At 42.5% G+C, this 142,251-nt stretch overlaps 11 protein-coding genes across 16 annotated transcripts; 4 read left to right on the top strand and 7 right to left on the bottom strand.

Annotated features, from left to right (window-relative positions):
* Positions 1-6,038: 6,038 nt before the first annotated feature.
* Positions 6,039-16,549, bottom strand: LOC129841119 (pre-mRNA-processing factor 19-like). The gene is made up of 16 exons (XM_055909227.1): positions 16,318-16,549; positions 15,844-15,993; positions 15,551-15,627; positions 15,299-15,440; positions 14,855-14,925; positions 14,557-14,625; positions 14,314-14,355; positions 13,995-14,069; positions 13,717-13,792; positions 13,383-13,492; positions 13,070-13,225; positions 12,843-12,912; positions 11,224-11,397; positions 9,203-9,285; positions 8,735-8,840; positions 6,039-8,429 (listed from the first exon to the last, which is right to left on the bottom strand). The coding sequence occupies exons 1-16, from the start codon at positions 16,334-16,336 to the stop codon at positions 8,332-8,334; spliced, it is 1,518 nt and encodes a 505-aa protein (XP_055765202.1). The 5' UTR covers positions 16,337-16,549; the 3' UTR covers positions 6,039-8,331.
* A 1,629-nt stretch (positions 16,550-18,178) lies between these two features.
* LOC129841501 (histone H3-like) lies at positions 18,179-19,308 on the bottom strand. Its single transcript, XM_055909790.1, has one exon. The coding sequence runs from the start codon at positions 19,265-19,267 to the stop codon at positions 18,857-18,859; it is 411 nt and encodes a 136-aa protein (XP_055765765.1). The 5' UTR covers positions 19,268-19,308; the 3' UTR covers positions 18,179-18,856.
* A 423-nt stretch (positions 19,309-19,731) lies between these two features.
* On the bottom strand, positions 19,732-20,976 carry LOC129841373 (histone H2A-like). The gene is made up of 2 exons (XM_055909619.1): positions 20,965-20,976; positions 19,732-20,030 (listed from the first exon to the last, which is right to left on the bottom strand). Exons 1-2 carry the CDS (start codon positions 20,974-20,976, stop codon positions 19,740-19,742), a joined length of 303 nt encoding a protein of 100 aa, XP_055765594.1. The 3' UTR covers positions 19,732-19,739.
* A 14,860-nt stretch (positions 20,977-35,836) lies between these two features.
* tmem109 (transmembrane protein 109) lies at positions 35,837-38,316 on the bottom strand. Its single transcript, XM_055909863.1, has 3 exons — positions 37,701-38,316; positions 37,372-37,474; positions 35,837-36,607 (listed from the first exon to the last, which is right to left on the bottom strand). The coding sequence occupies exons 1-3, from the start codon at positions 37,905-37,907 to the stop codon at positions 36,246-36,248; spliced, it is 672 nt and encodes a 223-aa protein (XP_055765838.1). The 5' UTR covers positions 37,908-38,316; the 3' UTR covers positions 35,837-36,245.
* Positions 38,317-39,660: 1,344 nt separating this feature from the next.
* Positions 39,661-43,556, bottom strand: si:dkey-9i23.14 (L-asparaginase). Its single transcript, XM_055909862.1, has 7 exons — positions 42,000-43,556; positions 41,654-41,790; positions 41,429-41,524; positions 41,167-41,327; positions 40,941-41,024; positions 40,613-40,775; positions 39,661-39,933 (listed from the first exon to the last, which is right to left on the bottom strand). Exons 2-7 carry the CDS (start codon positions 41,786-41,788, stop codon positions 39,781-39,783), a joined length of 792 nt encoding a protein of 263 aa, XP_055765837.1. The 5' UTR covers positions 41,789-41,790; positions 42,000-43,556; the 3' UTR covers positions 39,661-39,780.
* An 88-nt stretch (positions 43,557-43,644) lies between these two features.
* LOC129841546 (membrane-spanning 4-domains subfamily A member 12-like) lies at positions 43,645-54,196 on the bottom strand. 3 transcript variants are annotated; one of them, XM_055909866.1, is made up of 8 exons: positions 54,072-54,196; positions 53,931-53,957; positions 53,207-53,357; positions 52,536-52,646; positions 52,258-52,314; positions 47,742-47,912; positions 44,954-45,070; positions 43,645-44,004 (listed from the first exon to the last, which is right to left on the bottom strand). In XM_055909866.1, the coding sequence occupies exons 3-8, from the start codon at positions 53,330-53,332 to the stop codon at positions 43,945-43,947; spliced, it is 642 nt and encodes a 213-aa protein (XP_055765841.1). In that variant the 5' UTR covers positions 53,333-53,357; positions 53,931-53,957; positions 54,072-54,196; the 3' UTR covers positions 43,645-43,944. The 3 variants fall into 3 exon arrangements, with proteins under 3 accessions (XP_055765841.1, XP_055765840.1, XP_055765839.1); XM_055909865.1 differs by having other exon boundaries at positions 53,931-54,196; XM_055909864.1 differs by lacking the exons at positions 53,931-53,957; positions 54,072-54,196 and adding an exon at positions 53,534-53,672.
* Positions 54,197-66,657: 12,461 nt separating this feature from the next.
* Positions 66,658-75,275, top strand: LOC129841031 (vacuolar protein sorting-associated protein 37C-like). Of its 2 annotated transcripts, none has more exons than XM_055909144.1 (5): positions 66,658-66,859; positions 68,461-68,569; positions 69,912-70,134; positions 71,817-71,899; positions 72,179-75,275. In XM_055909144.1, exons 2-5 carry the CDS (start codon positions 68,477-68,479, stop codon positions 72,875-72,877), a joined length of 1,098 nt encoding a protein of 365 aa, XP_055765119.1. In that variant the 5' UTR covers positions 66,658-66,859; positions 68,461-68,476; the 3' UTR covers positions 72,878-75,275. The 2 variants fall into 2 exon arrangements, with proteins under 2 accessions (XP_055765119.1, XP_055765120.1); XM_055909145.1 differs by having other exon boundaries at positions 69,912-70,083.
* Positions 75,276-78,822: 3,547 nt separating this feature from the next.
* LOC129841126 (T-cell surface glycoprotein CD5-like) lies at positions 78,823-83,541 on the top strand. 3 transcript variants are annotated; one of them, XM_055909237.1, is made up of 6 exons: positions 78,834-79,053; positions 81,481-81,900; positions 82,194-82,310; positions 82,815-82,865; positions 83,095-83,163; positions 83,456-83,541. In XM_055909237.1, the coding sequence occupies exons 1-6, from the start codon at positions 78,942-78,944 to the stop codon at positions 83,533-83,535; spliced, it is 849 nt and encodes a 282-aa protein (XP_055765212.1). In that variant the 5' UTR covers positions 78,834-78,941; the 3' UTR covers positions 83,536-83,541. The 3 variants fall into 3 exon arrangements, with proteins under 3 accessions (XP_055765214.1, XP_055765212.1, XP_055765213.1); XM_055909238.1 differs by having other exon boundaries at positions 78,838-79,053; positions 83,342-83,541; XM_055909239.1 differs by lacking the exon at positions 82,194-82,310 and having other exon boundaries at positions 78,823-79,053.
* A 4,504-nt stretch (positions 83,542-88,045) lies between these two features.
* LOC129841108 (transmembrane protein 132A-like) lies at positions 88,046-108,322 on the top strand. The gene is made up of 11 exons (XM_055909216.1): positions 88,046-88,134; positions 88,384-88,607; positions 88,810-89,019; positions 89,260-89,804; positions 90,384-90,536; positions 90,817-91,012; positions 91,350-91,493; positions 97,198-97,400; positions 98,995-99,214; positions 102,217-102,408; positions 102,727-108,322. Exons 1-11 carry the CDS (start codon positions 88,053-88,055, stop codon positions 103,615-103,617), a joined length of 3,060 nt encoding a protein of 1,019 aa, XP_055765191.1. The 5' UTR covers positions 88,046-88,052; the 3' UTR covers positions 103,618-108,322.
* Positions 105,596-113,735, bottom strand: LOC129841109 (DNA repair protein complementing XP-A cells homolog). The gene is made up of 5 exons (XM_055909217.1): positions 113,228-113,735; positions 112,579-112,684; positions 110,415-110,580; positions 109,156-109,273; positions 105,596-108,085 (listed from the first exon to the last, which is right to left on the bottom strand). The coding sequence occupies exons 1-5, from the start codon at positions 113,517-113,519 to the stop codon at positions 107,931-107,933; spliced, it is 837 nt and encodes a 278-aa protein (XP_055765192.1). The 5' UTR covers positions 113,520-113,735; the 3' UTR covers positions 105,596-107,930.
* A 7,921-nt stretch (positions 113,736-121,656) lies between these two features.
* Positions 121,657-136,803, top strand: LOC129841333 (sodium/potassium/calcium exchanger 2-like). The gene is made up of 10 exons (XM_055909556.1): positions 121,657-122,598; positions 123,852-123,914; positions 132,703-132,735; positions 133,843-133,966; positions 134,198-134,290; positions 134,705-134,775; positions 134,938-135,075; positions 135,250-135,339; positions 135,845-136,011; positions 136,282-136,803. Exons 1-10 carry the CDS (start codon positions 121,657-121,659, stop codon positions 136,529-136,531), a joined length of 1,971 nt encoding a protein of 656 aa, XP_055765531.1. The 3' UTR covers positions 136,532-136,803.
* The last annotated feature ends 5,448 nt before the right edge of the window (positions 136,804-142,251 follow it).

A 142,251-nucleotide genomic window follows, 5' to 3' on the forward strand; every position in this document is an offset into this window, starting at 1 on the left:
GGTGTGTGTGTATACCTGGGTTGACCTCTCTGTATCTGGCAACACCGTAGGCGTCTACCACTACCGTTCTTCCTCTGAGAGAGAGAGAGAGATATTCCTGTTATTCCTGTTATTGCCTAAAGCAGTAGTTCCCAAACTTTTTATAGTCCCTTACCCCTTCAAACATTCAACCTCCAGCTGGGTAACCCCACTAGCACCAGGGTCAGTGGGGTCAACATTTTCAGCTTCCTACAAAAAGGGCCTACAAAAGAAAGAAAAAGAGAAAGAGATAGAGTAGGGAGGGGCCTTCCCATACCATATGGGAATAGGCTGCTTCTCTATCTCCTCCCCTCCCTCCTCCTCTCTCACCGTTCCCTCCATCAGGGCGCTCTGCAGCAGTGGCAGTTTCCTGACGGGACACCAGACCTCAGCGATCAGACACTTGTCAGTGACGGAGGGGCTGCAGAGGTTGAGCACGGCCTTACACTTCTGGACCCGCACCTTCCACTGGGGCAGCAGGGCCACCGAGCAACACAACAGCTGCTGCAGGTAATGTTCCGTCTGGGAGAGGACCTGAGGGAAACCATGGAGGGAAGGAAGGGGTTTAATAAACACAGAATAGATAGAATTCATAGAAATAGAACGAGAGCAATTCTAGTGATATGGACAGAACACCTTCCACTGGGGCAGAACCTCCTGTCTGGGAGACCTGAAATAAATCATGCCATAGAAGTAGAACAGATAGAACAGGTGTATTCTGATATCCACCTAACATTGTTGACGACTGACGGAGACACGGAAAACTGAGAGATAATGACTGTTCCAGCTCAAAATGCTCTGTTGCTCTGTGCATCTCTCTCTTCTTACCGTTTTGATGTCTACTATCCTTCCCTGCAGCCCGTGCAGAATCTTCTCTCCGTCGTGCCCTCTGGGTAGTGAAAGATGTGGGTGTGGAAACAGAGAGGGACAGAAGAGGAAAGAGAGAGGAAAGAAACAGAAAAAAAAAGAAAGAGATAGAGAAGGGGTAAGAAAAAAAAGGAGACCAAGAATCATTAGATTAGACAATAAAGTCAACATTCCAACAACATGGAACTGAAAATTGTTATAAGCTTTGGACCTGCTCTCACTAACCAATCACATATCTTCTTGACTTTCTGTCCAATCTGCTCGCCCAAGAAAGAGATGAGGAAGACTGTCCACTGGACCATCTCGCCCTGTGATTGATCGGGGGGGAAGGGGGAAAAAACATATTTTTACTTATTTGTCAGGCAAGGGATATACATCCAATCTTCATAATGGAACACTCATAATAATATGATCCTCCAACATTATTTCCTTTACTCGTCCATCTTTATTCCTTATTTCCTTCCCCCCTTTCATTTCTTACCATTTCAGGACGCTCCAGCCTCTCGTCCATCTCCCTGAAGTCGACGATGATGTAACCGCGGCACGCTCGCCATAGCAGCCGCTCAAACGACGGAACCTTCCACGGGTGGACCACGCCAGACACAAAATTGGGAAGGAGGCGGAAGACAAGTGAGGGAAAATATCAGGTAACACTTTATTTGGATAGTCAGTAGACAGATGGACTATCAGTAACATTTCAACCAGCTATCTTCTAACCCTTATTCTAAACCCTTACCTTAGCAAGCAGTTGCTCATCAACTGATAGTATGACCATCTACAGATTGAAAATCCAGACTATCCAAATAAAGTGTGACCAAATATCTTTCATTTTTTCTCCTCTTGACTGGTAGTATCCCAAATGGCACCCTATTCACTATATGTAACATTTTATTTAACTAGGCAAGTCAGTTAAGAACTAATTCTTATTTAGTTAACCCACTATTCCCCGGCATACTACCATTCATTCCAATTAGACTGGCTTGGATTTCTCCCTGACCACAATGGCTTCCATTTTCATTCCATTCTGGAACTTTGAGGATTGATGGCATAGGCCCTCTAGTAATTTAATAGAATATCTATGGTATGGTCTTTAATTATACATTTATAAGCCAAGTAAGCTTATTTTCTAATTAGTCTATTATCAGCATTACAATAGATGTTCAATACTAAAATGTCAAAGTGAAGAACTCACGTCTCTGAATTCGACCAGTCCCTGCTCTCCAAGCTCGCTGACGCAGTTGTAGGCTGACCCTGATTGGAGAAAGAGCTGCACAAGACACACCTCCTCGCTCCGAAAGAACGCGCTTATGGCGACCTGTAGAAATGAGTGTCAAATTGTAAGGCCTGGGTGTCAGAGTGTGGAGTCAACACGCAGGAAACAGCAGGTGCCAAATCCAAAATGTTCTTTAATGAACACGGACCATCTAGTCCACCCTATTAACACACTGGGTGTACACTATAACCAACACCAGACACTGGGTAAAAGAACTCAGTCCAGAAACATGTAGCACACCACTACTTACACGCAAACAATCCCGCACAAAGAAACGTGAATGCCGGCTGATTAAACAAGCCCAACTAATTACCCCTCATACAAAACAGGTGCGCCCAATAAACACATAGGGAGGGGGAGAAAAGGATCAGTGGCAGCTAATAGGCCGGTGACGACGACCGCCGAACGCCACCCGAACGGGAAGGAGAGCCTGCCTCGGTCGAAGTCGTGACACAAATAAACAATCAACTTTATAAGGTATTAAAAATGACCTGTTAAAAATGTCATATAGATTCATTAATGTAAAAAGAGAATAACATGAGTGTCATGTTTTGCTTGACACTGACAGCAATGGAGCTCGCAAGAGCACAAACAGATCTGGGACCAGGCTAAAAATAAAAGGTGTTTCTTCTCAATTATACCTAGCTGGTTGGTTAAATAACGGTAGCAAAAATGTAAAGAGAGAGTCCGGAGAGTATTGTAAGCATCAAGAGAAAGATGGAAAGATGGAGAGAAAGGAGGGATAGGTGTAGCGAGCTACTGAACACAGAAAAGTTCATTTCTCGATATGTGACTCCGGGAGAAGGCCTGACAGCAAATGAGTTTAGGACGAGGGGAAGAGAACAAGATACTACCCCATGTGATTGAGAGATGGTAATGAGAGAGAGACTGATTAAATACTACAGTCGCTCAAACCTAAATCAAAGTCAGTATGTACTGCAAATAATAAAAGGAAATCAGAGAGCTGCAGTACACTTTAGTATATATGGAAGTACTATCACTTGTCGTGGCAGAATCAGATTTATGCTTGTGACACAGATAGATAAGATGTTATTTTCATCATATGCTTGTGAGATACTTGTCATTAGAATGGTGCCCTTTGGACTATAGGGTTGGCAGTGCATTTTCCCTTCTGAGCTAGGGATTAGTAACTTGGGGCCCTCTGCTGGAGGTCATTTTGCAGGGCTCTGGCAGTGCACCTCCTTGCACAAAGGCGGAGGTAGCGGTCCTGCTGCTGGGTTGTTGCCCTCCTACGGCCTCCTCCACGTCTCCTGATGTACTGGCCTGTCTCCTGGTAGCGCCTCCATGCTCTGGACACTACGCTGACAGACACAGCAAACCTTTTTGCCACAGCTCGCATTGATGTGCCATCCTGGATGAACTGCACTACCTGAGCCACTTGTGTGGGTTGTAGACTCCGTCTCATGCTACCACTAGAGTGAGAGCACCGCCAGCATTCAAAAGTGACCAAAACATCAGCCAGGAAGCATAGGAACTGAGAAGTGGTCTGTGGTCACCACCTGCAGAATCACTCCTTTTTTGGGGGTGTCTGGCTAATTGCCTATAATTTCCACCTTTTGTCTATTCCATTTGCACAACAGCATGTGAAATTTATTGTCAATCAGTGTTGCTTCCTAAGTGGACAGTTTGATTTTACAGAAGTGTGATTGACTTGGAGTTACATTGTGTTGTTTAAGTGTTCCCTTTATTTTTTTGAGCAGTGTATATACAGTGGGGCAAAAAAGTATTTAGTCAGCCACCAATTGTGCAAGTTCTCCCACGTAAAAAGATGAGAGAGGCCTGTAATTTTCATCCTAGGTACACTTCAACTATGACAGACAAAATGAGAAAAAAAAATCCAGAAAATCACATTGTAGGATTTTTAAAGAATTTATTTGCAAATTATGGTGGAATATAAGTATTTGGTCACCTACAAACAAGCAAGATTTCTGGCTCTCACAGACCTGTTACTTCTTCTTTAAGAGGCTCCTCTGTCCTCCACTCGTTACCTGTATTAATGGCACCTGTTTGAACTTGTTATCAGTATAAAAGACACCTGTCCACAACCTCAAACAGTCACACTCCAAACTCCATTATGGCCAAGAACAAAGAGCTGTCAAAGGACACATCTTTTTAAGTGGGAGAACTTGCACAATTGGTGGCTGACTAAATACTTTTTTGCCCCACTGTATATATATATTTTTTACACCTTTATTTTACTAGGCAAGTCAGTTAAGAACCCCTCCCTGTGCAATTGGGTCCTGGACTTCCTGACTGTCGGAAACTACACCTCCGTCATGCTGATCCTCAACACGGGGGCCCCACAGGGGTGCGTGCTCAGCTCTCTCCTGTACTCCGTTCACCCATGACTGCATGGCGCATATCTCCAACTCAATCATCAAGTTTGCTGACGACACAACAGTGGTAGGTCTGATTATCAACAGTGACGAGGCAGCCTTCAGGGAGGAGGTGAGAGGCCTGGTCGGAGTGGTGCCAGGCAAATACCCTCTCCCTCAACAAAACAAAGGAGTTGATCGTGGACTACAGGAGACAGCAGAAATAGCACGCCTCCATCCACATTGACGGGCCGCAGTGGAGAGAGTCAAAAGTTTCAAGTTCCTCGGTGTTCACGTCACTGACAACCTGAAATGGCATGGGCCCTCGGATCCTCAACAAGCTCTACAGCTTTACCACTGAGAGCATCTTGACTGGCTGCATCACGGCTTGGTATGGCAACTGCTTGGCATCAGACCGCAAGGCGCTACAGAGGCGCTAGTGCGGATGGCCCAGTACATCACAGGGGCTAAGCTCCCTGCCATACAGAGGAATGCTTATGAAATTGTCAAACACATCATCCACCCAAGCTATAGACTGTTCTCTCTGCTACTGCACAGCAAGTCTGGGACCAAAAGGCTTCTGAAAAGCTTCTACCCCCTTCTAGCAATAAGACTACTGAACAGTTAATCAAATGACTACCTGGAAATTTATTTACCCTTTTATTCCACTATCATTGACTCTATGCACACTCACTGGACTCTACCCACACACTCAAATATATGTATATTGACACTCCAACACACACACACAAAACACATGCACACACTTTCATTCTTCACATACGCTGCTACTACACTTTATTATCTATCCTGCCTAGTCACGTTTACCCCTACCTACATGTACGTATTACCTTAAATACCTCATACCCCTGCACATTGACTTGTACCGGTACTCCTTGTATATAGCCAGGTTTATTGTTATTTATTGTTTTACTACTTTTTTTGTGATTATTTTCTTTCTTTTTAACTCTACATTGTTGGGAAAGTGTTCGTAATTAAGCATTCGGCGTATGTGACAAATACAATTTGATTTGATATAGTCCCTTCACACAGACAGCGTGGTGAAGAAGGGGCACAGTGCCTCTTCAACCTCAGGAGGCTGAAGGAATTAGGCTTGGCCCCTAAGACTCTCACAAACTTCTACAGATGCACCAGTGAGTGCATCCTGTAGTGCTATATCACCGCCTGGTACAGCAATCGCACCGCTCATAACAGCAGGGCTCTCCGGAAGCTGGGGCGCACTGCCTGCCCTCCAGGACATCTACAGCAGCCGGTGTCACAGGAAGGCCAAGAAGATCATCAAGGACCTCCAGTACAGATGCCCGTTAGATTACGAAGTTAGATGGCTGAAACTATTTGAGGTCGTTTTTTCCCTTTGTCTTTCTTCTGTGTCACACTGTTCCACTCTCAAACTCACGTGACGTCTCCAACTGTTCTAGTACTGTCCTATTTGGGACAGTGGTGTTCTCACACACGGGTAATTGTGTTGTATAACAAGAGGGCATGTGTAATAAGCATGTAACAGACAACACAATGAGAGCGGATTGGATTATTTTGATGTTTATTGATTGATGATCCAAAAAACATACAAAGTCTTCACCTGGCAAAAGAAAAATGCATAAAACAGGCATTTCATGAAGAAAGAGAGAAAGGAGGGACAATAGGATAATAAAATAAAGATAAGGGGAAAAAACAGTGAAATGGAAGAGGTTTTAAAAAAAAAAATACAAATATTACAATTTCATCAAATTAATGTCATCACTTACCAACTAATCAAAATCATTCACATTGTACAAGAAACATAATGGATCGTTTTTTTAAAAACACGGAAATGGAGAATAAAAGGCATGAAATCCACAAGCTGTAAAGACTATGACCACATTCTGATACTGTTACGATATTAATCCAAATAGGATGGTACTGAGCTTCAAATATATTTATATATATATCTACTACAACAATGTACACTCTGAAGTCACCTCTGTGTTTGTGCTCCCTTGTGTGTGTGGTATTGATGGTCTTACAAGGTACTATATACACATTGATGAAAGGACATGGTCTACAATATGCTTGTGTGGCTCTTGGTGTGATTCAGTCAATGCCCAAGTCCCAAATGGCACCCTATTCCCTTTATCGTGTACAACCTTTGACCAGGGCCCCTTTCAAAAGTAGTGCAGCACTATATAGGGAATAGGGTGTCATTTGGGACACATACCATGGCTCTCGGCCTAGTGGTTAGAGTGTTTGGCCAATAACCGAAATGTTGCTAGATCGAATCCCCAGAGCTGACAAGGTAAAAATCTGTCGTTCTGCCCCTGAACAAGGAAGTTAACCCACTGTTCCTAGGCCGTCATTGTAAATAAGAATTTGTTCTTAACTGACTTGCCTAGTCACGTTCATGTACATACTACCTCAATTGGCCCGACCAACCAGTGCTCCCGCACATTGGCTAAACGGGCTATCTGCATTGTGTCCCGCCAACCCCTCTTTTTACATTACTGCTACTCTCTGTTCATCATATATGCAGTCACTTTAACCATACCTACATGAACGTACTACCTCAATAAGCCTGATTAACCGGTGTATGTATATAGCCTTGCTACTCTTATTTTCAAATGTCGTTTTACCGTTGTTTTATTTCTTTACTTACCTACACACACACACCTTTTTTCCACACTATTGATTAGTAAGCATTTCACTGTAAGGTTGTATTCGGCGCACGTGACAAATAAACTTTGATTTGATTTAGTTAAATAAAGGTAAAATACAACAATAACATAGTATGAGCCATATACAATAGCATTGCTGTATGACATATTTTGGGTGCATTCTAGTAGCCTGGAATCCAAACTGATATGCTCCGTTTCCCCATTGTTAAAACCTCTATGGGATTGGTGTTCCCCGCCACGGGACGAGCGCGCTAATGCGATTAGCATGAGTTTGTAAGTAACAAGAACATTTCCCAGGACAAAGACATATCTGATATGGGCAGAAAGCTTGAATTCTTGTTTGAGTTTATTTCTTTTTACAGGGCGAGTGCACATTAATCAACGTTTCAGTTAAAGTGCCGGTTTTAACCAGCCGGCTAATTTTCAACTGCAGTCCCTGGGCAGGTTGTTAATCTAACTGCACTGTCCAATTTACAGTAGCTAAGAATACCATGCTATTGTTTTAGGAGAGTGCACAGTTATGTACTGAAAATGTATCAATAAACCAATTAGGCACATTTGGACAGACTTTATACAACATTTTGAACAGTAATGCAATGGTTCATTGGATCAGTCTAAAACTTTGCACATACACGCCAAAATCTAAATTGCACCTAAACTGCAATAATACATTGTGGCCTTTCTCTTGCATTTCAAAGCTGATGTTTTTTTTGTTCCATGTTTTTTTCTTTGTATTATCTTTTACAGAGCTAATGTGTTATATTCTCCTACATTAATTTCACATTTCCAGAAACTTCAAAAGTGTTTCCTTTCAAATGGTGTCAAGAATATGCATATCCTTGCATCAGTTCCTGAACTACAGGCAGTTAGATTTTGGGATGTAATTTTAGGCGAAAATGGAAAAAAAAGGTTCCGATCCTTATTATTAAGAGCATATCAGTTAAAAATCCATTCTAACATTCTAGCCTCAGTTTATTATCCAATCAAGCTGCATTTCCCTTCTGATCAACTGCTGCAGGGTCTGTGTCCCCCCCAGATGGAATCCTTTTCCCTAGGGTGCCATTTGGGACATAGCCAAAGTCTCATCCCATGCATACATCATCAGCGTGGCCTCAGAGAGGCCAGCCAATCAGAGACATCCATCACTCTGCTCATATGATCCATGTTGTTACAGGCTGTAGAACTTGAGGCTCCTGTCCATTCCAGTGGAGGTGAGGAACTGGGCGTGCTCCCCAAAGGCCACACCTGTCACCACCCCAGTGTGTTCTGGGTAAAGAAAAACAAAACTATAACAGGCACAAAAAAAATTGACTTGAAATCAACTCAAAAGCATGAGTTGACGCACACCCAATAAAGTTGGGGAGGTGCTGATAAACGAAATAGTAAACCTGAAAGATATTTTTTGTTGTTGAATATTTCATAAGGTACTGTATATACACACTTGCTATTATCGTCATCCAGCCAGGCACTTTGAAGACCCACCTCTAGACCACTGTTTCTGTCCCAAGCTAACTCATCACCACTCGCCATTGCATCTCTAGCAGTATGACACACACAGTGCATTCTCTTACCTGTGAAGTTGAGGACCTCGGACCACTGCTTACAGATGTAGACCCTGATGTCAGTGCCACCCACAGCCAGGTATGTCCCACTCTGGTCAAACACCAGGGACTTCACCTGAGGGAAAGAGACTCAAATATAATTTCTCTAAATGTACAGGGTAGTTCAGTACAAGGAGATTACAGTATTCATACAGAGCAGACCGTTGCTAGCCTGGGTGCCATTCGGTTTCTGTTCTCTTGCAAACTCCTTATGGAATTTTCATGCCAGTGACGGAAATGGAGATGGCAAGAGCACAAACAGATGTGGGACCAGGCTAGATTGTAGCACGACTAGCTTCTGAATGTCCAGTGTACAGTCTACAACGACTGTCTCTCAAATAGCAGCGGATTTCTTAGATAGTGCACTAGGCTCTGGTCAAAAGTAGTGTAGGGAATAGAGGTCATTACAGACGTGCACTAATTTTCTGCTCTTCTTACCTCATAGTTGTTGTCCAGGGTGATGGTTTTGAAATTTTTCAGCTTCCTCAGATCCCAGAGCTTCACTGAGCTGTCCTGTGCACCTGGAGACATGAGAGGTGGTGGTGAGGTGAGCAGGGCCAAACATTTACTTTTTGATCCACCAGCCACTGTGTCAAGTAGATAAAAAATAAAATAATCTACCAGCCACTCTTTCTTTTTAACCAGACAAAATATTTTGGTTCGAAATAATTACACCAACAAAACATGCAAAAACAGATGAGCATGCTTTGTAATGTTTCTAAAACAAATGTAGAACTAGTAAGAAGTAGTGGCATATTGTTTCATTTCATTTTTTTTGTGACCCGTCTTTTAACCAAAATATCACAGATGATACATAAATGTTCCCCTGCCCCTTTAAGGTGGAGGTTACCATGGTAACGCGACTCAAGTCATGTTTGTGCCATTGAGAGTCTGACTAGTAGATGCATTGCCCTCTTACCTAGCAGTTGAAACTCGAACATGAAAAAACAACCTAGCTTGTGAATTTTAACAATGTAAATAACCAAGAAACAAGGACAAAGTCTCACTTCAGTAGACTTTAATTTCAAGTAAATTAGACCAACGTTTATGCCCATGTGCAGCGCTTCTAAAAATGTATCTTTCAACTCCGCTCTTCACGTGCAGTTTTGCAACACAAGGTGGGATAGGCTATAGGATTTGTAGTTCTTTGACTTTGTGAATTTAAATTTACCAGCTCTGAAACAAAACGGCAGAAATACCTAGAAAACGGCTACTGAATCATTTATTTTTGCTATAAAATGTGATCATACATATTTTTATTCACAATTGGCTCAGTGTTCTGTCACTCATGGGGACACTACGTCACCACAAAATCTACAGGGAGAGCTTGAAAATACAAGCCCCTTGGGTACTGCCATATATTGACATTATAAGTGCCCATCCAAACAGGCTGTATGTTGTGTAGTAAGCTATTCGTAGCCCATGTGCCTCACCCTAATAATCTGATCCTTAACTTAGCCTACTGTTCTGACTTGTTGGTGCACATGTAGCCTATAGCCTGTTTTAGAGAAATGTAATTGAATATTGTAAGAAATGGCATTGTCTGCTTATATGCCCCCTTTATTTATCCTACGTTCTGACTTGGTGTACAGGGAGAACCCTAAGAACGGCCCATGTTCTGAATTCTGTCATGTGTACATTTCAGAAGTGCTGAACAAATAGTTATATTGGCTACGTCTGTCCTAGCTCGCTCATTAATGTCTTTCAGCAAGGGCATTGAAGATGAAACGTGGCTGGGTCTTTCAGCATGACAATGATCCCAAACACACCGCCCGGGCAACGGAGTGGCTTCGTAAGAAGCATTTCAAGGTCCTGGAGTGGCCTAGCCAGTCTCCAGATCTCAACCCCATAGAAAATCTTTGGAGGGAGTTGAAAGTCTGTGTTGCCCAGCAACAGCCCCAAAACATCACTGCTCTAGAGGAGATCTGCATGGAGGAATGGGCTAAAATACCAGCAACAGTGTGTGAAAACCTTGTGAAGACTTACAGAAAACGTTTGACCTCTGTCATTGCCAACAAAGGGTATATAATAAAGTATTAAGATAAACTTTTGTTATTGACCAAATACTTATTTTCCACCATAATTTGCAAATAAATTCATTAAAAATCCTACAATGTGATTTTCTGGATTTTTTTTCTCATTTTGTCTGTCATAGTTGAAGTGTACCTATGATGAAAATTACAGGTCTCTCTCATCTTTTTAAGTGGGAGAACTTGCACAATTGGTGGCTGACTAAATACTTTTTTGCCCCACTGTACATGCTAAAATCACCACTGGAGTTGAGCAATAATGTCTAACAGTGTTTACACAAAGGAATAAAAGACAACTTCACACACAGTCACTCACTCACAGAGAGTGTAACAGAGACTGACACACAAACAAAGCTAATCTTCTCTCTCACGCGTGCGCTCACACATACACAGAGAGAGTCCTTTCTCACAAACACACAGCAATCTCACCTGTAGCCAGGTAATATCCGTTCTCAGAGAAGGCGATTGAAGTGACAGGGCCGATGTGGCCGGGGAAGTTGGCCACGTTGGTGCGCTCCTTCAGGTCCCAGATCTTGATCTGAGAGTCGGCCGTCCCCGTCCCGAAGATCAGACCGTCAGGGTGGAACTGGGCACAGGTCAGAGCTGGAGGGGTGCAGGACAGGATGTGGAAAGAACATGTATTTGCAATGTATCAGTGTGCTTTCAGAGAGTACAGGGGACGGGGTGGTTGGAAATATTGTATTTGATTTCAGTTACTCCAGTTAGGTACTAGGTCAGTCAAGTCACAGGGGGGAGGATTGATTAAATGTTATTGTTTTTTGTCTATCTATTTACATAGGAAAGACAACCTGGCATTTAAGGGGCTTGATATGTGGGACATTATTTGGTGGGCTGACCCCACAGTTGGGAAGTTATACTTTTGCATACTGACAGACAATTAGAGGAAGCTGGTCCCTAGCAACATGTAATCAATAAAACGTCTTGTCCCTAGCAACATGTGGTCAATAAAATGTCTGGGAAGACAAAGAGAGAGGTCCAACGGTGTGGTCCAGCGATTAGAGCTGCCACAATCGCCATGGTTCGAATCCAGCCCACTGCCCTTTCACTCATCCTCCCCCTACCACCCTGTGGTAGACTCAGTGGTGGGCCGTCAGGGCCAGCAAGGCCTTCTCTGCTGGCCTAAACATCATCAGAATATATATATATTTTTTTTAAATATATTTTTCCACAAATATGTATTAAATTATTCCCCAGAGTAAGAGTTATACTCTTCATTTCATAGCTTTCCTCTTGGTTGCACTGCTTCCAGCCCCAGGTTGAGATTTGGAGGGTTGGTCTTTATGTTAAATCTTTTATCCAATCATTTTCAGCCATCATGTGTTGCCAGGGGTCTAAAATCTGCCCTCAGGCCTTCAGAATCAACAGTGCGGGCGCTTGTAGCTTAAAGTGAATGGAAATGAAAATTTAGTGTCAACCAATCAGCTTTATAGCTGGCTATTGTACGCCTGCTGGCTGGCTCCAGTGTTACACAGGAGCCAGCTAGCAGGCGTAGTGTGTGCACGTCTTTTGATTGGATTACCAATATTGAGAGGCAGGTCCTATGGGCAGGTCTATGTAGAACTAGGAAACTGAATTTGATAAACAAATTAATTTGCGTACTACTAAGCTGTTTTTTCAATCCACAATGGCGGAAGGAGGAGAAGATATCGATTTGGTCGAGGATATAATTATAACGCCATTCTCAAGACGAACTTTTCAAGAAAAGTTAGACATTGTAAGGAGAGGTCGCCCGACGCCGACGTCTAAATGTATAGTGTCTAGAGCCATGGCATCATAATGATGGTAATAAGAGGTGGATTAATTCGGGTGGGACTGTGTAGGACCTCACTGAAGGCCCAGGCCCCAGGCACGCCACTGGGTAGACTAGTGTCCTGTCTAGGGGGTGTACCTATACATCAAGCTGCCTCACACTACAGAAACAGGATATATGCTCCTGCTCTATGGGCCGTTCTGGCTTGGACATGGCTGCTTACTTACTCCGATCTCCTCAATAAAAATAATAAAGAGCGGGAGAGAGAAGCACTCACCACATCCTGCAGCCTCATCAGTGACCTTGGTGAGAACACGACCTGTTTGGATGTCAGAGAAGGCCCAGTACTGATGGAGAGAGAAAAGGGAAGAGATAAAAAGTAGAGAAAGAGGGGGAGACAGTAGATAAAAATAAAGTCTTTACATAACGTTCTTGACTTCCAAATCTACGTGTTTGTTTTTTGTTTTTATGTGTGTACATATGTTTTGTGTGTGTGTGTGTTACCTGATCCTCAGAGGAGCTGAGCAGGTAGTCTCCGGTGGCGTGGAGGGAGAGCCCGGTGACGCTCGCCTCGTGAGCCCGCACCACCTGGACACAGTTGCCCCCGGTAACGGACCACACGCGGATAGTGCTGTCTGGAGAGGCTGAGAACACTACCGACTGGAGAGAGGGAGAGGAGGAGAGTGCGCAGAGAGGGAAAGGGGGGAGCGAGAGAGAGAGAAATTGTTGAGGTAAGGGATATTAGAGTTACAGAGTAATTCCAGTGCAAGACATTGCTGGGGACTATGTCAATGGAGAGAAAGAAAGTGTGTCTCACCTGAGAGGGGTGATAGATGACAGAGGTGACCTTCTTGGTATGTCCTTTCAGGGTTGCGATGATCTGCTCCTCCTTCTTATCAAACACCACCACGTTCTTATCAGCCCCGCCTGTAGAGGGAGACAGAGAGGTTAGGGGTTGTATCTGGGTCTGGCCAGGGTCTGAGTCCCAAACGTCACCCTTCTGGTCAAGAGCAGTGCACTATATAGGAAATGTAGGGTGTGCCATAGTATTTTTTGTTTCCTCAAGGGAGCGAGGAAGCATTTTGATGGAATTCACACAGAAACAATGTGTGTGTATATCTACAATGGGCAGTGGACTGTGTGTGTCTCACCAGTGAGCACTTTGTTGGTGTCGGAGGGACACAGGTCCAGAGACAGGATCCCAGGCACACTGGCACTGTGGAGACCCTGACAGACAGACACACAGAGAGACCGAGAGAAAGAGACAGAGAAACATAATTTAGAGCTGTGTTCAGTAAGAACGAAATGGAAGAAAAATGATCTGAAACGGGGAGGAACCTTTCTGAACTTGCCCAAGGTTTGAAGAATAAAGTGTTCCAACACCAGCCATAGCTAGAGGTCACACACACACACACACGTACGTACTCACAGCATGGGTAGCCACTTGTCTGTACTTGCTGAGGTCCTCCGTTCGGACCAGCTCTTCTGGAACTGTCTTTCCTCTCTGTGGGAAGAGAGACTGTAGAGGTGAGGTTTGGACAAAAATGTATCCTAGCATGGCTACGTCCCAAATGTCACCCTATGGCCCCGGTTCAAAAGTAGTGCCCTATGTAGGGAGTAGGGTGCCATTGGAGAGACAGCCATAGCCTATACTAAGCTGACAACTGGTTGGACATTAGGTTGGTTATTCTATGAATAACAACAGGGAAGTTACTTGAAAATGACTTTTTGGCATTTGGAATAGTTACCTTCTTTCTCTCCGTGGTCAGGACCGTGGCCTTGTCTTGCAGCTGTGGAGAAAGGCGGACATCTTAGTATAGAACACTGTGCCTGGTAGTGTGACAGCATGGTTGATTGGTTATTTCAAGGTTTGATACACCACAGCCTTATATGGTAATATTTGCAATGAATGCACATGATAGTCTAGTATAACAGTGTGGTATCATTCCTCTTGTACTGTGGATGTGAATGTATGTGAGGACATCTCTTACCTTCTGTATGATCTCTGGTATCATTCCCACCTGCTCACTGACCTCCATGGGCTCTCCTGCACCTCCAGCCTGCGAGATGAAACACAGAATCAATAACAAACGAGAATGGTACATTCCTTATTAGAAAATGTGTATTTGTGTCAGCTGTTAAAAATCATATTTATATGAACATATAGATACTACAACTTTACAGGTCTCACTTAGACCGAAGACTTCAATCAAGAGACAAACTTTGAGCTCATGCGAACCAGTTAACTATCAATTTAAATTGACTGAGGGCTTTGAGCCAATCACTGACCGTGACATGGGGCTGGGAAGTGACTGCCTGAGCCACCACCAATCCCGCCTGTGGCTTCAGAGTGGCCAGAGCTACGGGGAGAGAGAAAGGTAAAATATAGCAGAGGAGAAATGAGAAGTGACGCCCCATGGCCACTAACATCCAAAGCTGTTTCCAGATGAACATAAGAGTGTGTGCAAGTATGCTTGCCTGTGTGTCTGTCTATAATACTGTCTGTCTATAATACTGTGTGTGTGTGTGTGTGTGTGTGTGTGTGTGTGTGTGTGTGTGTGTGTGTGTGTGTGTGTTAGAATGTATATTCACGTTAATTGTACAAGCATGTGTGTGTATATAAGTGCATCATGTGTGTGTGTATACACAAGCGCGTGTGTGTACGTATGTATATATATATATATATACACATATACACATATATACATATATATATATATATATATATCTCACCCTCTCTGGCGGCAGTGACCTCCTTGGTGAGACGGGCGATGACCCTGCAGGCGGCGTCATGCTGGTAGAGGGCGTGGCTTAGTTCTTGACGTGTCGTCTGCAGCTGCTGCCTCAAGGTGAAACTGTGGAGCATCACCGCATCCTAAGAGAGAGATCGTTTTAGAAGAGTGTGTGTGTGTGTGTGTGTGTGTGTGTGTGTGACTCAGTTCAGGCACAGCGGAGGGGAGTGTAGCCGAGTATACATGGACTCACCCACTCGTCCTGCAGAGCTTTGAGGATGGCTGGAATGCTAGTGGACGAGGGAGCTTTGGGTCTGATGGGGTGAGAGACTGAGGCAGGGGGAGACAAAGATAGCTTAATGTAGTGAGATATCCCCTGACTAGTGGGGTTACCATTGTTGTTGAAGTGGCAGAATGCGCTCTAGCCTAGAGATTACCGGGCACCATGCAGGAATAGTTGGAAGTCAAATAATATGGATTACCCTTATTGTGTTGACTTCAGCTCAGCATCAGATCTGAACACACTCTCCTCCATGTCTCCCTCACCTTTAATGTCTATCAGCTGTTCCTCTGACAGAGGCTGGCCATTCATAGGGTCTGCTCCATTCTCAGCTATGTACTTCTCAATCAGCCGCCGCTCGAACACCTGGTTGGACACCGGCGACACGCACGGGTGTTCCGGGACCTCATTTGATACTGGATGGACGGTAGAGCGAGAGGGGTAAATTTGCATGCCCGCAATTACAATATAAATACGGCAAACGCAACTCTAGTCAGAAGATGGAAGGACACATTACCGTTTAACTGTACTTTGCAGATATAACACCTATGTCAAGCTGATCCACAATGTTTGAAAAGGGTTGCTTGCTAATTAAATTGTATAACATGCATATGGTGACAATAATAAGGGAAGGTTCTAGAGACATTATTATACACCAACAAACGTGATATTTGCGGTCTCTGTACCGCTAATTTTCCGGAAGGGCAACTCGACTCATTCATTCATTCATTTGAACTTACTTGCACAAACCAGGGACATTTTCAGTAGCTAGCTAAACCCTCGGGCGCTCGTTCCCTCCAAGATCACCGTATCAATACAGATAAATGAATGTTCTTCAGATCCAACTGTAGCTTATTTTTGTGTTGATTGTAATACAATAATAATCCGGCTAAATTAATATTGATTTATAAATGTTTCTTTCCGTATTCACGCACGTTAGACCGCGGCTGCGCGTTTCGGGTGCAGCTCCGACTATTGCATGCTGGGATAGCATGAGTCTTCCAACCCCTCCCCTAGCCTGAGGTCTTCAACAAACTATAGTGCTATTCAAAATCCTTGGGACACTCGTACCCTAAACCTTAACCATTTTAAATGTCAACTTCAATGGGGGTAAGGGCACCCCAAAGATCCCGGATAGCAAGGACCAACAAGAGATAGCCTAAATACTATATGGTCATCAAAATGTGTCAAAGGCAGTGCTGAAATGTGTGTGAATCTGCTTTCACCATTCATGGCAACTCAGAAGAAGTAGACTTATAGTCTAGACAAGAAGGCTAGGACTATAAATAAAACCAGGCTGGGCACACCCCCTTCCTCATCAACAGGTCTGCCATGGAGACGGTCAAAAACATAAAGTTCCTCAGCAGTCCGAGGAGCTGAAATGGTCAAACAGCATGGACACCGTGGTGAAGAAGTCACGACAGCGACTCTTCAACCTCAGGAGACTGAAGAAATTTGGCCTGTCCTCGAGGGCCCTCACAGTGTTCTACAGGAGCACCATCGAGAGCATATTGTCGAGCTGCATCACAACCTGGTACATGTGTCTTCTTGTCAATAACAGCTGGTGTGCAATGCCTAATATTATAGAAGTCTTGAGGTATTGCTCGCCTGAGGTAGAGTACCTTATGATAAGCTGTAGACCACACTATCTACCGAGATAGTTCTCATCTATATTATTTGTAGCCGTCTATTTATCACCACAGACCGATGCTGACACTCAACCAACTCCATAAGGCCATAAGCAAACAAGAAAATGCTCACTCAGAAGCGGCGCTCCTAGTTGCCGGGGACTTTAATGCAGGCAAACTTAAATCAGTTTTACCAGCATGTCACATGTGCAACCAGAGGGGAAAAAAACTCTATAGACCACCTTTACTCCACACACAGAGATGCATACAAAGCTCTCCCCCGCCCTCCATTTGGCAAATCCGACCATAATTCTATCCTCCTTATTCCTGTTTACAAGCAAAAACTAAAGCAGGAAATACCAGTGACTCGCTCAATACGGAAGTGGTCAGATGGCACGGATGCTACGCTACAGGACTGTTTTGCTAGCACAGACTGGAATATGTTCCGGGATTCATCCAATGACATTGAGGAGTATATCACCTCAGTCATCGGCTTCATCAATAAGTGCATCGACGACGTCGACCCCACAGTCACCGTACCTACATATCCCAACCAGAAGCCATGGATTACAGGCAACATCGAGCTTAAGGCTAGAGCTGCCGCTTTCAAGGAGCGGGACACTAATCCGGACGCCCATAAGAAATCCCGCTATGCCCTCATACGAACCATCAAACAAGCAAAGCGTCAATACAGGATTAAGATTGAGTCCTACTACACCGGCTCTGATGCTCGTCGGATGTGGCAGGGCTTGAAAACTATTACGGACTACAAAGGGAAACCCAGACTCAAGCTGCCCAGTGACGTGAGCCTACCAGATGAGCTAAATGCCTTTTATGCTCGCTTCGAGGCAAGCAACATTGAAGCATGCACGAGAGCACCAGCTGTTCCGGATGACTGTGTGAAAACGCTCTCGGTAGCCGATGTGAGCAAGACCTTTAAACAGGTCAACATACACAAATCCGCGGGGCCAGATGGATTACCAGAACGTGTACTCAAAGAATGCGCGGACCAACTGGCAAGTGTCTTCACTGACATTTTCAACCTCTCCCTGACTGATTCTGTAATACCTACATGTTTCAAGCAGACCACCATAGTCCCTGTGCCCAAGGAAGCGAAGGTAACCTGCCTAAATGATTACCGCCCCGTAGCACTCACGTCGGTAGCCATGAAGAGCTTTGAAAGGCTGGTCATGGCTCACATCAACAGCATCCTCCCAGATACCCTAGACCCACTCCAATTCACATACCGCACCAACAGATCCACAGATGACGCAATCTCAATCCACACTCCTTTGTAAAATCTTTGACTGTTCTACTCTAGGCATACATGTGTTCACATCACTCTCTCTTTAGCAGATCATATCGAAGCTACAATTCCGCCAAGTAAAACGTGCAATACGTCGCTTTTCTTTCGATGTCACCTTTATTTAACTAGTCACGTCAGTTAAGAACCAACTCTTATTTGCAATCACGGCCGGTTGTGACACAGCCTGGAATCGAACCACGGTCTGTAGTGACTCAAGAGCAGGGAACGTGATGTGTTCGTCGACAACATACATGGTGGGAAATGGAACAATTGTGCCTTTTTGACGGAAATATGGAGGTGGCTCTTAAAGGAGCCTTTGGGGGATTTTGGAGATCAGGTCATCGTTTAAGCGCGCTCTCTGCGAATACGACGGGCCAGCTGGATGTCCTCGGGCATGATGGTCACCCTCTTGGCGTGGATGGCGCACAGGTTTGTGTCCTCGAACAGGCCGACCAGGTAAGCCTCGCTAGCCTCCTGCAGGGCCATCACGGCAGAACTCTGGAAGCGCAGGTCGGTCTTGAAGTCCTGGGCAATTTCTCTCACCAGGCGCTGGAAGGGCAGTTTGCGGATCAGCAGCTCAGTGGACTTCTGGTAACGATGGATCTCTCGCAGAGCCATGGTGCCGGGCTTGTAATGGTGAGGCTTCTTCACGCCACCGGTGGCCGGGGCGCTCTTGCGTGCAGCCTTGGTGGCGAGCTGCTTCCTGGGTGCTTTGCCACCGGTGGATTTGCGAGCGGTTTGCTTGGTTCTGGCCATGGCGCTAGCTAGCTTCCTTCTTTCACAGTTGGAGTATAGCCTCCAAATGCCTATGTGAAGTTTATAAAGCCGGCAGCGGCGTCTGCTGATTGGACACCATCTCCGCACCACCTTGATTGGCCCGTTGCGGAGGGCTCCTCCGCCACCCATTGGACGGGAGGCTCGGCCTCTCCGTGCCGCCCCAAATGCAAACCCCACCCTCGCTCGCCGAGGCGCGCTTGGCTCTTTTGTTAGGGCCGACACTTTACGCGCATTAATAGTCACCGGCCGAACTCCAGAATGCAATCTTATAGCCTCCTGCTATAGCTAACGAGGCCTAGTAGGTGTTATTGTTCATCCAACGCCTCATGTGGGCACTTGATACGGTGCAGTGTATGTGGCATACAAAGGACACTTTGCTCTTTTGCTGAGCTAGGTGGTTGGCTCTTTAAAGAGCCTTTGGGGGTTGAGTAGTTAAGTTGCAGTAGCGATTTTACTTGGCTTTGACGGCCTTCTCAGTATTCTTGGGGAGCAGCACTGCCTGGATGTCGGGCAGCACACCACCCTGAGCGATGGTCACGCCACCAAGCAGTTTGTTCAGCTCCTCGTCGTTACGGACGGCCAGTTGCAGGTGACGGGGGATGATACGAGTCTTCTTGTTGTCACGAGCAGCGTTTCCGGCCAATTCCAGGATCTCAGCAGTCAGGTACTCGAGCACTGCGGCCAGGTATGCACATTTGTGGCATGCTGGAGGGCATTTTGCAGGGCTCTGGCAGTGCTCCTCCTTGCACAAAGGCGCAGGTAGCGGTACTGCTGCTGGGTTGTTGCCCTCCTACGGCCTCCTCCACGTCTCCTGATGTACTGGCCTGTCTCCTGGTAACGCCTCCATGCTCTGGACACTACGCTGACAGACACAGCAAACCTTCTTGCCACAGTTCGCATTGATGTGCCATCCTGGATGAGCTGCACTACCTGAGCCACTTGTGTGGGTTGTAGACTCCGTCTCATGCTACCACTAGAGTGAAAGCACCGCCAGCATTCAAAAGTTACCAAAACATCAGCCAGGAAGCATAGGAACTGAGAAGTGGTCTGTGGTCACCACCTGCAGAATCACTCCTTTATTGGGGGTGTCTTGCTAATTGCCTATAATTTCCACCTTTTGTCTATTCCATTTGCACAACAGCATGTGAAATTTATTGTCAATCAGTGTTCCTTCCTACGTGGACAGTTTGATTTCACAGAAGTGTGATTGACTTGGAGTTACATTGTGTTGTTTAAGTGTTCCCTTAATTTTTTTGAGCAGTGTATATATATGCTATGTTGAACACAAGGCCAAACAGTGACAACTGGGGAATCGACTAGTACTCTGTGTTCAACAGTAGTTGAATCAGCTGTGCCTCTCCAGGGCTACAACAAAAATGCCTACTGTTGGTGGTAGGCTACTCTACCGCTGGAGTTGGGAAACACTGATTTAGTAGGATTCAACCCACTGCACTCCCCACCCCCCAATAGAGACAGGCCTAAACAAGTGGAATAGAGGTCCCAGTTAGAAAGGACAAACGAAGGTGACTCTTCCACACACATAATAACAAATACTAACACACCAAACCTTCGTGCCATAATTGAGACACCGTCAAATCCAAACGGGGAAGATATAGGCCGGGGGGGAAACAAATACACATGGAATGCCATAAAGCCAAAAGTGTCCATAATGTCACCTCGTCAGTCATGTTGCTATTGAAGCCCATGTAATATAACATCAATCTTCTTTTTTCTTCCCTACGCAGCATCCGGCCTGACGGTCAGGGAGCCAAGAGGACCCGAGGTGCCGATGTGAAGGGTGGTGATACCTCTGTAAGGTGAAACAGCAGTAAAACATTCCTCAGACACACACACACACACCCAATGAAGGGATACTTTTCCTATTCATACAGAGGTGATAGGGATGTGCAAATATTGTATTGTACTTGTGTTCACAAACCAATAACAAAGCGTCTTATTATGGAATGAGTGGATCATTTATAGGCCAGATAGCACTATGGGCGCCACATGGCCTCGGATGTTGCGTCAAATGACCGCCACAGAAGGAGGGCTCATCTCAACAGGTCATTTCAAAAGGGACACATACTGGCAATTGATCAATCGGTGCAGTTTATTCACATCTCAAATGTGACTAGCTTTCATCTTACTACTTATTGTTGCCATAATTGTCCCAGGCCTCGGTTTAGTACATCAAGGAACAGAGGTTGCCTTTTAGGAGAAGGACTGACAAGCTTTCAACTAGGTGGGATACAGCTAGTGTCACAACGTCACTTTGTCATAGCAGGTTAGGAGAAATAGGTTAAGGTTAGAAAAAGGGTTAGGCTTACCCTAAATGTCACTTCCCCTCGTAGTTGTACTCCATGTACGCACAACCGACTTACAAGTCATCACACAGAGAGCACACTTGAACCACAACTGCACTGTCTGGAAGACAGCGCCTGACTGAATTGGAATCCCTCAAACGGCACACTAACTACCTTCTCCTTTATGATGTCACAGTCAGGCCCTCGGAACACTGGTCCTCAACATTCTCAAACACCTTGGATACCGAAGGCAAACATTCTCCATTCACTCACATTCACAAATCAACCAGGGAGAAAGAAGGCTGCCAGGAATTGGATGCTGAAAAGCTAACCTCTTTCACAGAGCAACATCATAGGACTGGGAGCGAACGATACTCTGTCCGCGGACGTGCTCGGGCCCTTGTGTTCAACAGCAGGTTAGACTGTGTCACTTGTTCCCTTCAACTGCTTGCATTCCCCTATTATCAACAGCTGTGTTCCTCTCTAAGCTACAGTGCAGATACTTCACATGTAGAGTACAACAACAAATAACACAGGGCCTGTTACCACACCCTATAGGCTAGGAGTTTAACTTGGACCACAGTGACATTGGTAGTAAATAGCCTGCAGCATAACTGACAGCTCCTCAACGGGGACATAAAGGGGAAATGGAAGGGGGGACACACCGAGGAAAACTCCTACCAACATACAATCTACTGTAATTACCCATCCAATCCAAATCTATTTGCCGCATACACCTGTTTAGCAGATGTTATTGCGGGTGTAGGGAAATGCTTGTGTGACTAGCTCCAACAGCACAGTCATGTCTAACAAGTAAGATCTAACCATGTCCCAAAACTCCACACAATACACCCAAATCTAACAAAAGGGATGGAATGAGAATACATCAATATATGGACAAGCAATGTCACACCGGCATAGACTAACATACCTAAGAATAGAATACTGTATATCCATATGACATGAGTCATGCAAACGAGCTCCGCATGATGAAAGTGACTGGTGTTCCATTAATCAAGTGCCCAGTGATTTCTAACACAGTGGAACCCACGTAACACAGTGGAACCCTCAGTGGAACCCACTTTGCAAGACCGGAATCATCTCCAATTAAGGGACGAAAACAGGGTTCAGGCGAGATGCAATGTTGACACCCTATGCTTCATTTAGGAGCTCAAAGGAATAAGTCAACTCATATAGATAGGGAGGCATTTCACCGCCACCCGCTGGACCAGAAGTCATGTTGCCAACACTGCCCTTCAATTCATTCATGCCTAGAAGGAATACATACATCTGCTCGTCATTCAAGCCACATAGGGAGGGATCTTGGCACCACCTGCTGGATCAGAAGTGCTACTCACAATGGCACACAGAGCATTTATCCCTCAACCTGATGCAATTTGCACAAGTATGTGGTCCAAAAAAACACTAACTACAACAGATCATCAAATAGGCAGAGATTCCAAAACTCCAAACACATGTTCATGTAGAGTACCTCCAAATGTAGATTGGAAGAAATGAAATATAACATGTTCTCCTAGGTCACGTGAGCATTGCATTGTGGAAAACAATGTGAAGCGTGTATTTGTAGATGAATCACAGAATAGGTTTGATGAAAAAGTAACTGTACATCACTATTACTTCATTTGACTTTCTCTTAAATCATATTCACTTGCACATTTTCTGCTGGTTTGTCTCCTGCAGATTTAGAACACAACGTTCATGTGAATGTATGTTTCTCAAGAGTCAAATGAGGGTAAGTTACATAGTACTGCTTTATTAAAAACGGATTGCTACTTTTCTCTCTAGCCTAGTGCACTCTTTATCTGTAGGCAGCTGCAAAAAAAGGTCCACATGCCATTATATCATATAGCCTATAGGACAACTTTTTCTCCAGGACTACATCTTACACCCAATGCACCCCGAGAAAGGTTTTGTTGCAGTGGCCAGGGAAAAAACGTGGCCGGAATCAACTGGATGATTCTGTCACCAATTACAGGAGGGGGTCTGTTGGATGAGGGGTGTACTGAACTGTGCCTATAGCATGTCACAAATCCCTCCAACGGGAAATAGGCCTTTTCAGCACCACGGAGCTCCGCTATTACCTGTCTCGTACGTGAAGATGCAGCAGAGGCGCGCTGTCCATTCAAACGTGCTGAATACAGCAACGCATGCGCCGAGATTTCCTGTCTGCTTCCTGATTTGGCCAAATGTTTGCCTCCACTTTTTGCCTGTGCCATGCGTCTGACTATAGTAGATTATCCCTTTGGATTGATGCCATTGCAATCAACGGGTTATGTCGTTTTCCCACCTCTTTTGACCTGCGTTCTTTGTATTTGCCGGGTGCTTTATAGGCCCATCACTTTAGCTGTGTGATTTCTGCATTTAACTGGCAGCCTGTATTTAGGGCCTTTACTATGTCTTATCCTTTGGTGAAGCTGTCAAGGGGTTTCTATTCCTGAGCAAATCTTCTTAAGCGTAGGTGATTTAGCTACACTGTAAAAAAAAAAAAAAATTGGCAGCCCAACAACCACAAAAACAACCTAACAAATAGACTCGTTAAAGTATGGTCTACATCGGTGCACTCGAGTGACATACATTCGAAACAAAGAACACATGAAGACTAAATCTCACTTCAGAAGTCGAATTCTAATCTATGCATATGATCCAAATCACGCCAAAGCGAGACGACTGTACTCAATGCGAGTCAGTAGGATCGCATATTCTGCACTGTGAAGTTGTCATGTGCTGAGGCATTTAGTTCCTTATGAAGTCTATGCAGCAATCAGGACTTACCTGCACTGGTGATTGCAATTCTGTAATTGGTCAACTAATAATAGGACTAATCATTGCAGCTGCTTGTGTCCTGTTTCATAACAGCTGTTTTGCAAGCCCTTGATGATTACATCTATTGACCTCCTAAAAGACCTCCTAAAAGACTTTTACTCAAGTAGTATTTTACTTTGTGACTTTTACTTTTACTTTGTGACTTTTACTTTTTGTTACAGTGGCCAGGGAAAAAACGTGGCCGGAATCAACCGGATGATTCTGTCACCAATTACAGGAGTCATTTTCTATTAAAAATGCATTCGGGATAAGTGTCCCTTCCACGGGACGGTTGAGCTAACGTAGGCTAATGCGATTAGCATGAGGTTGTAAGTAACAAGAACATTTCCCAGGACATAGACATATCTGATATTGTCAGAAAGCTTAAATTCTTGTTAATCTAACTGCACTGTCCAATTTACAGTAGCTTTACAGTGAAATAATACCATGCTATTGTTTGAGGAGAGTGCACAGTTTTGGACATGAAAAGTTATTAATAAACGAATTAGGCACATTTGGGCAGTCTTGATACAAAAGTTTGAACAGAAATGCAATGGTTCATTGAATCCTTCTAAAACTTTGCACATACACTGCTGCCATCTAGTGGCCAAGATCTAAATTGCAGCTGGGCTGGAATAATACATTATGGCCTTTCTATTGCATTTCAAAGATGATGGTACAAAAAAAATACAAAAGAACGGTTGTTGTTTTCTTTGTATTATCTTTTACCATATCTATTGTGTTATATTCTCATACATTCCTTTCACATTTCCACAAACTTCAAAGTGTTTCCTTTCAAATGGTACCAAGAATCTGCATATCCTTGCTTCAGGGCCTGAGTTACAGGTAATTAGATTTAGGTATGTCATTTTAGGCGAAAATCGATCCTTAGGCATCCTTTTTGTGTTCCATGAAGTTTACTGATTACTATATTTTTTTTTGCGGGGGAGGGGGATTGTTTCGAGGGGGGCCGCGGGCCTCCAGTTGCCCATCCCTGTTGCTTTTCACTGCCTTTCACATCTTCTCCTGACCTACTAGAGACCACATTTAGTCTGGACAGGCTGCGGCCAAAATGGCACCCTATTCTCTATCAAATGGACTACTTTTGAACAGAGCCAAGGTCAAAAGTAGTGCACTATATAGGGAATAGGTGCCATTTGGGATGCAACCTCAGTCTCAAGTCTCCTCGATCCAGTACCAAAAGGGTTAAGCCAAGACCATACAGTGGAAAACACTGTCCTAACATGCGCTACCCCTGCTTGATTGACTGTAACACCAGTTTTGTTGTGATTTATTTAGATTGCATAGAAGACATTTTTGGTGTAGTTGTACTGTAAATTGGGATGTTCTTTTATTTATTCATCATTTAGTTTATTTGTCTTATACCCCCCACAAGCTGTTCATAATATAATTGATCATATTTCTTGTATGGGCCTATGTTTATGTCAATATTGTCTATGCCAATACAGATGATTTTTTTTTTTTTTTTTTTTTTTCGTTATTTTACCAGGTAAGTTGACTGAGAACTCTTTCTCATTTGCAGCAACGACCTGGGGAATAGTTACAGGGGAGAGGAGGGGGATGAATGAGCCAATTGTAAACTGGGGATTATTAGGTGACCATGATGGTTTGAGGGCCAGATTGGGAATTTAGCCAGGACACCGGGGTTAACACCCCTACTCTTACGATAAGTGCCATGGGATCTTTAATGACCTCAGAGAGTCAGGACACCCGTTTAACGTCCCATCCGAAAGACGGCACCCTACACAGGGCAGTGTCCCCAATCACTGCCCTGGGGCATTGGGATATTTTTTTTTAGACCAGAGGAAAGAGTGCCTCCTACTGGCCCTCCAACACCACTTCCAGCAGCATCTGGTCTCCCATCCAGGGACTGACCAGGACCAACCCTGCTTAGCTTCAGAAGCAAGCCAGCAGTGGTATGCAGGGTGGTATGATGTGGAGTCTTTGGATCCTGCTGGGCTCTCAGTGTGGGTGAGTTGGTGCTTACTTTGTATTCCCTATTTTCTAAAAGAAAGAAAAGACAGTTTAGAAATTACAAAGGGGGTGGAGAGGGGAGAAAGCTGTAAAGAATGACAACGATTTGAACCCGGTCTCCAGCCAGGAGTTGAATGTGTGTTGCGAGACAGGAGTGTCACCACTACTTTTTTATGTATTTTTTATTTTACCGTTATTTTACCAGGTAAGTTGACTGAGAACACTTTCTCATTTGCAGCAACGACCTGGGGAATAGTTACAGGGGAGAGGAGGGGGATGAATGCATCAATTGTAAACTGTAAACTACACCACTACACCACATTGAAAGGTCACGAAGAAACAAAAACGTGTGAAAACGCATTGATGAACAAATTGAATCCTGGAGGAGGATTTGGTTGACATTTTCAAGATGAATGGACGGCAATGTTTATGATGGAACTATCTTGTAAGTAGGGCCTGCTGCTGCTAGTACTACGCCAGCATTATTGTACCTGTTATAGCTCCAGCACCACACCTTCCTACACCACCAACTGCATTAGTCAACAGCAGAAACCTAGGGTCCATCACTAATGGCACCATATTCCCTATCTAGGGCACTACTTTTGACCAGGACCCATAGTGCACTTTATAGTGAAGATAAGATGCAATTTGGGACAAAGACCCAAGTCAGCAGATGTCAAGGATTTGTAGATAAAAGTTGTTTAAAAGGGTTTCAATCTACATTATCTGTATTTACCTCTTCAGATAATGTTAATCTCCACTCCCTCTTTCTCTTTCTCTCTCTCTCTCTCTCTCTCTCTCTCTCTCTCTCTCTCTCCCTCTCTCTCTCTCATCCCCCTCCCCTCTTTCACTCTCATCCCTATTCTTCCTCTTTCTCTCTCCCTCCCTCCCTTCCCTCTCTCTCCAACCGCATCTCTTTCTCTCTCTATTCTCTCTCCATCCCCCTCCCCTCTTTCGCTCTCATCCCTATTCTTCCTCTTTTTCTCTTTCTCTCTCTTGCTCTCTCTTTCTCTCTCTCTTTCTCTCTCTCTCTGATGGCTACGTGGTGCCCGACCTGCACAAGCGTCTGTCCCACGGGCGTCAGCTGAAGATCTACCCCCCGAAGAGTGCTGAGAAGCTGGAGTTCACACCTGCTGCACAGCCCCTGAAGAAAATCCTGTACTGGAACCATGGCGCCGGGACCGCCAGGGGAAAGGTGTCTGGGACAGGAACCGACAGGAGCTGGTATCTGGACCAAGTGAGTGACTGTCTCTTTAATTGTCCAAGTCAAATTTCCCCTCGGGGACAATAAAGTATATCAAATCAGATCATACCACCAGAGGTCATCAAGGGGGGGTTTGAGGGGATGGTATCCTCCTTATAACAAAAAACGCCACTTGGTTTTGACCGGTACTATTAATATTACTTAACACCCGTCCCGTCCCACAAATGAACCTACTATCCTCTACCTCTTTCATTTAATATTATTTTTTTTTGTAATTTTGAAGAGATTTTAAATACACTTTAAATAAAGCTTGATTTGATCGTCCCTGTAAAGTGTTTGATCTTTGCCCCCTGAAGGTGACTTACAATGACCAGGGGACCTATGTCCAGAGTGACTACTGGAACAAGGAGATCTCCTCGCTCAAAGTGTCCGTAACCAGTGAGTGCTTTGCAAGTTATTTAAAGGGATATTTTGGGATTTTGGCAATGAGGCCCTTTATCTACTTCCAGTCAGATGAACTCGTGGATACCCATTTTAATGTATCTGCTTACGTTTGAAGGAAGTTTCTAACTAGTGCTAGAGAAATTGCTAACTAGCGTGTGCCAATGACTGGAAGTCTATGTGTAACGGTTTTCCTCTTCCTCTTCATCAGAAGAGGAGGAGCAGGGATTGAACCAAAATGCAGCGGAGTTTGAAGACATGATTTATTAACGAAAACACGAAAACGAAATACACTTGACTAAACAAAATAACGAACGGTGTAGACAGACCTGGACGACGAACTCACATAAACACTAAGAACGCACGAACAGGGAAAATAGCCTACACATAAAAATGACGAATAACAAAACAAACCGAACAATCCCGTATGGTGCGACAAACACAGACACAGGAGACAACCACCCACAACGAACACTGTGAAACAACCTACCTAAATATGACTCTTAATTAGAGGAACGCCAAACACCTGCCTCTAATTAAGAGCCATACCAGGCAACCCATAAACCAACATAGAAACAGAAAACATAGAATGCCCACCCAAACTCACGTCCTGACCAACTAACACATACAACAAACTAACAGAAATAGGTCAGGAACGTGACACTATGGGAACAGCTAGCATGCTCTAAAGCTAGTTAGCATTGGCTCGTGAAACTACCTCTAGACTTCCTTCATACTGGACACAGAGACATAAAAATGGTATCCACGAGTTCATCGGACTCTGGGACTACGGCTATCTCTTTAATTATTACCCTTTGTTGTTGTCGGTTAGTGTACAGAACCTTTTTTGCCTTGGCCTTTTTATCTCTCTTTTTCTCTCACTCTTGCTCGCTCCTCCCTTCTCTCTCTTTCCACCTCCACTCTCACACCCGCTCCTTCATGTGCCCCCCTCCTCCCTTCTCTCTCTTTCCACCTCCTCTCACCCACCTCTACATCTACCCCCCTCCTCCCTTCTCTCTCTTTCCACCTCCTCTCACCCACCCCTTCATGTACCCCCGTCCCTCCTTTCTCTCCCTCCTTTTTTCTAATTCAACATTAATTCTTGTTTTCTATCTACTAACTATATACTATTATAAAACGGGTGGGTCTAATCCTGAATGCTGATTGGTTAAAATCGCATTCCAACCAGTGTCTATTTCACAAGTTACCACCGGCTAAATCTATGACGTTTAAATGCCTATTGACTCTGTTCCATCTGACTGCACAATCCACTGTCTCAGCAGCCCAGGCAGGGAAGTTATAAACTTGATCTCCACTACAAAAATAATCTAGACATGATCTCATTTCTTTTAGACTAACATTTTGTTTTCAACAGCGGAGATTTGTATAAACCTTGCTGTCTGTCTGCAACATTGTTTCAATATTCAAATTCGATCTCCTGCTGTCCCATAGTAATGAACGTGTCGGGACCAGACAGAAAGGCAGGCAGTGTTTCTCAGCCGGTCGAAATCATGAATCAGCTGGCATCATTTTTATGGATATGTATAAAGAAATGTTAATTAAAAAAAGGTCAAATGAAATGAAGCGCAGCTAGTTCAGTCTTTCCAGCTTCAGTTTGAAGTTATTGTGTTAGCTGTGTTGTTGGCTAGCTATATACTAATATCTCACCATTTCCTTTAGCGCCATCTTTTACTCTTTCTATCTCGCTCCTTCTCTCTCCTCTCTCCTCCCCTCTCCTCCTTCTCTCTCCTTTTATAAGTAAAATAAAATGTAAAACAACCGAAGGAATAAATACACAATGAGTTACGATAACTTGGCTATTTACACAGGGTACCAGTACCCAGTCGATGTGCCCTGCACATAGTTATCGTATGAGGTATTTGAGGTAGATATGTACAGTGCATTCGGAAAGTATTCAGACCCCTTGACTTTTTGATCTGCTCCGCCTCCAGCACACGTGTCTCCAATCACACAATCGCATGCACACAGAGAGAGAGAGGGGGCGAGAGAACTGGAGGAGTGGTAGCAGGTTAGGGGGAGACAGGATGAGAAGTAGAGGGCGAGGCAGGGGCAGATGTAACAGTTACAGCCTTAGTCTAAAATTGATTAAATAAATACAAATTCTAATTAATTTACACACAAAACCCCATAATGTCAATGCGAAAACAGGTTTTTGTTCATTTTTGTAAATGTATTAAAAATTAAAAACAGAAATACCTTATTTACATAGGTATTCAGACCCTTTGCTATGAGACTTGAAATTGAGCTCAGGTGCATCCTGTTTCCATTGACCATCCTTGAGATGTTTCTACAACTTGATTGGAGTACACCTGTAGTAAATTCAATTGATTGTACATGATTTGGAAAGGCACACACCTGTCTATTTAAGGTCTCACAGTTGAAAGTGCATGTCAGAGCAAAAACCAAGCCATGAGGTCGAATTAATTGTCCGTAGAGCTCCGAGACAATATTATGTCGAGGCACAGATCTGGGCAAGGGTACCAAAAAATGTCTTCAACATTGAAGGTACCCAAGAACACAGTGGCCGCTGTTCTTAAATGGATGAAGTTTGGAACCACCAAGACTCTTCCTAGAGCTAAATGGCCAAACTGAGCAATCGGGGGAGAAGGTCCTTGGTCACGAAGGTGACCAAGAACTCGATGGTCACTCTGACAAAGGTCCAGAGTTTCTCTGTGGAGATGGGAGAACCTTCCCGAAGGACAACCATCTCAGCAGCACTCCACCAATCAGGCCTTTATGGTAGAGTGGCAAGACAGAAGCCACTTTTCAGTAAAAGGCACATGACATTGGGCTTGGAGTTTGCCAAAAGGCACCTAAAGGACTCTCAGACTATGAGAAACATGATTCTCTGGTCTGATGAAACCAAGATTGAACTCTTTGGCCTGAATGCCAAGTCACATCTGGAGGAAACCTGGCACCATCCCTACAGTGAAGCATGGTGGTGGCAGCATCATGCTGTGGGGATGTTTTTCAGCGGCAGCGACTGGGAGGCTAGTCAGGATCGAAGGAAAGATAAACGGAGCAAAGTACGAAGAATTCCTTAATGAAAACCTGCAACAGAGTGCTCAGGACCTCACTGGGGCGAAGGTTCACCTCCAACAATGACAATGACCCTAAGCACACAGCAAAGACAACGCAGTAGCTCGAGACAAGTCTCTGAATGTCCTTGAGTGGCCCAACCAGAGCCCGGACTTGAACCCGATCGAACATCTCTGGAGAGACCTGAAAATAGCTGTCCAGCGATGCTCCCCATCCAACCTGACAGAGCTTGAGAGGATCTGCAGAGAAGAATGGGAGAAACTCCCCAAATACAGGTGTGCCAAGCATGTAGCATCATACCCAAGAAGACTCAAGGCTGTAGTTGCTGCCAAAGGTGTTTCAACAAAGTACTGAGTAAAGGGTCTGAATACCTATGTAAATCTGATATTTAAGTTATTTGTAAAAAAAATAAATGGCACAAATTTCAAGAAACCTGTTTTGCTTTGTCATTTATAGGGAATTGTGTGTAGATTGATGGGGGGGGGGGGGGCAATTGAATCATTTTTAGACTAAGACTGTAACGTAACAAAATGTGGAAAAAGTTAAATGGTCTGAATATTTTCTGAACGCACTGTACGTAGGGGTAAAGTGACTAGGCAACAGGATAGATAATTAACAGTAGCCACAACGTATCTAATAAACACCCTATTTAGTACACTGGGCTCTGGTCAAAACAGACCATAAATATCCAAGTATGCTTAGTACATAGTAGTAACACATTGTAAGTAGTCAGAGATACAAACTGGTGCTGCATAGAGAAGTGGTGTTGGCTGTATAGAATTCAATTACATCTGTTAGGTCATGTTGCAGTGTGAGTACGTCATGGAAATAGACACAGCATCAGGATCCCTTCCCAGTGGTTTTGTTTACACTTCCTTTGTTCCAAATGGCACCCTATTCCCTATATGTTGCACTACTTTTGACCCGGGCCCATAGGGGAATAGGGTGCCATTTGGGACACACCGTGTTTGGCTCGCGGCTCATATGTCTCTGTCTGTCACTAATTAGTTGGATATTTGTAGGACTACAGGGCTGCTCAGTAAGCTGTGGGAAGGAGGGGGGTGGGTTGAGAGGGATGTGAGGGGGGATAGAACACAACATGCTAAGAGTGAAACACGTGTCATCTATCAATCACCCCCTCCTGTTCCCCTTATTGCTCTGCAATGTCTCCCAAATGAACTCCCTCGCCTCCCTCTTTCTCCTCTCCACCTCCCTCCGTCGCCTCCCCGTCCCCCTATCCCCCTCCAGACAAACATGAGAATGAAGCAGGCAAACCCCTCCTGGCCCTCCTCCTCCTGCTCGGTATCCCCACCAGTATCTGCTTCTGTTGCCGGAAGGAGCTCTTCAAGAACAAATCCCCAACATCAACGCCATCTAACTGGACAACCCCGAGACTCTGCACCCCCCTCCTGGCTACAACATGCCCGGAGGAGGGGTGTCCCCTGGACCTGGTGTCCCGGTGAGGGATAGTTAGATGGTGGCTTGGCTACCAAATGGCACCTGATTCTCGCTTTTCTGTAGGTCTCTGGTCAAAACGAGTTCACTTGGGAATATGGTGCCATTTGGGACAAATCCCTTGTAGAAGTTGCCTTTAGGTTCCCCCCTCTAATCTGTTTCCCCTCGTCTCCCATGCTGTACTACTATAGTAATGACATTGTTGCGGTGATGCATGTTTTGTAGTTGAACAGTAATAACGTGACGTGTGTTTTTCTGTGGTTATTGCGGACGTTCTATCATGGTATGTGAACAATTTATTATTACTCATTTAGCTACATACTGTGGTGTGTTGGTTTTTGCATGCCTTGTGTTTTGTATGTAATTGGAGTCGAGATATATATATAATAGTATTCAAAATACTTTGTTTATCCTACAAGGGGTAAGTATGTTGGCCGGAGTGCAGATACGTAAAAACAACATTCAAGAACATAATCACAACTACACAGTACCAATAGTTGTATATAAAAGTATATTTGAGTCCCTCTGTCTGAGGGAACTGTGGTGCCCTCAGGTTGTGGAATCCTAAGGTTCACCCTCCCCCCAACCCTGGGATGCAGACCAGCTTCAATGGACCTGACTCCCACCTCAACTAGTGAGTCCATCCATCCATCTATTCTTTAATACTTCTCTCTCTCCCCCCCAAACCAGTGAGTTCATCTTTCTCTCTCTAATTTACTCTTTCTCTCTCCATCTGTTCATTATATCAGTGTCTGGTATGGTTCTTGTTAGGAAACCCTCGTAGTCCCCCTGTCAGGTGTGAAAATCCTCAGGAGAAGAAACAAGGAAGAGAAAGAGTGTGACAGTGTTTTGTTTCAGTGCTTCAGACCCCACAGTGGAATGGCCCCCCGCCCAACCAGCCACAGTACAATCCTGGTGCTCCTCCAATGGTAGGGCTTTATACTCTTCTCTACTCTACACTCTTAGAAAAATGGTTTCCAAAAGGCTTCTTCGGCGGTCCCTATACGAGAGCCCTTTTTGGTTTCAGGTAGAACCCTTTTGCGTTCCATGTACAACCCTCTGCAGAAAGGGTGTGTGTGTGTGTGTGTGAAGGGTATGCTCCGGTGATGTACAGCGCCCCCTCAGGGAAGGAGGAGATACAGATGGAGAACATGTCTCCAGCTGATCTCCACCTTGCCAGTCCACCACCCTAGGTCAGTCCTCACTCACCCTCTCATACACACACACACACCCTCTCACACACATATACGCACACCCTCTGACATTGTTCCTCCCTCCTCCCCTCGTCGCCCATCGCGCCCGTCTCCCCGCCCGCCTCTGACGCTCTGCACTCCACAGAGGGGAGCCTTCCTGTTCAACATGGACACAGGAAGAAACGCCCCCGCCAACTTCCTGTAGAATCGGTCCAATCGGGTAATGTAGCCACGGCTCCGTGCCAATACGGCTCAGTGACTGTTATACGGATTGGAGAGGAAGCAGTATGTAGATGTAACTGTGAACTAGACAACATTGCCCCTCAGATCACCTATCCAGTGTTATTTTTCTGACATAAGACATTGTATTATACCTTCTACAAGGCCATATTTAGATGACCCTCGTTAAACCATGCAGCCTGTTTGCAGTGACTTGTTATTGACTTGTTTATTGTTTACTCCATGTGTAACTCTGTGTTGTTGTCTGTTCACACTGCTATGCTTTATCTTGGCCAGGTCGCAGTTGCAAATGAGAACTTGTTCTCAACTAGCCTACCTGGTTAAATAAAGGTGAAATAAAAAAATTAAATAAAAAAATTAAAAATTCAGCCAATCGTGAAGAATAGAACTGACTACTTCAAAATGGAATTGCCTCAATGGCGCAGCCCATGCTGTCACAAAGGCTAGAATGTCACATACAAAGATGAGTCCTCTATCTATCTCTATGGTGTGGCCTTACATTTTTGTAAAGTGTCTTTTTTCAAACTCAATGGTAAAGATGGTATCTATCAAACCCTCTGGTCGTGTTCCCTGTTGTGTATATTTAAACAGTGTATACAGTATATATGCAAATACGATCAGAAATGCCTTTCCATGCCAAAGTATAGCTGTTTGTCATTATATGGATGGTGCACCATTTTAGTACTACATATGAAACTGTCATTTCAACAGGGTTTGTAGAGTTAAATAACTGTTTAGGCAGCGTGTTAATACATTGGGAGGGTTCTATTTTATTAAGATGTTATATATCGTCTGCATAAAATCCTATTTATCATATTTAATGTCTTTTATATAATGATGCACTCCTGAAGGTTTTACAGACAGTGGACGCGTTCGAGCGGATCACTTTTGTCAAGTCGGTGACCGTCGTTGGTCACCTGTCAAAGTGTGTTGAATTATGGGGATACAAATGATCCCACTTGTGCCTACATGTCGACTGCATGAACTTTACAAAAATCAAAGGTCACCTACTTCATCCTGCAGCCATCCCCTGCATTGCGGGAGGCTCTAATGTCCACCAATCATTAGGCTGTTTTTGTTAAACCCACACGAACATGACCAAAGACATGACTGAAACAGGAACCAACTTTGCCTCGATTTATGTATACATTGGATATATACAAAATGAATGTGATATGAGAGTCTCTCATTGTTTGTACAAAGTACACACATGATTACAAATTATGATTGTGTGATATGGGAGTTGGAGACATGATTATTTTAACACTATAAAGAAATACTTTTATAACAATGGCACACTGCTATGTTCATCTGAGATTTGTTGTAGAACCACGTGTCCAACTTTTGGCTGTCGCAGTTGCTCCTCCCCCAATTTCACTCCTCGAATTTCATCTAGTCGTTTGCTTAAGCCTCACCACGCAAACGCACCCAGTGCCTTCATCTCTTCTACCAAAGGGAGATTGTCCTGGGGTGTATTCATAAGTGCACAATGGAAACATTTATTTTGGGGACAAATTCAGTTAGTCCCTACCTGTTTCAACCTGGTTGCTTCCTTTAGGTTCCTAATGAATGTACCCCAGGTCAGGGGGTGAGGAAAATGAATTCTACATTATTATATTCAGGAACATGGCATTTCCAGACCATGTAACCAGAACAACTCCTGGCCCTAGTTGGTCAAGGGGAGAAGGTCAGATGTCGCTTGATCAAGCTCAAGCTTTTGGAGTCACTTTTAAAATGTTCTTCCAGAACTGCTTTTCTCACTGTCTCATCCCCCTGCACACACACTTTAAAGGAATGGACAGATCTCATATGTACCAGTAGGTAATAGGAAGTATGTATCCATTTTGTTTTATTTGAGAACTTGTTTGTGTGGTATGCCACCATAACTGGAGAGGAGTGAGAATGAAAGATGATCGCTGTAGACATGAAAATATGATTTCCAACGCCATATCATTAGACCTTATGGAATGTTTACTTTGTTTTTATTCTACAAATATTTATAGCAGAATAATTAGTAGGAAATGCACATATCCACCTTAATAAACAGAAAATACCATACTCTGTCTCCTTGAAAACAAGCTAATCAGCTGTCAATTCTGTTTCACACACAATAACTAGGATCTTTATGAAAAATGCAAATGCTTTATTATGCAAAACAATACCAAAACGTTATGTACAATGTCGTGATTACGATCCTAGATTATGTTCAAAACAAGGCCTTTCAATTCCCATCCATCCATCCCTCACTTACTCCTCCTCCTCCTCTCCATTTCTCTCACTTGTCTCTCTAGCACCCTCACTTGATCCTCCAGGTCGGTTTTGTCGCCTCCGGTGCCAGAATGCCCTATACCCAATAGGACGCAGACGCTCACCAGGCCGGCCAATCGCAGCGCCGTAGTCTCTGTTCCAGCGCTGTGATCGCTTAGGATCAAGCCAAACAGTCCTACAACCACACCCAGCTTCAGTAGCCACAGAACCCGCCTCAGAGTGGATGCCACCAAGCGGAAGGCCAGGGACAGCAGCCAGTAGCCAATGAGAGCCAGCAGAAGCCACTGACCGATATAGACCACAGCATCTGGGGTGATACTGTTAACAGGCATTTCAACTGGAGGAGAGAGAGAGATACATGATATTAGTGCATTTTCTGGTCTAGTATTCTTAAAAATGCTTCCTTGTCTCCATTACAAGATGTGGCAAAAATGTAGTCTTGGCAGTGTGTTGCTATGTAATTATTGTACCAGTAGGTTATAGTCACAAAGCCTAGTAGGTTACTTTTGGCAATGTGGAAAAAACACGCCTAATCCAGGGCATGTCTGTCAGTGGGTAAAGGGCTCCCTTGGCAGGTCAGACTTTCATCCAGTTGTGTTGTGTGTGTGTGTGTGTGTGTGTGTGTCTACAGAGAACAATTACAGTAAATTACAATGTGAGAGTGTATCTAGTACTGTACATGGGTTGTGTGTTGAGATGTTGCACAATATGGGATCATTCAATATATGACACAAAAATGATTTACTTAATTATTATTGTTGTATTGACAACTGTCTGTTCCATTATTGAATAGTGCACTGGTTATCAGCCCTGGTCCTGGGGAGCTACAGGTTGTGCAGTTGTTTTGCTCCAACCCAGCTCTAACACAACAGATCCAACTAGTCAACTGCTCATCAAGACATTGATTAGGTGTGTTAGTGCTGGGCTGAAACAAAAGTCTGCACATGACATGCTTTAGCTCTCTGGGAACAGTATTGGTGACTGACTGGAGTATTGCATTAGCTTTCTGGGCCTGTATTCATAAGGTGGGAATAGGAGTGCTGATTTAGCATCAGTGTTGCCTTTAATATTATAATGAATGATCCTAGAGCAGCTGTTTACCATCAACTCCTGCTGCCCTCAGGAACTGGGTGAGGTACTTCATAACCACATTTGCGCCACTGGCCGCTACCGCAGCCAGATACTTGACCAACTGAAAGAAACACTGATAGGAGGGGAGAGAGAGAGTTGATATAGGGTTCTGTTTGAGGCAAACACATGGGTCACTAAATACGGAAATAAAACAAGCATGCACAAGGGTTCCCGTATAGGCCGACTTGTTGCTACTTGCACCTACCTAATTCGACAAAAACTGACATCATTAGACTAAGAATTTATGATACATACTACTCTTAAATTGAATTTAGAGCAGGCTATTCTTTGTTCCTCACCTTCTGTGCAGTTTCAACAGACCGCGCCCCGATAAGGTGGACAAGGTAACCGTGCGCCTCCTGGGACCAATCCGTGAGCGTCTCCCGGAGGACTTGTATCATTCCCGGGGAATAGTTAAATGACTTGTCGAAGCGACTATATTCTCCCGAGCAAGTAACGTTAACTACCACCGTGCTCAGCACACACAAGACGAAACACACTTTCATTTTTTCAGACGCCTTATGTAAAATCAAACAATTAAAAAAACATCCAACGTCTTTAGATTTAGTTGAATATGGTTTCACTGCATAAACATATGCTGCAACAATCTAAACTGGCTACTCTACGGACAGAAACATATTGGCTACAATGTAGCCTATGTCAAACATACGGAAAAAAAAAAAAACATAGTCTAAGTACAGTTTCCAGGATATAGAAAGTGGGCAGGTCAACACAAAATGTACTACAGTAGTTGCGTTGCCCTTCTTCACCTTTAAGTTTTATTGGCAAATCACAATCAACTGACAATTGCATACACCGCCACCTACTGTACTGGAGTGTGACAACCTAGCTATACCACTACAGTATATTCTCTTGACTAACCCTGGATTTCTAATAAAATAAATAACTCCGTGCAAACCTCACCACTCCCATCACCCCCACCCAAAATACCATCCACTCCCGTCCAACCTCTGACCCTGTCGAACACACATTTCACAAAATAGTAATACATGTTCAACCGTTTCCTCTACCATACAGCCATTACACATTCCAGTACCATATTTCCTATCAATTAAAAAAATGAATTCAATCCCGTATGCCCTAATCTCATCCTACACAACATAACCTCCTCCCTTTTGTTCTCATCACATGACACTATCTCCCGTAAAGATTTCCTTGTACTATACAAATGTCTGCCCTTACTACTTTCATCCCATTGTCTCTGCCAGCAATCTAACCCATTTTTTTCCGAATGAATGTTTTAATCTCTCCTCTACCCAACTGCACCTGTATATCCATAATAGTACTTTTCACTGCTCTTTTTGCTGTTATATCTACTATATTATTTCCATAAACTCCTACATGAGCTGGAATCCAACCGAACTAAATGTCAATACCATTTCTTTGTAGCACCAACGACGGCATCATTACTTCTAACCATAAATCATCACGTTCTGACTTTCCAGATCTTAAACTACACAAAACCGATGCAGAGTTCGAACATATTACTACTCTTCTTGGTTGCACCTCCTCTATTCATTGCAATCCAACAATTATCGCAAACATTTCCGTTGAATATAGACAAATCATTTGTTTGCATAGACTAACATCGAACTCAAGAATAAATACACTTGCTCCCGTCTTCCCATTCATCGTATCCTTTGAACCATCTGTATACACTGCAATACAATAATACAACTGATTACTAATATATTGATCGACTATTATTCCCTCATTATCTTCTTCACACCACTGTTTATTTTTTCGATCAGGCTAAAATCAAGTTAACTTGCCCTAGTCTTCTATTTGCAATTTAAATGAGGGGTTGCGTAGACTGGATGGAATTCCTGAAACGTTGACGCCGTAAAACCTGCGCACCGGGTAGAAAAAAGGGAAATAGGGCACGCTCGCCACCTACTGTCAAGAAGCCGACATTAAATAGCTTATCCTGCAGGTCGCAACGTTTTACAACGTTCCGATTGAAATAGGCCATGTAGAACAAACATTCTCTGACATGCAGAATAAGGATTCACATTAGCTCTGTTCATGTCATTTCTATCTGCAACGTTCGACAACGTTTGGCAGTTGACGGCCACAAATGTGTTTTATACCAACCTTTATTTTCATACCCTCATCTCCTGTTGTTGTCTATTTGTTCGACCACTTAAAAATTGTAGTAGTAGTAGTAGTAGTAGGTGTTTATATCACACACAAAATAGCTAAAATAAATGTCTGAACAAAATAAATGAAATTAAAGTTGATTTATTCAACTGTTATCATGTGCCCGGTGTTTACTTTATTACCTATGGCCCTGGTCAAAAGTAGTGCACTATATAGGGAATAGGGTGCCATTTGGGACACATACAGGGTCTTCTTCCATTACTTGTTCCTCTGGGCTTGGGCCTTGCAGGTCAGGTAGGCCAGCTTGGTGGTGAGCTGCTCAGTGAAGAGGGGGTGGAACACCAGCATGATCCTCAACATGTTGCCTTTACGGGCCTCGTCCACCGGAGTCTGGCCCCAGATATCTATCTCCTGGGTGGGAGGGAAGGAGGAGAAAGTGAGGAGAAGAGGAAGGGCAGGAGAGAGAAGGACATGAGGAGAGAGGTGAGGTAAGGATGAGGAGTGGATCGGACTCTAAGGTGAATTTGGAAAAAGGACATTCATTTCAATTGTCAAATGTAGTGGTGGTATGTTGAGGATGCTATGTTGAGGATGCTAACTGTAGAGTAAAAACACTTAGGAGGCATAACGGTCCAGTTGCTACAATACTTTGGTGAAGATTAAATTACTACCTCTTTTACCTCTCCTACCCCACCCTGAGATGAGCAGGGTCGCACTGTAGCAAAACCTTTCAAAACGTTGTGCAACTGAAAATGTGTTTCTTATTGGACAAGTTCAGATAGTACCTCCCTGTTTCAGCCTGTTTGCTTCCGTTTAGTGCCTAGTGAGTGAACATGACCCTGGTTCTTACCAGAGGGTGGCCCCATACTGACCCACGGCTTCTTATACCTCACACCTCCCTTTCCGTCTAATCCATCTGGTAGATCAGGGGCTGTATTCACTAGGCACGAAATGGAAGAAAACGGGTCGAAACTTTGAGGAACTGGGAGGGACTACCTGCACTTGTCCAATAAGAAATACTTGTTTTTGTTTTTCAGTTGCTCAGAGTTTTGCAACATTTTTCACTAATGAATATGACCCTGGTTCTTACCAGCGGGGTTGCCCCATACTCCAGCAGCCTGCGGACCATGACTGTGTCCCTCATCTTGACAGCCAGGTGCATGGCCGTGCGTCCATTGTAGTCCTTAGAGTCCATGTCTACTCCAGACAGTGCCCAGGCATGAAGCAGCTGGTAGTCTTTCTTGGCCACCGCCCTGAGAGGGAGGGAGCGGTGGGAGAGGGAGGGAGATCGCGGGAAATGGGAGGAGGGGGAGAGAGAGACGTGGGTCAATATTTCTATAACAAGAGTGGCATCTTATTTTTGAATAATGAAAGCACGGCTCAAAATGATTCATGTTAATGAATAAGGAGTTACTCACTGCAGCAGCTCCACGCCGATCCTCACTGCGGGCATAGCCAGTGACGCCTCTCTCATCCTCAGGAACTTGATGACGTCATAATGCCTGACATGCAAATGTGAGCCACCATTATCTGGCTTTAGTGTGTGTGCTTTCAACGTTGCTTTATTAGTCCCCTTCTAGACTTATTCCAGGTAGGCTACTTACAATGCCGCTTTGACAAAGCAGAGCAGGGTTAGTGGGCTACCTGTTGATAATGGCCAGGCGTAGGGGTGTGTTTCCGAAGCGGTCTTTCAAATGCTGGGAGGCTCCTTTGGCCAGCAGGTACTTGACCATGTCCAGGTTACCGATCTCACAGGCCTTCAGCAGGGGTTTGGTGCCGTCATAGTCCCCACAGTTCACATCCATCTGAGGGGGGGGGGGGGGGGGGTATGCAAGACAAGTGTGTGTGAGAGAGAAGAAAATGTACCCAAATAAAGAAAACACAGACACACACAACTACTGCACACATTTTCTAGGATCTCCTGGAGGGAGAGGAAGTCGTTGTTCTCTACAGCTCCGTTAGCGAAGGAGGGAAGCAACTCTCCCAACAGTCCCTTGCGCTCCTGAAGGAAACACAAAGAGTTGAACCAGGTATTTATCATCATGGAGTAGGTGTGAAAGTCATGTGTAACATCACCGATACATGGGCAAATGGGTCTATCCAAATGATAGATGAACTCATATGGCCTTGCCTCCATGTCCTTGTTCCGAAGCCAGCTGAGCTCTAGGACCTTGCCCAGCCATTGCAGAAACTTCTTGTCCCTGATCACAGGGCCTGCGATCACGATCGGTTTTAGGCTGAGATCCCTCGCTGGGGTTTTCTCCATAGCTGTGACAAAGAGCAGGTGGTATGTATTACGATAGATAAACACGCAGAATGAGTAAAATATCAAAGCTACCGAGCTATCTAGCTACTCTGCTAACGTTACTAGTAGCTAGCTAGCGCAACCAAATTTAGGTAGCTAGCTAATTGCAGCACTTAGCTATCTTCTCTCTGCTGCATATTGAAGAGGTGAACTAACTAGAGTAGCTTACTACCTTTCTATAGTATCACGTTACTTTACAAACATTGAACAGTTAGTTCATGTAAGCAAACTAGTTTGCTCATCAAGGTATTAGAGCTTGTCAACAAACCAACACAACCGTTGGAGGGCGCGCGAGATGAATGGCCAGATTATTTTGTTGCTTTTGTTTTACAACTGGTCATGTCCACTAGGTGGTAGCAAAGCCATATATTGATCCAAATACAAGTCTCTTTTGGTGGCGCAAAATGACAATTGTGCATACACTTGTTCATCGACCAGATACAGTAGATTTAATTCACTATTTGTAAAGACCTTGGGTTGTTTAGGCAAAAAAGTTCACCCTGTTGCTGTCAATTGTCAGTGAAAGCAATGACATGTTGACGAACATGATGATGGTATATTTGTGGCCGTTGGACCGAAGTCTTCCGTGTACTGAAAATTCCTTGTCAGAAAGAACAGAGATATGTAGCTAGGCTACTCAAATTACAAATAAAGACGTCATCCCTTCTGACACCAGGGAGATGTTCAGAGAGAGGGAAAAAGAGGGAGGGAGAGAAAATAATCATGTATATTTATTTATAAAGAGCTTTTAATATTTGTCCGTCATAAATAAAAACAAATGTAATGTAGTGAATAAGTAAATGTAAAGAGCGAGAAATAAGGATATGGGAAAAAAGGAGGTTAGGAAGGTTGGATGGAAAAAGAGAGGGGTGGATTGTGTGTGGGTGGGAGGGAGAGTGTGAGAGAATGGAAGAGGGGGCCAGAGAGGAACAAAACAATGAGTTTTTTGAATAATCTGGAGTCAGACTCCATCAAAGCAGTGAACAGCTCAGGCACTCAACTACCCTATAACCCTGCCTCCCTCCCAAATGGCACCCTATACCCTATATAGTGCACTACTTTTGACCAGTAGTGCACTATATAGGGAATATGGTGCCATTTGGGCCACATTCCATGTCTCTGAAAGGAGAGACTGTGAGGGAACAGAACAGGAAGAGATGAGGGAGGTCAGGAGGTCGGCAGCTGGATGGCCCAGTCACTGTGTGTGTGTGTGTGTGTGTGTGTGTGTGTGTGTGTGTGTGTGTGTGTGTGTGTGTGTGTGTGTGTGTGTGTGTGTGTGTGTGTGTGTGTGTGTGTGTGTGTGTGTGTGTGTGTGTGTGTGTGTGTGTGTGTGTTTCGAATGGATAGAGACGAGAGTGGAATCTCTCTGGCCTTGTGCCTAGAATGGGAGAAAAGGCTTTGATTCGAACGATACCAGGAAGTGTACTGTACATGGGAGCCAACCAAAATGCAGTCAACTGTTCCAAATGGTTCCATTCAGTTCCATCCATTCACTGGAGGTTTCATCTGGCTCCCAGAGCACATACACAACCTGGTTACAGTAACACTTCCTGGAGAATCTTAAGATGACATTTGATGTCTAAACCTCCTTCATGTTGTTTTATCATTCTAGCGTCCTGTTCATGAGGTGTACTTGTACATCAAGCTGCCTCACGCTGCAGAAACAGGCGATATACGGGCCGTTCTGGCTCGGACAAGGCAAACTTGTGTTCTAGAGAGAGAGAACACTTTGTCCTGACTATCCGGAGAGAAGATGAGCGGGACCTACTATCAGAACAGATGGAGATAATTTTACAAATGCATTTTGAAGAACAGTATTTTTGATATAAATGATTTTATTTAGGTGATAATATACAAAACAAATGAGGAATTTAGGGGAAATTAAACCATTATTTAACACTGCATTGTAGTAAAATACTCCATACTATGGAATAACATCCAAATCAATTCCACAGCTTCATGTTACACATTCAAAGACATAACATAAAGCCACAATGGTAGAAACTTAAACAAACCATCAGTGGTGGACAAATCATCAGTATCATAAGAGGGGAATTGGTGGAAATCTGTCTGTAGATGTGATTGGTCAGTTAAAGTCCTTCTGCGGCTGTTATTGGTCAGTTGAAGTCGGGGGCAGTGACCAGTATGGGAGTCGAGGGAACATCTTGATTGAGAGACTGGAAGTGAGAGAGAAAGAAAGTAAAAGGGAGAGTAGAAAAATAGATTAACTAATGTGAAGGAACATTTTACATTGACTTCAGGTGTCCCTGACAGTAATTTCCACGGCACTACTCTATTGCCTGCCCTGTGGCATCCTCTGTGTATTTACACAATCTTGTAAAAAAAAAAAATTGTACGGAAACAATCTCTCTGAAAAAATGGCCGTTGTTTTTACCGCCCTTTCATTTTGTTTGGATTCTGTCTTGAAATATTATTCCTCATTGCCAGCACTCTTGTTTTAAATATGGCAAGCATATGTTGTGATTATAAACAATAAACATATAATAATAACATTTAGACTGAACATATCTGCAAAAAAATTCAAGTAAAGAAATTAAAATATCTATTCCCACCACATCCTATGATGAATATGATAATGGTAATTAAGCAATAATACCCCAGATAATAATGAATTTTACAGTGATAAACAAAATATTAAAGGGAAAGTATTTTACAATTTTTTTATTTAATTTTATTCAACCTTTATTTAACTAGACAAGTCAGTTACTAACAAATTCTTATTTACAATGACGGCCTAGATGGTTCGATGGTTCCTAACCCGGAAAGTAGTCTATGGGCCAGGAGACACTGTAATCTGTAATCTGCATGTACTCTACACACAAACATACACATTGTAATGTTGTGGTATTGTGGACTTTATATTGTACATTTGTAATAATAGAGTAATAATGTATTTTATGATGTATTGTTTTATTTATGATGTAGGCTGTTGTGTTTTACTGTGATGCAATTGTTTTAACACTGTTTGGACCCCAGGAAGAGTAGCTGCAGAATGGGGATCTTAATAAATACTAAATATAATGTAAATGGAGTCTTGTAATCTACAACTGTAAATTGAATAAAATACTAAAGTTCCCCTTTAATGTATTTTCCTGTCTGTCTTACTGAGTATGGTCCGAAACTCCTCCTCTTTTTGTACAGGATGTAAGAGAGCGTTGAGGAGATGGTGATCTGGATGATGGTGAAGAGAAGGAGGTACGACTTTACTCCATAACTGAACACCTGAGGTAAAGAGAGAGAGAGAGAGAGAGAGAGAGAGAGAAAGAGAGAGAGAGAGAGCGGGGAGCGAGGGAGAGTCAGAGAGAGCTAAAGTTAAACTGAGAGCAAGTAATTTGTAAGAACATTTGTCACACATCGTTTGTAATATTGCATTGTGATGAAACAGATCATTTGAATATGAGAGATTTACCATTTCAGATTAAATATAATTTCTCAATGAGTCATAAACATGATGCATCACAAACACGTTGGGGAACAACATACAGTACCAGATAAAAGTTTGGACACACCTACTCATTCAAGGGTTTTTCTTTATTTTTACTATTTTCTACATTGTAGAATAATGGGGAAGACATCAAAACTATGCAATAACACACATGGAATCATCTAGTAACCAAAAAAGGGTTAAACAAATCAAAATATATTTTATATTCTAGATTCTTCAAAGTAGCCACCCTTTGCCTTGACAGCTTTAACAGCTTTGCACACTCTTGGCATTCTCTCAACCAGCTTCATGAGGAATGCTTTTCCAACAGTCTAGAAGGAGTTCCCACATATGCTGAGCACTTGTTGGCTGCTTTTCCTTCACTCTGCAGTCCAACTCATCCCAAACCATCTCAATTGGGTTGAGGTCAGGTGATTGTGGAGGCCATCATCTGATGCAGCATTCCATCACTCTCCTTCTTGGTCAAATAGCCGTTACACAGCCTGGAAGTGTGTTTTGGGTCATTGTCCTGTTGAAAAACAAATGATTGTCCCACAAAGCGCAAACCAGATGGGATGGCATATTGCTGCAGAATTCTGTGGTAGCCATGCTGGGTAAGTGTGCCTTGAATTCTAAATAAATCACAGACCCTCAAAACACCCCCGCACCATCACACCTCCTCCTCCATGCTTCACGGTGGGAACCACACATGCTGAGATCATCCGTTCACCTACTCTGCGTCTCACAAAGACAAGGCGGTTGGAACCAAAAATCTCAAATTTGGACTCATCAGACCAAAGGACAGATTTCAACCGGTCTAATGTCCATTGCTCGTGTTTCTTGGCCCAAGCAAGTCTCTTCTTCTTATTGATGTCCTTTAGTAGTGGTTTCTTTGCAGAAATCAACCATCACATCAAAGCAAATATTATTGGTCACATACATGTGTTTAGCAGATGTTATTGCGGGTGTAGCGAAATGCTTGTGTTTCTAGCTCCAACGGTGCAGTAATATCTAACAAGTAATATCTAACAATTTCACAACATATATCCAATACACACAAGTAAAGTAATGGAATTACGAATATATATAAATATATGGATGAGCAATGTCAGAGCGGCATAGACTAAGATACAGTAGAATAGAATAGAATACAGTATATACAGTTGAAGTCGGAAGTTTACATACACCTTAGACAAATACATTTAAATTCAGTTTTTCACAATTCCTGACATTTAATCATAGTAAAAATTCCCTGTCTTAGGTCAGTTAGGATCACCACTTTATGAAATGTCAGAATAATAGTAGAGAGAATTATTTATTTCAGCTTTTATTTATTTCATCAGATTCCCAGTGGGTCAGAAGTTTACATACACTCAACTAGTATTTGGTAGCATTGCCTTTAAATTGTTTAACTTGGGTCAAACGTTTTGGGTAACCTTCTACAAGCTTTCCACAATAAATTGGGTGAATTTTAGCCCATTCTTCCTCACAGAGCTGGTGTAACCGAGTCAGGTTTGTAGGCCTCCTTGCTCGCACACGCTTTTTCAGTTCTGCCCACAAATGTTCTATAGGATTGAGGTCAGGGCTTTGTGATGGCCACTCCAATACCTTGACTTTGTTGTCCAGAAGCCATTTTGCCACAACTTTGGAAGTATGCTTGGGGTCATTGTCCATTTGCAAGACCCATTTGCGACCAAGCTTTAACTTCCTGACTGAAACAAGTCTCTTCTTTTTATTAACTCTGCAGCAGAGGTAACTCTGGGTCTTCCTTTCCTGTGGCGGTCCTCATGAGAGCCAATTTCTTCATAGCGTTTGATGGTTTTTGCAACTACACTTGAAGAAATTTTCCATATTGACTGACCTTCATGTCTTAAAGTAATGATGGAATGTTGTTTCTCTTTGCTTATTTGAGCTGTTCTTGCCATAATATGGAATTGGTCTTTTACCAAATAGGGCCATCTTCTGTATACCAATCCTACCTTGTCACAACACAACAGATTGTCTCAAACGCATTAAGAAGGAAAGAAATTCTGCAAATTACCTTTTAACAAGGCTCACCTGTTAATTGAAATGCATTCCAGGTGACTACCTCATGAAGTTGGTTGAGAGAATGCCAAGAGTGTGCAAAGCTGTCATCAAGGCAAAGGGTGGCTACTTTGAAGAATCTCAAATATATGTTGATTTGTTTAACACTTTTTTGGTTACTACATGAATCCATATGTGTGATTTCATAGTTTTGATGTCTTCACTATTATTCTACAATGTAGAAAATAGTAAAAATATAAAAAACCTTTGAACGAGTAGGTGTGTCCAAACTTTTGACTGATACTAGATACTGGCGACACACACAAACACACACACACACACACACACACACACACACACACACACACACACACACACACACACACACACACACACACACACACACACACACACACACAGACCAATGATGAAAGAGGTACTAACAGTGGCATAGTGCTGGTGGTCACATTCATACTCCTGCCTGTAGTGTGTTGCGGGGGCCAGGGGGTGGTTACACGGTGTCTCTGGGTTGTTGTGGAGATCAATGAAGTAGAAGATGAGGGCCAGGAGAGAAACCAAAATGGCAACCAGTGTCACCACCATACACACACCCACCTAGAGGGACAGGGGGAGAGAGAAAGAGAGAGAGAGAGAGAGAGAGAGAGAGAGAGAGAGAGAGAGAGAGAGAGAGAGAGACAGAGAGAGAGAGAGAGAGAGAGAGAGAGAGAGAGAGAGAGAGAGAGAGAGAGAGAGAGGGAGATGTTTATGGGTTTTGTATGTTTATGGGGTTGTTACTGGTCTAGGTGTTTTGTATGTCTATGGTTGCCTAGATTGGTTCTCAATTAGAGGCAGCTGTTTATCGTTGTCTCTAATTGGGAACCATATTTAGGCAGCCATATTCCTTGAGTATTTCGTGAGTGATTGTCTATGGTTAGTTGCCTGTGTCAGCACTATTATTATATAGCGTCACGTCCATTTTGTTGTTTTTGTATAGTTCGTTCAGTGTTCTTTCTTCATTAAAGAAGATGTACTCAAATCACGCTGCGCTTTGGTCTCATCACTATAACAAACGTGACAATAGGAGTCAGGGGCCAGACCTCATTGATTATAGTGTACATTTTTATAATGTAGGGTGTGTGTGTGTGACTATCTGTGATAAAGTGAAAATCTGAGGCTCGCACTTGACCCACAAATAAATAAATAAATGCGCTGTAGGCTAGAGTCAGAGATGGCAGAATATGTTTTGACAGGCGGTGCAGGATTTTTTTGTGTGCCTATTTTAGATATGTTTCTGCTTATAATTTTGCTAGGCTCTTTGTGAGTCAACTTGTGTATTATTGGATACATGCAGCTTCTCTTCTGTCATTATATGTTTCCCTGGAAAATGAAATAAACCCTTGCTCACCAGAATCAGTTTGACCAGTTGTAAGGACATTGAAAGCTGTGAAAATGATCCAACATGTTTCTGATAAGATTTGAGTTTGGCTTGGATGCATATTTATGTGGTTGAAATACTATCAGCTTTTATGACGCTGATAGATCGCAGCTCTACAGCCGGTCCCTGTGCATTCACATTCTCTCAAGATTCTGAAATGAATAAATCATATTTCTCTACTCCTGTTCCCGAGTCTAAATGTACATTTGGTGTATAATTTTACCCTAGAAATGCTTAATTCTGCAGGAGTTAATATTAAGACTGTGTGAGAGATTAGTGTCCAGATGTCAGTTTCAATTAAACCCATCTGAACAGTAGGCTACAGTTCCCTTGACATGTCACAGGCCTATTTGAAGTCCCCATCTTGTGACTGTCGTATAGCGCCTCACAATCTTCACACATAATATATGCACTGTTATTATCCTCTTTTACCACTTTACCAAATCTTTCCCAAACATTACTTTTATGGCCCGCCCGTCTCTGTATTTTCAACTCTCTATTTCGCAGCTTTTCTCTTATTGAATTAAACTCTGGTATTGTCCTTTTGCCTCAGTGGTTCGATGTGTGTTCCCAAAAGCGTTTGGCGTGTAGGCTATTTGGCGCGCGCAAAGTTAGGCCCCAAAGTTTAGGCTTTCACACTAATGCCAAAAACACGAAAGAAAACCCTAGATGTAGTTTATAGGCCTAGATATAAATTGCACAACAATAATACATGTATAGATTTTTTTATGTATTATTTTCTCTTTCTTCAACCCAACTGCCATCTACCCGCCCTTCATTTGCATAATATTTCATAACCCTAAACCAATGATGTATATGTAACAGTATAACTTTAGAACGTCCCCTCGCCCCGACCCGGGCGCGAACCAGGGACCCTCTGCACACATCAACAACAGTCACCCACGAAGCGTAGTTACCCATCGCTCCACAAAAGCCGCGGCCCTTGCAGAGCAAGGGGCAATACTACTTCTAGGTTTCAGAGCAAGTGACGTAACTGATTGAAACGCTACTAGCGCGTACCCGCTAACTAGCTAGCCATTTCACATCAGTTACACTCACCCCCCTTTCAACCTCCTCCTTTTCCGCAGCAACCAGTGATCCGGGTCAACAGCATCAATGTAACAGTATAACTTCAGTACGTCCCCTCGCCCCGACACGGGCGCGAACCAGGGACCCTCTGCACACATCAACAACAGTCACCCACGAAGCATCGTTACCCATCGCTACACAAAAGCCGCGGCCCTTGCAGAGCAAGGGGTAACACTACTTCTAGGTTTCAGAGCAAGTGACGTAACTGATTGAAACGCTACTAGCGCGTACCCGCTAACTAGCTAGCCATTTCACATCCGTTACATATACATAAACACTAGATGATAGGGGACACTGTTTTGAACCCACTGTGCCTCCATCTTGGCACTCCAACAACGTTGTAAAAAAAAAAAAATTGGTAGCTATTGCCACGTTTATTCTATTACAGACACCTTAATGCATACTTTTAAATGATACGATATGAGCTAAACATACAAATAAAGCAATATCTAAAAACATTTTCCTTAAAGTATAATTTTTTGAAAGTATTAATGTTACTGTCCCCACTAAAACAACAAAAATACTTAAATACATGCAATTTTGTCCTTGAAACTTTAATTGAAATAATGTTGAATTCCATTCAATCCTATAGAACTCGCCAACTCCTATAGAACTCGCCAACTTAAAACCCGGGAATTAGTTACCTCTGGTTCATTCATCCATCCCTATGCGAAAAATGAACACTGACAATAAGGTCCGAGGTTAACACAGGCTTAGGAGATCTTATACGTTTTGTTCTATGAGATGATAGGAGTCAGTTAACATGACCTTTATGAATTATGAAGCCTTTATTATGAAGTGCTTAATGTGCTTTTTTTTAATTACATAAATTCTTCAAAATTCACAAAAGGTGATGTTAGCTGATGAAGATTATCTCATAGAACTAAACGTATAAGATCTCCTAAGCCTGTGTTTACTACAAACCTTATTTTGGGCGTTTAACGGATCGGTGTCCCTAAACCGGGACAGTTGTTGCTCAATATGCGATAATGTGACTAGAATGACGTTGTAAACAACAGCCAACTTTCCAGGACATAGACATGTCTTATTGTTAATCTGACTGCAGTGTCCAATTTACAGTAGCTATTACAGTGAAAAAATACCATGCTATTGTTTGAGGATATTGCACAACAACAAAACACTTTTATCATGGCAACTGGTTTGATACATTCACCTCTGAAGGTAAATAATGTACTTACTTTCAGTAATCTTTATCTGATTTGTCATCTAAGGGTCCCATAAAATGTAGAGTAATTTTGTTTTATAAAATCAATTTTTATATTCAAATGTAGGAACTGGGTTCTACAGTTTGCCACATCCCACACCTGCTGTCTTTTCTGTGGGGAAGCTAATGATCCATCATGTATGACATTCCTGGCAGTGTGTAAACTTAAATGTTTTATTGCCATAGGATTTCTGTATGTTCTCTATAGTTATGTAAGGTAATGTTAGGCTCCCGAGTGGTGCAGTGGTCTAAGGCACTGCATCTCAGTGCTAGAGGTGTCATTACAGACCCTGGTTCAATTCCAGGCTGTATCACACCCGGCCGTGATCGGGAGTCCCATTGGGCGGCGCACAATTGGCCCAGCGTCATCCGGGTTAGGGGAGAGTTTGGCCGGGGTACGCCGTCATTGTAAAATAAGAATTTGTTCTTAACTGACTTGCCTAGTTAAATAAAGGTTGAATGTACTTGAACATTTATAAATTGACCAATTCGGCACATTTGGGCAAACTCCTGGCAGAATTGATACAAAATATTGTGTAGTGATGTAATTATTCACTGGATCAGTCTGAAACTTTGCACACAAACTGTGGACAACGTCTAAATGTCACCTAGAATCCTACTTCACTGTCTTGGCCTTTCTCTTGCATTTAAAAGATGATGCAACAATTATTTTTGGGAAACCGCATGTTTTTTATTTCTATTATCTTTTACCAGATTTAATGTGTTATATGCTCTTACATTCATTTCACATTTACACAAACGTCAAAGTGTTTCCTTTCAAAAAGTATCAAGAATATGCATATCCTTGCTTCAGGTCCTGAGCTACAGGCAATTAGATTTCATTTTAGGCAGAAATTGAAAAAAAGGCTGCAAACCTTTAAGAGGTTTTAAACAAAAAAAAATACAAAAACGCCATTGATTTTCCCCATAGGCTTTGTCCAATGAACCATGGCGGAGTTAGTGCCTACAAAACGACGCCATTACTATTTCTCTCTATGGAGGACTGCTTTACTGGGGAGTGCTAATATGGCCGACCAGTGGCTTCAAAGCCTCTCATTGGCCAATACATAGAATCAGCAATCCAGAGTTTATATACATCAATGCCCTAAACCTGGTTGCCCCACGGATATAACCGTGGGGATTGCGGGTTATGAGATCACTAGTGTGAGTGTGTGTACGCGAGCATACCGTGTGGTGGTATTCATACTCACCGATTTCATACTGCTGTGTTTCTCCATCACTATGGCAATGACTCCTGCTGCTATGAACTAGACACAGCAGATATAAACAACTCCCAATTGTCAATAAAATGTCATAACCAATGATTAAAAGAATGAGTGCATTAGCTGATAAAATAATAATGAAATTGAATGGCAACACTTTTTTTTTAAACTGGTAATCACAATAACAAATTTGATAGAATAACTTATGTAACCATTCAGTACAGAGAGTGAGTATGAGTGAAGGTTGGGTTAGGTTACTAGGTTACCGATAGGCCACTCCACCATGGTACCCCAAAGGTCACAACCTCTGTGAACTCAGTGGAGAGGAGGGGGATGGAGTAGGTCATCACCATCAACCCAATCATTACCTGGGACACCTGATAGATAGATAGATAGATAGATAGATAGATAGATAGATAGATAGATAGATAGATAGATAGATAGATAGATAGATAGATAGATAGATAGATAGACAGACAGACAGACAGACAGACAGACAGACAGACAGACAGACAGACAGACAGACAGATAGATAGAACACACACAATCACACACACAGACAGATGCAAGCACACACACACACACAGACAGATGCAAGCACACACACACAGGCCGGTTTACTGTAAATGCACTTTGTGGGAACTGCTGATGTAAAAAATGTTTTATAATATGATTGACTTATTGACACAAACACATTAGGTTCCAGGCGTTCACCACAAATCAATGTCTGACATCTTTATAGAGACAGTAAATATAATGAGTCATGTACAAATACATATTTGATTCTTAAATGCATCAGTCAAACGTAATGGGGGAAGAAACTAAAACAGAACACTAAATGCACAGGGCTGAACACAACATGCAATAATAACCACCCCCTATTGTAGCATCTCCATCCATTAAAAAGTAAAAATAGTCTTTGACATCTGACGCTCACCCCCAAAGCCTTTGGCTCGCCTTTCTGGATGCTCTCGCGCAGAGCCTGCTGTGTGTGGGTCAGTTTATCCGAGTTGATGTCCGTCGTCACGCTCACTGACAGGTCCCTTGAGACCGACACAGCCATCCTTTGGCTCTGGAGTCCTTTGGCACTGGGGGTCAAGGAAAAGGACAATATGCAATGTGTGTTCAATTATTAGGCTATTAAAGAGATTGACCTTACCAACACTTTTATTTAAAATATGATTAATTATACAACAATAGTGAAACCTCCAGGGTGGACCGTTATACAATCAAATAGCCTATTAGGATAATCGACGCATCTTACCTTTTCCTTTCAGATACAAAATCACTTTAGTATGCCTAATCCACAAACTCAACTTCTTGTTGCCTAATCCACGAATTAGAAAAATAGATTTTGCAACATAGCCAGTCCGAGTCCGTTCCCTTAACTTTTTGTGTCTCCGCCCGTTCTTGGCACGAACGAAACATGAGTAGGATTAGCTTACTTTCACTGGTGCGAAGCCTCCACCCCCTAGCCCACTGTCACCCCCCTCGTCTTGGGAGACAGTGATACAAGAGTCAATATAAACATTCGTAGCGACCGTTTTTGTTACAGCCTGGACCTACACGGTCATTTTGCAACAACAAAAAAGGACCGTGTGCATACAACAGGGGCTGTTTTCATCAAGGTAAGTCCGTTTTTAAATAGCTGAGGAACTTACGTAAATGGTGGACGAAGTTGCGCTGATCTTCAGGGGGAATCGAGAGAGTATGGCAGTTTAGCCCTGATGTGTAGGCAACAGAACAAGATTATTGAGAAATAAGAATGGTAAATAGGCGTTATACATTTGTTTTTAACTGACCTGTATCTTTAAATAAAGGTTTAATAACATGTAGGCTAATTAAATAAATAAAAGAAGACTATCTTTCTATTATGGCGGATATTTGTGCAGGGTGCCCTGCCCAAGCCCCCCTCACATTCACTTGTCCTTGAACTTCATGTTGCGTCAATACAGTTCAGACCAGTCGGCTGGACCTTGTTAATGTACCGTCGTTCATTGCTCTTTCCCCTGTTTTGTTTTCTTCCCCCTCTCCCCTCCTTTTATTTCGTTTGCTTGGCCTAAACAAGCAAACCATTCCTCACTTCGAATACAGTAGAGTGCATAGTGCATGCAGTGAGGTCTGTGTTTGAACGCTATAGAATAATGTTTGGTGAAGCTGGTCTGGAAATGAAATGTTCCCATGCCCTTATATCTTGATTCAATTGTAATATATCCCCCCCCCCCCCCCCCCCGCCCGCCCCCGTCTCTCCCCAAGCCCACTGTGCACATCTGTTTTTCATCCAGCAGCAACATTCCACTATATCCAATGGGGACTAGGCCAACTCAGACATGTGGTTTTCATTCTCTCTCTCAGACCCCCCCCCCCTTTCCCTGCCTCTCTCCCCTCTCCTTTTTTCTCTTATTCTCTCTCTCTGACTCTCTCTCCCCCTCCCACCGTGCTTCTTTCCCTCTCCACCTTCTCTCCACCCCTCCCTCCGTCTTCTTTTCTCGCACCTTCTCTCTCTCCTCCTGTCTCCATCTCTCTCTCGCTCTCTGGCTCTCTCTATCTCTCTCCCTCTCTCTCTCTCATCCAGTCATTCACACCACTCATCACCACAATCCAAGTCCTTGCTAGGTCAAATGCACCTCGCCCCTCAACACAAACATGCACATGCTTAAAGGGATACTTCGGGATTTTGACAATGACTCTGGGGAAGTAGATAATCTTAGCTTGGACATTGGAGGAAGGTTACATCAGATAAGACCATGGTTGCAGACAGTCTGAATAGCTATTTTACAACTATAGCTAATACATTAGTTAGCAAGTTACCTTGTCAGTCAGGTTGCTATGGGGAGAGTCAGGTCCAGCTGTTTTACTCACAGCAGGGGATTCATGTAGATGATTTTTCATTTGAAAAGGTGTCTGAGTCAACTGTGCTAGAGAGGCTGAAAGAACTTGACCAGTCCAAAGCAACGGGCCTTGACAACATTCCTAACAGATCTCTAAAGGACACTGCGGTAATTATCACCCCCTGTGTAACTCACATTGTGAATCTGTCTATTGAACTAGGCTGTTTTCCCAGTGAACTAAAATTTGCAAGGGTCATTCCTGTATATAAAAAAGGGAATAAGTTAGATCATGGAAACTATCGGCCTGTCTCAATCCTGTGGGCTTTATTTGGAGGTCATGGAAAAGATTAGGTTCAAGCAGATTGACAGTTATATTTCTTTACATAACCTATTCTATGAGCTCCAATCTGGCTTTATGAAATCCCATTCCACTGACACCTGCCTACTATATCTGACGGACCACATAAGGAAGGAAGTAGATGGAGGGACATTTTGTGCTATGGTTATGTTAGATCTCCAAAAGGCGTTCGATACAGTGAATCATGAGATTCTGTTAATCAAGCTAAGAGCCATGGGCTTTAACAACTTAGCAGTAAAATGGGTCAGCTCTTACCTGTAAGAAAGAAAACAGATGGTGGATGTGGATGGGACCCTGTCTAAACCCAAAATCTTGAACTGCGGGGTACCCCAAGGGAGTATGCTGGGTCCACTTTTATTTCTATTGCATATAAATTATCTGAAATCTACCTGTACATGTGACCTTTTCCTATATGCAGATGATTCTGCACTGTTGGTTTCCCACAAAGACAAGAATGTGGTTGAGAAAGCCCTCAGTAAATGGCTATATGACAATAAGCTGTCACTTCACCTTGGAAAAACAGAGTCCATGTTGTTCGGGTACAAAGTGAAACTGAGGAAATCCCCAGATTTTAAGGTGGTAGTAGGTGACATAGTAGTCGCAGCAAAAGACTATGTTAAGTATCTTGGATGTGTGCAAGATAACCATCTGAAAGGGGAGAGCATGGCACAAAATGTTATCGCTGAAGTGAACCATAAAATTAGGTTCCTGGCTAGAACCTCCAAATATCTGGATAAGAATGCAATGGGGACATTGGCAGGGGCTCTTGTTCAGTGTCACTTTGACTACGCATGCTCTTCCTGTGACAATAGTGCCCCCAAGATATTACAAAATACATTGCAGACATCTCAGAACAAATTAGTCAGGGTTATTCTTAAACTTCCAGCATCTCGACTATTCCCACTTTGAAAGCCTTAGATGGCTTAAAGTGGAGGAGAGAGTTGCTCAGATAAAATTGTGTCTTGTACATCAGATTGTCCACAGTATGGTCCCCAGATACTTATGCAACTACTTTAACTTAGTTCGGGATAACCATAACTATTCAACTAGAAGGAGTAAACTGACTCTGTTCCTTTTAGATGTAAAAGTAGTATGGGGAAAGAAACATTTTTATAATTGGCTGCCATTCTTTGGAATAATCTTCCAAAGAATTTGAAACTTATAACCTCCATAGGTAGTTTCAAGTTCTCACTGAAAAAACGGCTAAATTAGTAGCATGTCTCAAAAGTGTTGTTTATTATATTGTGATTGTACACACAACACAATCACAATATAATAAACAACATTTATATATATATATAGGGATTGATTGTTTATATATTAAGGGTATGTGAGACAAGGAAGATGTACCTGTCCATAGTTGTTTATTAGGAACGGAAATGTTATTAATTATCGGATGTTGTGAAAAAAATGTTTTGTGTCTGTCATTGTCTGTTGTCATTACAATCGCTGCCTAACCTTGTTGTATTCCCACTTCCCCTTTACCTCTTCAAAAGGACCACAATGGAAATAAGCTGTTAAACTTTATTGTGTTATCCTTGATGATTTTCTTAAATTGTATGTGGAGGCGTCACCAGCTGGAGCGCCCTTATGTATTGATTTGACAAATTGTCAAATAAATTAAATCAATCAATAAAGGTACTCATTGCCAAAATCCTAAAGTATCCCTTTATTAAGCAGAGTTCAAATATCATGCTGGAGAGCATAGAACTCTGTATGAATCATCAATCAAACCTTTGAACCCAAAATTGCAAACATGCATTCTACTGTTTATCTGCGTTCCAGTGCCTGTGATTACATTTTGTGTTTGTCAAATCAAATCAAATGTTATTAGTCACATGAGCCAAATACAACAGGTGTAGACCTTGCAGTGAAATGCTTACTTTACGAGCCCCTAACCAACAATGCAGTTAAAGAAAATACAGATAGGAAAAATAAATAAAAGTAACAAGTAATTAAAGAGCAACAGTAAAATAACAATAGCGAGACTATATACAGGGGGGTACCGGTACATTGATTGAATTTTTAGGGCCTTGCATTGGTTACATTTTGTGATTGATTCTGATAAGCATGTCTCCTCTCCTCTCCTCTCTCTTCTCTCCTCTTCCTTTTTTTCCCCTCTCTCTTTTCTCTTTCCTCTCCTCTGTCCTGGACCAAACCCTTTCATTCAGGATGATGTCATCCACTGAGTCAGGAACAGGTGGTCCTAAACTACATCGCCTCTTCATCAAGTTTGACCCAGAGGTTGTAGCGGTAAGAGAATTGAATGATTACAGACTGCTCTGTCCCTCCTTATTGTGCCATTCAATTGTCTGTTAAGAGTGGAATTCATATATCTATCTTGTCACCATGCATCAGGCACTTGCTCCACGGAGTACGCACTAGCTCACTTCCCCTCACTTAAAAGCCTTGGACTGGTGAAAGCAAGGGCTAGAAGGACCGATTGTCCTCATCCTACTTTTTGCACTAGTCATTTCTCATGGGCAAGAATGAATGGAACTGGGAGAAGGCTAGAATCGGACCACAGAGCTTAGTTTTGTAATCATCGAAACAGTTCCTTTAGATGCAGTTCTCTCTTTTTGCCACCAGGTGGTGTCGATACTGTTGGGTCTATTCCAGGTGCTGTTGGCTGTGCCTCTGTACTACATGGACGTTGGCTTACCCAAACTACAACTTATGCTCCCTTTATTTATTGGCTTCCTGGTAAGATCCTAATTTAATAAAGCCATAAATAACTTTGTGTCTGTCACAGGAGGCTGCTGAGGGAAAGACGGCTCATAATAATGGCTGGAACAGAGTGAATGGAATGGCATTAAAGACATGGAAACCATGTTGTTTTATTTTTCTCTATACTTTTTCCCCCTTGCCATACCATCCCTACTCTAATTGGAGTAAACTAATGGACAACAATAGTTCTACTGCTACTTAAAGCTATTTCACTCACATCTACGGTACCTGTAGTTGAAAAATTAGACACATCTTCCACATTTCTTCAAGTGTTGGATTTTCACCCACATTGGCCAATCCACCATTCATTCTGATCTTAACTCCAACCCTCCGATATCCACAGATGAACCCATCTTTCCCAGTATAACGCCATTTTGCTATTTCCTTTTGCAATTACATCCCTCCATTTGACTGATGTCTTACGACGGTCCTGAACCTATCTATGTGTAACATTTCTAACGATATTGCCCTAAAAATAAATACTTTACTCAAGAGTATAATGATATTTCCCATTGACTGATCGTGTTTTTTCCGATCACCTAACAATACATCCATCTGTCCATCTGAACCCTGATATTATGACATAACAACCATTCCTGGACCTGATTTAAAAAGTGAGCCACGATGGACAGTACCAGAAAATATATTCTATTGATTCTGTTTCCTCGTGGCAGAGTCTGCACAAGGCTGACTGTTCAATGCCCCATATACAGTATTGGGCATTCTTTTTGTAGCAAGTATTTATATAATAGCTTAAATTGAAGCGAAGGGATTGATGTGTCAATTGTGGTTTTAGTTTTTAAATTTTTTTATTTAACCTTTATTTAACTAGGCAATACAGTGAGCACCAAAAGTATTGGGACGGTGACACATTTTTGTTGTTGTTTGGACTCTGTACTCCAGCACTTTGGATTAGAAGTGACACAATGACGATGAGGTTAAATTGCCGAACGTCAGCTTTAATTTGAGGGTGTTTTCATATATATCGGGTGAACCGTTTAGAGATTACAGCACTTTTTGTACATAGGGGACCAAAAGTATTGGGACAAATTCACTTACAGTACCAGTTAAAAATTTGGACACACCTACTCATTCCAGGGTTTTTCTTTACTTTTTATAATTTTCTACATTGTATAATAATAAATCAAACTATAAAATAACACATATGGAATCATGTAGTAACCAAAAAAGTGTCAAACAAATCAAAATATATTTTATATTTGAGATTCTTCAAAGTAGCCACCCTTTGCCTTGATGACAGCTTTGAATGGCGCCGGAGGGGGTGGCTGCCGTTTTACAGGCTCCTAACCAACTGTGCTATTTTGTTTGTTTTTTCGCATTGTTTGTAACTTATATTTTAACTTATTTTGTACATAATGTTGCTGCTACCGTCTGTTATGACCGAAAATAACTTCTGGACATCAGAACAGCAATTACTCACCTCAAACTGGGCAAAGATTTTTTCTTTAACGTGTCCAAAGCAAAGGATATACTGCTTCCTCGGGAATGGGCCCAAATCCCCGTCATTTGCTAGAAGAAAAGACAGAGAAAAAGGTGGCGGAGGTCGGGCTGCCTTCTGAGAATTCATAGGCGAGTGAGTAAACCCCCACTACCATCTGTTCTATTTGCCACCGTGCAATCATTGAAAAACAAAATGGATGATATACGATCAAGACTATCCTACTAACGGGACATTAAAAACTGTAGTATTTTATGTTTCACCCGAGTCGTGGTTGAACGACAACACGGATAATATAGAGCTGGTGGTATTTTCCATGCATCGGCATTTACAGAGAAGCTAGGGGGTGGGTGTTTATTTGTCAATAACAGCTGGTGCGCGATGTCTAATATTAAAGAAGTCTCAAGGTATTGCTCGCCTGAGGTAGAGTAATGAATGATACGCTGTAGACCACACTATCTACCAAGAGAGTTATAATCTATATTATTCGTAGCCGTCTATTTACCACCACAAACCGATACTGGCACTAAGACCGCACTCAACCAGCTGAATAAGGCCATACGCAAACAAGAACATGCTCATCAAGAAGCGGTGCTCCTAGTGGCCAGGGACTTTAATTCAGGCAAACTTTCTGTTTTACCTCATTTATACCAGCATGTCACATGTGCAACCAGAGGACCACAGAGACGCACACACAGAGATGCATACACAGCTCTCGCATACATAGCTCTCCCTCACCCTTAATTTGGCAAATCTGATCATAATTATATCTTCCTGATTCCTGCTTATAAGCAAAAACTAAAGCAGGAAGTACCAGTGACTCGCTCAACACGGAAGTGGTCAGATGACGCAGATGGTACACTACAGGACTGTTTTTCTAGCACAGACTGGAGTATGTTCCAGGATTCATCCAATGGCATTGAGGAGTATACCACCTCAGTCATCGGCTTCATCAATAAGTGCATCGACGATGTCCCCACAGTGACCGTACGTACATATCCCAACAAGAAGCCATGGATTACAGGCAACTGGATCCTGGACTTCCTGACGGGCCACCCCCAGGTGGTAAGGGTAGGCAACAACACATCTGCCACGCTGGTCCTCAACACTGGGGCCCCTCAGGGGTGTGTGCTTAGTCCCCTTCTGTGCCTCCCTGTTCACCCACGACTGCGTGGCCAAACACGACTCCAACACCATCATTACGTTTGCTGATGACACAACAGCCTGATTACCAACAGCGATGAGACAGCCTATAGGGAGGAGGTCAGAGACCTGGCAGTATAGTGCCAGGACGACAACCTCTCCCTCAATGTGAGCAAGATAAAGGAGCTGATCGTGGCCTACAGGAAAAGGTGGGCCAAACAGGCCACCATTAACATTGACATTGACGAGGCTGTAGTGGAGCGGGTTGAAAGTTGAAAGTTTCCACATCAACAACAAACTATCATGGTCTAAACCCATCAAGACAGTCATGAAGAGGGCACGACAACACCTATTCATCCTCAGGAGATTGAAAATAATTGGCATGGGTCCCCAGATCCTCAAAAAGTTCTACCGTCTCAGTGCTTCTCCTTCCAATAGGTCGCTTCCCCTTTAATTCCCAATTAAATAGTGCTTCTCCTTCCAATAGGGCGCTTTCCCTTTAATTCCCAATTAAATAGCCAGCATCAGCTACGGAAAAGTGGGGTTGTGATGGAGACGTGAATGAGGATATGTTCAACTCTAAGTTCTGAAGCGTGTCTTCAGTTTGTTTTGTTCTATTTAAAAGTGTGCTTTGTAGCCTAATAGCAAGTTTACCCAGGATCGGATCCACTCTTTGCATCTGTGGACTACACCTCTCCGCTGTTCTTCGTGGCCTTTCTCCGCTGGAGATCTGTTGGCGGATTGGATTGTCTGACTGACCGACTACAACCTTTTTGTATACGGTATTTCAGTTGTTTTGGTGTGATGTTTACCATGATTTATGTAGTTAGTTGTAGTTGAGGACTTATTAAGCGTTGATACGCTTAATGGTTGTGGTAAAATAATTGTTATTTTGATTGTATGATTGATACTGGGTTTACGCTAGCTACACTTGTATGAACGGACAAACATTGCGTGACTAGGGTCACTTGAGTTTCCTGAACTCCTTTACCGGGCTGGACTCTTTTAGGGCCGAACTACAGGACTTTTCTGGAAGAACCAGAACTCATTGTGTTATGTTATTTATATATTTGTGTGTGTAATCATTTATGTTGGTAATACAACCCATGCAAAAGAATACTGTTTTGAACTTATTTCCAATGTTTTAAGGGTTTGTGAAAAATGTATGTCCATCCTGACTTTTACATAGTCCTTTGTATTGGTGTAGACTTGACGGACCAGATGGGACTCATTCCCTCCCAAAACAAAAGGAGAAACCAATATTTTCTCTGGTAGGCACAACTTATCTGGCACCTCTATAAACAATAACCTCAAGTCAAAACCATTACAAGCTGCACCATCAAGAGTATCCTGACTGGTTGCATCACCGCCTGGTATGGTAACTGCTCCGCATCTAACCATAAGGCGCTACAGAGGGTAGTGCGTACGGCCTAGTACATCATTGGGGCCAAGCTTCCTGCCATCCAGGACCTTTATATTAGGTGGTGTCAGATGAAAGACCAAAAAATTGTCAAAGGCTCCAGTCACCCAAGTCATAGACTGTTCTCTCTGCTACCGCACGGCAAGCAGTAAATCTAGGTCGAAAAGGCTCCTTAACAGCTTCTACCCCCCCCAAGCCATAAGACTCCTGTGCAATTAATCAAATGGCCACCCGGCCTATGTACGTTGACACCTCGCCCCATTTGTTTTTACGCTGCTGCTACTCGTTGTAAATTATCTATGCATAGTCACCTTACCCTGACCTACATATACAAATTACCTCGACTAACATGTAACCTTGCACATTGACTCTGTAATGTTACCTCTTGTATATAGCCTTGTTGTTTTATTGTGTTACTTTTTATTACTTTAGTTTATTTGGTAAATATTTTCTTAACTCTTTCTTGAACTGCACTGTTGGTTAAGAGCTTGTAAATATGCATTTCATGGTAAAGGTCTACACCTGTTGTATTCCGTGCATGTGACAAATAAAGTTAGATTTGATTGGAGTTACACTCGCCATTCTCTCCACCATCTTCATGAGAAATTATTTTCCAACAGTCTTGAAGGAGTTCCCACATGCTGTGAACTTGTTGGCTGCTTTTCCTTCACTCTGGGGTCCAACTCATCCCAAACCATCTCATTTGGGTTGAGGTCGGGTGATTGTGGAGGTCAGGTAATCTGATGCAGCACTCATCACTCTCCTTGGTCAAATAGCCCTTACAAGGCCTGGAGGTGTGTTTTGGGTCATTGTCCTGTTGAAAAACAAATAGTCCCACAAAGCGCAAACCAGACGGGACGGCATATTGCTACAGAATGCTGTGGTAGCCATGCTGGGTAAGTGTGCCTTGAATTCTAAATCACTGACAGTGTCACCAGCAAAGCACCCCCATACCATCACATCTCCTCCTCCATGCTTCAGTGGGAACCACACATGCGGAGATCAACCGTTCACCTACTCTGCGTCTCTCAAAGACAAGGCGGTTGGAACCAAAAATCTCATATTTGGACTCATCAGACCAAAGGACAGATTGCCACCGGTCTAATGTCCATTGCTCGTGTTTCTTGGCCCAAGCTAGTCTCTTATTATTATTGGTGTCCTTTAGTAGTGGTTTCTTCGCAGCAATTCAACCATTGAAGGCATGATTTACGCAGTCTCCTCTGAACAGTTGATGCTAAGATGTGTCTGTTACTTGAACTCTTTGAAGCATTTATTTGGGCTACAATTTCTGAGGCTGGTAACTCTAATGAACTTGTCCTCTGCAGCAGATGTAACTCTGGGTCTTCCTTTCCTGTGGCGGTCCGTATGAAAGCCAGTTTCATCATAGTGCTTGATGGTTTTTGCGACTACACTTGAAGAAACTTTCAAAGTTCTTGATATTGACTGACCTACATGACTTAAAGTAATGATGGACTGTTTCTCTTTGCTTATTTGATCTGTTCTTGCCATAATATGGACTTGGTCTTTTACCAAATAGGGTTATCTTCTGTATACCACCCCTACCTTGTCACAACACAACTGATTGGCTCATACGCATTACAAAGGAAATAAACTCCACAAATATACTTTTAACAAGGCACACCTGTTCATTGAATTGCATTCCAGGTGACTACATCATGAAACTGGTTAAGAGAATGTCAAGACTGTGCAAAGCTGTCATCAAGGCAAAGGGTGGCTACTTTGAAGAATCTCAAATATAAAATATTTTGATTTGTTTAACACTTTTTGGTTACTACATCTGTTATTTCATAGTTTTGATGTCTTCACTATTATTCTGCAATGTAGAAAATAGTAAAAATAAAGAAACCCTTGAATGAGTTGGTGTGTCAACTTTTGACTGGTACTGTATATGTAGTAAAAAGTGTTTGGTCCAATTATTCATAGCACGTAATGACTACATCAAGCTTGTGACTACAAATTTGTTGGATATATTTGTTGGTGGTTTTTGGTTCTGTTTCAGATTTGTTTGTGCCCAATGGAAATGAATGGCAAGTAATGTATATTGTAAATAAGAATAGAACATGTTTCTAAACACTTCTACATTAATGTTACAGAAGCACAAATATAATAACCCCAAGACATGCTACTCTTTCACCATTACAATAACATGGGAGGTTAGCACTTTTGGGGGGGAATGACATTTGTGCTTTTAACTTTCTCACTCATCATTATTCACGATTCATTCAGGATTATCCATAATCATGGTAGCATCCACATTAATGCAGAAGTGTTTAGAAACATATTCTATTATTTACCATAAGTGACTCCAAAATTACACAAAATATTATTTGACATAATAAATAGGTGACAGAGGGCAACCTTGTTTTACGCCTCTTGACAATTCAATGTTCTCAGAAGTAACTTATTTATTATGTCACAAAGGATTGTTATGTATGACTTTTACCCATCTTATGAGAGGGTTCAAAAATCCAGGGACTGTATCAGATGCTTTCTCAAATTCTGCTAAAATTATTATAGCTGGTTTCTCTCATTCTCATAGTTTTCTATTATTTCTAGTAGTTGCCTAATGTTGTCTCCAATTATCTTCCTTTTAACAATCCCGTCTGATTGTGATGAATAATGTCCAGGAGGACCTTGTTTATTCTATCAGCAATACATTTAGCCAATATTTTTGCGACACAACATTGAAGGGTGACCATGTGTTTGATATATTTGATACCATTCTGCTCCAGCCATTACCACGAGCCCGTCCTCCCCAATTAAGGTGCCAAGCTTCCTCTGGCTTCTGTTTATATGCATAGGCTATATGTTATATAATGTGCATCATTGAAGGGTTTGGTTTTCTTTTTTCACATCTGTAGCAATTGAAGCAACAGATTGTTTCTACTTTCTTTTAAAGTTTGTGACGGCAGGGTCGTTCGCCTTCGCCTGTGAGAAGTCTCCCAGCAGACAGCTAGTAAGACATTACAACAGTCACTTGTTGCATTGGAATATACACTGCTCTAAAAGGGTGTAATCGATTCCATTATTCAAATGTCTACCTGTACAGTAGTCCACATATTGGGCTGAACATGTTGCCCATGGGCTACTGTGCAATGTATATACCCTATTAATTGCATGAGAAGATACATCCATTATGTAGCAACATTTAGGTCCATGACCTTTTTTCTCTTAGGAACAATTTCATCTTTGGGGCCAGGAGATTTTCCTGTCTCTACTTACTCTGTCTTTCTCCCCAGCTGACGGGCTGTGCCTACACTAACATGGCCAGCCTGTTGGCGGGCCTACTGGCTCTGTGTATGTACAGCGTCTCCCTACACTCCGTCCAGGGCACTGCTCAACCCTGCACTCTGCCAAGCATTGACCTGTATGCAGGGGCTGCACAAAAGTGCCCAGGAGAGTACCTGGAGGTAAGGAATGATTTGTGGTTGATAAGTGTGGGTGTGTCTGTGGACAGTTTGTTTTGTTTGCCACTATGCTATTTTAGTGCCCTGGTGTGTGTGTGTGGCACAGTTATTATTATTTATTTTTTGTGTGTTTATCCTTGTCTTTTTCTTGGTCCCAGGGGTTCTTCAAGAGTGTCACAGTACTACTCATCGTTTATGACCTGGGGGCTCTTATCCTCCACTCTCTCCTCTCTTTGTCCGCACTCAAGGGACTCAGAGTGGGACTGTGCCGAATGATCAATTAGTCAAACTGATAAACCAATGGATGCTAGTTGAAAAACCTATTTTAGAAAAATATGAATATGTTTTATCATTTTTATCAGTGACCACATTTCCTTTAACTTGTTCATGTTTTTTTTTTTTTCATGGGTTTGTTTATTCCTTTCCAGCTTTACAGGCTTACCATTTTTTGAGAAACCTAATAAAATCATTTGTATAAACTCTGGACTTGTCATACTTATTTAGATTGAGGGTTGTGTGTTCAGTGTAAGGTCACTGCTGGCTTTTCATAATAACCTATAAATATCAGGAACAACATTCTTTCCATACTGTTTCACTTGTAGTAAGTCATTACTTTTGGATACATATAGTGCTGCCAATGTTTTATTAGTAAGCGCTTATAGTGAGAGTCATGATGACATATTGGCCATTGACATAATGTTCCACTTTTTCCAACCAGACTTCGTTTACTTTACTGGGTACCTCCCTGCCAGCCTGTCCCTGCTGGCATTCATGGAATAATCGTGTCACGTAGGGGTGGGTTTCCCTTCAAATCAGATGCGCGCTGGATGAAACCATTGCCCAAAGAAGTGGATAAACTGTTCATGCTATCCAAAGATTTGCTTTCAGGTTCAAGAAATTAACAATGCTGTGGTTAAAGCACCAACATGATCACAATATATTTTCATTTTCTTTAGTTAGAAAGGTCATTGAATTATTGACACTGCATTTAATAACCCCCCCCCCCCGGAAGCAGAAATAGGTCATTCCAAAAATGGCGGCGGTTTGTGGTAGTGTGAAGTGAAACTTTCCAAATATTGCTGATAAAACATAGCTATTCTTTAATCCATTTTGAGGATTATCGTCGAACAGATTTTGAAGAAATTATTGTTGGACTGCTGTACCCGACGCCAAGCAACACGATCGAATGACGTCGTTTTTTTGAGGATTTGGAGATCGCGAACGGTGAGCTTTCCGCAAAGTTGACGGTAGCAAGAGTGCCTTTCATTGAATGTGATCATAACGATTGTTGTTGTCATCTCTACACGGAACTCGAACAACCAGTTAAGGCTAACCAGCCCGTAAAATTACGTTGGATTCTTCTTTTACCGGCTATTTTCACTCAACCAGATTGCCTTGTATATTGGGGTCAGGGCTCCCGTGCCCGTTTTACGTCATCCGTCACCCACACACAGGTTGATGCCCGTTAATGTTGTGTGCCCTGTCGCAACGAATTTCTTGATTTGCTAGCAGCATAACGTAATTAATTTTGCCCGCTAACTTGCTTTATAATGCGATAGCCAGTCTGCGTATTGTGGCTAACTATAGCTGGTTGACAACAGTATTAGTGTCGGTCAGCTGATGGCAAGCCATCAATCAAGATAGCTAGGGTGCGTTCAGCAGGGCACAATGTTGTGGAACGTTACACACATGCCTCTCTGACATGTAGAATAAGGAACCCTGACCACATATCAACAGGGGGTCAGCTCCCACTAAGCCCAGTCAAAGCTCGTCTTTGTCCTGGGACCACACAGGTGGAACAAGCTTCCCCCTATTGCCAGGACAGCGTAGTCCCTGCCCATCTTCTGTAAATGTATTTGAAACCCTACCTCATCAAGAACATCTTAAATAAGAAACCAATTCCCTGCAATAGTCTTTTCCTACTAGCAAGGACTTTGTTGATAACTACTTTATTGAGGGAAAATGTACTTACTATGACTGTGGTATGTTGTCTCACCTAACTATCTTAAGATAATTGTAAGTCTCTGGATAAGAGCATCTGCAAAATTACTAAAATATAAAAACTATAATCTATTAATGTTATTTTTAACTGCAATGTCCCACAACGTTTGCCTACTGAATGTGGCCCATGTTTAATGACTAGGCAAAGATTTAGCCAAGATAGCAAGCAGCTGAAGTAACTTAGGCCTGATCAGGATTTAGCTCGAGTCTGGTTTATCAAAGCCTAAATGTATGTAGTAGAACTTGGCCAATAAAATGAGACAAATCAAATTTTAACACCGACCATACCGATCACTTATCGCAGGCATTTTGCTGATACCGTTCATTACGATAAGTAGCCTATTCTAGAGAAATGTGAAGTTTGAAATTACATAAGTTTGCTAATATGGGTGAATATAATGGGACAATTGATGGCTACAATCATCAAACAAGTAGTGGTTGAAAGGATAGTTAAAAAAAAAAAAACAGTGGTGCACAATGTTATAAACGTATTGTTATATTTATCGTTATCGCATCAATTCAGGCAATTTATTGCGATATGGATTTTTGTCCCTATCGCCCAGCTCTAGTATGTAGTATCATGGCGGAACAATGCGACTTTTTAGTGCTCACAGATAACTGTCAATTCTGTCTTGTATGATAACGCTAGATTATAGTCTAGAAAATAATTTCCCATTTAATATTTTATCAGACCGCCTGTTCATTTATCAGTTTGTGTGGATCTATTTTGTATCCTGTCAGTTTCAAGTTTCTTTTCTCAAATTATCTATGTTCAGTAAACTGATGACATTGACAGCTCACTTTTCCCTCCATCTGATTGACAGCGGTCCTGGCAAATCAATGGACAAGCTTCAGGACCTCAGCCAATCCGAGTTGGAGGATTTGCTGGACAATACAGAGCGGGTGGAGTCCATGGCATTGGAATCTGATGAGGTAAGCAATCACGTCTTTGCTTTGTCTTATTGTCTGTCTATTGTGTTTTGTACAGATTGAGATGTAGCCTGGTCCCAGATCTGTTTGTGCTCTAACCAACTCCTGTTGTCATTTATTATTGTCATACGCCATGTTAGGCAGGACACTCACCACAGGAGTTTGCAAGACGGCATAAAAAACAATCTGGAACCAGGCTAGTCGAGATGCGCCGCTCTTACTGAAAAGCCTCTAGTGTTTTGTATCAGAGTAAGGGATAATGAATAGCCAAGCTTGTCTATAGGCCTATCTATGAGCTGAGACCTTGCTTTTTCTGTCAGGTCACATGACCTGGCTATTACTCAATGTAAGCCCTAGATTAATGATTAATCTGAAGATAGACATCTAGGTCTCATCTCACTCTGACCAGTAGCAATGTCCAGGCTCATCCTGGCATCAGCAGTTTTTTTACAAGGTCATATTGACTTACTTATCTTCCACCTTTGTCCATAGGTCCAAAACACTAACCATTGAGGTTCATTTGTTTGTCTTCACTCTTCACGTGGGGAGTTATGTTCGCTAGATGCAAAATGACCTGTTCCTGGCCAACTCGTCTTGTTGGTTAAGCCGTGTTAAGTTGCTGCCGTCTTGGCTAGCCAGGTCTGCCTGAAAAAAGATTAATTATCTCAAGCAGGGGACTGACTTCCTTGTTAAATAAAGTTGAGAGAAGAAAAAAAACATTGACAGAGAGAAACGCATCACCAGGCAAACCTGTCCTTATCATAGTGTAAACGGTGTCCGTGTGCTAGCTTAGCATATAGCGTTGCCTCCCGGAACTACCCTCTGACTGGGCTTGAACCTCTCCCTCGCCAACACACGTGAACGTCAGCTTGACAATGTACGAACCAGTCGAGCTATAGAGAAGGATCCAATTGGCAACATTTCAAGCTAGCTGAGCTCACGGCACGTTCTTATCTCCGCTACACTAGTATGGCCGGGACTCTGGTCTCAGAAGGGAGGGCCTGGCAGCTTCTGTCAAACACAGACTGATACTGTATGGCAATGTCATCCTTCAACGTGTTGCTGTGATCTACCAATCACAGAGTCACGTAGAGGAGGAGAGAGTAGTGCCCTGAGCAGGACTTGAACCCGGTTCGCCTGACCCCAAGACGAACGCACTATCCACAATCCTAAAAAACGTTATCCCAAATGGGAGAGATCTTAACATGCTGATCAAGGCTAGGGTCGTTTATGAGAATTGGCTAGCTATGTAAGTTGACGTCCGGTCACTACTATCTGTTGTACATGGTCCCGGTCAAAAATACATAAAAAAAAATACAATGTATTATTGCCTTCTCGTCTATAGATTCAGAACATCCAGCTGGAGAGGGAGATGGCACTGGCCTCCAACCGTAACCTGGCAGAACAGAACCTGGACATGAAGCCTCGCCTGGAGAGACAAAGAGAACATCTAGTGGAGAGATACTCTGAACTGGAGGGAGTCAGAGAGACCTACAGACAACACTGTGACCAGAAAGGTAAGGGATGGAGGGAGTCAGAGACCTACAGACAACACTGTGACCAGAAAGGTAAGGGATAGAGGGGGGGATGGAGGGAGTCAGAGAGACCTACAGACAACACTGTGACCAGGGATGAGATGGGAGGTTATTGATGGATAATGGAGTGACAGATGAAGAAAAGCAACCTAATATGGAATAGGGTGCCATTTAGTACTAAGCCTTGGTCTCTACTGGTCAAACACAGACAGAGCCCCCCCTCCAGGCTTCCAGATCTGGCCTGTGTGTCTGTCTGTCTGCCAGGGTCTCCCCGGATACCATCGCATCAGCTCCCATTCCACTGCCGTCAGCACTTTGTCAGGAAGCAGAACAGGCCGTGTGATCTGTGTACATACGCTCCTGCAGCCTTGTTTTGTAAGCTTTTCATGAGAAGCTGTGTTTGATGGTGTCCATTTGCAGGGCTGGAATTGGTGTCTGTTGTAAAGTCTGCTATTATAGTTATGTCATGTTTTTCCTGAAGGTGATTAGGTAATATGGAATGCATTGTTATTTCAACCCTAAATCAGTCCTAGGGATTCACCTTGACTGGGTTTTAACCTTTACTCAACCAGCATAATTGTGGAAGCTTGCCTTCAATGAGAAGTCTACCAGAGGTATTTGAAGATGCTTGAAAGTAGATTGTCCTGTTGCGTGTGTATCCATGTTTATCCAACAATGAGCTTCATGGCTGTGCTTCATGAGATTACTTTGTTCTCATTTTTAAATGCGTTTAATAGGCTTGGGCGGTATCCAGATTTTGCCACAGAAGGGGGCGCTAAAAACACAAGAAAAGCCCACTGGGACTCTTTTACAAGAATGCTAACAAAATGAGCACAAACAAATAGTGAAATCACATAGACGCTGTTAGCTAAATGCCAACATGTGAAAACGAACCTTATTGCAAATTCAGCTCATAAAGTTATACAAGCATAGTTGGTAACTACCGATGTTGTTTTTGGAGAGTGGACTTTTCCGAGAGAAATTGTTCAAATGGACCAGGTTGTGGTGCATGCTTTTCTGATGGAAGAGCAGCATGTGTACATGGAGCAGACGGGAGAAGAGCGGAGGAGAAGGAAAAACTATAGTAGGAAGCACACGGGGGGAAAAAATGTCAAACATTTAGTCGTGAATTGCGTACAATTGTAACTTCATCACCTCTTGTGTGCCACATAACTGAGATTCGCCTATAGATATCGAAACGCTACGGACTCACTAGCTCGCTTTCTCCCGTTGTGCTATTTATAAACAAACACATGACTGGCTCAATTGGGGAACTACGGTAAGCTTCATAATGTGACCGGTGAAATGAAGAACGCCATCTCCTAACGTATTGCACAAGTTGACTGCAGGTATTTACTTAAGTAGCTACAAATATTGAAAAATGTCAAATACATAGTTTGACGCTATTAAAAAAATATAATAAAAAGCTTTTTCCAAATACCCCGGTATACGGTGTATACAGTATACCGCCCAAGCCTAGTGTTTAATAACAGGCGTGAAGCATTGTGCTGTCAGTGTCTACTGGGACTTAGAAGCTTGGCATGACATTGGTGTGTGGGAGGTGTTTATTTGTCCTTTTTCTCTTACACTCCCTCCCTCTATATTGGTGTCTTACTGGCTATCTCTCTCACTGTCTCTCTCCATTTCTGCCCCCTCTCTTTTATTCTCTTGCTCTCCCTCTCTTCCATTCTCTGCCTCACTCACTCCCCCCCCAGATGGCATCATGGGGCAGGCATCGCCGGAAGGGTTGTTCTCCAAACTTCAGACAGAGGGCGCCAGCACGGAGACGGAGTCAGAGGTGAGAGGCCGCAGTGACAGACTTCTCAGGCGGAAAATGAAACCGACGGACGATAATGATGACGAGTATGGGAGATGTGTATCCATCCTAAAACACAGGACCAATGACGACAAAATGATCAGCTTATCTCTTACTCTATTCAACGCCGTGCAGAGGACCAGCAGTTGGAATAAGACGATGATAATACATAAATAATACATTTTCAGACATTGACATTGGTCTCCCCTTTTAACTCTCGCTCTGTTTCTTTTTCTCTCTCTTCATCTCTCTCTCCATCAGTCTCTGGCAGATGAGTTTCTGGATGGCCAGCTGTCTCTGGACTCGTTCCTTGACCGTTTCCTCTCCCTCCGCTCCCTCGCTCACAAAAGACGAGTACGGATAGAGAAGTTGCAGGAAATCCTGCGCCAGAAGAAGGAGACCGCCGCGGGCGATGCCTCCACTGGCTCCATGACGTCACAAACGAGCGCCAATCAAGACCCAGCGACGACACAGTCATCGCCATGGAATCATCATCCTCAGCAACAACAACCGCAGCAGAATTCCAATCCCAACAACCACGCTAGTTTCCAAAACGGCCCCGGTTCCGCCCTACCTTACCCCGTCTCCCATCCTAACCCGACAGCTACCTCTGCAGTATCAGGCCCAGGCCCGTCCATTCCCCCAGGTCAATTTCCTCCCTACCCCAGCCCCGGCTCACCTTTCACCTCAGCGGTGGGCTACTCAGCCCGTCCTGCTTTTGGGCCTCCGGCCACTGCCTGCCCATACCCCACCCAGCCTACGTTCCCTGGTGTCCCCGGCTCAGGGTCTGCGTTCGGGCAATACAGTGCCCCCAACACCGCCCCCTACCCCTCTGCGTACACCTACGGTGGGGTTGGGGGGTATGGCTACCCCACGGGCCCTGCTCTGCCCAACTCTCAGTCCCCCACAGGCAGGCCACAGTACAGGCCCGGGTTTGGAGTGCCACAGCCCTACTCCTGAACCTCCCTCTGCTCTCACCCAGTCACTCCTCTCCCACCACACATTCTCCAGTCTCTCTCTCATTCACTCTTTTTTTCTGACTCTTTACCTCTCTCTCGATCTGCCTCTCTCGATCTGCCTCTTCTCCTCCCCCTCCCCTCCTGTCATTCAAGTGCATAACTGTCTCAGGACCTCCCCTTGTTCTCCAATATGTTAGAAACACTCTCTCTCTTTCCCTCTTCCTATTGGCTGTCAGCCTTTTTACTCTTCTCCCTCCCTTTGTGGAATACTGAGCCAATCAACAAGACCTTGGCCATGTACGTTTCAGATAGAAATGGAGCTGACGTGACTCTTTATTCGACATGTTGGGGCGGCAGGGTAGCCTAGTGGTTAGAGCGTTGGACTAGTAACCGAAAGGTTGCACGTTCAAATCCCCGAGCTGACAAGGTACAAATCTGTCGTTCTGCCCCTGAACAGGCAGTTAACCCACTGTTCCTAGGCCGTCATTGAAAATAAGAATTTGTTCTTAACTGACTTGCCTAGTTAAATAAAGGTTTAAAAAAAAAATGTCATAAAATATATTTACACATCATGTGATCCTTATCAATGGTTTCACCCTGTAGCACAAGTCCCTTGTGGCACTGTGTTCGGTATATGCATTAGAGTACATTTGACTTGTTCTAACACCCATATCATTCTACACCGATGTCAGATTACATGTGTTGATCATATTCGTTCGTATATGATGATAACTTAATACCCACCCGAACCAAAACGTTTTCCATGTGCAGTTTTGTTCACGAATTCTGTTCTGTAAACTCTTTCTTGCTCTTTGTTCTGGTTAGAAAGTACTTAAGACAATACTAAAGAAGGAAAATCCTATGAAGTCATAGCTACTCTAGGATCTGACCATGTAATTGTATTCATTGTGATCTAAAAGGCTAAACTGATCCAATATCAGCACTCTTACTCTGAGAGGCTTTATGAATGCGGGCCCTGATCAGTGGTCGTTTTGGAGACTTCAATAACCCTGTCTTCTTTCTTATTCACCTGGCTGTGCATGTATGATGTTTGTTTCTTAGCCAAATCTGGACATCTTTACAGGTGTAGGATTTTAATTTGACCAGTTTTTCACAGCAGGAAAATAATCCTGTAGCAAAAGGACGTGAATTATTGTGTGGATTATAATTTATGGAGTTTTTTTTAGGGGTTGATAATTAAAAAAAGATATAAAAAAATGTCAGGGTGAATCAAGTCTGAAATTACAAACTTTAAAATACTTTATTCAACCTTGAATACACTACAAGTTTGCATTTTCTGCTGTGCAGGGTGATCAAATTAAGATCCAACATTTGTATGTCCTACAAGTTTAGCTTCCAAGTCTTTTCTTTCTTGGCAGAATGTTTTGGTTGGTTGTTTAGGTATTGTGATGCCTATTGACAATGATGTCGTTGTTTACAGAATCATATCTGTATTCTCTGTCGAGGATCATGCCTGTTTCTCTGGTATCTCCGTTTTCTCTCCCTCCCACACGCTTTAACTTCACACTCCGTTTCGTCCCCCGTCCCCGAGGGCTCACTTGGCGTTAAACTCACCTCTCGTCTTTCTCTCCTTCCCTCTCAACTCACTCTTTATTTCACCCTCTCTCTCCTTCTCCAAAATCTGCCTGTTGACATGAACTGATGCTTGACAATGATTGCAATGAGGGAATTGTTTATTTCTGTAAATTCACTTCCAGTGAGAATGTGATTTGTATAAATGATTAAAGAGATGTTATTGATAACAAGGGACTAATGGTCTGCGCCCAAAATGGAACCCTATTCCCTTAGGGCTCTGGTCAAAAGTAGGGCACTATATAGGGGAAGTGGGTGCCATTTTGGACTGATCTGCCTGCTTTAGCTCAGAAAGCACAGGATGAGAGAGCTGTGACAGGGGTACTACAAAGATTAATACCGCCTCCATGACGGCTCATACAGCATTCATAGACACTTATGTCATCTTAGTCATGAGCTCTTCAACCCTAATCAGTGGTCTTAAACGGAGTGTTACTACATTGGTTGCCATCATGCTCTATGAAGGCGTTATGTAGCGCCTATGTAGGGCCTCTTCATCAGGTTAACTGGTTGGAATGACTGGTCTACGACCAGGGGGCAGTGTCTTACTGGTATTATCACACTACTACTGTTCCAAATAGCACCCTACCCCCTACAGAATGGACTACTTTTGACCAGAGCCCTATGGGCAGGGAATAGGGTTCCGTTTGGGACGTGACTAAAGGAAGAAAAGATGAGTCAGAAATTGTGTTTTAGAAGCCCAACGGAGAGACGCAGCATTAATAAGGGGGAAATAAAAATACAAGCTTGGAGCTTGTTTTAAGTTTCTTTATTTTTTTGTGAATATTATTAAACACTGAACTTGAGAGCTGTGAGCTGCTCTAAGAGCTGTGTTCAGACTCGTAATTTGAAAATCTATTTTATTTTTTATCTACTTATCTTTGTTATTTTCTCTCTGTGTGGTAGAATAAATACCACGGTAACTGCCTGATGCGGGGAGAAAGTTAGTTTTGACTGTTCTTAATCCAATTGCATCAAGGGCGATTCAAGTCGGATAGAACTTGATTGAGTTTAATTGATTTGATCTAAAAGGCGTGGGCTTTGCTTGTGTTGTCTCAAACAGAGCTTACTATCAGGCCTTCCTTCCCGCTCTCTGATTGTGATTATCTTTTTCTGATGTGGGCTGAGAAGACCGAACCAGGGAGATGACACAGAAGAGAGAGCGACGGACTTCTGGGGGAAAGGAGGGCACTGGAGTAGAAACTCCCACCTAACCTAGGAAATATTCCTACTCAGTGATTATTTTGATCAATCAAGTGTTGTGGAACGATTTCTGTAGCCTATAATGTATGTGAAGTCAAAGTGTAGTAGTCACTAATCTTACCCAACAGTACAGTAGGTGCATGTAGGCATAATTGTACAGTTACTGATAGACAAACGGAGAATACATATAATGTCAAATCCATACTGTTAACAGAACGGTTTATACAATTTGAGAATGTATATATATTTTTGTCAAACAACACTTCGGGGGGAGGAGGTGGGGAAAGAGGGATGGTCCTAGGTTGTTTCGTATATTCAAAGTACGGAGAGAAGTGTCTCATAGAGAAAGAAAGGAGGAGGGGGATCATTTTTACGGGGCTTTTTACAACATCTACGGCTCTGTAAACCAGATACTAAAGATGAGAGAAAACGAGAGCGATAGAGGGTGGGAGTGGACGGGTGTGAACGAACAGAAAAGTTGAGTAATGGTTGAATTAAGAGAAGAAAAGAAAACATGAATTAAGTACAGCGCCTTTAGAAAGTATTCATACCCCCATTACTTTTATAATTTTTTTTGTGTTACAGCCAGAAATGTTAATGTAAACATTTTCGACGTTTTGTTACTAGCCTACACACAATACCCCATAATGTCAAAATATAATAATGTTTTTCAATTTTTGGGGGACAATTAGTCAAAAATGAAAATCTGAAATGTTTTGAGTCAATAAATATTCAACCCCTTTGTTATTACAAGCCTAGTAAAAATGTTCTTAACACGTCACATAGGTTGCATTGACTCACTCTGTGCAATAATAGTCTTTGACATGATTTTTGAATTACTACTTCATCTCTGTACCCCACACATTCAATTATCGTCATGGTAGCTCAGTCGAGCAGGGAATTTCAAACACATATTCAACCACAAAGACCAAGGAGGTTTTCCAATGCCTCGCAAAGAAGGGCACCTATTGGTAGATGGGTAAAAAAAACACACAAAAAAACAGACATTGAATATCCCTTTGAGCATGGCGAAGTTATTAATTACACTTTGGATGGTGTATCAACACACCCAGTCACTACAAGATACAGGCGTCCTTCCTAACTCAGTTACAGAGTTGAACGTCTGTGATAGGAGAAAAGTGAAGATGGATTAACATTGTAGTTGCTCCACAATACTAACTTAATTGACAGAGTGAAAAGAAGGAAGCCTGTACAGAATACAAATATTTCAAAACATACATCCTGTTTGCTACAAGGCACTAAAGTAATACTGAAAAAAGAAAAAATGGCAAAGCAATTAACTTTTTGTCCTGAATACAAAGTGTTATGTTTGGAGCAAATCCAGTACAACACATTACTGAGTACCACTCTCCATATTTTCAAGCATAGTGGTGGCTGCATCATGTTATGGGTATGCTTGTAATTGTTAAGGACTGGGGAGTTTTTCAGGATAAAAAATAAATGGAATGGCGCTAAGCACAGGCAAAATCCTAGAGGAAAACCTGGTTCAGTCTGCTTTCCACCAGACACTGGGAGATGAATTTCCCTTTCATCAGGACAATAACCTAAAACACAAGGCCAAATCTACACTGGAGTTGTTTTACCAAGAAGACAGTGAATGTTCCTGAGTGACCGAGTTACAGTTTTCATTTAAATCTACTTGAAAATCTATGGCAAGACCTGAAAATGGTTGTCTAGCAATGATCAACAACCAAGTTGACAGCTTGAAGAATTTTGAAAAGAATAATGGGCTAATGTTTCACAAACAAGGTGTGGAAAGCTCTTAGAGACTTACCCAGAAAGATTCTCAGCTGTAATCGCTGCCAAAGGTGCTTTTACAAAGTATTGACTCAGGGGTGTGAATATTATGTGAATTTTTGCATTTCATTTTCAATAAATTAGCAACAATTTCAACAACAACAAAAAATCTCACTTTGTCAGTATAGGGTATTGTGTGTAGATGGCTGAAAGTTATCAATTTAGAATTTCTGCTGTAACACAACAAAATGTGGAACAAGTCAAGGGGTATAAATACTTTCTGAAGGCCCCGTAGGATAATAAACAATATAATAATAATGTGGTTATTAAATAGAATATTAGGTAATATAATATGGTCATTTAGCAGACACTTTAATCCACAGCTTATGTATGAAGTTACAGTTAAAAAGTAAAGTTGTACACAACAATATCCACAAACTAACAACACATTTATAATATCCCCCTTAAATTCTCTAAATTCCCAAGCAATAATTAATACATAGTGTACAGGTAACTGCCAAATTAAAGGAAACACTTGAGTAAATGAGGGATACAAAGCATATTGGAAGCAGGTGCTTCCACACAGGATGCTTCCTGAGTATTATAAACAGTTAACATCCTATCATGCTTAGCGTCATTTATTAAAATGCCCAGTTGCCCAAATAGTTTGGCTACCATGGCTAGAAGAATAGATCTCAGTGACTTTGAAAGAGGGGTCTCACAGAAGCATGCTGTAGGGGGTTGAAAGTGTGTCAGTCAGTCACCAGATCTCAACCCAATTGAACACTTCTGGGAGATTCTGGAGCGGTGCCTGAGACACCATTTTCCACCACCATCAACAAAACACAGAATGATGGAATTTATGGTCTAAGGATGGTGTCTCATCCCTCCAGTTCCAGACAGAATCTATGCCAAGGTGCGTTGAATCTGTTCTGCCGGCTCGTGGTGGCCCAACACCCTATTAACCCCCTACGTTGGTGTTTCCTTCATTTTGGTAGTTACCTGTAGATGAGGCCTATACAGGAATCAAACTCATAATAGGGCTCTTGCTGCGAACAACTGGTGTACCTGGCAGTGGTGTGTACCATGACCTATTGGAGAACACATACACACAAGCGTGCAAACACACACGGGCGTGGAAACACAGGCACACAAACACACACTTCACTGTTGGAAGGTGTGTGAAAATCAGGCTCATGATTGACTCAACCAAAATGTTTAAATATGAAAGATTCAAAATGTTTCTTTCCGCCTCTCCCTCCCACTTATCCTCCACTCATCTTCATTTCATTTCATTTCACTTCTTTCTTTTCTTTTTCTCTCTCTCTCTTTTTGTAACTGTCTTTGAAGTGAGGAAGTTTGCAGAAACTCTTGCAGACAGATAAGCAGCAAACGCCAAAGATGAAGAGAAGGCTGTATGGATAGAAAAAGAGAGGGTGGGGAGAAAGGAGAGCGACGAGTTTACACTTCTGCAACGTTTCCTCTCTCTTCAGTCTTTCTGTCGTTTTTGCATGCGTTGTGTCTCTTCTCTTCTTCTCTCCCCAGTTTTTCTCAACCTGTTCATCTCCAGAATGGATGGAAGGCTAGTACTTATCATCCTGGCCATGTGTGTAATGAATGTTGGTAAGTCTTTATTTAAATACAGTCTCGTGTTTTCGGTGAGTCCATTACGATACACAATGTTCTTATGTTCTGATATGCTATACTGACAATGACAGTTGAACTTGAAGCAGCAGAATTGTAGATATTTGTTGCATCCAAAATTACTCCCTATTCCCTATCAGAGATTGGCAGTATTTCTGTTACATGTATTTGAAATACGTATTTCAATTACTTCTGAGTATTTTAAAATGTGTATTACACTGGGCTAAACTCCAATGTATTTTGTAACAAGATACTTTCGAGAGCTGTAATTTGTATTTTCAAAATACTTTTGTGTACAATTTGATTTATAGCGGTACACAATTTTTGGCCCCCCTTTCTCCCTGCATTGGTATCAGAAGATTGATGGCACTGTGGTGTACTAGGAGCATCTACTAGATTAATTACATATAAATGTATATGTAAAATTGTACAATTGCAAAGGATGCTGAGTATTATTCTAATGAAGTCCAACCCAAAACAAGGCCAATAATTATACCAGGTGTACTTTGCAGTTAATTTTGGTATGTTATTTTCACATATTTATTTTCATTTTGGTAATTGAGCAGACAGTCTTATACAGAGTGACTTACAGTCAGTACATTCAACTGAAGTAGATAAAGAACAACAAATCAAAGAAATAAATGTGTATTTGTCACGCTTCGTAAACAACAGGTGTAGACTAACAGTGAAATGCTTTCTTACGGGTCCTTTTCCAACAATGCAGAGTTAAAGATGAAAAATTATATAAATAAAAAATATAAAGAGTGACACGAGGAATAAATACACCGTGAATAATGAATAACAATAACAAGTCAAAAATATCATGGCTACATACAGGGAGTACCAGTACCGAGTCGATGTGCAGGTGGTACGAGGCAATTGAGAAACAGTGCATTCAGAAACTATTCAGACCCCTTGACTTTCTCCAAATGTTGTTATGTTACAGCCTTATTCTAAAATGGCTTAAAAATATTTCCCCCCCCCCCATCAATCTACACACAAATATCACATTTACATAAGTATTCAGACCCTTTACTCAGTACTTTGTTGAAGAACATTTGGCAGCGATTACAGCCTCAAGTCTTCTTGGGTATGATGCTACAAGCTTGGCACACCTGTATTTGGGGAGTTTCTCACATTCTTCCCTGAAGATCCTCTCAAGCTCTGTCAGGTTGGATGGGGAGCATTGCTGCACAGCTATTTTCAGGTCTCTCCATAGATCTTCAATTGGGATCAAGTCTGGGCTTTGGCTAGGCTGCTCAAGGACATTCAGAGACTTGTCCTGAACCACTCCTGCATTGTCTTGGCTGTGTGTTTAGGGTCGTTGTCCTGTTGGAAGATGAACCTTCGTCCCAGTCTGAGGTCCTGAGCTCTCTGGAGCAGGTTTTTATCAAGGATCTTTCTGATCTTTGATCCGTTCATCTTTTCCTCGATCCTGAATAGTCTCCCAGTCTTACGTTTACATTTGCAAACATTTCTAAAAACCTGTTTTCGCTTTGTCATTATGGAGTATTGTGTGTAGATTGATGAGGATTTTTATTTATTTAATCCATTTTAGAATAAGGCTGTAACGTAACAAAATGTGGAAAAAGACAAGGAGTCTGAATACTTTCCGTAAGCACCCTAGGTATGTACATACAGGTAGAGTGACTAGGCAACAGGATCACAGTCACGTAAAACATTTCTGTAACTGTTACTGAGAATGCTTTTGCTGTTCATGCCGGCTACTTGCAAATGTATTTCTGTATTTTAAAATACAAAGTACATGTATTTTATTGAAATACTTTTTCAAAACACGAGTATTTTGTAGTTTATTTTGATACGTTGATGTTTATGGTATTTTTTTTATTGTCATTTGTCATTTTTGCCCATCCCTGTTCCCTATGGGCCCTGCTTAAAGGTAGTTCACTATAAGGAATAGGATACCAATTGTTGTTGTAGTAGTAGTAGTAGTAGTAGTAGTAGTAGTAGTAGTAGTAGTAGTCGTAGTAGTCGTAGTAGTAGTAGTAACTGGAGTAAACCTTTGAATATCATCCATTGATCTGATAATTACCCTTATGACCTCCTCTCTCAGTAGAGGGTGAGCATTTCTGCTTCCTTAATTTGTCGGATTAATTGATAGATTAGAGAGGGTTTAATCTAATCCAGGCCAGTTTTAGTCCTTACTGCAGGCGGCCAAACATTGCCCGTTAGTCTTTTGAAAAACTGCGTCTGTGATTAGTGACTACCGCATGACATGTAATATTGATTTTAAAAAATCAAATAAAATATTTTTGGTAAACATAGATTATAAGATACCAATTTACTTTCTTTGCTGTTGTTTCCGTGGTATGACGCATCTCTCTCTCTCTCTCTCTCTCTCTCTCTCTCTCTCTCTCTCTCTCTCTCTCTCTCTCTCTCATATAGTAACCATTGAAAACAAGACATCCACCTCCCAACCTCTCACACCATCCAACTCCACTCCTACTACCTCCGGTCCCCCCGCTACCCCTACTACTTCCTGCGTGTGTAATATCTCCACTTCCTGTTCCTCTCCGACCAAGCCCGAGTCTCCGCCACCTGCGCTGGGTGTTGTCAAGGTCAACTGGGAAATAAATTCCTGTAAGGGGGACATACACCTGTCTCTCCTCTTGTCCCATTCCTTTCCACTCTGCTTTAACAGTAGGGCCAATCTTAGCTTTGAACTGGCAGAGTTGTGTGAGAGGAATGGCTGCAAGGGCTCCGCAAAGTGGACTGACACCCCTGCTAGCTCTGAGGGTTACCAGATCGATAGGGATGGAAGGGTTACCAATAACTCCTGTACAACACTGGGGATCCAATGCGAAGGTGATTCCTGTATGTTTGTGCGTCCTTTCTGTATATATTCCTCTCAGTGACTGACAGTGGGTTTAAATACCACACACTCATACAAGTTCATGAATGTCTTTGTAAGTACACTTTTTACATATTTTTGTAAATGTTTTATAAGGTGCTATAAAACAATAGCTTGGTTTCAATATTTAGGCTGTCTTGCCAAATGATCATTTGAGTTGGTAAGACAGAAACAACAAAAAAACAGATCTGGGACCAGCCTAGTAAAGTCATGGTTAAATTTGAATCTCATCTCCTCTCCACTCCAGTCGTCCCAGATCAGTTAGTGGGCTATAAGGTGGTGACTGGACTGCTGTGTGTTCTGGTGCTGGTGGTGCTGATGGTGCGTTTCGGGCAGCCCTCCTTCAAGGCCCTCCGTAAGAGACGTGAGTCCCAGAGACCTGGGCCTGTATCCACAAAGGGCCGCAGAGTAGGACTGCTGATCTAGGACCTGTCCATATACTCGTATTCATGATGATCTAAAAGGCTAAACTGATCCTAGTTCAGCACTTCTACTCTGGGACGCTGTGTGGTAACGGACCCAGATCTAAACACTAAACACATGAACGCACATTTAGGATGACAGCAAAGTACTTCAATTACTGCAATAAAGTACTTAAAGAAAAAAGTCCACAGTACTTGGACCAATCCAATGGCGTTTGATCAAATAATGTGTCATAAGGTCATTTCAGAAAAGAAAAGGATATTGATACCAGGGTTGTTATTGTTATTGTGTCATGTGGCATTTATTTTATTCATATTTAGTCAGTTATGGATCAAGTGTTTTTTGTCACAACTGCTTCATTGAGGCATGTTATCTTGGTGTTGTGTGTTGGTAATATAACATTATAACATGACCTTTAATCAACATGTTAATGTCTGTGATTCAGTGTCAGACAAGAGACAGAGTCGGTGGATCGGACCCACGCAGAGCCAAAGTGGTGAGTCAATGACTCCTAGACACACGCACACCCACCAGGCCAAGTTGCAGGCCTAAGTAGGAGAGACGTGGAATCGGTGAATAATGCGTTGAGTTGATGAGTTCATGTTACACACACACAGATTCCGGTTGTTCTCTCTCAAATAATATAGCATCCTGGCAAGCGTTGTAATCCATAACCACCTTTTCCCCCTCCTACATCTGTCTGTCTCTGTCTCTCTCTCTCGCAGTCTCCTACCATAGAGGGAAGGCTGGACTCCAACTTAACGACAACACAGACAAGAGACACTCCTACCCTGGTGAGGCACTCACACACACACATTCAAACACTCAAATACACACGCACGCACGCACACACGCATGCACACACGCACGCACGCACGCACGCACGCACGCACGCACACACACACACACACACACACAAACACACAAACACTCAAACACACTCTTCCGCTCTCCATTCTTCCATTAACATAGGAGGAAGCCTAACCTGAGAATTGTGTGATTTACACAAGCTTCGAATGACGCACGCATAGCCGTCTCAAGTTGGTATTGGACACTAACGCGTTACGTTCCCTCTCGTTCTCCAAGGATTGGAGAGGCTGACGGTGAACACCAGCCGAGAGCCGTCGTCTAACAGAAACAGTGATTATGACTCTTATAACTTGTGATCATCATCATCAGTCATGTTCTCTATCCTCTATGACAAAATAATGTACATGTGTTTTTTATATTTTATTATATTTTTTTATGCTAAATGTAATATTTTTTTATGCACATAATATCTTTTTGGGGGGGTTTCTGTATGTAATTCAATCATTCACCTCTTTTATTGAATAAAAAGTCAAGTTTGTTGTTGAATAAAACGTTTGGACCTCATACTGATAACTGAACAGGATGTTGTAAGTGAGAGAGAGAAAGAAAGAAAGGCAATGAAAAGCAGGATAAAAGAAAGAGGGAGAGAAAATAACATTGTGAGAAAGAACAGGGGGGGGTAAAAAAAGAGAAGTAAATTGGGTTGTGTAGAGACAAAGGAAGTGATGAGTGAGTGGCTTCACACACACCGCACACAAACTTCGGATTTATGCAACGATGTGGCTTCCTGTGCCTTTGACACCAACATCCTGTTTCTGTTATTTCTGTCACACTTTCATTCCGTCGTTCTAAATTTATGCGCATCGTACACCTTTGTCCCTCTTCTCATCCTCGAACAACCTCCGTCACCCTTTTGTGTTCTTCTTCCTCCATCCATCATTATTTTCTTCATAATCCCCCTCTTTTTCCCCCATCTCCGTCTTCCTGTCCTCTATTCATTTGGCTGTCGTGGCTACATTTTTCTCATTTATTTTCTCAAAACAAGACTGTTGTTGGTGGAGGAGATTGTTCCTCCGTGTCCTTTCACGTCTCTTTTGAGTTGAATGAAAGAAGAATGTTTTCTGTCTGGAATGGAAGTGGAGAAGATTGTGCTGACGGCATCTTATTGTAGAAAAACGTTGTTTGGCAAACAGCCTCAGTCAATCTTCCGTGTGTGTGTGTGTGCGTGCGTGCGTGCGTGCGTGCGTGCGTCTGTCTGTCAGTCAGTCAGTCAGTCAGTCTGTCTGTCAAAAGGTCAAATACGGGGTGCTTATATCTGTTCTGTTTCACATATATACAAGAGTGTAACCTGTAGAGTGTGTGGTGAAATAGAAATGTGTTTTGCATATCCCACTCCCTCTGAGACACCCTTGGAGAGTGGGGTCACGGTGTGTGTGGGTGTGCGTGAGTCTCTCTGACACACACACACACACACACACCATTTAGCATGGAAGACAACTAACTATACATTGTGTGTGTATGTGTACATGTGAGTGCATGCAGGGCAGTGTGTGACATAATATGTGTGTGTCTGTGAGCGAGAGTGTGTGGGTGTAGTTTTGTGTCTTCCTCTCTGTCAGGTCACGCTAGACTAGAGGATTAAATCTGTCCCGTCAGAGGAACAATGACAGATGACAACAGATTACACACAGAGATTATCTCAGAAAGAGGGAGAGATGTGGAGTGAGAGGGTGATAAGCGAGGGAGAGAGAGGGGAGAGGAGAGAGAGAGGAGAGAGAGAGGGAAGGAGAGGAGAGAGAAAGGAGAGAGGATGGAAAGACAAAAGTATGATCAAGTGAACCTGCTGTGAATCCAGTCACTTTGACACATTAAGTGAGTGAGTTCACAAAATACAACACACATGATGAGCATTAACAGGCACACAGATATTAACATAGCTCTATCACTCACAGATACACGCACAGATATGTCATGCAGCACACACACACACACACACTGAAATGACTGTACTCAGTGAAGTTCAGTCCATGTAAATAAAGATTATTACGCTACTAGGATGTAGTAACACCTCACCATCATTCATCTTATTTTGCTCGTTCTGATATTTCTTAAATTCTTGTTTTGACTTTTTTTTTGTGTGATTATTTGTGTATTCATATTGTCATGTTAGACACTTACTGCCCTGCCGGAGCTAGAAACATAGACATTTCGCTGCACCCGCTTTAATATCTGCTAATATGTGTACGTGACAAAAACAATTTTTGATTTGATTTGACCAAGATTTAAAAAAATGGTAAGACAAGAGAGACGGGGAGAAAAAGAGAAAGGAAGTGCAGTAAATGAGTAATGCCACGGTGCCAGGTAAAAGAAAGGAGGCGGAATGAAGAAGAAGAGAGAAAGAGATGGATCCAGGAAGACGACTGGTAGTGTCTCCGATCCTACAAGTAATATGAGAATGCTTTGTGAAATGTAATGCTATGGGTTTTACGCTAATCCGTCCGTGTCGGGGACATGGGTCGCGTCTCAAATGTCACCCTATTCTCTATATAGTGCTCTACTTAGTGCACTGTGTAGGGAATAGGGTGCAATTTGGGGCCCAGGCATTGTCCCTAAGCCCCTTCTGTCGGTGTATTACTGGTGTATCACTGCACAGAAGTGCAGAGAGAGGGATCAAAACTACCCAGAATTAAATGAATATTGCGCCTCTCTCTGAGTCCTCTCCATATCTCTCTATCTTGTCATCCTCCTCTCTCCCTCTTTGGTTTTGATCCATCCTCCTCTCATCTAAACATATTTCTAGACAAATATTCATCACCCACCTACGGTTTTGTTTGTGTGTACAGTATCTGTGTTCTGTAATGGCTGCCGTCAGATGACTGTTATGGGGGAATCAGAGAAGTCGCATGAAAACATGGAGTAGTGGGTGTTTATACGGTGGTGGGGAATGCTGGTACTACCATAGTTAGAGAGAGAGAGAGGTGGGGGAGAGAGAGAGTAGCGGGGGAGAGAGAGTGAGAGAATGGTGGGGGAGAGACTGGCGGGGAGTGAGAGGGATGGGAGAGAGAGAGAGAGTGGTGAGGGAGATTGGGATTGGGGGAAAGCGAGGAGGAGAGGAGAAGAGGTGGGGGGACAGGCACCGGGAGAAAGGTTTAGCGGGTTCACTTACAGATGTGTTATTTAATCAAACCATGATTATGAGGAAAAGGAAATATGGAGGGAGGGAGGGAGGGAGGGAGGGAGGGAGGGAGGGAGGGATCAACAGAGAGGGAGAGAGTTCATATAGGATAGTGAGAGGAAAATACAGAGGGTTAACAAGGGATAGGTTGGATGTGTTGATGACAGAAGGATAGAGAGATAGATAGAGGGAGAGAAAGAGGCATATCCGTGTTCTGTAGCAAACCCCATCACAGGGTCTGCATCCAAAATAGCACCCTATTCCCTACATAGTGCACTACTTTTGACCAGAAAATAATTTGGGACACAGTCAGGGTATGGAAGTGTTAATGTCACAGAGAGAGAGAGAGAAAGAAAACATAAAAATATATAAAACCGTCTGGCCACTAGCTGGGAAAAAAAGAAAAGTTGAAAGGGATTTATTTACTTTAAGAGACTGACTGTGTAGAGGAGAGTGGTTTAAACCCCTGATGCACCGTATTTAGAATTAAGCCTCAAAATTATTCAACTATTAAACATGAGCGGCTTAATGCAGCAGATACATAGACCATCTGATGCTAAACAGAGTTGAAATCACTCCGAGACGAGAGAGCGAGGGATGGATGGAGAGATAAAGACTGGGGGAAGGGGAGTGCTTAGCTAAAACTTTAAGGTGAATCAATCTAGCAGAGAAAGGGGGAGTAGGTAAGAAAGAGGGGAGAGGAAGAAAGAGGGGAAGGGAGGGGGAGGGATACGGTAGAGGGAGAGAGGGATTATTCACCGTTTCAAATGAATAAATCTGTATTGTGTGAATCTGGCACACACAGAGAGAGAGAGGGGAGCGAGGGAGGAAAAGAGAGAGCATCACCTCGACAAGACCTAAAGATCAAAGAGATCCACAACAAAAATAGAGGGAAAGAATTCTCAACTGCCAAGAAAAGAGGAAGGACAATAACTGAATAAAAAAGTGCTTTCATGATCTCGAATCTCTGCATTGGACTTGGAATAAGCTTCTCTGCAGTTACAACCACCAGATACCAACCAACTAAAGAAGACTTCACTTTAAAATAAACTTTGGAACAGCGACAGGAGCTGAAGCCCTGAACATGCAATAACAGAACATGAAAGAGAAGCGAACGAACGTGGCATTGGAATAAAGAGAACCTCAGCCTGGACACAGGTGCAGAAGAGAAGAGAGAGAGAGAGAGAGAGAGGGAGAGAGACGGAAGGGAGTGAAGAGAAAGAAAAAAAAGAAAAGAGAAGGAAAGCATCAGAGGGTATATTATTTCTGGGTCATCACCCGCCGATGAGAGGACAACACCTGCCAGGTGACTTCTGTTGTTAAGCACAGCCAGGTGGGGACAATAACTATATAACAAAATTATGTAAAATATCATATGTCACGTTTCAGTTTTGATAGTTGTAATTATATGAGGCGCTGTCAGCTCATATGTGGTTCATGTAGTAGTAGGACACTGTTTTGTCAACCACTACACCGTTTCAGACCTACCGTTTCATGAAGATATTGATGAAATAGGACCTGCTGGTTTATGAACTACAGTTTTTGGTGCATGCTCAAAGTAAGCGTCCTCCAGGATGCATTTTTTTGCATGCGTGTGAACCTGAACCATCACAACACCTCTCAACGCCTCAGCGCTGTAAGGGTGCAGTGACACTTTTGGGGTTGTGTGGTTTTTTGGGATCCTTCAGGGGTGCAGTGATGGATGAGCTCAGCTGCCCCAGTGCATTGTGGGGGAGAGAGGGTGTGAAGGTACTCGCGCTCTATTCGCTCCTAGCTGTCGGTGAGTGAGGTTATTTTTCTTCCAAAAATATATTGCATTGATATACGTTTTTTATGAGTGTATACATACCAAAAATGTAGTTTCTACCTTTTTCATGTGTTTAAAATAGCTGAGATTTGTGGTTTACAGTACGTGTAGGCCAAACAATTGATGTGAAATTAATGTGAAATATACCAAAGAGAAGAGATACAAACATTTCAATATTTCCCTCCTCTCCTCTTCTGTTGATCTCTTTCTCTCATCCACCAGTACACACATCCCATGCCCAGCCTCCCCTCCCTCTCTCCCTCCCGGCCAAAATCGTTGTCCCCCCTCCCTGGCACGCTCTGCCCCTGTTGCAGGCTGATCTGGGCTCACTGTTCTCCAACTCCAGCCCCTTCGCCTTCTCCCAGTCCCTGCTCATGGTGCCTCCGGCTGGGGAAGCCTCCAAAGCGGGGGTCCGGGCTTCATTCGGGCCTTACTCTGTCAGCCAGGTAAATCAATTGGGATTGTGCTCATTGACAATCAGCAGAATGCTGTAGATTTCTGCTTATACATTTTGAGAATTAGTTCCAAAGATTTTATATTCTTCCTGTGTCCTAAGAAGTTGAAAGATACTATGTAACGCAGAGATCTTCCTCTAGCCCTCTCTCTAACAGTGTAACCCTCTCTCGCTCTCCTTCTCTCACTCCTCAGCTGGTCTCTGGGCCCATCCTCCCCCTCTCCCCTTCTCTGTCTGCGTCTCTCCTCTCTAAACACGTGGAGCGAGAGAAGGATGAAGGAGGAAATGAGAGGTATAGAGTGCGGGTGTTGTTCCATGTACGAGGAGACACCAGCAGAGGGAGCTGTATCACCCTCCACGCCTTCAAAGAGACCGAGGAGCAGAAGGCTTCGTGTATCACACAGGTGTGTGCGTGCGTCCCGGGCACACACTATATTTAGCCACCATCACCTGAGACCATTCAAAAGACTGAAACCGGACTAAACGTTTTCTTTGGAACTCTAGCGGGACTCTGAATGATGGATATGTTGTATTGTGTGTTTGTTACACTGGCCAACACACTGAAATGTTCTGTTCTATATAAAGTTTGACACCAAACGCTCACCAATCCCTCTCTTCATCCATTTCTCCTCTCTCCTTCTCAGCCTCCATTGGGTCTGTGTGTGGTGACCCTGGCCCTACCTAAGGACTGGTTTGAGGCGGACCAGACCAGCCAGCCCTACCTCGGCCCCAACCAGCGTGCCAGGCACACACACCGACACCGCACCCGTAATCGGGGACGACGGCACGAGGGTGTTGTCGTCGGTGGAGCCGGTGGCATCCCCTTCCCAGGCGCCCTCAGATACAGCCCCGCCCACACCGGAGACCACATCCAGTTATACTACTCATTGTTCGGCACAGCGTCCAACATCAAACTAGCACCCCCTAGGTGTGTGGAAGACAAATTTCCACAGTCTCAGAGACAGTTGATTTATATAGGAGCTGTGACTCTGAGGGAGTACAATAAGGGGAACGAGGCCAACAGGACCAAAGAGGAAATAGACTGTTGCAATGGACAGGAAGAGGAGGAGCTTAGGTTGGATTCCAACGTGCTGATTCGCTATCGCAGGGGACCGGTCCGCACGGGACAGCCAATAGGGATTTCTGTGAACCTGAGGGCCAATTTCAGTGCAGAGTTTGTTGTTATCCGGTAAGTCTTTGTTACGTGATGCTCTGTGATGTAAGTGATAATCCAGCAAATTAAAAAGGGACACCTGATGACGACCTAAACACATATAGGAACACAGCAGTGTGCAGGTTCTTCTCTTTCACTGATAAATACTGTATTCATAGTATGAATAGTATGTATGCAGTATGTGTACACGTACATTGGGGCCGGCAGATCGCTTAGCGGTTAGAGAGGAGAGCCAGCAACCGGAGGGTTGCCACTTCGATCCTGGGTCCGACGGGAAAAATCTGCCAGGAAGTGAGCTGGCAACCGGAGGGTTGCTGGTATCAAATCCTAGATGCCATTGTCTGCCATTGTGCCCACGTAACACCCCACAACAACAGCTCCCCGGGCGCCTATTGTGACAACCCCCCGCTCCTCTCCAGAACCTGCATATGTGTGTGTGTGTATGTGTCTTTCAGAGAGGTTGGGTTAAAAGCGGAAGTCAAATTTTAGTTGAACAATAAAGTGATCTTAATTTCCATTTTAGTCATTTCCCAGATGCTCTTATTCAGAGCGACAAACAGTAAGTCACGCTATATCTGTATGTATCTATTCCAGACTGAAGGTGAAGAAAGGCCTTTTGTCTCTGGTTGCCCAGCGCTCTCTGAACTCTGATCTCTGGGTTGTGAACCTGGAGAAAACCCAGGGCTCCAAACATGACGTCATCTCCATCATCTGCCACAAACTGGCGGAACACATGGACAGCGACAGGTATTACTTCATCATATATATTACTGTACAATATTACTCAGGTACAATATTACCTCACTGAAGGAACGTATTCAAAATAACCGGTTTGTGACTTGATACGTTATTAAAATTGCATGCAAGTGATACCACATATGTGAGAGAATATTACTCTATTGAATATTATTTCCATCAAATCGCTTTTTTCTTATCCTCCCCACTCTTCTCCTTACTCTCATCCCCACTCCTCACCCCTTTCTCTCCGCTTTCGCCTGTCGCCGTCCTCCCGCCTCCTCTCCCTCAGTTCCGCTGCTCTGCAGCAGGTTGCCTGTCTGTCAGTGGACGGCTTGCGAAGGAGTTTCGGGGTTGCCATGACTGTATTGGCCAGCTGGTGGGTGGAGTACTCAGACCGTAATAACCCTCCGCCACCACACGGCGGAGTAGTGAGTAGCTTCTCCTTCACTGACAGAGAGATTGTGGGCATCTCTCCCATAACTGAGGTAGGTAGAACTTTATTAAATCAGGGCCAATTTCCCGGGACACAGAATCTCCATTGAACATGCCTCTTAGTCCAAAACTCTTAGTCAGGGAAAATAACCATGCATCTTAGTACAGAACTCTTAGTAAGGGAAATTGGCCCACTGTGTATTTGCTTCTTCTTGTTACATAATCTGTATGTACTATGCAGTAGAATAATGGATAATGCAATAGCTACAATACATCTTCATACATCTACGGTCCCTTAATGTTTCGGTGGACTGTTTCTTTCTTAAAAAGCTCAATATGTTTATTCCTAAATATGGCCAATAAACTGAACTTGTTGTCATCAACACACAGAGTGGCATGATCATCAACACGGCCATCTTGACCAGCGAGCCTGTGTCACTTCCTGTCATTGTGCTGGCAGTGGGGCATGATGGGAAGGTGTCTGATATCACCGCGGCGGTGAAGTGTCGTTCGTCCAACGATGATATCATCAAGGTAACCAGACACGACTGTACATAGTGTATACGCACACACACACACTCACACACAAAAGATGGCACAGCAGTGGAAAGCATCCGTTTTACGGGTTCCTGAACAATTTTTATGCTGATATTAACCGCCATTATTTCCTATGACGAAAACAGCTTCTGGACAACAGAACAGCAATCACTAACCTCGATTTGAATGACAATTTCTACTTCAGCCAGTTGGCACCTCTGGACGTCGGTACCTCTGGACCAAGCCATAATCCCTGGGACTCAAAAGAGGAAGAGGGAGGCAAACAAGAGAGGCAAACGAGCCGGCATCCTGATGAGACTACGTTGGCGAGCAGATAAACCGCCTCTACCCCTCGGTTCTATTGGCAAATGTAAAATCACTGGAGAACGAACTGGATGAGCTCCGTTTGAGACCTGAACGACTGTAATAAGATGTGTGTAACAGCTAGTGTGTGATCTCTAATGTTAAGGAAATCTCGAGTTTTTGCTTGCCTGAGTTAGAATACCTCATGATAAGCTGCAGACCATACTTTTTACCAGTGGTGTAAAGTATTTAAGTAAAAATACTTGAAAGTACTACTTAGGTAGTTATTTTTGACAACTTTTACTTCACTTACATTCCGGACAGCCAAAAGTACTCGTCACAATTGAAATGTTTTGCAGGACAGGAAAATATTCTAATTCACACACTTATCAAGAGAACATCCCTGGTCACCACTACTGCCTCTGATCTGGCAAACTCACTAAACACATACTTCATTTGTAAATGATGTCTGAGTGTTGGACCGTGCCCCTGGCTATCTATAAATGTAAAAAATATATGCTTTTACTTTTGGTACTTGAGTAAAAGTCTAAAAGTATTTAGTTTTAAATATACTTAAGTATCAAAAGTAAATATAATTGTTCAAATATACTTAAGTAGGATTTTACTGGGTGACTTTCTCTTTTCATTTTTTATTAAGGTATCTTGACTTTTACTCAAGTATGACAATTAGGTACTTTTTCCTCCACTGCTGTTTACCAAGAGAGTTTACATCTATATTTTTTCCTAGCTGTTTATTTACCACCACAAACCGATGCTAGCACTAAGATCGAACTCAACGAGCTGTATAGGGCCATAAGCAAACAAGAAAATGCACATCCAGAGGCGGTGCATCTCGTTGCTGGTGATTTAATAAATGGAAACTAAAATCTGTTTTACCTCATTTCTACCAGCATGTCACTGTGCAACTAGAGGCGACAAAACTCTTGTTTACCTTTACTCCTCACGCAGAAACGCGTACAAGGCTCTCCCTCGCCCTCCCTTTGGCAAATCTGACCATAACGCTATGCTCCTGATTCCTGTTTACAAGCAAAAACTCAAACAGGAAGTACCAGTGACGCGCTCATTACGGAAGTGGGACATTGAAGCGGATGCTAAGCTACAGGACTGTTTTGCTAGCAGAGACTGGAATATATTTCGGGATTCATTTGATAACATTGAGGAGTTTACCACATCAGTCACCGGCTTCATTAACAAGTGCATCGACAAGTCGACGACATCATCCCCACAGTAACCGTACGCACATATCCCAACCAGAAGCCATAGATTACAGGCAATATCTGCTCTGAGCTAAAGACTAGAGCTGCCGCTTTCAAGGAGCGGGACAATCCTGCTATGATCTCCAACGAGCCATCAAACAGGCAAAGAATCAATACAGGACTAAGATCGAATCCTACTATGCCGGCTCTGATGGTTGTTGGATGTGGCAGGGCATGCAAACTATCACAGATTACAAAGGGAACCCCGCCGCGAGCTGCCCAGTGACACAAGCCTACCAGACAAGCTAAATGCCTTCTATGCTCGCTTGGAGACAAGCAACACTGAACCATGCAACACTGAAAGGCTGGTCATGGCTCATATCAGCACCATCATCTGTGATACCCTGGACCCACTCCAACTCACATACCGCCCCAACAGATCCACAGATAACACGATCTCTTTTGCACTCCACACTGCTCTTTCCCATCTGGATAAGAGGAACACCTATGTGAGAATGCTGTTCATTGACTACAGCTCAGCGTTCAATAACATAATTCCCTCCAAGCTCATCACTAAGCTCAGAACCCTGGGACTGAAAACTTCCCTCTGCAACTGGATCCTGGCCTTCCTGACGGGCTACCCCCAGGTGGTGCGGGTAGATAACAACACATCAGCCACACTGACTCTCAACACAGGGGCGCCTCAGGGGTGCGTGCTTAGTCCCCTCCTGTACTCCCTGTTCACGCACGACTACAGGTTCTCTGTGTCCACATCATTAAGGAATTAACATGTTCCACGCACATCAACACAGTCATGAAGAAGGCACAACAATGCCTCTTCACCCTCAGGAGGCTGAAAAGATTTGGCATGGGGCCTCAGGTCCTCTATATAGCTGCAACATTGAGAGTATCTTGACTGGCTGCATCACCGTTTTATATGGTAACTGCTTGGTATCCCACCGCAAGGCTCTACAGAGGGTAGTGCGTATAGCTCAGTACATCACTGGGGCTGAGCTTCCGGCCATCCAGAACCTCTATACCAGGCGATGTCAAAGGAAGGCTCCAGAAATTCTCAAAGACTCCAGCCACCCAAGTCATAGACTGTTCTTTCTGCTACTGCACGGCAGGTGGTACCGATGAACCAAGTCGGGAACCAACAGGACCCTTAACAGCTTCTACCCCCAACCAATAAGACTGCTAAATAGTTAACCAAATAGCTACCCGGACTATCTGCATTGACCCCACTTTTGCACTGTCTTTTGACTCATCACATATGTGTCTGCTAATGTTTATTATCTATCCTTTTGCCTAGTCACTTTACCCCTACCTATATGTACATATCTACCTCAATTACGACTGGGTACTGGTACCCTGTGTATTTAGCCAAGTTATCGTTACTCATTAGCTGTGTTCGAATACCCATACTAACATACTGTAATGAAACAGCAGGGAGCAGGTCTCGAACCCTCAACCTTCTAGCCCGAAGTGCAAAAGCATGCTCAAGCGGCAGAGTCGATTTCCGCGCTTATAAACCCAGGGTCGTTACACTACTCCCTCCTTTCAAAGAGCGCGTCCTCACGCTAGCTTGCGACTCTACGTCTTACAGGAACGAGCTCACCAGCCAAGCACACGCACTGTTGTGGATGCAAGGTCCAATCACTTCTGACACCAGTGTAGTGAAACAGCAGGGAGCAGGTCTCGAACCCTCGACCTTCTAGCCCGAAGTCCAGCGCGCTATCGACTGTGCCGCAAAAGCATGCTCAAACGGCAGAGTCGATTTCCACGCTTATAAACCCAGGGTCGTTACAATACTATAAGTTAATTTTCGTATACTGTAAACGAACAGTATTCTTTCAGTTGAGCGTACTAACGTAAACTCACGTAAACTCGTACATCGCCTTGGTCCGTACAATTGCCCTTATTTTAGCGCCCCAAAAACATAATACTTCCAGATCAACTGTAATGTCAATACCATTGTAAAGCACAATTTCTCCCCTTTCCAAAAAAATCAATGACATTACCTAAACACTGCCCGTTTCCGCATAATTCAAGCAGGCAATGAGCCCCGTCGGGTCTTTAAAAAAATGGCGGGTGGGGAAGCGAAACTAATGCGCGATAGTGAGAAGGACAGATGTCGTATGGGAAAATTGCTTTTTTCACTCGATCTGTCCAACTTATCGCCTCTAAAATATAAATAAAACACTATAAAGAGTTTATTAATGTGTCATGACATACTTATTTGAAGGTTTGTGTCGAATTTGAATCGGGTTTATAAGGGCGGTGCTAAAGTGATCTTAGAAGTAAACAGCGGCTTTGAGAATGATGATCGCATGCAATGATGACAAGAAAATGACTAGATATCCCCCCTTACCCCGTCACTGTCCATTTCTTGTTTTTAAACGATGAGAGAAGTGCTACACCTGGTGGAGAGAGATTGTAAAACAGAAATAGTTGCTTTATGCTGCTGTACGTTACGACATGACACGTCAAGATGTAACGGAGGGTCCGTTTTTTCAACTTTTCTCCAATACTATAGAGCAGGGGTGTCAAACTCATTCCATGGAGGGCCTAGTGTCTGCTGGTTTTTGTTTTTTCCTTCCAGTTAAGACCTAGAAAACCAGGTGATGGGAGTTCCTTACTAATTAGTGACCTGAATTCATCAATCAAGTACAAGGGTGGAGCGAAAACCCACAGACACTCGGCCCTCCGTGGAACGAGTTTGACAGCTGTGCTATAGAGCCATTACCATGTCGATCAACGCTTGAATAGAAACCTAGTTCACACCCCCGATTTTGCAGTCAACACAGTAGCTACAGTCCCATTAGTTTTCTTTGTAGCCTCGTTTGAATGTCGCGGTTACGCACATTTGTACGGCATGGGGTGAGTTTACGTTAGCTCTTCTCACGTCTACCGGAAGTTGATGCTGTTGCTATGCAACCTCTTGCTAGCTAGTTAGCATAACAAATGACTAGTTAGACATTTTACGGCTTTGGGTGTGTTCTTAAATTCAATCCGGAATGCCAGAGTGCGCTAGTAAATTCAGAGCGTTGTGTCAGATTGTCCGTTTATAAATTCAGAGCGTTTCGCTCTCGGAGCGCACACTGGACGTTCAGGACGAGGAGTAGGGTTGATTTGAGCATTCTGACCTTACAACGGCTGCCAAGCACCCAAGCAAACGCTGGCTGGCTTAATAGCTGTTTCCAGACACAATGAGACCACTCTGACCATTTTACTCGCTCTAGCAGAGCTGGTTAGGCAGTTTATGTTATCCAAAGCGTTGGTGGCTGTAACTGTGCTGCTGGCAACAATTTAATTACGCTTTTTTTGCCGCCATTTACTGACACCGGCCATATTCAACGGGTGTTGAGCGCTTGTAAATTCATTATTCTGCGCTCTGGTACACTGAAGAGAGTAACGTTACTCTGAAATCGGAGTAGATAGCCAGAGCAAATTTACGAAAGCACCCGAATGTCCATTAAGAACGCACAAAGACTATACAATTTAGCTAAACTAAGAATGACGGGAATAATCAAGTCAACAAACATTGGGTAGTTGGGTAGATAGCCTATAGTTAATATACTGGCAATTTTGAAGTATAAGTAGCCAACTAACGTTAGCGTAACATTACAGCAGTATGTCCCTATGTGGTTCGCAAGGACAGCGTAGCTAAAAAAATTGTCAGCCAATTTAACGTGTAAGGTAACTTATTTAAAAAGTAATTACTTTATTACATTGCTCAACATTTTCTTATCATTTGTCATAATTAGTTAAAGCAATGAATTTGTATCCGCTCTCGTTATACTTCGACTGCATATTTTCTGCCATTTTCTTAAAATCTGGAAACCACGCCCACTTCCGGAATAATTGCATAATGAGGCCTAAAGTACGGAAATAGTATCTATACTTTATATATTTGGCGAATTTAGTACGACATCCAGGAACTTTTGGCATAATAACTATATCCAGAATATGACCAGTAAGCATACGATATACTCAATACACGGCACAAATAGTACGGTTAGTATGATTATTTCAAACAGTTATTGTATATATATTCCTCTTGTTATTATATTTGTCTCTGCATTGTTGGGAAAATAAAATGTGATTTGTTTGGATTGATTTGACACACAAGCACACACAATCCTCCACTCCCTTTATCACCCTCTGATTTGATTCAACAGGTGTCAAGCGATTGCTCAACCCTCTTCGTCGACGGAAGTGAATCAGGGGTGGGCAGCACCTGCGTAGGGGTGGAGTTTCTCCTGGGCACGCTCAGTGGTTCCCTATGTCTGTCCGTGTGGGCACCTGTCGTCCCACTGCGCGTCTCACTGTCCGACAACGAGCTGAGCGCCATCGATGGCTGGAACCACTACACGGAGAACGGGTGAGTCCCTGTGCGTGCGTGCGTGCGTGTGTCTAGAGAAAGATGAAGACACACTGAGCAGGAATGACATAAGCAGGATTAAACAATGTCATGCCATGTCATTAACATCAAGATTCCTAAAGCAGTTGATAGAATGATGGGGATTGGAACGGTTGAAACTCCCATTTTTATGTATTTTTATTTAACCTTTATTTATCTAGGCAAGTCAATTAAGAAATAATTATTTTTTTACAATGATGGCCTGGCAATCTGTTCCCAGTTCACCTCCTGGTCTCCTTTTAGCATAATATCCTTTCCTAATCCATCTTTATCTATCTCAAGACAGAGCAGGACGTTGAAACACCAACCCAGGAATGTCCAGTGGTGGGAAAAGTACTCAATTTTCATACTTGAGTAAAAGTAGAGATACCTTAATAGAAAATGACAAGTGTAAAAGTATTTGCTTTTAAATATACTTAAGTATCAAAGTAAATATAATTGCTAAAATATACTGAAGTATCAAAAGTAAAAGTACAAATAATAAAGAATTCCTTATATTAAGTAAACCAGACAGCACAATTTTTTGTTTATTTTTTATTTTACGCATAGCCAGGGTCACACCAACACTCAGACATCATTTAAAAACAACGCATTTGTGTTTAGTGAGTCCGCCAGATCAGAGGCAGTAGGGATGACCAGGGATGTTCTCTTGATAAGTGTGCGAATTGGACCATTTTCTGTCCTGCTAAGCATTCAAAATGTAACAAGTACTTTTCCGTGTCAGGGAAAATGTATGGAGTAAAAAGTATATAATTTTCTTTCGGAATGTAGTGAAATAAAAGTAGTCAAATATAAATAGTAAAGAAAAGTACAGATACCCCAAAAAATGACAAAAGTAGTGCTTTAAAATATTTTTACTTAAGTACTTTACACCACTGGGAATGTCTGGTAGAACAGTGAAGGGTTCTGTCCCAATTGGCACGCTATTCCCGATATAGTGCACTACTTTTGACTAGAGCCATATGGACCCTTGTCAAAAGTAGTGCACTATATAGGGAATAAGGTGCGATTTGACAGAAACCCAAGGCTTACTGCCAAAAAGCGTCATTCACCATACAAACACTACAGGCAAACAGCTGGTAGAAGAGACTACTAATTCCCTAACCCAGAGCCTTAAAATAGGCTCTCTGCATTATCCACCTTTTATTCCTAGAATAAAAAATTCAAACACAAACATTATGACTTGCTGTCACATCTCAACCAGGTTTGGGGTCAATTCCATTTAAATTCCAGTCAATTCAGAAAGTACACCAAAATTCCACTTCCAATTATCTTCAACGATTTTCATGAGGAAAAATGGGAATTTGAATTGGAGTTTGGTTTACTTTTTGAATTGACTGCAATTTAAATGGAATTTACCCCAACCCTCAACATATTTAAGCTTATGATGTCTCCGTTTCTGGTTTTGCCCAGCTTCTATGCCACATTCAGATGTGTATAATATCTCTCTCTCCTCATCCATCCATCCTTCTCTCTCTACCCACCACCCCCTCTCTCATACCCCCCTCTCTCATACCTCTGTCTTCCTCCCTCCCTTTCTTTCCCTGCTCCCCAGCTGTTCACCAGTGTATCAGAGGTCCATGGTTCAGGTTCTGACCCAGTTCAGTGCTCAGGGTGGCCAGGGTCAGCTGACCTACCTGCTGGGCTCCTCTGATTGGTTTGTGGATGCCACAGAGTTGGTCCGTAATTGGCTGAGGGTAGGGAATCCTCGTGTGGCGGTCCTCGACAAGCAGAGCAATCTAATTGGTCTACACCCGGGGAAAACTTCAGTTCATGTGAGTACCATAAACTCAGCAAAAAAAGAAATGTCCTCTCACTGTCAACTGTGTTTATTTTCAGCAAACTTAACAGGTGTAAATATTTGTATGAACATAACAAGATTCAACAACTGAGACATAAACTGAACAAGTTCCACAGACATGTGAGTAACAGAAATGGAATAATGTGTCCCTGAACAAAGGGGGGGTCAAAATCAAAAGTAACAGTCAGTATCTGGTGTGGCCACCAGCTTCATTAAGTACTGCAGTGCATCTCCTCATGTAGATCCGGGCTCTTCGCTGGCCATGGCTGTCATGACGTTGGCCTGTGGGTAAGGTTTATGAACCCCCCCATAAATACCTTTCTCCCTTCCCTCTCTCTTGACTCTACTGAGGGACTCTTGAATAGCCTTTGTTAAACATAGAGAGTCTGGGAACATCAAACAAGTGGAGGGAAACAAACCATATTTCGGTAACAGAACCAGTAGAAAATATGCGTTGGTACTTAATGAATATGATGTCAGTTTGGTTGTCATCTGAGACATTATGACTGATGACAGGACGACATAAACTGTATCTGGGAAAGTCTACACATTATAGTTATCAGATTCACATGGAATTGTTGTGCAATTTAAATGCAATTTAAATGAATCTATTTGTGAAAAGATTAAATGTAATTTTAGCTTCCAAATGAGAGAATTGGGTTTTCATAAGATTAGAGCTCTGCTCAATCATTGGCCCGCCCCTGTGAAGAGACATGGGTTATAAACTATGAAACACACCCTTCTCTCCCTCCACTATATAAGTCCTTGGCGAAAATGTAACCTCCTGTTCCGGGTACGTTAGGACGACGGTCCAATGTCAGAAGGATTCAGATAATAACTACAGAACGAAGCCAACCTCAGCGTGAGCTTTGGCTGCGAATGGTATGAACTTTGAACTCTTATTCGCTACAGAAGTGATACCTCCTAGCCGTTGAGTTAGCAGCGGCCGCTGTAAATGTGGGCTAGGAGAGGACAGACAGAGTATACCGTCTACCACACAACGAAGACACTACAACGTTTCCCGTTCACCACCAGAGACACTCTTCAAAGGACTCTGTTGGGCAACACGGCCTTCCATCTACCGCCAACCTATTGAAGCGCACCTCAGAGTAAATATTTATTGCATTTTCCTTTTCCAAATGGGTGGTAATTTAGAATGCATAAGATTCTGTATTTACGATAGAGTAGCTGCCTACGGCCCGATAGAGACATAGCTTCTCCCTTTGTTCCTCAAGTCTTCCCACTCTTTCACTCAAACCCAGACCCCTTTTCTTTGTGTAACCAGCTGTCATATCTGTTCCGTCCACTAGGGACGTTTTCCTTTATGACATAATTTGTAATCAAGGTATGATTCATTCTGTGTATATGCGATTCTGTGTAATTAGTTGGGTATTTAGTAGATATATAATTAAACCCAATTTTGTATTGCTGATTCAACTTGTTAGCCAGGGTTCGTGAAGATAACCAAGAATTTACAACTTTCAGATGAGACTGAAATAAGGTGACGATTAATATTGACTGCTATTGATGTAAAATATTACTAGGTCTTTAAGAGTTTATTCGGAAGATAACCGCTCTATAAACACTCTTTTGTGGTGCCCCGACTTTCTAGTTAATTACATTTACACGATTAGCTCAATCAGGTAATATTAATTACAGAGAAAGAATTTTATAGAATAGCATGTCATATCACTTAATCCGGCATAGCCAAAGACACGACACATAAGAACACTGACATTCCTGTCTTGCAGGAAATCACTCACAGAACGAGCAGTATGGCTGGTGGCATTGTCATGCTGGAGGGTCATGTCAGGATGAGCCTGCAGGAAGGGTACCACATGAGGGAGGAGGATGTCTTCCCTGTAACGCACAGCATTGAGATTACCTGCAATGACAACAAGCTCAGTCCGATAATGCTGTGACACACCGCCCAGACCATGACGGACCCTCCACCTCCAAATCGATCCCGCTCCAGAGTACAGGCCTCGGTGTAACGCTCATTCTTTCGACGATAAATGCAAATCCGACCAACACCCCTGGTGAGACAAAACTGCGACTCGTCAGTGAAGAGCGCTATTTGCCAGTCCTGTCTGGTCCAGCGACCGTGGATTTGTGCCTATAAGCGACGTTGTTGCCGGTGATGTCTGGTGAGGACCTGCCTTACAACAGGCCTACAAGCCCTCAGTCCAGCCTCTCTCAGCCTATTGCGGACAGTCTGAGCACTAATGGAGTGATTGTGCGTTCCTGGTGTAACTCGGGCAGTTGTTGTTGCCATCCTGTACCTGTTGCCATCCTGCAGGTGTGATGTTCGGATGTACCGATCCTGTGCAGGTGTTGTTACACGTGGTCTGCACTGTAGCGCTGTCTTACAGTCTCACAGTGCGGACATTGAAATGTATTGCCCTGGCCACATCTGCAGTCCTCATGCCTCCTTGCACTATGCCTAAGGCACGTTCACACAGTTGAGCAGGGACCCTGGGCATTTTCTTTTGGTGTTTTTCAGAGTCCGTATAAATGCCTCTTTAGTGTCCTAAGTTTTCATAACTGTGACCTTAATTTCTCTACCGTCTGTAAGCTGTTAGTGTCTTAACGACCGGTCCACAGGTGCATGTTCATTAATTGTTTATGGTTCATTGAACAAGCATGGGAAACAGTGTTTAACCCCTTTACAATAAAGATCTGTGAAGGTATTTGGATTTTAACGAATTATCTTTGAAAGACAGGGTCCTGAAAAAGGGACGTTTCTTTTTTTGCTGAGTTTATAATACGAACAAGTAATATGATGTTGTATTTTGAATAGCATGGTGAATTTTAGTTGAAGGATGGTCATTACCAAAGATGAGATCTGACCAAATGGGAGTAGGTCACATGAGACTAGGAGTAAGATTTCAAATATATTTATTACGTATGAAAAGTAAACTTGAACAAGATACAAACAGCAAGTACCTTTATTGACACCCCTCTCTTGTCTCTCAGGTCATATCAAGCCAATGGGACGGTGTGCTGGGTAGCTGTGATGTCATTGTGACCTCTGAACCCGTGACCCCTGGTGACCTCTCAGTGCAGGTTGTGGGAGGACTCGGTATGTCAATCAATGCAAGCCCTGCCCACCCTGCTGTTGTCACAGCAACAGTGACCGCATACAACATTCTCTACAACCATGGGCAGGTGAGTTCTGTGTTTTTCTTGACCTACTAACTTCACTAAAACGTTTTAGTTTTACATAACAGTAACTTCAGTGGGACGTTTTTTTCTTCAATGGTAGGACATTTGTGCTTCAGTATAGCATGACACTGAACATTTCTCTTTCTCTCTCACCCTCTCTCTCTGCCTCTTTCTCCCCCCTCCTTCTCTCTCCCTCCCCCCATCCTTCTCTCTTCCTTGCCCTTCCCTCCCCCCTCTTGCTGCTTCTCTCTCGCTCTCTCTTTCCGTCCCCCCTTCTCTCTCTCCATTGTCCTTCTATCTCCCCCTCTCTCTCTCCACCAGGAAGCGTCCATCAGTGTCTGGCTCCAGTTCAGTGATGATAGCGCCACGTTGCTCTCCGCCTTCAGCCGTGGTACCTTCGCCCTGCGCCTCTCCTCATTAGCAGAGACCGTGGTCGCCGTGACGCCCGGCCCGTCGCTGCGCGTCGTCGCCCAGGGAGAAGGGGGCGGGCCTTTACTGAAAGCAGAACTTCTGGTCACCACCTGCAAGCCAATGGCGAAGTCCGTCGACGGGGACCTAGCCAATCCGAAGGAAGGAAGCGGGACCAGGAGGCTGGCTAAAGGATCTGGTTGGATCAGGGTGAATCTGGACTCTGACCTTCGTCCAATGGGGAGCGAGGAGTCGAACTTGGAGCTGCTCAACATTTCGGACATGTTGATGGAGTCATCGGACAGGGATGTTCAGTACAGCAACTTCCCGGACAATGACATCATCATAGGGAACGTCACTGCCGTCAGCGGTGACGACTACTATGACAAGGCCGGCGATGGGATGATCGCCAGGAACGACCTGGAGAGAGCGGTGTTGACCCCGAATCACGAAGAGAGCGCGGTGTACTTCTCTCCCGGGGTGGAGCGAGAGAAGGAGGAGAAACTGGAGGACAAAGAGCTGGAGGTGGGTGTCGGGGCAGTTCTCTCCCTCCTCTGCCTCTCCGCACTTCTCTTCCTGGTGAATTGTCTGCCCTGCGCTTTGAGGGAGAGGAGGAAGAGGAAGGACATGAACGTGGAGGGGGTGGAGGGAGTGGTGGAGGAAGGAGAAGAGGAGGAGAAGGAGGAGGCAAAGGAGGTTGCAGAAAAGAACGAGAAAATAACATCATACCCCCGGGTAATATCACTTCATGAGACTACTACAGAAGAGAACGAGGGGCAGTCAGATCAAAGCATGGACCATTAAGGCTGCATCTGAATAGGCACCCCAATCCCTTTAAGAGCCCTGGTCAAAAGTAGTGTACTATGTAGGGAATACGGTGCCATTTTATTCAGGAGAGAAAGGTTGTTGATAAAAATCAACATTCTTAGGACAATTGACTATATATTCCTGTCACTGTGTCACCAACAATGTATCTTAATGTCTTACAAGGTCATCTTCGTATAGGCTAGTCTTTTTCTCAGTTATTTCTTTCTGAATGTTTGTCTATCACACACATACACTAACTATCCAACAAATATGCGTGCAGAAACACGACTATACATATAGTCTATGCATATCTACGACTATGCATATCTGCCATATTTATTGTATTGGTATTATTTCACATTCATCCATGTACAATTTGTCGTCATATCTTTTCGATTTAGGGCTCAATGCAATCTGTATCGCTGAAGTTCACCGCTACATTACAATTGAATTTTAAAGGCAATGTTCGCAGAGACTGAATTCACTCACGGTAAACGCTGAATATGTCAGCTCAATTGGAAATGACCTTTACCTTTCAAGCACGCTGTAGCGCTGAACTTCGGTGATATGGATTGAATCAAGCCCTTAGGCCTATTGACGGAATAGTATAGGGGTTGAAAAATCCTGGTAATTTTCCCAAAATTCCCCGCCGGGATGACTCCCAGTTGAAGGATTCCCACATGCTTATTCCCTCCTGATTCCAGATATTCTCCAACTGGGATTTCTGTAAGAACTGGGAATTTAGGGCAAGTTACTGGAATTTGCAACCCTAGTCCTGCACATTCTAGTTTTCTGGTTGATCTCCTAATCAACCAAACGGAAAACTCACTTGTAAATAGACATTATAGAATAACTCATGTGAAACATGTTATTCTCCTGCTTGGCAAAGGTTGTCAATGAATTTAAAATGATTTCCTAACAATGAAATATTTATTTTTTGTATTTGATTTAGTGATAATTAGGAAAAAGTTTGATTACTTGATCAACCTTTTTTTTTTAGTCTGGTCTAATTTATCAGTCAATCTGTCCAGAGTTTGTGTTTGCATACTGATGTGATTGTGCCTAGAGGTATTTGTCTGATCTGACCAGACCTCCAGCCAAGTGTCTGGAGGAGAGCGGTCTGGCCTATATGGCTGGCCTAGAACTGTCATGTATCCAGCTACCTCCAATTGATGCTGAATGACACAGAGCACTCGGTTCCTGGCAGTCTTCTCAAGCTAGTTCGACCCCATGCCGGTTGTCTGCTTCAGTCTCCAGGTGTTTCTTGGACTATGGACCTGACCAGTAGAAGTCACAAACAGTGCTATTTCCCACTCCCATGTTGCCCCCTAGTGTGAATAAGGAGTGGCTCAAATGTAAGGCTCTCACCTCATATGTGTGGAGTTGTAGGTTTGATCCCAGGTAGAGCCTGTGGTTGTGTTGACACTGATGATTGATGGACTGTGACAACTAATGAGGGTTTCATATTTGAGGTTCCCCTTCCTGTGAACACCAGTGGTGCTGGAGGGGGAAACTTCTGGAAAGAGTAGACACTTAGACACTTTTTTTTATTTTTTATACTACCTTTCCTTGGGTTTCCCTTCATAACCGCTGCTGGGGACTGTTCTGGAACCACAGGGGGAATCCCAGGATTTAACCCACCAATCCCCGATCTTTTTTTGTTTTAACACCCCCCTCCCCACTTTTCTCAGGCGGCTCTGAACCCACTCCATGCCCAGCATACTATCAGTGTTGGAAAAAGTACTAAATTGTCATACTTGAGTAAAAGTAAAGATACCTTAATAGAAAATGACTCAAGTAAAAGTCACCCAGTAAATTACTACTTGAGTAAAAGTCTAAAAGTATTTGGTTTTAAATATACTTAAGTATCAAAAATAAATGTAATTGCTCAAATATTCTTAAGTACCAAAACTATCAATCAGTTCAAAATCCTAATATTAAATGTTGTGGAAATTCAACACAGGGACACTTGAAGTCAATATTAAATAAATCACTCTTTAATTGTCAGCAAGCTGGAGAGGTCACAGTCAAACTTAGATGCACTTTCAAACCCTTCATTCTGGGTTACCCAATCTAATTAGTAACTGATCCAAGCACAGGCAGGGATCAGGGATTATTTATGACAAAAATATGAACATTTTCAAGGCTGTCCCTCCACACTATACATTTCCTTCACATAAGCAAACCAGGTGGCATACATTTTTATTTATGGCTAGCCAGGGCACACTCCAACACTCATACGCCATTTACAAATAAAGCACTTGTGTTTAGTGAGTCCGCCAGATGAGAGGCAGTAGGGATGACCAGGGATGTTCTCTTGATAAGTGTGTGAATTGGACCATTTTCCTGTCCTGCTAAGCATTCAAAATGTACTTTTTTTTTTTTTTTTTTTAACTTTTGGGTGTCAGGGAAAATGTATGGAGTAAAAAGTACATAATTTTCTTTAGGAATGTAAATAGTAAAGTAGAGATACTCAACAACAAAAAACACTAAAGTATTTTTACTTAAGTACTTTACACCACTGCATACTACCTCATTAGTTGCTTGGTGGGAGGCACCAGCATTACCCTTTAAGCCACTCCAGAGCTCTAATATCAAGCGTTTGACCATCATCAGACTTGCCAGTCTTAACTTTGCATGAGTGAGGCTTTGAACCCCCATTGTCAGTTTGGAACATGTATTATATTTTTGTTCTGTGTATTCATTTGTCTAGGTGTATTGCACTAGTGTTTAAGATGGGAATTAGGTAGTTTAAACCTCACATTGCTGTAGCCACTAAAGAAAAGGTCACTAAAGGTCAATTTGCCATGGGCTTGATGTGACTGACTGCTCGGGGATTTAGTTAGAATTCTTTTTTCACCACACCAGTCTAGCAAAAGCTCATGTCATAACAGTACATTATCAATATCATAGATCAGAGTTATATTTTTCTTATAAAACTCACTGGATATGTTGGGAGCTTGCAGATTGTGATTCTGGACAGGACATCTCTTTGAAACAATTCAGTACAAGTCTATAGCCTGTACCCACATTTTAGGTAGGCTGTATGCCTACAGTAGCCTTTAGGCCAGGATCCCCCAACTGGTGCCCTTAACTATTGCCCGTGCATGGTTTTATTTGGCTCCCCAAGTTTTCTGTGCAAAAAGTGATTTTCATTTTGGAAATCTGTTCCCAAGTATTCCCACCCATAATTGAAATGTGATCGTATACAAAATGTAAGCAATGTTGGAAATTATTATGTTTTAGTCAAATATATCTGCTTGGGCTTCTTGCGGTCAATTTGCAGTCTAGAAATTGTATGGAAAAAAATTGGCGCGCGGCTGAATGTAGTTGATGATCCTGCTTTAGACCGGTTCCCCCCACCCCCCCTTGAATAAAAAGTAAACCATGAAGCACTGCATTTATTGATATAGTGCGACATGCTGCGTCACATCCAATAACTACTATGAAGCAGCTTTCATTTGCAAAGAAGAAAGACAGACGATACGTGTTACATTAACTAGATTGTTGGACAAAATAATACAATTCAAATAAAAAATGGTGGAGTCATTTTGTACCTTGTCAGTTGCTCCCTTTAGATTAGCGATGTCTGGACTATGGAGTCCTTCACTCATTAGATGAACTACGTGCAGGTGGTTATGACCGGAGGTTGTTTAAGAAATAATTGCCCACAAAATATTCAAGTATGAGCACGGATTGGAGCAGGCGACCAAAATCTAACGCAGATCATAAAACAACTTCATTACTTACAGCGTGATTCTGCAACAGACAGCAAAGACAGTTGACTATCATTTCCAATGGATTTTATGCAAATTAAATCAATTTCTTGATTCTGGATTAATACAAGAATTATCCATTTTAACCAAGAGCACATTTGTTTTACAGATTGTTTACAGATCTAAAACAAGTCAAGTACAGATGCAAAAGTGAACACATTATGGAAAAATATATTTCTTTTGCACATGCAGATCCTTTTACACATTAGATGATCTTAGAAATGCTCTGTACAAAATGGAAGTTAACATGCTAAACAGTTGATAATATAACATAACAGCTATGACCAGCTTCGGAGCAGTGCAACATTTCTCTGTGAAAAAAAGTGTTGATGTATTTATGCCCTCTTGTGGATTCTTTGTGTATGGCATGTGCTAAGATGATTTCAGGTCGGCCTCCTTGCTTCAGCTTCAAGACATGCGTCTTGAGGTATTAGCCATTTGAATCTCAGTTTACATGTCAGGTGTATCACCAGTGGTACACAAAATAATAACTCAGCCTGTGAGCCTCCGGGATAAGGTTTAAAGGACACGAGGCTACATCTTCTCATAGGTCAGTTCATGTCCACAGGTGTTACAGACCTTCCTGTAGAGATCCTCCTCTTCATCCACTAGCTCCTCAGGGCCGTACTCGTGCTGGTGAGCACTGGTGTCCTTTGTCCACACGCTGCTCCTCACCGCACGGCGGAGCTCTGGTCACAACAGAGAAAAGAACAATCCAATAAATGATCAGTAACAGGTGTGTAGGAATTATTCAATGAAGACAAAAAAAAAACCTGCACACCTGTTTGCCAGTATCACTTGTGTTTTTGTGTTGACAGCCTTCTGACACGTAAGCGCAATAACCCCTCCAAAAAATGGCAAGCACAGCAGCTTTTTCATTTTAAGTCAATAATGAGGAAATAAAACAACCTGCTTTCTATAATCCACTGGAGGTGCTAGTGTGTTCTCTATGTTACTGTATCTCTGAGTTTTGTAACGAGAAAAGGTGACTAATGGGGAAATTTAAGATCACTAAAGTTCATATTCAGTTTAGAGTGATTCATACAATGTTCAGCATGTAAATATATTTTCCCTTGAAGACACAGTATTTCCAGTGTTCTATTTGTGACACTCAAGGTGCAGGTTGATGGTCACTAGACTCGATACTGAACGTTATGGATTATTGTCATATCTGTTGATGGTGATTGACGCCAGACTGGATGTACAAGGACACTGATTATTCACCGTTGTATTGAACTGATGATGTTCTGTGACTACAAGACTCTCGGGCTGGTGTTTCCACAACATTTGGTGCTTTCTGATTAGGATATAAAAGGACCTGTCTCCAAGAGGCTGGTGTTTCCACAACATTTGGTGCTTTCTGATTAGGATATAAAAGGACCTGTCTCCAAGAGGCTGGTGTTTCCACAACATTTGGTGCTTTCTGATTAGGATATAAAAGGACCTGTCTCCAAGAGGCTGGTGTTTCCACAACATTTGGTGCTTTCTGATTAGGATATAAAAGGACCTGTCTCCAAGAGGCTGGTGTTTCCACAACATTTGGTGGTTACTGATTAGGATATAAAGGACCTGTCTCCAAGAGGCCATTTAGACATTTTCTCTGCTTCTGTGCTGGGTGGTGGGTGGTGTCTCCCTGTTGGAACTAGATTTTTTTTAAATGAACTTTACCAACAATTGCTAATCTGAGAATTCCTATTACAGTGACTTATTTATTGAGATGGCATTACGTCTGAGTGAGGATCAGAAAAGTGTTACTGACCTTTAACCTTTTTGTTGAAGCGCTTCTGCTTCTGCACCTCCCTGTTCTCCTCTCTGGCCTCCTTGGCCTCCTCCAGGGCCTCCTCAGAGCCCCACACCTCTAAGGAGCGCATCTCCACCTGGAATCACAGCACAACATCATGTTTACTGATCTAACCTAAATACAGCTGGGTCACGCAACGTAAAAAGTTTTGAAACGTTTGAGAAACAGACGCCTCACAAGTCCTCAAACTGGCTGCTTCATTAAATAGTACCCGCAAAATATCAGTCTCAACGTCAACAGTGAAGAAGCGAATCCGGCACGCTGGCCTTCTAGGCAGTTTCTCAAACTAGACACTAATGTGCTTGTCCTCTTGCCCAGTTGTGCACCAGGGCCTCCCAATCCTCTTTCTATTCTGGTTAGAGCCAGTTTGTGCTGTTCTGTGAAGGGAGTAGTACACAGCGTTGTACGAGATCTTCAGTTTCTTGGCAATTTCTTGCATGTAATAGCCTTCATTTCTCATAACAAGAATAGACTGACGAGTTTCAGAAGAAAGTTCTTTGTTTCTGGCCATTTTGAGCCTGTAATCGAACCCACAAATGCTGATGCTACAAATACTCAACTAGTCTAAAGAAGGCCAGTTTTATTGCTTCTTTAAATCAGAACAACAGTTTTCAGCTGTGCTAACATAATTGCAAAAGGGTTTTCTAATGATCAATTAGCATTTTAAAATGATACACTTGGATTAGCTAACACAACGTGCCATTGGAACACAGGAGTGATGGTTGCTGATAATGGGCCTCTGTAGATATTCCATAAAAATAAAAAAATCTGCCGTTTCCAGCTACAATAGTCATTTACAACATTAACAATGTCTACACTGTATTTCTGATCAATTTGATGTTATTTTAATGGGCACATTTTTTTTTTTAAAGCTTTTCTTTCAAAAACAAATACATTTCTAAGTGACCCCAAACTCTTAAACGGTAGTGTATTTACCATCAAATATGCATTCATCATTAAGAAATGCATGCAACATTTTGAAACTGAACACAGTTCTTATAGACAAGTCCAGGTAGAGGTAGAGGTAAACAAACAATAGTAGGGGAAAACAGGTACAGTGGCAGTCAGTTGAGGACAAGGTGAGGGAAAGCTAGCCTGGCATTCAAACTGATTGAAACGATATTGGTGAGAGCAGAGTGTTCAGTCTGGTTTTACCAGGCTGAGGGAAAGCAGCCGGTTAGAACCAGTGATGGTTGGTATCGGTTAGCTCGTCCTACCTGCAGCTTGAGGTAGAGTTTCATGTCTCCCCAGTGAGGGTTGTGTGGGTTCTTTCTCAGGACGAACCTCAGCACTGGCTCCCTCTGGTCCAGGTCACAGTCCTTCAGTAGGAAGAGCTGCTTAGCCTCTGTACGGGATATCAGCTTGTGTTTCACCTCGTTGTCTCTGATGATGGGGGGGGGGGCATTAACAGAGGGAAGACAAGATAGAATACCTCTTCAGATGCATTTTGGCATCCTCTTACCATTGAAGCACAATGCAATACAACGGAAGTTAAAGCACTGTATGTAATACTATAGTGCAGGTAGTCTAGTGGTTAGAACATTGGGCCAGTGACCGAAAGGTTGCTGGATCGAATCCCTTAGCTGACAAGGGAAAAAAATATGTCGTTCTGCCCCCGAACAAAGCAGTTAACCCACTGTTCCCCGGTAGGCCGTCATTGTAAATAAGAATTTGTTCTTAACAAACTTGCCTAATTAAATAAATGTTAAATAAAAAAATGTTTTATAGTGAATGTGGTTATAGTAAACCTGTTATACTGATCAACTTGTCCTGCGCATACAGTTCCAAAAGTTTAGACACATCTACTCATTCAAGGATTTCTTTATTTGTATTATTTTCTACATTGTACAATAATAGCGAAGACATCAAAACTATGAAATCACGTAGTAACCAAAAAAAGTCTTAAATCAAAATAAATTTCTATTTGAGATTCTTCAAAGTAGCCACCCTTTGCCTTGATGACAGCTTTGCACACTCTTGGCATTCTCTCAACCAACTTCATGAGGTAGTCCCCTGGAATGGATTTCAATTAACAGGTGAGCCTTGTTAAAAGTACATTTGTGGAATTTCTTTCCTTAATGCGTTTGAGCCAATCAGTTGTGTTGTGACAAGGTAGGGGTGGTATACAAAAGATAACCCTATTTGGTAAAAGACCAAGTCCATATTATGGCAATAACAGCCCAAATAAGCAAAAAGCAAAAAGAAACGACAGTCCATCATTACTTTAAGACATGAAAGTCAGTCAATCCGGAACATTTCAAGAACTTTGAAAGTTTCTTCAAGTGCAGTCACAAAAACCATCAAGTGCTATGATGAAACTGGCTCTCATGAGGACCGCCACAGGAAAGGAAGACCCAGAGTAACCTCTGCTGCAGAGGATAAGTTCATTAGAGTTTGCTTCACAAAGTTCAAGTAACAGACACATCTCAAGATTAACTGTTCAGAGGAGACTGTGTGAATCAGGCCTTTATGGTCAAATTGCTGCAAAAAAAAACACTACTAAAAGACACCAATAAGATAAGAAGATATTTGCTTCTGCCAAAAACACAAGCAATGGACATTACACCGGTGGAAATCTGTCCTTTGGTTTGATGAGTCCAAATTTGAGATTTTTGGTTCCAAACGCTGTGTCTTTGTGAGACACAGAGTAGGTGAACGGATGATCTCCGCATGTGTGGTTCCCACCGTGAAGCATAGAGGTGGTGTGATGGTGCTTTGCTGGTGACACTGTCAGTGATGTATTTAGAATTCAAGGCACACTTAAAAAGCATGGCTACCACAGCATTGTGCAGCAATACGCCATCCCATCTGGTTTGCGCTTAGTGGAACTATCAATTGGTTTTCAACAGGACAATGACCCAACACACCTCCAGGCTGTGTAAGGGCTGTTTGACCAAGAAGGAGAGTGATGGAATGCTGCATCAGATGATCTGGCCTCCACAATCCCCCGACCTCAACCCAATTAAGATGGGTTGGGATGAGTTAGACCGCAGAGGAGGAAAAGCAGCCAACAAGTGCTCAGCATATGTAGGAACTTCTTCAAGACTGTTGGAAAAGCATTCCTCATGAAGCTGGTTGAGAGAATGCTAAGTGTGCAAAGCTGTCATCAAGCCAAAGGGTGGCTACTTTGAAAAATCTCAAATATATTTTGATTTGTTTAACTTTTTTGGATTACTACATGATTCCATGTGTTATTGCATAGTTTATGTCTTCACTATTATTCTACAATGTATATGGCGTGGTGTGTCCAAACTTTTGACTGGTACTGTATGTGAACACTATTATGAGAAGCACACTGTACTATAATATATATATATATATATATATATGTAACAATATCGTTATTTAAGTTGGTTGTCATTGACACAAGAAGACTTTTACCTGCAGTTGTCACAGACTGCCAGATCGAAGCCGTTGCTGAGGTAGGAATCCATAAACGGCTTGTCACAGTCATCACACAGCAGATAGTCTGCCTCTATCACCGGAGCTAGGAAGACAGTCAGAGAGAGCAGTAGAACTCAACACTAGCCTGAATGCCAGTTAGTTTTCAAGAGCGCAAAGACTACTTATGGAATTGTGATGCCAAGCAGACTGGCACCCAGGCTCAACAATACACTACTACTACACTTAAATTATTACATTTGAGTCATTTTAGCGCACGCACATGTATCCAGAATCACAATCAATGCAGAGAGAGCGCTAGGAAGAGAGGTCAGCCAAGGTGTCCTGTCAGTAAAACAAGTATCTACTAGTCATTCAGATAGTGGTTTGTTGGTTGTCACTGTGCCATAAATAATGTAGTATGGACATAATTTATAATAGTAATACCTGATTGAAAGAAACTGACTCCACTCAGCAACTGGCATGTGGTATTACATGAATCCACAAAGGGGCGCACATGAACAAACAATGCATCTTCCTTTGTTACACCAGACATACAGAGGAGATAAGATTACGTCTGAAGTTTACATCATGCAACAAATATGAATACTTCCCCCTGCCATATTTGATTGACTATAAATGCACATACCTGGTTGATGCACCACTTCCTTTGTCCTTTGCTCCTCCTGTCCCTCTTCTTCTTCATCAATGAAGAACCCTCCTCCAGAGTCGACTATCTTAGCGACTTTAGCCGAGGTTCCACCCCCTTCTCCTGCCGATGGTCTGCTGGCCAGTCGGGCTTGCCTCAGCATCAGAGCCCGCTGTCTGTTTCGTTCGATCTTGGCTCTCATCGCGGGGGACAGATCGCAGTTCTTGGCTTTGGACTCCGAAGGAGAAGAAACATTATCCTTCACCGGCGTGGGAGGCTCCAACAGATCCATCGCAAAAAAGCATGCACTAACTAACTTAGCTGTAGGCTAAACTCTCCAGCGTCTTGGAAATTGCAATTAAGTAAAGTTGTTTACCAGCAAGACAGCTGGCAGAGCTCTAAGAGCGGTACAATTGTTTGTATTTCTAGTTTTAACCCGTGGACACAGCGGTGTGTTCGAGTTACCGGCGGCTGCCATTTGTCGGTCGCACAACCAACTTCCGGGTTGTTATCATGTCAAAATAAAAGTGCTGTTATGAAACTGATGCAGCTTCTCTATGTGATCGCGAGGTGTCACCGGAGAGCTGACATTCCCACCCAGCACTAATAGGGTTTCACAGCTTTATCCTGTTCCTTCTTGTCCATGTCCTTCATTGCTGGTCCATATCCTGAAAGACCCAGTGGCAATGTGCCATATCTGATGTAATTGGCTTGCTGTAGCAATATCTCTGCTTGGTAAAGAGCTAAACATGTGGCTCTGACTCTACCTGCAGTGGCTGTTGTCTTGTTCATTATAAATGTTCATTCTCTGTTTTTAATTAACTTGAATTATATTCTACCATGACCCACCCTGTTCTCTTTCCTTCCAAAGAATCAGGTAGTCCACACATTTGTATTTATTTTACCTTTATTTAACTAGGCTAGTCAGTTAATTAAGAACAAATCCTTATTCTCAATGACAGCCTACAAACAGTGGGTTAACTGCCTTGTTCAGGGGTAGAATAACAGATTTTTACCTTGTCAGCTCAGGGACTCGATCTTGCATCCTTTCGGTAACTAGTCCAACGCTCTAACCACTAGGCTACCTGCCACCCCATAGATAGGCTAATCTGGTAATGGTTCCCACCTAGCAACATAGGGTCATTCTCACAGTAACCAAAGTAGGGGTCACGACCCCACTGGGGGAACTGCAGTGGGGTGGCCCAAAAAAACAATACATATATTGATTTTTTAAAGGAACAGAACATTAAGAGTACAGATTATTAGATGCGACAATATACAAACGTTTTTGAGAAATATCATTTTAAAAATGACATTTTATTGAGTAAATGTATTTCATTTTAATAAGAGATGAAAATGTAATGAATTTAAGGTTATTTGTTGATGTAAAAATCAAAATTGACTGATTTTAGGCTGTGTCATATGATTTGGGGCGGAATAGGGTCCCCAAAAATTCTGGCGGAAAAATAGGGTCCCAGCTAAAAAAGTTTGATTAACCACTGCAGTAACCCATTAATTAAGGGTGTCCATACACAATGCTTAGCATCTATTTAAAGCAGTGCAGCACAGGAGCTTTAGTCATTACCGATCTTAATCTCATTTTCACAGAGTTGCATTAATCTATTACTCTTTTCAGGGTATCATGGCAAGCGCTGCCAATACACTGCAATATAGACTATATTCCCCCGTATATTAGAAGAATAACAGTCTTTTATGGGATCACTAATAGAAGACAGTTCAATTCAGTGTTAAATGGAGACTTAAGGGTGGGCTATATCGGTATTCCATGTGCTTGTGGTCCCAATGTCAATAATATCATTGCTTCATGTAGTAACTTTCGAACCCTTGGGATTGACAAATTGGCATTGACCTTATATGCCTCTAAAAACAAAATTATTTTAAAAAATTATTAATATCATTTCACATTTAAAGGAAAATAAGAATCCTGTAACACCTCAGTTTGAGCATTATAAGAGTTCTACCTTAAATGACAATTTAGCCTGTTATGTAATATATTTAGCCTGCCTTGGTTCGTCTTAATATAGCCGTGATGGCCGGTTTCATAGGCCTAACCAAGGTCAGCTTCAAAGTAACCTAACCTGTAAAGTAGTTTAGCTGTATGCTAGTACCACAGGTGCCTGGTGGCACATTAATTGGGGAGGACGGGCTCATAATACCGTCTGGAATGGAATGAATGGTATCAAGCACATGGTTTCCATGTGTTTGATACCATACCATTCCATTCCCTTATTATGAGCCATCCTCCCCTCACCAGCCTCCTGTAACTAGTGCCCTTCTCTACTACACTTCTGTCCTATACTTCTGCTATACAGTGCCTTCGTACACTTATAAAAGTCATGAGCATATTATTTTATCTCGGCATGGTAATAGACAAGAGCATTTAATCAAGGATCCACCCCTTTTTTTCAATTTTCGCCTAAAATTACATACCCAAATCTAACTGCCTGTAGCTCAGTCCCCGAAGCAAGGATATGCATAGTCTTGATACCATTTCAAAGGAAACACTTTGAAGTTTATGGAAATGTGAAAGGAATGTAGGAGAATATAACACATTAGATATGGTAAAAGATAATACAAAGAAAAAACCAACCATTTAAAAAAGCTAGAATCGTACCATCATCTTTGAAATGCATGAGAAAGGCCATAATGTATTATTCCAGCCCAGGTGCAATTTAGATTTTGGCCACTAGATGGCAGCAGTGTATGTGCACAGTTTTAGACTGATCCAATGAACCGTTGCATTTCTGTTCAAAATGTTGTTTCAAGACTGCCCAAATGTGCCTCATTTGTTTATTAATAACTTTTCAAGTTCAAAAGTGTGCACTCTCCTCAAACAATAGCATGGTATTATTTCACTGTAATAGCTACTGTAAATTGGACAGTGCAGTTAGATTAACAAGAATTTAAGCTTTCTGCCAATGTCAAATATGTCTATGTCCTGGGAAATGTTCTTGTTACTTACAACCTCATGCTAATCGCATTAGCCTACGTTAGCTCAACCGTCCCGTGGGGGACCCACCGATCCTTTGGAGCAGGTTTGAAAACCATGTAATGTATTAATTCTGTAAAGATTTCTGTGTCAAAAGGCTCACGGTTCCTGTACTGAAATCCATATGCATGCAATTGTACAGCTAACAGGTTCACAGCCAAAGAACAGGCACACAGTAGAACAAACATGTATGTCCCGTCTTCTTTACCTCATTCTACCTTTCTAACAGGTGATGGCTAACTGCTGCCTCACGGCCTGCCTATGTAAGGGGCCGTGGGGGGAGGGGGACAAGAGAGAGACCTGAAGAGAGCCAGTACAGGTCAGATAAGTTGAGCTCACCTTCAGCAGAGAGGCAGCAGAGCATTACATCACTAATGGCTCACGTGTTTAGCCTGACCTCACCACCACAAGCTTTAGTCTCCAGAAGAAGAAGAAAAAGAAGAAGCTGTTGAAAGGATTATAATACTACCCCCCCTCCTGCCCTCTGTCCATCCCTGAGTTTGCTTACCTACAGCGCCATTTGACAATGAGCCTCCGTAAGGACAGGTCTTTGACAGATGCCCAATTCTACACATGGACTGGTACTGTAGGTCTATAGCGAACACAGTGTGGCTTTTAAGTCTTGGTGACGTTGTATTTTAAACCAGATATTCTTTTATTTTCCTTTATAATGAGTCTAAAGTCCACTGATGTTACCACAGAAAACATAATAAACATTTCCTTTACCGAAAGCTATGTCTTTGAAAATGTGCAACAATTGTAGTACATTTACATTTTGGTCGTTTAGCAGACGCTCTATCCAAAGCGACTTACAGTCAGTGCTTTCAACTAAAGGTAGATAAAGCAATCAGGAGATAGGCTCCTGCCCTTTAGGCCCTTCTGGCTCAGACAAGGCTTACTTAAAGGGATACTTCGGGATTTTGGCAATGAGGCCCTTTATCTACTTCCCCAGAGTCAGATGAACTCGTGGATACCATTTTTATGTATCTGCGTGCAGTTTGAAGGAAATTACTAACTAGCGCTAGCGCAATGACTGGAAGATTAGACTTCCAGTCATTGCGCTATAATCTTCCAGTCATTGCGCTAATGCTAGTTAGCAATGGCTCATGAAACTACCTCTAACTTCAGTCATACTGGACACAGAGACATACAAATGGTATCCATGAGTTCATCTGACTCTGGGTATTCAGACCCTTTACTCAGTACTTTATTGAAGCCCCTTTGGCAGTGATTACAGGCTCAAGTCTTCTTGGGTATGATGCTAGAAGCTTGGCACACCTTTATTTGGGGGGTTTTATCCCATTTTTCTCTGCAGATCCTCTCAAGCTCTGTCAGGTTGGATGGGGAGTGTCACTACAAAGCTATTTTCTGGTCTCTCTAGAGATGTTTGATCGGGTTCAAGTCCAGGCACTGGCTGGGCCACTCAAGGACATTCAGAGACTTGTCCCAAAGCCACTCCTGCGTTGTCTTGGCTGTGTGCTTTATGGTCGTTGTCCTATTGCAGGGGTGTCAAACTCATTCCACGGAGGGCCTAGTGTCTGCAGGTTTTTGTTTTTCCCTTTCAATAAAGCCCTACACAACCAGGTGTGGGGAGTTACTAACTAATTAGTGATGTTAATTCATCAATCAAGTATAAGGGAGGAGCGAAAACCCGCAGACACTCGGCCCCCCGTGGAATGAGTTTGACACCTGTGTCCTATTGGAAGGTGAACGTTCGCCCAAATCTGCTTCGATTGATCATCCTTAAGATGTTTCTACAACTTGATTGGAGTCCACCTGTGGTAAATTCAATTGATTGGACATGATTTGGAAAGGCACACACCTGTCTATATAGGATGTACCTGAGCTCAATTTCGAGTCTCATAGCAAAGGGTCTGAATACTTATGTAAATAAGGTATTTCTGGTTTTTATTGTAATATATTTGCAAAAAGTATTTAAAACCTATTTTTGCTTTGTCATTATGGGGAATTGTGTGTAGATTGATGATGATTTTTTTTGTTTTTAATCCATATTAGAATAAGGCTGTAACTTAACAAAATGTGGAAAAAGGGAAGAGTTTCTGAAAACTTTCCGAATGCACTGTATATACAAGTATGTGGACACCCCTTCAAATTAGTGGATTCGGCTATTTCAGCCACACCCGTTGCTGACAGGTGTATACAATCGAGCACACAGCCATGCAATCTTCATAGACAAGTCAATTCGTAAAATGTATGCCCTGCTAGAGCTGCGGTGGTCAACTGTAAATGTTGTTATTGTGAAGTGGAAACGTCTAGTAGCAACAATGGCTCAGCTGCGAAGTGGTAGGCCACAAAAGCTTACAGAACGGGGCCGTCGAGTGCTGATGCGCACGCTCACTACCGAGTTCCAAAATGCCTCTGGAAGCAACGCCAGGAGCTTCACGAAATGGGTTTCCATGGCTGAGCATCCGCACACGCCTAAGATCACCATGCGCAATGCCAAGCCTCGGCTGGAGTGGTGTAAAGACTCTGGAGCAGTGGAATAGCGTTCTCTGGAGTGATGAATCACGCTTCACCAATCTGGGTTTGGAGGATGCCAGGAGAATGCTACCTGCCCCAATGCATAGTGCCAACTGTAAAGTTTGGTGGAGGAGGAATAACGGTCTGGGGCTGTTTTTTATGGTTTGGGCTAGGCCCCTTAGTTCCAGTGAAGGAAAATCTTAACTCTACAGCATACAATGACATTCTGGACAGTTCTGTGCTTCCAACTTCGTGGCAACCATTTGGGGAAGGCTCCTTCCTGTTTCAGCATGACAATACCCCCGTGCACAAAGTGAGGTCCATACACAAATGGTTTGTCGAGATCGGTGTGGAAGAACTTGACTGGCCTGCACAGAGCCCTGACCTCAAACCCATTGAAAACCTTTGGGAGGAACTGTAACGCAGATTGTGAGCCAGGCCTAATCGCCCAACATCAGTGCTCACTAATGCTCTTGTGGCTGAATGGAAGCAAATCCCCATCGCAATGTTCCAACATCTAGTGCAAAGCATTCCCAGAAGAGTGGAGGCGGTTATAGCAGTAAAAGGGTCACCAACTCCATATTAATGATCATGATTTTGGAATGAGATGTTCGCCGAGCAGGTGTCCGCATACTGGTCATTTAGTGTATGTGTATCAACCTACTGGTAGAGCTCTTTTGGTTATTACACTATACAAACTGTCTTATGTAACCATACCAAACATAACATATGATACCAAGTTGAGAGCCATAGATTTACATTGACTATGTTACATCTAGTCTTTGAGGCCAAGCTACAATAAAAATGGCCTGGTAGGATAAGGCCTATCAATAGGGTTGGGTTCTGGTCTTTCTAGCAACATGATCTCACGTTTTCACCTCAAGTCAAATAAAGACAGAAGAGGTTGATTCCTGTCACGTGGCCGGGTAGGCAGGTACTCAAGGTAGAGGGGGAGGAGTCACCTCACCACAGGATTGACTGTTCGTGTCTGTAAGCTCCACCCCTTCGGTGCTAAGGAAATGTTAGAGCAGATTTACATTAGCTATTCACAGTCTACAGTTGGAGCCTACAGGAACTTGTCAATCAGGATTGGCTTTACTGGCAAATTCCTCACCACCTACCTTTTTTTCTTCTGTACAACATCCAACAGGAGACTGCAAGTGTGGTAAATTATTACTTTTGTTTCAATTGTTATGCATTGTTTTGTGAGGATTTATTTTTGTTCTGAAGATATTTTTGCATTTGATATTGCATTGGTTTGGATGGTGGCTTGCAAGATGAACTAGGTGGTTAGTTGATTGGCTTTGGTCTGTGTTCTGCAACTATGCAACAGAATAGGGCTCATTTTTGATCTAAGGATATATTTGCTGTTTACAATGTTTTACATTCCTTTTGAGTCTTATCATTGGAGGAAATTGCAAGTAAAAAAAAAATGTGAACTGTAAGCTTGGAGGTATTAAATGAGCATAATTGGCTTAACAATTCTAAACAGCTATCACCTATCACCTCACCTAACACACGACTTCTGCTTTTAGATATCTGCTGTGTCATAACCACACGAATAGGTGCATGTTTTAAAGATATTGGAAAGATTTTTAAGATACTTTCCCAAGGTTTTGATAACCATAATAGCCTAGGCTAAGCAAAGCTTGTGGGTACTGATACAGGTACATGGAGAAATCAAACTGTAATAAAGTCAACCGACTGTATTTGAAATCATTTGCTTCATGCAAAGTGCTCATATTTCAAAATCAATATCTATTATGTTTCATTAAGCAATGATATTGATTTATGTGAGAATGCCATTCAGAGATTTGAGATTTGATTTTCAACAGCACAGGCTTTTTAAAATCAGCGAGTTTACAAATATTAGAGATAACTGGGTAGGATTAATCTGTAAGGTAAGACAGCTGTATTTCATTTATGGTTACGTACAAACACACCAACTAGAGTATATACATTAGATTGGACAGACAATAGTGATCTATCGCAGTGTTTCTCAAGCCCTGGTCCGTGAGCGGCACCGGTCCCTGGGATAGCGCTGAATAATCCCTAAAACCAATTTAGCCTGTGGTAACTTGCCAATTTTGATTAAAGCGGAATTCAAAGAAAGAAGGACTAGGCCTATAGCTTACTGGTCCTAGGTAGGTGTACAGTAAATGTTGAGACACAGGGCTTGTACACTGAGTGTACAAAACATTAAGAACACCTTCCTAACATTGCATTTTATCCCCACTCCCCTTTGGCCCTCAGAACAGCCTCAATTCGTTGGGGCATGGACTCTACAAGGTGTCGAAAGCGTTCCACAGGGATGTTGGCCCATGTTGACTCCAATGCTTCCCACAGTTGTGTCAAGTTGGCTGGATGTCCTTTGGGTGGCGGATCATTCTTGATACACAAGAAACTGCTGAGCGTTTTAGTTCTTGACACCTACTACCATAATACCTCTCAATACCTCTCAATTGTCTCAAGGCTTTAAAATACTTCTTTAACCTGTCTCCAACTCTTCATCTACACTGATTGAAGTGGATTTAACAAGTGACATCAATAAGGGATCATAGATTTCACCTGGTCAGTCTGTCATGGAAAGAGCAGGTGTTCTTAATGTTTTGTACACTCAGTGTATATAAATCTAGACCTAGGCCTAGAACTTAGTCTAAACTAAGGTTCACATTGCACCTGTTGATATTTCTACAGATGTGAGTGATGATTTACCTTGTAATAATCCTCTCTCTTCCCCGTTTGTGTTTTCCAGACACTAATATGAGGAAACCTTTATATGCCCCAGACCCTGGAGAACATCAGGGGCCCGTCGGTTGTTGTGTTTAGAGGACTATGCTCTCCTCGACACTGTAAGGCAAGCGCTCGTGCTAAACCAGCCAGAGCCAGAGCAGCCTCACAGCCAGCCTGAGCCTCAGCCTCCACCTATGCAACAGCGATGGAACTGATGCTCCCAGGTGCTGACATGGGGTCCCAGAAGGAGTCCTTCCCCCTGAGCAGAAGGCATCACTACCTCCACGTCCGGAGAAAACTGAGGCCCATAAGGATTCTAGCTTTCGTCCTCAGCATCGTGACCCTCAGCACAGTCTTCTCATTGGGTGCCTTCCAGTGGACTACTTCTTCTACTGGGCTTAATGGAAATGGGGTTGATCTAATTTCCTCCTCCCCCGCTGCTATGTCCGGGGGAGACCTACTGCAGTCGGCCCCCCACAGAACTCTGCTCACCACCAAGCACCAGGGAGGCCACAACGTCTCTATGATGGAGGACATGCCCGTGGCCATGAAGTCTTCCATGGATGAGATGAACCCGGGGGACTACCCCACAGATCTCTTCAACCTGGAGGAGAGAAGGCAGGGGGCCGTCTGTCTGCACATGTTTGGGATGTTGTACATGTTCATCGCCTTAGCCATTGTGTGCGACGAGTTCTTTGTCCCGGCCCTGACTGTGATCACGGAGAAACTACAGATCTCGGACGACGTTGCCGGGGCAACCTTCATGGCGGCCGGGGGTTCTGCCCCGGAACTCTTCACCTCCGTCATCGGGGTGTTCATCTCCCACAGCAACGTGGGCATAGGAACCATTGTGGGTTCGGCCGTGTTCAACATCCTGTTTGTCATCGGGATGTGCGCGTTGTTCTCCAGGGAGGTTCTCCAGTTGACCTGGTGGCCCCTCTTTAGAGACGTCTCCTTCTACATCATTGGTCTGTTGATGCTCATCCTGTTCTTTTTGGATAACCAGATCTTTCTGTGGGAAAGTATCGCCTTGCTGATGTGCTACTTGAGTTATGTGACATTTATGAAGTTCAATGCAGATGTAGAGACCTTCATAAAGAGGAAATTGGGCCAGAATCAAGTGGAAGAGGTGGAGGCCGCTCCTAAGGTGAGTTTTCCCGCCACCTTTTCCTCCCCAGATGTATTCTTAACTCACGTTCCGTTTGCTTTTGGCAGGAGGGTACTCGCGTGCAGCGTAAGGGAAGGGTATTTAAAAGTCATCCTGTGGGCCAGGTAGACGGACAGACGCCAAAAACCTCTGCCTGCCCAGGGATTAACATTGCGTTTAGCTGCATGTCACCTGTGCATGGCCACACAGAGATGGCCCTCCCTATTCGTGATGACTAAGTCAAACCACCAAGCAGGTCGCTCCATGGAGTCTTCCATCCACTCCCATATTAAATACCAGGCCTCTAGCCCTTTGCAAAGCTGGCTCACCATACATACAGCAATCGTAGTAGTCAGTCAACTGACGTTACACAATCTAGTTTTCCCTTAAATGTTTTAAACATATTACTGTACACAAGACACATTTACACAACCAATGTTTAGGAAATATTTATATGCCATTTAAGAAATAAATATGTAGACTTTTTATCTTCTTGATGATGGATACTGTAATTACACACCATTTATTAACTTTGTCATTAACTTCGACATTCATCGACCTACAGGAAATCGGTTACACGTTAACTGGTATACTGAATTCAGTGGTCTGTGGTTATCTGTGGGAGTTTTAAACATTGGAACCAACCAACTGTCAATATCTGTAACGGGCTGCAAATGGGGGAGGGTGGTTACTCTGACGAGGTCTCAATGGTTGAAGATTCCAATTTTTATTTTCACCATGGCTCCAGAGGGTAGTTTGGGTGTGGCCACATTTCTTCAAAGGATAGACACGTTTGAGTGGATAGGCCCAACAATGTGCACTGCACAGTGTGTCCCCTTGAACCAACTTCTCAACAGCTGTATTCATTCAACATCTCTTCATGGCCAGAGTTGAGCTAAAGACAGTAGGCTAAAGTAGCTTGAGCATTCACCGTTTTCATGAAACTCCCGCATGTGCTAAACACCATGACTTTATTATCAAGATCGGCTAGCTAGTAATTCTAAAGCAATGCTGGCCCTAATGTCAAAAAACAACACCAACCCAACTTCAGATTTTAAGGAGGCTATACATGCATTTCCGTGGGATCAAACATTTAGGGCCAACCCCAAAAGACACAGCAAATAAATTGACGTGTACAGATAAAGATAGAATAAATACAAAAAAAAAACGGCATCATTATCATTCAAAACTCTACTGTTGTGACGTATCTCCTACACGTGTCCAACATGCTGTGTTCTTGTCTTTGTCTTCAGTTGGAGTCTGATTCATTGCTCTCAGATGTTATATACTCAGAGTCACACTCTTACGGAGCCCAGGTGAACCCTAGCTGGATGTTGGCTGTGATTGTTAGGGCTTACCTGTAGCTTTTGACTTGCATTGCATCCCAATTCCAGATCTTCAGGGGTTTCTACTTTAACACTACTGTGCAACTTGGACTAGATTATAGGCCTGCATTTGGCATTGAGAAGAAAATAATATCCATACGTACTAATCATTATCATCGTCTCACCACATTGAGACACTAGATATTGTAAAGAAAAACCTAGCGATGAGGTTTGATATATGATTCCAGCAAGCAGTACTTTAAAAATACTTATTTCAATTAATTAATGATAAATAAATTACGAGCCACATTTTTTTCTTTATATAAGAACCAATGTTGTAGTGACAGCAACAATTAGGGGGTAGCGGCAAACTTGTCTCTTACATCTTTACATAACATACAGTGTCTGATCAGTAGTTATTTGATGTGTGGTACTCTTACATCTTTACATAACATACAGTATCTGATCAGTAGTTATTTGATGTGTGGTACTCTTACATCTTTACATAACATACAGTATCTGATCAGTAGTTATTTGATGTGTGGTACGTTCAGTTTACACCTCGGATCTTAACGGTGAGATGCAAGTGCCATTATTAAACCCAACTTGAAGAGGTGATTACTATTTCTATCATCAAGGGGATATAAAAACTCTGTTTGTATTCCCTCCTTCTGAGAAAAACTGCCCTGTTCACAGGGAGTCTCTCATCCTTGTACTGGTCTGACTCCTTAGGGCTTTTTGTTAACCAGCCAGCACATGATGTACGACTTGCTTGCCCTCATATGTCTGTAGTTCTTAAGTAATCCCTCTGCAAATCCTCCAATCCATTTACCACAGGTAATTTTAGCCAGGTGCTACTGCTGGTGTGGAGAGCAAAACTCACTCAACACTTGGAAAAGTTAAAAACATTTTTTTTTAACCAATTGTGTTTATTGTTTTGTCATTCAGAGTAGTCTGTGTTCTTAACCCAAGCTATATATATATATGCAGAGAGAGAGAGAGAGAGAGAGAGATGTATATATATGTAAGATGGTGGAAGTCAGGAAGTCAGGAAGAACTCACCATACTTGATTATTCTAAGACTCCAATCCTTCTTAAACCCTTATCTGATTACAATTTGTGACGACAGCAAATATATTGCGACTGACTCCTGGGCTGGGCCCAGTTTCCCAAAAGCATCTCAAGGCTAAGTTCATTGTTAGAACCTTCGTAGGAGCATCGTTAAAGCAGTGAGCTGTTTCCCAAAACCATCGTTAGTAAAGTTGCACTTGAAAACGCTCATTATTTACCAACTTCCTCCAGACCACTCGTACAACAGCTAAGTGTGTCGTTAGATGCGTATTTGCCATTCTCCGTTACTTTATACACAGAAGATCTACACTAAACATAGCATCAATATGTTTAGGCCTATCTGTATCTTCTGTGACCAGCCGCCGATAACTTCAGTTACAAATTTGCCAATGTTTTTGCAATTGTTACAAACAAGCAAGGGATAAAAATATTCTTAATTGAAAATCAAGATGACTGAATTAAAATATAAGTACAGTAAAGACCTGTATATTTAAACCATATTGACATCAATTTAATGTTCAATCAACTGAGTTTTTTTTGTGCTAATTCTAGGCTACTGTATGTAATTGCGTCAGTATAGTTAATGTTGTGTAACAACATGTGCGCAATACCTAATTTGTGATCTAGTGCATTGGTATAGGGTTAGCATTAGAATAATCGGCCTCAATTTTTGCAGCCATAAGGGATAATATCTATATAGGAGCTGAACCGTTGTCAGTATTGTGGAATAATTATACTGTTAAAGTAAGACTTGAAAGGCCAAAGCTGATCCGAAAGCAGTGCTGCCTTTCGTTCGATCCTATCGGTATCGACATATGATCCAACAACACTGAACGTGTTGTGGTGTTTTGGGAAACGCATAAGATCTTCAGCTGTTATAGGAACGATGCATTGTTAAAACGCTCCTAAGCCTAATGCTGCATTATAACCAATTGGGAAGGTGGTATTTACCACATATGACTGGAACATTTCAATTACATTCCCTTCCAACTCCTAATCAGTAGTGGGAAACTTGTCTATCATCCCTGAGCTCCAATTTATCCCACATGCTGACCTCTGACGTCGCCTACTAAGGAAATGACCTCAATAACTGCATTTTCGTCAGTTAAATGTAACAACTAACATTATTTTTTTAAAGAAATCTTTTAACATGGTTTTGGAACACGATCATTTGTTTACAAGAATGATAGCTGTACTTATAGTTTATGGTTAGCCAATCATCCTTTCTTAACAAAGTTCAAAGCACGTAAACGCATGATTCGTCCAACTGTATTCATGACTTCACAACTGGTAATTACGTCCTTCCCACTTGGTTAGGAACAAAGCATAAGTTCCATCGCTATCGGGAATCGAGCCCTGGGCATGATGTAACTAACCTGCTGCAGTTGACTGACTAAAGACACAGAAGCCTACAGTGACTCAAAGAACTAGCAATGAACAGAAGAGGATCTTTTTCACATTATGTTTCTCTATATCCACTATATATACACACTGAACAAAAATGTAAAAGCAACATGTAAAGTGTTGTTCTCATGTTTCATGAGCTGAAATAAAAGAAACCCCCGAAATGTTCCATACGCGCAAAAAGCTTATTTCTCAAAGATGTGCACACATTTGTTTACATCCCTGTTGGTGAGCATTTCTCAATTTGCCAAGATAACCCATTCACCTGACAGGTGGGGCATATCAAGAAGCTGATTAAACAGCCTGATCATTACACAGGTGCACCTTGTGCTTGGGACAATAAAAGCCCACTGTAAAATGTGTAGCTTTTTCACACAGCACAATGCCACAGACGTCTCAAGTTTTGAGGGAGCGTGTAATTGGCATGCTGACTGCAGGAATGTCCAACAGTGCTCTGCAGAAATGTAATGATAATTTCTCTACCAAAAGCTGCATCCAATGTTGTTTTAGAGAATTTGGCCGTACGTCCAACTAGCCTCCACAACTGCAGACCACGTGTATGGCGCTGTGTGGGCGAGCGGTTTGCTGATGTCAATGTTGTGAACAGAGTGGGGTTATGGTATGGGCAGGCATAAGCTACGGACAATGAACACAATTGCATTTTATTGACGGAGATACCGTGACGAGACCCTGAGGCCCATTGTCGTGCCATTCTTCCGCCGCCATCCCCTCATGTTTGAGCATGATAATGCACAGCCCCATGTCACAAGGATCTGTAAGCTGAAAATGTCTCAGTTCTTCCATGGCCTGCATACTCACCAGACATGTCACCCATCGAGCATGTTCGGGATGCTCTGGATTGATGTGTATGACAGCGTCTTTCAAAGTTCACGCCAATATCCAGCAACTTCGCACAGCCAGAAGTGGGACAACATTCTACAGGTCACAATCAACAGCCATGTGAAGGAGATTTGTCACGCTGCATGAGGTAAATGGTCTGGTTTTCTGATCCACTCCCCTACTTTTTTTAAAAGGTAACTGTGACAAACAGGTGCATATCTGTATCCCCAATCATGTGAAATCCATAGATTAGGGCCTAATTTATTTATTTAAATTGACTGATTTCCTTATATGAACTGTAACTCAGTAAAATAGTTGAAATTGTTGCATGTTCCATTTATATTTTTTGTTCAGTATAATACACTAGCATACAGTACTTAGAATGAAGCAATGAATTGGGAATGCATTCTAAATAGTATGCTAATATGGACATTGGAACTCACATTTAAGAGCTTTTGACCAGCATGATCTGACTGCACTAGGAAGTGTTTGCCGGAGATTTTCTGCAAGAGACCAGACTGCATGCTTATTTTGCAGGGCAAAATCCTCACTGATGATTTAGATAGAAAGCAACTACCAGTGTTCACGTATTTCATCAACATTTTCCTTTCAATCATGCTTCTCAATGACATGTAAATGATTGTGGACCATGCTTCCATAATCTTTAGTACAGGGCTCTCCGACCCTGTTCCTGGAGAGCTACAGTCCTGTAGGTTTTCAGTTAAACCCTAATCAAGCGCACCTGATTCGAATAATTATCTGGTTGATGAGATGAATCAGGTTAGTTACAACTGGGGTTGGAGTGAAAACCTACAGGAGGGTAGCAGGAACAGGGCTGGAGAGCCCTGCTTTAGTATAATGTTACCTTTATTGTGAGGGTTCACTTCCTGTGCTAAACCCCAGGGCCACAACTGGCCAATCAGCTACAGTGTGTTTCATTGGCTCAGAAATAGGGAAGACCATAAAAACAGCTGATGTCTGTATTGTCTATATTGCTTATGCTCAAGTCTTTGTTATTAATTGTAACTAAAAGTGTACTTGTATTGTGATTGGGTTAACTTCTTTCCCATGAAGAAAAGGTACCGATAACACACTTAACATGTTATTCTATATCCAAGATCTTCTATATCCAATGGACACTGGGGCCCTTAAGGGTTGTAACCCCACCCAAGTAACAACCAATATTCAACCAAATACAAAATAAGTGTAATAAAAGTGTGAGGGTCGAATCAAACATCACATTGTGACATGTGAAGGTTGTTATGAGAGTTCACATGAAGGGTTTGAAATTACTGTTCTAAATACGGTTATCTCTGTGGATTAATCCTCTCTAAGTCTGGGAGCTTGGCGGGTCAGGTGGATACAATTGACTTCTGCCTCGCAAGGATACTTGCAGAAACTCCCGGCTTTGCAGAAAGCCCTGGCTGGCTGGCTGGCTGGCTGGCTGGCTGGCTGGCTGCCTGGCTGGCTGCCTGGCTGGCTGCCTGGCTGGCTGCCTTATGGAACTTACGGCAACAGTATACTGTGAATAATAGTTATTTTCGAAAGCTTCACGTGTTCCTTATGAAGATCTTAAAGATAATTTTGATTCGCAGTTTGAATTAATGACACTTTAATTAATCGCATTGGATAACAAGGCAGTTAACCCACTGTTCCCCCGGGCACCGAAGACATGGATGTTGATTAAGGCAGCCCCCCGGACCTCTCTGATTCAGAGGGGTTGGGTTAAATGCGGAAGACACATTTCAGTTGAATGCATTCAGTTGTACAACTGACTAGGTATATCCCCCTTTCCCATTCCTTCCCTAGCATGCACTTTCCAATGGTGCAGTTACCCTCTGCAGTGCAAGTTTGATTGAATTACAGACTTAGCTATTTCCTGTTATTGAGGCACTGAAAGAAGTAAAAAAATATGCATTTCATATATCTATATATATATATATATATATGTTGAATTTCTCTTCCAGATATTTGTTATAGTACAGCGTGTGTATATATGTGTGTATGTATGTATGTCCAGTTTGTGTGTTTGCAGGTATGTTCATGTATGGAGAGTTTGAAAACCCTGCAAATTCCCTCTCCAAGCCATTCCCCAGCATTTTGGTAAATATTGTTTAAGCTACGAGGACATGTCTAGTGTTTGAATACGCTTTTACAGCCAAAACACTTTGTGGAAAATAGTACTTAAAGTAAAAAAATAAGTATGTTTCCATTGTTATTGCAGGGGTATAAAGAGAGTTAGGGAGCCCAAGCTACGTGATATAAAAACAATGCCAGTGAATGTAAAGATCCCTATTAATCAGTGAACTTGAATTAACTTCCATTACCCTGTTTGTGGAGCAAATGGATCACCCATTAGTGCATTGTTTACTCAAACCCAGATTCTGTACCTAGAGACATCTATGCCTCTGTTATAATATAATTTTGGCAAGAGTTAATAACTATGAATTTGATGAGCCTCTATTATAATGATATTAATCACAGTTCATCCTGTGCTCCTTTTTGGTATTTGTTCTTATATGTCGACTCATACATAATTCACCACAAAATGTTTGTCTAGATAGGCCTACAGAATTTGTCAAATCATTATTTGTTCTTTAATAAATCCCTTTCCTGCAGTCAAATGACCAAATTGCCATCTAGTGGCCTCATGGGTGGACTGTTAACATTTTTCATAATTTCATAATTAATCAACATTATAAAAAATTAAAATAAACTTTATGTCAAATGGTTTTGTTATATTTAAGTCTTATGTGATGTATATAAAGTGTAATATTGGGATGCAAACTCAAAATGTAATACATTTAATCCCTATATGTGACAGGTACAGGTGTCTTTTTAATGCCCATAACCATGTGTGTGAGGTTTATACTTTTGTTTCAAAGTAGATTTGTTTAAGACTACCAAGAAACACTCTGTGTGAATCTGATTTAGCCTATTGCAGTACAGGGTTAATGCTATAAACTGTAGCCTAGTATAAGGCCAATTACTTTTCAGTTGAACAAATATGAATTTGCTAAATATTATTGCCATATTTGTATTGTGTCTACCCAATTTGTTGCTACCCTATTTGTGGCTACCCCGAAAACCTTGAGTTTCTGATAACTAAGCAATGTATTCTCCAAACCCACTCCCCTCCTGACCTAGGTGGGAGTTCTGTTAAGAACTGTCAGTGTTTATGTCCTGTCGCTGTCAAATCAAAAATAAAAGGCATTCATCACATACACAGTTTACAAAAGATATAAAAGGTGCAGTGAAATGTTTGTGTGCTAGTTATGATAATGGCGCCCATTTCAGATCACATTACACGCAGCGGACCAACTGTTAAGCAAACTGGGCAGTGTGGTGAGAACGGGACAGGTTGGAAATGTGACTATGTGGCGGTGTTTTACCTGTGGTTTCAGACGGGATAAAAGTCACCACGTCTGTACATTTGACATTTTAGTAATTTAGCAGGCGCTCTTATCCAGAGCAACTTACAGGAGAAATTAGTTAATTGCCTTGCTCAAGGGCACATCGGCAGATTTTTCACCTAGTCGGCTCGGTGATGCGAACCAGCGACCTTTACTGGTCCAATGTTCTGCTAGACTATCTGCCTCCCACAGTAAGCCAGGCCACAATGCAAACCTCCAACAGCTCTTCATCTTGCCAATCCATCCGTTCCTAACCCTAAGCTCCGGCAGCAGATGCTCTGCAGGTTATTAGGCTCAATGCCCAATAACCTGTATAACCTGTAGGGCCATGTGAGCATTAGGCAACAGTCAACCGCCGGGAATCAAACACAGCACAAGGCCTTAGCCTGCCTTACTGGAAAGGCCTTAGTTTGGGCGCTCACATGGCTAACGCTCATCCGCTAACACTTTGAGAGACGGCTACTAGTGCCTATGGATGGATCCTCCTAACTCCAACGGAAGCACTTAACTAGACTACATGACTCGGTCTACATTGATACAAAATGGTTGTGTAATTGTTGTCCCATTTTCTGGTAGACAAATAACAGGGCTGTTCAGGGTTTTCAACAAAGCTAATTGAAGAAAATAATTGAAATTCAGTTTTTTTTTTTAAATGTGGGTAATCATAATCTGTTTTAGAATTCAAACATACATTAGGCTAACACTACAGTATGGCTAACACTTGGTCGATGTCTGCGTAGTCAAATTGCTCCTGTAACTCAAGACTTTTAGCTCCTATAATTCAAGCTGTTTCTTCTTATGTTTTAAAAGGTAATTATTAGTATGTCATGTTTGCCTGGTCTCTTGTTTTGTCGTGCGAAGAGACACAGTTATGGTAGTAAAACAACGTGTCTGACCATAGCAAGCTGCTAAGGTGTTGCACAGTTCTGTTGTCTTTGCACAGGGTTGTAATTGAAGTTATTCATTCATTTCAAATCATTGATTTTACAGTGCCTTCAGAAAGTATTCAAACCCCTTGACTTTTCCCACATTTTGTTATGTCACAGCCTGAATTTAAAACGGATTAAATGTAGATGTTTTTGTCACTGGCCTACATGCTACACCATATTGTCCATGTTTTTCCATTTTTCTATCAATTAAAAAGCAAAAGTACTCAACCCCTTTGTTATGGCAAGTCTAAATAAGTTCAGGAGCAAAAATGTGCAAAATAAGTTGCATGGACTCAATAATAGTGTTTAACATGCTTTATGAATGTCTACATCTTTGTACCCCGCACATACAATTATCTGTAAGGTCCTTCAGTCGAGCAGTGAATTTCAAACACAGATTCAACCACGGTCCTTGTGATATAGAATATATATATAATTTGAAAAAACCCATAAGCAATCCTCTATAGAGGTTAACAGAACGGGCATGTTACGTTGTGCAACAGTGGTGTGCATGTATGTACGCCACAAATCAAATGTTCCAATGTTCTCATACAATCATATGATATTTTGCTTTGTGCATTCCCAACACGCCATGTCATCTTAGCCTGTTTTGCTATACATGTCCCATAGTATTCATCAATGTATCCTATTCAAATAAGTCTTCACAAATGGCTTTCCTATTTTAGACAGGGAAACCTACTGCTTGCTATGGTATCATACTGTACCTTACATTCCAAACAGAAAATCAGTATGCTTTCTCAATTGAATTTCTCTCTCAAACAGTTGTGTAGATGGGATTCTGTCTCCACAACTGTCCTGTATATGTCCTCTGAAGAACTGCTGGCTTTAGATGAAAGGAGCTGCATCTGTAGGTTTTAAAGGCTTTGTCTTCCCAGCTGCCTTACAACCTGTACATTCTCTATGGATCATTTTGAAACTGGCTGGCCTATTGACAGTTTCATATCCTGATAAAAGCAGCCATCACGATAAATTATTTAATTAATTAGCCTACATCGTCTTGTCAATAACTAGCATTTCTTGGCAGATTCTATTTTCTGTTTATGTGCGATTTTGTGTGACTTCATATATTAATTTCTTTCTCTTTACTTCTTTCCTTTGAAGGCAAGCACGGGTGAGGAGGAAAACAAGTTGACGGTATGTTTATGTTCTGTTGTTGCATCTTAATATGTATTTGTACGTGTACTGTCATATTGACAGTACTGAATATCCAGTGCTCTTAAGCAAGCACACAAAGCATGTTGCCATAGAACGCAATGCTGCATGAAAACAATGAAATATCAAGGTCTACAAATGTGTCAGTTAGTTTGCACCAGAGCCATGTGTTTAGAGTGTTGGGCCAATGGCGTTTCTTCATTAAGACACATTTACATGACACTTCAATATTCAACATGGCAGCCATGTTAGCTCCCCACTAACATTACTTGAGGAATATTAAACAAATATTATGAAACTGAATGTCTAGACGGAGCATTATGATGCATTTACATGACACTTCAACATTCTATGGCAGCCATGTTGGCTCCCCATTAACATGGGCAATATTTAAACAGTGCTATGTAACTGAATGTCTAGAATTAGATCAAAAGTTGACCTAACTCTCTAAATATATCAACTCTCTAAATATACGCCGCTGGTTTGCGCTACAAGACCCTCATTATTGACACTCACGCACTTGACACGTCACACTGTGCATTCACTGTGCGTACCGCTGTGTTCAACTGCATCATTGTTACGCCACTGTGTACCAAAGACACAGATTCAATGTGAGTTCAGGGTTGGGGTCAAACCAGTAAAGTAAAATCGAATCTCAATTCATACATTGAATCTCAGTTCACTTGACTGAATTGAAAGCCAAATTGACTCCACACCTAAAGCTATAGATTAGAGTTATGCATTGAAGCTATAGATTAAAGCTATGTATTAAAGATATAGATTATTTCGTGTTGAAGCTATAGATGATCTAGTATTGAAGCTATAGATGATTTAATATTGAAGCTATAGATGATCTAGTATTGAAGCTATAGATGATCTAGTATTGAAGCTATAGATGATCTAGTATTGAAGCTATAGATTATCTAGTTTTGAAGCTATAGATGATCTAGTATTGAAGCTATAGATGATCTAGTTTTGAAACTATAGGTGATCTAGTATTGAAGCTATATATGATCTAGTATTGAAGCTATAGATGATCATCTGGTATAGAGATGTTAAAGCAGCCTATGCCCTTGGTCTCTACTGCAGGCCAAGCCCCGTCTCCAGAGAGGAGGATCATCAGCCTCCCTCCACAACAGCCTGATGAGGAATAGCATCTTCCAGCTCATGATCCACACACTGGACCCCCTCAGTGAGGGTGAGGGACTGGGGGGTAAAACAATGTTTTTTTTGACACACCTTCAATATAGACACACTTCCAATATCTATATTTGATGTATTTGTTTCAATATGTTTCTGTATTAGACATGTTTTCATAATTTCTCATTAATGGAAACAAAATAAAATGTGTAATGTTTTATGTTTCCATTAGCGGGGAATCCGTAGCTAGGTTCATATCGTTGGGGTTCATCACTGACTCTCTGTAGCAATGATTGTGTTTCAGGGCGATTCAAAGAGAAGGCATCCATTCTTCACAAGATGGCCAAACAGAAATGTCAAGGTGGTGGGGACGGGGAAAAACCCAACGGTGTCGCAGGTGAGCTTTACATTTTAAATGTATGTAAATGTTAAATATGTTAAAATACTTTATACGTGTTATATACTATATTATAATCTGGGTGGTTCCAGCCCTGAATGCTGATTGGCTGAAAGCCGTGGTATATGAGATCGTATACCACAGGTATGACAAAACATATATTTTTACTGTTCTAACTACATTTGTAACTAGTTTATAATATCAATAAGGCACCTCTGGTGTTTGTGGTATATTTGCTTAAGAACAGCCCTTAGCCGTGGTATATTGTCCATATACCACACCGCCTCAGGCCTTATTGCTTAAATATACTGTATATACATAATATATATTGCATTACATCCTCCAGTGCCTCTCACTGTCTCTCCTTCAAGTCTAACTCCTGGCCTTTCTCTCTATTTCTGTCTCTCTACGCAGACAAAAGCATCCCCAACAGTTCCAACGTGACAGTGGAAGTCACTTCGCCTGCGAATGGCGACATAGGACCGGTAGGCTTTGTCTACTAAATACCTCCAAAATCAGTGATGATGTTTAAGAGAGTAACTGACACACACTGGATAAATGAGTTCTGTTTCAATCAAATATGTTTTATAGCCTTGGTATTCCTGTCACTCTTTCTCTCTAACCCCCTACCCCTCTCTGTTTGGTAGGCTGAGGAGGAGGAGGAAGATGAGGACGCTCCTCTGAGTTTGGAGTGGCCGGAGACGAACCGCAAACGAATAACGTATCTCCTTATCCTCCCCATCGTCTTCCCTTTGTGGCTCTCTCTGCCGGATGTCAGGAGAGAGGTAAGTGGAGCTGCTATACTCCTCAGACTACATTAACATTTGCGGTGTAGCTATGATCGATTGATTGATTGGTAGGTAGGTTGTTTGGTTGATTGATTTGTGAAAATCTATGACGCTGACGCTTCAAAAGGACATTGAAAGTTTTCATGAAAACTTTTTTTTTTTTTTTTTCAGACTTCTGCGAAGTTCTTCCCCATAACCTTCATTGGTTCAATCTGTTGGATTGCTGCCTTCTCCTACCTCATGGTGTGGTGGGCTCATCAGGTAAGCCCCTCCCTGACACCTGTCACTCTCATTCTGAGCCAATCAAAACATAGGGTTTGTTTTTATCGTTTCGACTCCTGATACAGGACAGGGTTGCGTTCAGGAGGGCCCAAAGTAAAACGTTGTGGAACGTTGCAGGTAGAAATGCCATGAATAGAGCCGGCATGATTCTTTACTCTAGAATTGAGATGACTGTTATAAGGCCCAAAAATGTGTCCATCATTACATCACCTCACCTATGGTCTTTTGATTATGGTGGAAGCATAACAGTCTGTGTGTGACCACGAAACATAATCCTAACAGCTAAGCAACTACTTCCAGTTGTACCTACTAGCTCCCCCGTCAGATCAACGTTAACCTCGACTATAGAACAAGAGCCAACCAATCCAAACAAGATCCAGTCATTCGATTGAGTTTCAACCGTGTCTATTGCCAGACGTCATAACGCCAAATCGGATTCTTCGTCATTGTTTGAACAATGTAGTTAACCCATTTTCACTCTCAGGTTGGAGAGACCTTCTGGATTACAGAGGAGATCATGGGATTGACCATATTAGCAGCTGGTACCTCAATCCCTGATCTAATCACCAGTGTCATTGTAGCACGGAAAGGCCTTGGTGACATGGCTGTGTCCAGCTCTGTAGGCTCCAACATATTTGACATCACCGTGGGGTAAGTCGGTCTAAAAGCACATTTAAAATGCTCCAACTCCTGTTTGCATGAATGAGTCATCTTTTGATGTTTTCTCGGGCAAGCGCTATCGCTCCACATTTGCAATGTTACAGTAGTTTTGCACAGATCTATGTTCTTTTGAATGACGAAAATGTCAACCTAAAAAGTCAAAGGATCAACTGTAACTATGTTTTCACTTTACCACCGTATAGTCTACTCTAGACGGTAACGGTACATGTGATTTCTATGTTTCTCCGTCTACCCATCCAGCCTGCCGTTCCCTTGGCTCATCTACGGCCTAATCAATGACTTCAAGGCGGTGCAGGTGAGCAGCAACGGCCTGTTCTGCGCCATCGTGCTCCTCTTCCTCATGTTGCTCTTCGTCATCATCTCCATCGCCTCCTGCAAGTGGAAGATGAGCAAGTCGCTGGGAGGCCTCATGTTTTTACTATACATCTTCTTCCTGGTAACCAGCGTCATGCTGGAAGACAAGATCATTGTGTGTCCCATCTCCATCTGAAGGCCCCTCTTCAACCCCAAACCCCCTGGAAACACAAACACACACATACAGCACACACAATCATATAATCCTCCGGTTGTCAATGGGGGCTTCCGTTGTGAGGAGCAGTAGAAAACGAGCCTGGCGCGATTGATTGATTTCAAATGTCCGAGCACAACCTGCAGATTATAATTTGCGAACTTTGAGCAGGGCAGACGGACCTATCGATGAGCGATCGATTCACGATGCTACTGCCCAACGGGGTGGGTTTCTCTCCACGTCACATGACCACATCCGAGAGCTTCCGTTGGTTTAAATCCGTCGTTGGCTGACAAACAGGCGATTTTAATCACACCTATGATGGAGAGTAGGGGACCATGTCTGGTTACTCCAATCCAGAGGACTATGTGATATGATTAGAGAATATATTTGAATTAGTCAGGTATCAACTGTCAATCGGGCTCAAAAACATTGACGGGCTGTATGAAGTGGAGCTCTGGAAAAGGTCCAGCATTGTCGTAACCAGAAAGTGGAACCTGCCAGAGAAGTGTCTGAAGATTGCACGGCTCAAGCGGAAGTGTTTTTCTTGATTTTTGTAAATTAGTTTTCAGATGTATTTATATTACAAATGGTAAATTGCAAAACCCAGAAGGTTTTTGTTCTAAAATCAAAATCAAAAATTTGTACAGTTCTGATTTGGTTTATAACTGGTACATGGTTGTATGAACTTGCAAAGTTTGGAAAAAGGTTAAAGTGTATATGAAGAGAAAATGATAGTAATATGACGAGGGTGGTTTTGTTAAGTAAATATAATATAATAAATCTAATGTTCATTTATCTTCTGTTTCTTAACCCCAACCCATATTTTTTCCAACTTGTTTGACACTTAATATTAAGGTGAATCCAGTTGAGCAAATCTACTGTACCTAATGCTACAACATTTTTACGGTTGAAAACGTAACAATATCATTTTTTTTCGGTAAAAGTACTTCCACTTATTCTATATGCAAATCAGTTGTGGAACATGACAAATGTGAATAGCTAAAATGGTCGACAGGTGTGAAATTTGGCACACCGTATGATGTAGGCACACACTATATTAAATCACTTTCGGTGTACAACAACCCCTTTCAATCAAATGTACTTATAAAGCCCTTTTTACATCAGCAGATGTCACAAGGTGCTATACAGAAACCCAGACTAAAACCCCAAACAGTGCAGATGTGAAGTGTAAAAACATCTAAAGGGGGGTTGTGAACTCTGTACAAATGATAATTTTTCCATGTTTGATACAGTTTGAATGCTTCAGAATCATATAGGCAACATCTAAATATATTTTTTTTATACGTTATTTTTTTGCTTGTTTTCTCTGTATAATACAGCAAACGGAAAAATGTATATCTGAATAACATCCAGGTTTTTTTTTTCACTCGTGATCAACTGAACAGAATTAGGGGTTGAAGATTTCATATTGACCAAAGCAAAATAGCATGTGAATGATATTATCCGGATAATCAATAGTTCTACTCTGTAAAAAAAATCGATGTTTCTTCTCCTTTATAAGATCGATCATAAAAAATGTCAAACTATTTAGTTGCTGCAGAATTGTTACCTTACCAATGCTGGACGGTGCTTACACTTGACTGGCAATGGCAAAACATATGACTGGGATATACTATATTTGATTTTTAACAATAATAATGAACCATCCGAAACTGAATAGGCAAAATAAATGAGCTACTATATTCACAACTAAAATAATGGATTATCTTAGTTGAAAGATATACCATTTATTACTGTATCCCCCTTCACTTTTTGTTCATTTCTCTAAGCCAATTTCCTCATTGTCAATTTGTTTTCTCTCGTGTATGCCCTTTGTATGCATACAAACAGTTTGTAAACTGTAAAATAAACTCAAAGTAGGATCATTCCATCTTATATTCAGACCAATATTGCTTCCACTCCTTTAGGGTTCAATGTTGATATCTACAGAACACTGTTAGATGACAGATAACATCTTAACTTTAGACAGCCACATTAAAGTAAAGCACTTTCATATCTAGAGCGTGCAATTTGTTGATATTTTTTTCAATGGATCTTATGTGTGTGTAACATTTAATGTATGGATGAGCAGGAAGGAAAAACTGTCAATATGCAGAACTATATGGATGGCGTGGAAGTGTATCATAATACAGAACAAACAATGAATGGCAATGCTTTTATATTTCTGTTACAAACCATATGTTTAAGTATGAATCATGTATATGAATCATAATCATGTATACTTGAATCATGTATAATATTGTAAAAATCATATCAGTCATTCTGTAAAAAATGTCATATGATAATAAATGAAACTTTGTTTGAAATGTAGGTGTCAATTGCTTTATTTCAGAATCAAATCACCCAAAACTAACCAGTCAAAACTATCCAATAAATGTTGTCCTCTATAATATACAAAGATTCATTATAGGGTGCAATGGTGCATACATTATGGATTTGGTTACAAACACCTGCTCTTTCTATTACAAACTGACCAGGTGAAAGCTATGATCTCTTATTGATGTCACTTGTTAAGTCCACTTCAATCAGTGTAGATGAAGGGGAGGAGACATGTTAAATAATTTTTAAGCCTTGAGACAATTGAGACATGGATTGTGTATGTGTGCCATTCAGAGGGTGAATGGACAAGACAAAATATTTAAGTGCCTTTGAATGGGGTACGGTAGTCGGTACCAGGCACACCGGTTTGAGTGTGTCAAGAACTGTAACGCTGCTGGGTTTCACACAAACAGTTTCCCCATGTGTATCAAAAATGGTCCACCACCTAAAGGGAATCCAGCCAATTTGACACAAGTGTAGGAAGCATTGGAGTCAACAACTTTTGACACCTTGCAGAGTCCATGCCCAGCGGAACTCAGGCGGTTCTGAGGACAAAGGGGGGAGGGGGAAGGTGTTCCTAATGTTTAATACACTCAGTGTATACAAGAACATAATCTAATAGCTCTTCCTAGTGGTTGAAAAGAACCACAGCAACCCGGGACAACTTCAGTTGGCAAACGTAGTCAAACGTTGCAGGTAGAAATGTCATGAATAGAATATGACACCTTATTACACACTGAACAAAAATATAAATGCAACATGGAACAATTTCAAAAAATTTCCAGAGTTTGAGTTCATAGAAGGAAACTAGTCAAACGAAAGAAATTAATTCCTTAAAAAATATAAAAGTAGGGGAGTGGATCAGAAAACCAGTCACTATCTGAAGTAAACACCATTTGCCTCATGCAGCGCGACACATCTCCTCCCCATAGAGTTGATCAGGCTGTTCATTGTGGTGTGTGGAATGTTGTCCCGCTCCTCTTCAATGGCTGTGTGAAGTTGCTGGATATTGGTTGGAACTGGAACACGCTGATGTACACATCAATCCAGAGCATCCCAAACATGCTCAATGGGGGACATGTCTGGTGAGTATGCAGGAATGGAAGAACTGGGACATTTTCAGCTTCCAGGAATTGTGTTCAGATCCTTGCGACATGGGTCTGCATTATCATGCTGAAATAGGAGGTGATGGCGGCGGATAAATGGCACGACAATGGGCCTCAGGATCTCATCAAGGTATCTTTGTGTATTAAAATTTCCATTAATAAAATGTAATTGTGTTCGTTGTCCGTAGTGTATGCCTGCCCATACCATAATGCCACCGCCACCACAGGGCACTCTGTTCACAATGCTGACATCAGCAAACCGCTCGCCCACACAACTGCCCGGTACAGTTGAAACCGGGATTCATCCACGAAGGACACTCTTCACCAGCATGCCAGTGGCCATCAAAGGTGAGCATTTGCCCAGTGTAGAACTGCAGTCAGGTCAAGACCCTGGTTAAGACGATGAGCATGCAGATGAGCTTTATTTATATTGCCCTGCTGAACGCACCCGTTCCTTTCTTTTTTTATACAGTACCAGTCAAAAGTTTGGACACACCGCCTCATTCAATGGTTTTTCTGTATTTTTACTATTTTCTACATTGTAGAACAGCGAAGACATCAAAATTATGAAATAACCCAGAATCATGTAGTAACCAAAAAAGTGTTAAACAAATAAAAATGTATTTTATATTTGAGATTCTTCAAAGTAGCCACCCTTCGCCTTGACGACAGCTTTGCACACTCTTGGCACACTCAACCAGCTTCATGAGGAATGCTTTTCCAACAGTCTTGAAGAAGTTCCGACATACAGTGGCTTGCAAAAGTATTCACCCCCTTGGCATTTTTCCTATTATGCCTTACAGCCTGGAATTAAAATGGATTTTTGGGGGGTTTGTATCATTTTGATTTACACAACATGCCTACCACTTTGAAGATGCAAAATATTTTTTCTTGTGAAACAAACAAGAAATAAGAAAAAAAAAAAATGAAAATTGAGCCTGCATAACTATTCACCCCCCCAAAGTCAATACTTTGTAGAGCCACCTTTTGCAGCAATTACAACTGCAAGTCTCTTGGGGTATGTCTCTATAAGCTTGGCACATTTAGCCACTGTGATTTTTGCCCATTTTCAACAAAAAACTGCTCCAGCTCCTTGGTTGGATGGGTTCCGCTGGTGTACAGCAATCTTTAAGTCATACCACAGATTCTCAATTGGATTGAGGTCTGGGCTTTGACTAGGCCATTCCAAGACATTTAAATGTTTCCCCTTAAACCACTCGAGTGTTGATTTAGCAGTATGTTTAGGGTCATTGTCCTGCTGGAAGGTGAACCTCCATCCCGGAAGACTGAAACAGGTTTCCCTCAAAAATGTCCCTGTACTTAGCGCCATCCATCATTCCTTCAATTCTGACCAGTTTCCCAGTCTCTGCCGATGAAAAGAATCCCCACAGCATGATGCTGCCACCGCCATGCTTCACTGTGGGGATGGTGTTCTCGGGGTGATAAGAGGTGTTTGGTTTGCGCCTGCGCCAGACATAGCGTTTTCCTTGATGGCCAAAAAGCTAAATTTTAGTCTAATCTGACTAGAGTACATTCTTCCATATGTTTGGGTAGTCTCCCACATGCCTGTTGGCGAACACCAAACGTGTTTGCTTATTTTTTCTTTAAGCAATTGTAACGGATGTGAAATGGCTAGCTAGTTAGCGGGTACGCGCTAGTAGCATTTCAATCAGTTACGTCACTTGCTCTGAGACTTAAGTAGGGTTTCCCCTTGCTCTGCAAGTGCCGTGGCCTTTGTGGAGCGATGGGTAACGATGCTTCGTGGGCGACCGTTGTTGATGTGTGCAGAGGGTCCCTGGTTCGCGCCCGTGTCGGGGCGAGGGGACGACGTAAAGTTATACTGTTAGATTGATGCTGTTGACCCGGATCACTGGTTGCTGCGGAAAAGGAGGAGGTTGAAAGGGGGGTGAGTGTAACGGATGTGAAATGGCTAGCTAGTTAGCGGGTACGCGCTAGTAGCATTTCAATCAGTTACGTCACTTGCTCTGAGACTTAAGTAGGGTTTCCCCTTGCTCTGCAAGGGCCGCGGCCTTTGTGGAGCGATGGGTAACGATGCTTCGTGGGCGACCGTTGTTGATGTGTGCAGAGGGTCCCTGGTTCGCGCCCGTGTCGGGGCGAGGGGACGACGTCAAGTTATACTGTTACACAATGGCTTTTTTCTGGACACTCTTCCATAAAGCCCAGCTCTGTGGAGTGTACGGCTTAAAGTGGTCCTATGGACAGATACTCCACTCTCCACTGTGGAGCTTTGCA

The sequence above is a fragment of the Salvelinus fontinalis genome, chromosome 42 (assembly GCF_029448725.1).
Source record: "Salvelinus fontinalis isolate EN_2023a chromosome 42, ASM2944872v1, whole genome shotgun sequence".
NCBI lineage: Eukaryota > Metazoa > Chordata > Actinopteri > Salmoniformes > Salmonidae > Salvelinus > Salvelinus fontinalis.

Bases quoted from the DNA above. Each gene is read 5' to 3' on its own strand.
- LOC129841333 (XM_055909556.1), top strand. From the start codon at position 121,657: ATGGAACTGATGCTCCCAGGTGCTGACATGGGGTCCCAGAAGGAGTCC. The intron at 133,967-134,197 runs GTAAAACAATGT...ATTGTGTTTCAG, and splicing joins TGAGGGTGAGGGACTGGGGG to GGCGATTCAAAGAGAAGGCA. The intron at 136,012-136,281 runs GTAAGTCGGTCT...CTACCCATCCAG, and splicing joins ATATTTGACATCACCGTGGG to CCTGCCGTTCCCTTGGCTCA.
- tmem109 (XM_055909863.1), bottom strand. From the start codon at position 37,907: ATGAAAGTGTGTTTCGTCTTGTGTGTGCTGAGCACGGTGGTAGTTAAC. The intron at 37,475-37,700 runs GTGAGGAACAAA...CCCTCCTATCAG, and splicing joins CTGTTGAAACTGCACAGAAG to TGTTTCTTTCAGTTGGTCAA. The intron at 36,608-37,371 runs GTAAACAGCTGC...TCTCTCCTCCAG, and splicing joins GAGGGCAGCAGGAGTTGATG to TTGAAATGCCTGTTAACAGT.
- LOC129841126 (XM_055909237.1), top strand. From the start codon at position 78,942: ATGCGTTGTGTCTCTTCTCTTCTTCTCTCCCCAGTTTTTCTCAACCTG. The intron at 81,901-82,193 runs GTGATTCCTGTA...TCTCCACTCCAG, and splicing joins ACTGGGGATCCAATGCGAAG to TCGTCCCAGATCAGTTAGTG. The intron at 83,164-83,455 runs GTGAGGCACTCA...TCGTTCTCCAAG, and splicing joins CAAGAGACACTCCTACCCTG to GATTGGAGAGGCTGACGGTG.
- LOC129841119 (XM_055909227.1), bottom strand. The intron at 14,926-15,298 runs GTGAGATATATA...CTCTCCCCGTAG, and splicing joins GGTCACTGCCGCCAGAGAGG to CTCTGGCCACTCTGAAGCCA. The intron at 9,286-11,223 runs GTGAGATTGCTG...TCATGTCTCCAG, and splicing joins CGGATATTACCTGGCTACAG to GTGCACAGGACAGCTCAGTG.
- si:dkey-9i23.14 (XM_055909862.1), bottom strand. From the start codon at position 41,788: ATGGAGAAAACCCCAGCGAGGGATCTCAGCCTAAAACCGATCGTGATC. The intron at 41,328-41,428 runs GTGTGCAGTAGT...CCCCCCCCTCAG, and splicing joins TCCAGGAGATCCTAGAAAAT to ATGGATGTGAACTGTGGGGA. The intron at 40,776-40,940 runs GTGAGTAACTCC...CCTCCCTCTCAG, and splicing joins ATCGGCGTGGAGCTGCTGCA to GGCGGTGGCCAAGAAAGACT.
- LOC129841501 (XM_055909790.1), bottom strand. From the start codon at position 19,267: ATGGCCAGAACCAAGCAAACCGCTCGCAAATCCACCGGTGGCAAAGCA.
- LOC129841031 (XM_055909144.1), top strand. From the start codon at position 68,477: ATGGACAAGCTTCAGGACCTCAGCCAATCCGAGTTGGAGGATTTGCTG. The intron at 68,570-69,911 runs GTAAGCAATCAC...TCTCGTCTATAG, and splicing joins TGGCATTGGAATCTGATGAG to ATTCAGAACATCCAGCTGGA. The intron at 71,900-72,178 runs GTGAGAGGCCGC...TCTCTCCATCAG, and splicing joins GCACGGAGACGGAGTCAGAG to TCTCTGGCAGATGAGTTTCT.
- LOC129841109 (XM_055909217.1), bottom strand. From the start codon at position 113,519: ATGGATCTGTTGGAGCCTCCCACGCCGGTGAAGGATAATGTTTCTTCT. The intron at 110,581-112,578 runs GTAAAAGTCTTC...CCCCATCATCAG, and splicing joins GCAGTCTGTGACAACTGCAG to AGACAACGAGGTGAAACACA. The intron at 109,274-110,414 runs GTAGGACGAGCT...CTGTGATTCCAG, and splicing joins AACTCTACCTCAAGCTGCAG to GTGGAGATGCGCTCCTTAGA.
- LOC129841108 (XM_055909216.1), top strand. From the start codon at position 88,053: ATGGATGAGCTCAGCTGCCCCAGTGCATTGTGGGGGAGAGAGGGTGTG. The intron at 89,805-90,383 runs GTAAGTCTTTGT...TATCTATTCCAG, and splicing joins GCAGAGTTTGTTGTTATCCG to ACTGAAGGTGAAGAAAGGCC. The intron at 91,013-91,349 runs GTAGGTAGAACT...ATCAACACACAG, and splicing joins GCATCTCTCCCATAACTGAG to AGTGGCATGATCATCAACAC.
- LOC129841546 (XM_055909866.1), bottom strand. From the start codon at position 53,332: ATGGCTGTGTCGGTCTCAAGGGACCTGTCAGTGAGCGTGACGACGGAC. The intron at 52,647-53,206 runs GTGAGCGTCAGA...TCTATCTATCAG, and splicing joins GCGAGCCAAAGGCTTTGGGG to GTGTCCCAGGTAATGATTGG. The intron at 52,315-52,535 runs GTAACCTAGTAA...TGCTGTGTCTAG, and splicing joins CATGGTGGAGTGGCCTATCG to TTCATAGCAGCAGGAGTCAT.